The sequence below is a fragment of the Aegilops tauschii genome, chromosome 3 (assembly GCF_002575655.3).
Source record: "Aegilops tauschii subsp. strangulata cultivar AL8/78 chromosome 3, Aet v6.0, whole genome shotgun sequence".
In the NCBI taxonomy this organism is placed as follows: domain Eukaryota; kingdom Viridiplantae; phylum Streptophyta; class Magnoliopsida; order Poales; family Poaceae; genus Aegilops; species Aegilops tauschii.
Genome location: NC_053037.3, coordinates 32,497,472 through 32,641,650, shown reverse-complemented (window position 1 = coordinate 32,641,650; position 144,179 = coordinate 32,497,472). Strand labels below are relative to the sequence as shown.

The 144,179-nt window shown below is 44.7% G+C and overlaps 3 protein-coding genes, 1 long non-coding RNA gene and 1 other non-coding gene across 5 annotated transcripts; 3 read left to right on the top strand and 2 right to left on the bottom strand.

The window, feature by feature from the left end:
- Positions 1 to 16,993: 16,993 nt before the first annotated feature.
- LOC120962210 (small nucleolar RNA Z247) lies at positions 16,994 to 17,131 on the top strand. Its single transcript, XR_005753053.1, has one exon. It is a non-coding gene; the product is annotated as a small nucleolar RNA Z247 (small nucleolar RNA).
- Positions 17,132 to 49,886: 32,755 nt separating this feature from the next.
- LOC120975313 (uncharacterized) lies at positions 49,887 to 50,444 on the bottom strand. Its single transcript, XR_005771093.1, has 2 exons — positions 50,343 to 50,444; positions 49,887 to 50,230 (listed from the first exon to the last, which is right to left on the bottom strand). It is a non-coding gene; the product is annotated as an uncharacterized lncRNA (long non-coding RNA).
- A 2,245-nt stretch (positions 50,445 to 52,689) lies between these two features.
- On the bottom strand, positions 52,690 to 55,799 carry LOC109776446 (uncharacterized). Its single transcript, XM_073511532.1, has 3 exons — positions 55,128 to 55,799; positions 54,700 to 55,027; positions 52,690 to 52,709 (listed from the first exon to the last, which is right to left on the bottom strand). Exons 1-3 carry the CDS (start codon positions 55,797 to 55,799, stop codon positions 52,690 to 52,692), a joined length of 1,020 nt encoding a protein of 339 aa, XP_073367633.1.
- Positions 55,800 to 62,390: 6,591 nt separating this feature from the next.
- Positions 62,391 to 83,105, top strand: LOC141042666 (uncharacterized). Its single transcript, XM_073511531.1, has 3 exons — positions 62,391 to 62,922; positions 63,052 to 64,588; positions 83,024 to 83,105. The coding sequence occupies exons 1-3, from the start codon at positions 62,391 to 62,393 to the stop codon at positions 83,103 to 83,105; spliced, it is 2,151 nt and encodes a 716-aa protein (XP_073367632.1).
- A 4,605-nt stretch (positions 83,106 to 87,710) lies between these two features.
- On the top strand, positions 87,711 to 91,659 carry LOC109772698 (protein FAR1-RELATED SEQUENCE 5-like). Its single transcript, XM_020331394.2, has 3 exons — positions 87,711 to 87,738; positions 88,689 to 90,399; positions 90,930 to 91,659. The coding sequence occupies exons 1-3, from the start codon at positions 87,711 to 87,713 to the stop codon at positions 91,657 to 91,659; spliced, it is 2,469 nt and encodes an 822-aa protein (XP_020186983.2).
- The last annotated feature ends 52,520 nt before the right edge of the window (positions 91,660 to 144,179 follow it).

Sequence of the window (144,179 nt, the reverse complement as noted above, 5' to 3'; positions counted from 1 at the left end):
AATTGCACCAATAGTTCTAAGGAAAGGTCTACCAAGAATAATAGGACATGAAGGATTGCAATCTATATCAAGGACAATGAAATCTACATGCACATAATTCCTATTTGCAACAATAAGAACATCATTAATTCTTCCCATAGGTTTCTTAATGGTGGAATCCGCAAGGTGCAAGTTTAGAGAACAATCGTCAAATTCACGGAAACCCAACATATCACACAAAGTTTTTGGAATCGTGGAAACACTAGCACCCAAATCACACAAAGCATAGCATTCATGATCTTTAATTTTAATTTTAATAGTAGGTTCCCACTCATCATAAAGTTTTTTAGGGATAGGAACTTCCAATTCAAGCTTTTCATAAGATTGCATTAAAGCATCAACGATATGTTTAGTAAAAGCCTTATTTTGACTATAAGCATGCGGAGAATTTAGCACGGATTGTGCTACCTCTTGAGCACTGCGTTGGTTTTCCCTTGAAGAGGAAAGGGTGATGCAGCAAAGTAGCGTAAGTATTTCCCTCAGTTTTTGAGAACCAAGGTATCAATCCAGTAGGAGGCCACGCATGAGTCCCTCGCACCTACACAAACAAATAAATCCTCGCAACCAACGCAATAAAGGGGTTGTCAATCCCTTCACGGTCACTTACGAGAGTGAGATCTGATAGATATGATAAGATAATATTTTTGGTATTTTTATGATAAAGATGCAAAGTAAAGAAAGCAAAATAAAAACGGCGCCAGAAATAGCTTGTTGTCGGGAGATTAATATGATGGAAAATAGACCCGGGGGCCATAGGTTTCACTAGTGGCTTCTCTCAAGAGCATAAGTATTTACGATGGGTGAACAAATTACTGTTGAGCAATTGACAGAATTGAGCATAGTTACGAGAATATCTAGGTATGATCATGTATATAGGCATCATGTCCGAGACAAGTAGACCGACTCCCGCCTGCATCTACTACTATTACTCCACACATCGACCGCTATCCAGCATGCATCTAGAGTATTAAGTTCATAAGAACAGAATAACGCTTTAAGCAAGATGACATGATGTAGAGGGATAAACTCATGCAATATGATATAAACCCCATCTTGTTATCCTCGATGGCAACAATACAATACGTGCCTTGCTGCCCCTACTGTCACTGGGAAAGGACACCGCAAGATTGAACCCAAAGCTAAGCATTTCTCCCATTGCCAGAAAGATCAATCTAGTAGGCCAAACCAAACTGATAATTCGAAGAGACTTGCAAAGATAACCAATCATACATAAAAGAATTCAGAAGATTCAAATATTGCTCATAGATAAACTTGATCATAAACCCACAATTCATCGGTCTCAACAAACACACCGCAAAAGAAGATTACATCGAATAGATCTCCACAAGAGAGGGGGAGAACATTTTATTGAGATCCAAAAAGAGAGAAGAAGCCATCTAGCTAATAACTATGGACCCGAAGGTCTGAGGTAAACTACTCACACATCATCGGAGAGGCTATGGTTTTGATGTAGAAGCCCTCCGTGATCGATGCCCCCTCAGGCGGAGCTCCGGAACAGGTCCCAAGATGGGATCTCACGGGTACAGAAGGTTGCAGCGATGGAATTAGGTTTTTTGGCTCCGTATCTGGTAGTTTGGGGGTACGTAGGTATATATAGGAGGAAGGAGTACGTTGGTGGAGCAATAGGGGGCCCACGAGGGTGGAGGGCGCGCCCCCTACCTCGTGCCCTCCTGGTTGATGTCTTGATGTAGGGTCCAAGTCCTCTGGATCACGTTCGTTCCGAAAATCATGTTCCCGAAGGTTTCATTCCGTTTGGACTCCGTTTAATATTCTTTTTCTGCGAAACTCTGAAATAGGCAAAAAACAGCAATTCTGGGCTGGGCCTCCGGTTAATAGGTTAGTCCCAAAAATAATATAAAAGTGTATAATAAAGCCCAATAATGTCCAAAACAGAATATAATATAGCATGGAGCAATAAAAAATTATAGATACGTTGGAGACGTATCAAGCATCCCCAAGCTTAATTCCTGCTCGTCCTCGAGTAGGTAAATGATGAATTTTTGATGTGGAATGCTACTTGGCATAATTTCAATGTAATTCTTCTTAATTGTGGTATGAATATTCAGATCCGAAAGATTCAAGATAAAAGTTCAATATTGACATAAAATAATAATACTTCAAGCATACTAACTAAGCAATTATGTTTTCTCAAAATAACATGGCCAAAGAAAGTTCATCCCTACAAAATCATATAGTTTAGTCATGCTCCATTTTCGTCACACAAGAATGCTCTCATCATGCACAACCCCGATGACAAGCCAAGCAATTGTTTCATCCTTTAGTAATCTCAAACTTTTTCAACTTTCACGCAATACATGAGCGTGAGCCATGGATATAGCACTATGGGTGGAATAGAATATAATGATGGGGGTTATGTGGAGAAGAAAAAAAAGGAGAAAGTCTCACATCAATGAGGCTAATCAATGAGCTATGGAGATGCCCATCGATTGATGTTAATGCAAGGAGTAGGGATTGCCATGCAACGGATGCACTAGAGCTATAAATATATGAAAGCTCAACAAAAGAAACTAAGTGGATGTGCATCCAACTTGCTTGCTCACGAAGACCTAGGGCACTTGAGGAGGCCCATTGTTGGAATATACAAGCCAAGTTCTATAATGAAAAATTCCCACTAGTATATGAAAGTGAAAAAACAAGAGACTCTCTATCATGAAGATTATGGTGCTACTTTGAAGCACAAGTGTGGTAAAAGGATAGTAACATTGTCCCTTCTCTCTTTTCTCTCATTTTTTATGGCCTTTCTCTTTTTTTATGGCTTTCTCTCTTTTTTTTGTTCCTCACTTGTGACAATGCTCTAGAAAATGATGATCATCACACTTCTATTTATTTACAACTCAATGATTACAGCTCGATACTAGAACAAAGTATGACTCTATATGAATGCCTCCGGCGGTGTACCGGGATATGCAATGAACCAAGTGTGACATGTATGAAAGAATTATGAACGGTAGCTTTGCCACAAATACGATGTCAACTACATGATCATGCAAAGCAATATGACAATGATGAACGTGTCATGATAAACAGAACGGTGGAAAGTTGCATGGCAATATATCTCGGAATGGCTATAGAAATGCCATAATAGGTAGGTATGGTGGCTGTTTTGAGGAAGATATAAGGAGGTTTATGTGTGAAAGAGTGTATCATATCACGGGGTTTGGATGCACCGGCGAAGTTTGCACCAACTCTCAATGTGAGAAAGGGCAATGCATGGTACCGAAGAGGCTAGCAATGATGGAAAGGTGAGAGTGTGTATAATCCATGGACTCAACATTAGTCATAAAGAACTCACATACTTATTGCAAAAATCTACAAGTCATCGAAAACCAAGCATTACGCGCATGCTCCTAGGGGGATATATTGGTAGGAAAAGACCATCGCTCGTCCCCGACCGCCACTCATAAGGAAGACACTCAAAGAACACCTCATGTTTCAAATTTGTTACATAACGTTTACCATACGTGCATGCTATGGGACTTGAAAACTTCAACACAAGTATTTCTCAAATTCACAACTACTCAACTAGCACAACTTTGATATCACTACCTCCATGTCTCAAAACAATCATCAAGCATCAAACTTCTCTTAGTATTCAATGCACTCATAAGAAAGTTTTTACTAGTCTTGAATACCTAGCATATTAGGATTATTTAAGCAAATTACCATGCTATTTAAGACTCAAAATAATCTAATTGAAGCATGAGAGATCAATAGTTTCTATAAAACAAATCCACCACCGTGCTCTAAAAGATATAAGTGAAGTCCTAGAGCAAAAACTATATAACTCAAAAGATATAAGTGAAGCACATAGAGTATTCTAATAATTTCTGAATCATGTGTGTCTCTATCAAAAGGTGTGTACATCAAAGATGATTGTGGTAAACTAAAAAATAAAGATTCAAATCATACAAGACGCTCCAAGCAAAACACATATCATGTGGTGAATAAAAATATAGCTCCAAGTAAAGTTACCGATGGAAGTAGACGAAAGAAGGGATGCCTTCCGGGGCATCCCCAAGCTTTGGCTTTTAGGTGTCCTTAGATTATCTTGGGGGTGCCATGGGAATCCCCAAGCTTACGCTCTTTCCACTCCTTGTTCCATAATCCATCAAATCTTTTACCCAAAACTTGAAAACTTCACAACACAAAACTCAGCAGAAAATCTCGTGAGCTCCGTTAGCGAAAGAAAACAAAAGATCACTTCAAGGTACTGTAATGAACTCATTCTTTATTTACATTGGTGTTAAAACTACTGTATTCCAACTTCTCTATGGTTTATAAACTATTTTACTAGCCATAGATTCATCAAAATAGGCAAACAACACACGAAAAACAGAATCTGTCAAAAACAGAACAGTCTGTAGTAATCTGTAACTAACGCAAACTTCTGGAACTCCAAAAATTCAGACAAAATAGGAAGACCTAGACAATTTTTTTATTGACCAGAAGCAATTGGAATCAATATTTTATCACGTTCTGGTGGTTTTTAATAATTGTTTTCGTGAACAGAAAGTTTCTGGAATTTTCTGCAAGATCAAATAACTATCATCCAAGAAGATCCTATAGGTTAAACTTGGCACAAACACTAATTAAAACATAAAAACACATCTAACCAGAGGCTAGAACAAATATTTATTCCTAAACAGAAGCAAAAAGCAAAGAACTAAAAATAAAATTGGGTTGCCTCCCAACAAGCGCTATCGTTTAACGCCCCTAGCTAGGCATAAAAGCAAGGATAGATCTAGGTATTGCCATCTTTGGTAGGCAATTCTTCAATGAGGCATCTATCATCCTCAGAAGTTTCTTTCTTTTTATTAATTATCAAACTTTTAGGCACAAGATCGAAAAATTCATTTGTAGCAAATGGTTCCTTAATAATAGCAAAAAGATTGGGATCAATACTTATAGAGTTGAGATCCGCAGTTTCCTTACTAGAGGATTCACCCTTATTTTTAGGAACATACATAAGCTTGGCAATTTTAGTTGGAGGACTTGCAGTATTATTTACGGAAGAAAAAGCGGTTCCCAAGTTGGTAATGATATTCTCAAGTTTATCGATTCTAGTGGAATCCTGATTTATTTTCTCATTAACTATGGGTTCCTTCTCCTTAATATTTTTCAAAGTGACTCCTACTTTAGATCCATATTGGGTAATTCGGTTGTGAATCTTTTTATCCAAATTTTCAATTAACTCTACGGTAGCAACTTTATTTTCAATAATTTCAAGTCTTTGCATTACATGCTCCAAAGTTAACATAGTTCCATTAACCAAAAGAGGAGGTGAGCCAAACAAATCTATCATAGCATTATAAGAATCAAAAGCATGGCTACCCAAGAAATTCCCTCCGGTAATGGTATCAAGGATATATCTGTACCAAGGAGTAACGCCCACATAAAATATGCGGAGAAGAACGGAAGTGGATTGCTTCCTGGTAGATCTATTTTGAGCATTGCAAATTCTATACCAAGCGTCTTTTAGATTTTCTCCCTCCCTTTGCTTAAAATTAAGAACTTCATTCTCAGGAGACAACGGAGAAGAAAGAGGACTAGCCATAACGACAAGGCAAGCGAGAAAGAGGCGAACGAAAAAGAGAGGGCGAATAAAACGGGAGGCAAATGGCAAATAATGTAATGCGGGAGATAAGGGTTTGTGATGGGTACTTGGTATGTTTACTTTTGCGTAGACTCCCCGGCAACGGCGCCAGAAATCCTTCTTGCTACCTCTTGAGCACTGCGTTGGTTTTCCCTTGAAGAGGAAAGGGTGATGCAACAAAGTAGCGTAAGTATTTCCCTCAGTTTTTGAGAACCAAGGTATCAATCCAGTAGGAGGCCACGCACGAGTCCCTCGCACCTACACAAACAAATAAATCCTCGCAACCAACGCAATAAAGGGGTTGTCAATCCCTTCACGATCACTTACGAGAGTGAGATCTGATAGATATGATAAGATAATATTTTTGGTATTTCTATGATAAAGATGCAAAGTAAAGAAAGCAAAATAAAAACGGCGCCATAAATAGCTTGTTGTCGGGAGATTAATATGATGGAAAATAGACCCAGGGGCCATAGGTTTCACTAGTGGCTTCTCTCAAGAGCATAAGTATTTACGGTGGGTGAACAAATTACTGTTGAGCAATTGACAGAATTGAGCATAGTTATGAGAATATCTAGGTATGATCATGTATATAGGCATCACGTCCGAGACAAGTAGACCGACTCCTGCCTGCATCTACTACTATTACTCCACACATCGACCGCTATCCAGCATGCATCTAGAGTATTAAGTTCATAAGAACAGAGTAACGCTTTAAGCAAGATGACATGATGTAGAGGGATAAACTCATGCAATATGATATAAACCCCATCTTGTTATCCTCGATGGCAACAATACAATACGTGCCTTGCTGCCCCTACTGTCACTGGGAAAGGACACCGCAAGATTGAACCCAAAGCTAAGCACTTCTCCCATTGCAAGAAAGATCAATCTAGTAGGCCAAACCAAACTGATAATTCGAAGAGAATTGCAAAGATAACCAATCATACATAAAAGAATTCAGAAGATTCAAATATTGTTCATAGATAAACTTGATCATAAACCCACAACTCATCGGTCTCAACAAACACACCACAAAAGAAGATTACATCGAATAGATCTCCACAAGAGAGGGGGAGAACATTGTATTGAGATCCAAAAAGAGAGAAGAAGCCATCTAGCTAATAACTATGGACCCAAAGGTCTGAGGTAAACTACTCACACATCATCAGAGAGGCTATGGTGTTGATGTAGAAGCCCTCCGTGATCGATGCCCTCTCCGGCGGAGCTCCGGAAAAGGTCCCAAGATGGGATCTCACGGGTACAGAAGGTTGCGGCGGTGGAATTAGGTTTTTGGCTCCGTATCTGGTAGTTTGGGGGTACGTAGGTATATATAGGAGGAAGGAGTACATCGGTGGAGCAACAGGGGGCCCACGAGGGTGGATGATACGTCTCCAACGTATCTATAATTTATGAAGTATTCATGCTATTATACTATCCTTCCAGGATGTTTTATATGCATTTATATGATATTTTATATGATTTTTGGGACTAACTTATTAACCTAGAGCCAAGTGCCAGTTTCTGTTTTCTCCTTGTTTTAGAGTATCGCAGAAAAGGAAAACCAAACGGAGTCCAATTGACATGCCACTTGACGGAGATCATTTTTGGACCAGAAGAAGCCCACGGAGTACCAGAAGCAGGCCAGAAGAGTCCTGGGCTGCCCACGAGGGTGGGGGCGCGCCCCCTGCCGCGTGGACAGCGCAGAGACCCCCCTGACGTGAAATCAACGCAAAACTCTTCTATATATACCCAAACTTCCATAAAGAAACCTAGATTGGAAGTTCCGCCGCCGCATGCCTCTCTAGCCACGAGAAGTCAATCTAGGCCCTCTCCGGCACCCTGCCCGAGGGGGCCATCATCACCGGTGGCCATGGAGGAGTATCCTGGAGGGGCCATCATCACCATGAAGGCCAAGGACCAGAGGGTGGAGGCCATGGAGGAGGAAGCACAAGGGGGAGAACCTCTCCTCCTCTCTTCCGGTGGCGCCGGAGTGCCATCGGGAGGGGAATCATCGCCACGGTGATCGTCTTCATCAACATCACCATCATCATCACCATCCACATCTCTTTTACGCGGTCCACTCTCCCGCACCCTGCTGTAATCCCTACTTGAACATGGTGCTTTATGCTACATATTATGATCCAATGATGTGTTGCCATCCTATGATGTTTTGAGTAGATATCTTTTGTCCTTGGGTTGATTGATGATATAGATTGGTACAAGTTGTATGTTTTATTTTGGTGCTGTCCTACGGTGCCATCCGTGTCGCGCAAGCGTGAGGGATTCCCGCTGTAGGGTGTTGCAATACGTTCATGATTCGCTTATAGTGGGTTGGTGAGTGACTGAAACACAAACCCAAGTAAGAGGGATTGTTGCGTATGGGAATAAAGAGGACTTGATGCTTTAATGCTATGGTTGAGTTTTACCTTAATGATCTTTAGTAGTTGTGGATGCTTGCTAGAGTTCCAATCATAAGTGCATATGATCCAAGTAGAGAAAGTATGTTAGCTTATGCCTCTCCCTCTTATGAAATTGCAATGACGACTATCGGTCTTGTTAACGATTGCCTGGGACAATTCCGCACGCCGATCCACCATTATTCCACACTCGCTATTTATAATATTTAGTAATATATTCTAACTTTATGATAACAACATTTGCTAGCTCTCCGATACCATGCAAAGTTATCCTCTTCATACCCACAACGTAGTTTTATTTCTCGTTTCTAGTTGGAAGCAAACATTCGGTGCACGTAGAGTCGTATCAGTGGCAGATAGGGCTTGAGAGAATATTGATCTTACCTTTAGCTCCTTGTGGGTTCGACACTCCATACTTATCACTTCCACCTTTGGAAATTGCTACGATGATTCCCTGCACTTGGGGATTATCAAGCTCTTTTCTGGCGTCGTTGCCGGGGAGCAATAGCATGGGGTTGATATTCTCGTGTGTGCTTGTTTGCTTTCTTCACTAAGTAGATTTTGTTTTTTTTCTTTTTGTTTCTGTTTAGTTGTGGGTGAAACATACAATTTTTTTTTAAAATAATGAAAATACAAAAAAAATTACTTGCCTTTCATGCCTAAAAAGTTTTTCAAAAAAAAGAAGTGATTGGAAAGTTATGCATTGAAGAAGTGAGGGTCGACCTTGAGCACTTGTGTTCATGCTCACGGAAACAATGTAGAATTTTTCATGGAAGTTTCTCTGTAAATAATTATCCCCTTGTATATATCCATTGTATTATAAAAATAATGTGCCAAGCTTTGGTTTTAGGATGATTAGATTGCTCGTTTACTATGTGCAGAACAAAAACAGAAACTTTGGCTGTAGTGCATGATTTTACATTTTGTTTACTGGAAAGTCAAATGGGTCTGAAACTTTTTGCACATTACTTCTGTACAAATTGTTAAAATTGTCAAATTTAGTTCATAATTTTAGGAGTTACAGAAGTTCGCTAAACTTCCAGATTACTACAGACTGTCCTGTTTAAGACAGATTCTGTTTTTGATGCATTACTTGCTTGTTTTGATGAAACCATCAATTTCTATCAGTGGATTAAGCCATAGAAAAGTTATATTACAGTAGCTATAATGCAAAAACAAAATGTGAATTGGTTTGCAACAGTACTTATAGTAGTGATTTGCTTTGTTACACTAACGAATCTCACAAGTTTTTGTTAAAGTTTTGTGTGGATGAAGTGTTCGAAGAACGAGGAGTTACCGATGTGAGAAGAATAAAGAGAGGCAAGAGTTCAAGCTTGGGGATGCCCAAGGCACCCCAAGTGAATATTTCAAAGGATACTCAAGCATCTAAGCTTGGGGATGCCCCGGTTGGCATCCCATCTTTCTTCTTCAACAATTATCGGTATACCTCGGTTTTTGTTTTGTTCACATGATTTGTGTCCTTTGTGTTTTTGTTTTTCTTTTAAGAACCATGCTAGCATGAGATAGCCCTTCATTTATAGAATACTTCATGTGCTTCACTTATATCTTTTAAGTACGATCTTATAGAATTACTCTTTGTGCTTCACTTAAATCTTTTGAGTATGGTTTTATAGAATGCTTCATGTGCTTCACTTATATATTTTGAGCTTGGATATTGGTTAGTCTATGTTAATTGTAGAATGCTCCATGAACTTCACTTATATCTTTTGGAATATGAATAATACTATCATTTAAAGTGGTTTGGAAGAGTGTCAACTTTAGGAATTAGTGATCCCACTATTTTGGAGGGTGTTGAATCTTAGTGTGATATTTATGAAAGTGGATTTGGAAGAGTGTCAACTTTAGCTAGTAATGATTCCACTATTTCGGAAGAGGTTCCAATTGAGTATGAGAACAAAGTTGCTATCCATGATGCTACTGAAAATTATTATGAGGGAGGAATACATGCTTGTAGGAGTTGCAATAATATCAAGTTTCCTCTCTATGTGCTTAAAGTTTTGAAGTTATACTTGTTTTGCCTTCCTATGCTAGTTGATTGTTGTTCTTATAAATTGTGTGCTCACAAAATCCCTAGGCATAGGAAGTAGGTTATATTTAAATGTGCTAGTCATATTCTTCAAGATGCTCTCTTTGTGCTTCAATTCCTATCTTTTATGTGAGCATCATTGAAATCATCATGCCTAGCTAAAAGGCATTAAAGAAAAGCGCTTGTTGGGAGACAACCCAGTATTTACCCTTACTGTGTTTGTGTGTTTACATTATTAAGCTACTGTAGTAATCATGTTTTATAGCTTTTGTTTCAATAAAGTGCCAAGTAAGACCTTTGGGAAGACTTGGGTGAAAGTCAATGTGATCTTGCTGTAAAAAACAGAAACTTTGCGCTCACAAGATTAGCTGTCATTTTTTACAGAAGAGTGCTTTTGAGTTGATTCTTTTTGCAGAAGATTAATAGACAAATTCCTCACGTCCACCAATTTATTTCTTAATTTTGGAGTAGCAGAAGTATGGTTTATGTTCAGATCATTACAGACTGTTCTGTTTCTGATAGATTCTGTTTTCATTGCATAGTTTGCTTGTTTTCTAGTTTCTATGGCTTATATTCCTCAATATAAATTGTAGAAATGATATGGTACAGTAGGCATTGTGTGAGAACAATTATGAACCTTGTCTTTGACAGTACCAAAGTGAATGGTTTGCTCTTTATCATACTAACCTATCTCACGAAGTTACGTTAAGTTTTGTGTGATTGAAGTTTTCAAGCTTTGGGTGAGATACCGATATGAGGAGAATAAGGAATGGAAATACCCTAAGCTTGGGGATGCCCAAGGCACCCCAAGGTAATATTCAAGGAAGACTCAAGCGTCTAAGCTTGGGGAGCATCCCTTCTTTCGTCTTCAAAACTATCGGTATACCTTACTCAGAGCTATATTTTTATTCGTCGCATGATATGTGTTTTGCTTGTAGCGTATTTTCAATTTTACTTGCTGTTTGAATAAAATCATTGGATCTGAAATATTGAATGAAAAAGAATCCTCCCATGGCTAGTTAATTATTTGACTACTCAGTGTTCTTCACTCATATCTTTTGGAGTAGTTTGTCATTTACTCGTGTGCCTCACGTATATCCTATGAGTAAATGGTTGAATAAATTGAATGTCATAAACCTGAATTTATATATGTTTCATATGCTTATAACATGGGGAGTAATGACTTCACACATAATAAGTATAGGTAGTAAACTTATTGAAAGTTAGCAAACGTAGAATTGGTCACTTGAACAATTCATGGAAGAATATTGAAGGAAGAGAGGTTTCACATATAAATACACTATCTTGGACATCTTTTATGATTGGGAGCACTCATTAAAATATGACATGCTAAAGAGTTGATGTTGGACAAGGAAGACAACGTAATGGGTTATGTTTTCTTATATCTGAAATAAAGTATATTGTCATGGATCATCCAACATGTTGAGCTTGCCTTTCCCCCTCATGCTAGCCAAATTCTTTGCACCAAGTAGAGATACTAATTGTGCTTCCAAATACCCTTAAAACAAGTTTTGCCATGAGAGTCCACCATATCTACCTATGGATTAAGTAAGATCCTTCAAGTAAGTTGTCATCGGTGCAAGCAATAAAAATTGCTCTCTAAATATGTATGATTGATTGGTGTGGAGGAAATAAGCTTTATACGATCTTGTGATGTGGAAGGAATAAAAGCGACGGACTGCATAATAAAGGTCCATATCACAAGTGGCAATATAAAGTGACGTTCTTTCGCATTAAGATTTTGTGCATCCAACCCTGAAAGCGCATGGCAACCTCTGCTTCCCTCTGCGAAGGGCCTATCTTTTACTTTTATCTTCTACCTTATGCAAGAGTCTTGGTGATTTTTCACCTTTCCTTTTTACATTTTATCCTTTGGCAAGCACATTGTGTTGGAAAGATTCTGATATATATATCCAATTGGATGTAAGGCATCATGAACTATTATTGTTGACATTACCCTTGAGGTAAAAGGTTGGGAGGCGAATCTATAAGCCCCTATCTTTCTCTGTGTCTGATTAAAACTTTGAACCCATAAATATCGCGTGAGTGTTAGCAATTGTGAAAGACTAAATGATAGTTGAGTATGTGGAGTTTGCTAAATCAAAGCTCTGACATAGACTCTTCCTGAAAATAAGATGAATTGCAATTGTTTGATGACTGATAACACGGTTTGTTAGTTTTCAAGAAAGTTTATGATCTATACTTTAACATGTGAATAGCTTGTTACTTTATCATGAGAAGTTTTATGAGATGAGCTACTGTTATGACATGTAATGATGCTAGAAAAAGTGATTGAAATTATCATTGATCAAACTTAAGCAGTTGCTAGCATTCATACTTCATAAATTATTTCTTTTATCATTTACCTACTCGAGGACGAGCAGGAATTAAGCTTGGGGATGCTGATACGTCTCCAACGTATCTATAATTTATGAAGTATTCATGCTATTATACTATCCTTCTGGGATGTTTTATATGCATTTATATGATATTTTATATGATTTTTGGGACTAACCTATTAACCTAGAGCCCAGTGCCAGTTTCTGTTTCTCCTTGTTTTAGAGTATCGCAGAAAAGGAAAACCAAACGGAGTCCAATTGACGTGCCACTTGACGGAGATCATTTTTGGACCAGAAGAAGCCCACGGAGTACTAGAAGCAGGCCAGAAGAGTCCCGGGCTGCCCACGAGGGTGGGGGGCGCGCCCCCTGCCTCGTGGACAGCCCGGAGACCCCCTAACGTGAAATCAATGCAAAACTCTTCTATATATACCCAAACTTACAGAAAGAAACCTAGATCGGAAGTTCCGCCGCCGCAAGCCTCTGTAGCCACGAGAAGTCAATCTAGGCCCTCTCCGGCACCCTGCCGGAGGGGGTCATCATCACCGGTGGCCATGGAGGAGTATCCCGGAGGGGCCATCATCACCATGAAGGCCAAGGACCAGAGGGTGGAGGCCATGGAGGAGGAAGCACAAGGGGGAGAACCTCTCCTCCTCTCTTCTGGTGGCGCCGGAGTGCCATCGGGAGGGGAATCATCGCCACGGTGATCGTCTTCATCAACATCACCATCATCATCACCATCCTCATCTCTTTTACGCGGTCCACTCTCCCGCACCCCACTGTAATCCCTACTTGAACATGGTGCTTTATGCTACATATTATGATCCAATGATGTGTTGCCATCCTATGATGTTTTGAGTAGATATCTTTTGTCCTTGGGTTGATTGATGATATAGATTGGTACGAGTTGTATGTTTGATTTTGGTGCTGTCCTACGGTGTCCTCCGTGTCGCGCAAGCGTGAGGGATTCCCGCTGTAGGGTGTTGCAATACGTTCATGATTCGCTTATAGTGGGTTGGTGAGTGACTGAAACACAAACCCGAGTAGAGGGATTGTTGCGTATGGGAATAAAGAGGACTTGATGCTTTAATGCTATTGTTGGGTTTTACCTCAATGATCTTTTAGTAGTTGCGGATGCTTGCTAGAGTTCCAATCATAAGTGCATATGATCCAAGTAGAGAAAGTATGTTAGCTTATGCCTCTCCCTCTTATGAAATTGCAATGACGACTATCGGTCTTGTTAACGATTGCCTGGGACAATTCCGCACACCGATCCACCATTATTCCACACTCGCTATTTATAATATTTAGTAATATATTCTAACTTTATGATAACAACACCTACTTTTATTTTCTAGCTCTCCGATACCATGCAAAGTTATCCTCTTCATACCCACAACGTAGTTTTATTTCTCGTTTCTAGTTGGAAGCAAACGTTCGGTGCACGTAGAGTCGTATCAGTGGCAGATAGGGCTTGAGAGAATATTGATCTTACCTTTAGCTCCTTGTGGGTTCGACACTCCATACTTATCACTTCCACCTTTGGAAATTGCTACGATGATTCCCTGCACTTGTGGATTATTAGTGGAGGGCGCGGCCAGGGGGGGTAGGCGCGCCCCCCTACCTCGTGCCCTCCTGGTTGATGTCTTGACGTAGGGTCCAAATCCTCTGGATCACGTTCGTTCCAAAAATCACGTTCCCGAAGGTTTCATTCCGTTTGGACTCCGTTTAATATTCTTTTTCTGCGAAACTCTGAAATAGGCAAAAAACAGCAATTCTGGGCTGGGCCTCCGGTTAATAGGTTAGTCCCAAAAATAATATAAAAGTGTATAATAAAGCCCAATAATGTCCAAAACAGTATATAATATAGCATGGAACAATCAAAAATTATAGATACATTGGAGACGTATCGGATTGCAACAAGGAAATACAATCTATTAAAGAACAATTATCATAATTAAATTCCTTGAAATCCAAGATAGTGGGTTCATTGCTATCTAAAGTTTTGACCTCTTCCATCCCACTTTTACCAAATTTTGCATCAAGATCTAAAAACTCTGAATCATTGGGACGCCTTTTAACTAAAGTTGACTCATCTCCAGTCCCATCATTATCAAGATTCATATTGCAAAACAAAGATTTAATAGGAGACACATCAATCACTTTTAGATCTTCATCTTTATTACCTTCTAAATCTTCCGGTTTAGCGGCCATCTTATTGACTAAGGTGGCCTGCTTATCCGAAATTTGGGCTATTATTTTTTCAAGATGAGCAAACTGAGATCTCAAGCCATAAAATTCCTTAGACATATCATCAAGCTCTTTATTCATGTAACCCATAAAGCTCTTTTGTTCTTTAAGCTCGTTTCTAAAGAAATTATTATGCTCAAATTGCAAAGTCATAAAGCTTCTGACGTTGTTTTCAATTCCTTCCAACCTTTTAAGGTAATGATCAACGTTTTTAGGCAGGGGCATTAGGGCAAATAGGCAACAAGAAGCAAGCGAAAGAAAAAGCGAACGGAAAAAGAGGGCGAATAAAACGGCAAGGGTGAAGTGGGGGAGAGGAAAAGGACAAGCAAATGGCAAATAATGTAATGCGAGGGATAAGAGTTTGTGATGGGTACTTGGTATGTCTTGACTTGTGCGTAGACTCCCCGGCAACGGCGCCAGAAATCCTTCTTGCTACCTCTTGAGCATGCGTTGGTTTTCCCTTGAAGAGGAAAGGGTGATGCAACAAAGTAGCGTAAGTATTTTCCTCAATTTTTGAGAACCAAGGTATCAATCCAGTAGGAGGCCACACGCAAATCCCTCATACCTACACAAACAAATAAGAACCTTGCAACCAACGCGATAAAGGGGTTGTCAATCCCTTCACGGCCACTTGCAAAAGTGAGAACTGATGGAGATGATAAGATAATATTTTTGGTATTTTTATGATAAAGATTGAAAGTAAAGATTGCAAAATAAACAACGACAGAAATAGCTTGACGGTAGATTAATATGATGGAAAATAGACCCGGGGGCCATAGGTTTCACTAGTGGCTTCTCTCAAGATAGCATAAGTATTACGGTGGGTGAACAAATTACTGTCGAGCAATTGATAGAAAAGTGCATAATTATGAGAATATCTAGGCATGATCATGTATATAGGCATCACGTCCGCAACAAGTAGACCGACTCCTGCCTGCATCTACTACTATTACTCCACACGTCGACCGCTATCCAGCATGCATCTAGAGTATTAAGTTCATAAGAACAGAGTAACGCATTAGGCAAGATGACATGATGTAGAGGGATAAACTCAAGCAATATGATATAAACCCCATCTTTTTATCCTCGATGGCAACAATACAATACGTGTCGTTTCCCCTACTGTCACTGGGATCGAGCAACGCAAGATTGAACCCAAAGCTAAGCACTTCTCCCATTGCAAGAAAGATCAATCCAGTAGGCCAAACCAAACTGATAATTCGAAGAGACTTGTAAAGATAACCAATCATACATAAAAGAATTCAGAGAAGATTCAAATATTGTTCATAGATAATCTTGATCATAAAGCCACAATTCATCGGATCTCGACAAACACACCACAAAAAGTGTTACATCGAATAGATCTCCAAGAAGATCGAGGAGAACTGAGAGAGAAGAAGCCATCTAGCTAATAACTATGGACCCGAAGGTCTGTGGTAAACTACTCACACATCATCGGAGAGGCTATGGTGTTGATGTAGAAGCCCTCCGTGATCGATGCCCCCTCCGGCGGAGCGCCGGAAAAGGCCCCAAGATGGGATCTCACGGGCACAGAAGGTTGCGGCGGTGGAAATAGGGTTTCGTGGTGCTCCTGGATGGTTTCGGGGTACGTAGGTATATATAGGAGGAAGAAGTAGGTCGTTGGAGCCATGAGGGGCCCACGAGGGTGGGGCGCCCAGGGGGGCAGGCGCGCCTCCCTGCCTCGTGTCCTCCTCGTTGATTTCTTGACGTCCACTCCAAGTCCTCTGGATCACATTTGTTCCAAAAATCACGCTCCCGAAGGTTTCATTCTGTTTGGACTCCGTTTGATATTCCTTTTCTGCGAAACACTGAAATAGGCAAAAAAACAGCAATTTGCACTGGGCCTTGGGTTAATAGGTTAGTCCCAAAAATAATATAAAAGTGTATAATAAAGCCCATTAAACATCCAAAACAGAATATATAATAGCATGGAGCAATAAAAAATTATAGATACGTTGGAGACGTCTCAGTACGCTTGTGATCAGCAGGTCTTCTCCTACCTGCTGACTACGCTAGCATGTGAGATGGCCATCCAAGTGGCGACTTGCCACACCACAGCAGAGCTGTGGAACACCGTGCAAGGGATGCTCAACTCGCATACCCGAGCGCGATCTGTCAACGTTAGGATCGCGCTGGCGAATCTTTAGAAGGGCAACTCCACCATTACAGAGTACGTTGGTAAGATCAGAACCCTTTGTGATTTAGTTAGTTGCCTCAGGGAAAAAGGTGGACGAAGAAGATGTGGTCTCGCACATCCTCGCCGGCTGGAGGAAGAGTTCGATCCCGTGGTGCCTGCCATGTGCTCACGGGTCAAACCTGTGACTGTCCCGGAACTGTACTCGCAGCTTCTGAGCTTCGAGATGCGCATGAATCTTCGCGTGGGAGCCTCCCAGTCCTCTGCCAACGCTGCATCACGCGGGCGCTTCAACAACAACAACAACAACAAGCAGAACGGCAACGACGGCGGTGGTGGTGACCGCGGTCGTGTCTTCAACAACAAACAAGGTGGCGGCGGTGGTGACCGCGGCCGGAACTTCAACAACAAGCCCAACAGCGGTGGCGGCCATGGCAACCCAGGAGGAAACATAGGCGGCTTCAACAACAATTCCACCGCCAAACCAACGTGCCAGATCTGTGGCAAAGTTGGGCGCATGGCGTGGAAGTGCTGGAAGTGCTATGACTCCTCTTACCAGGGAGGGAAGAGCGCTCGGTGAATATTGCTGCTCCTCAATATGGCATAGATACAAACTGGTATATGGACAGTGGTGCAACTAACCATATCACTGGTGACTTGGAGAAGCTCACAGTCCGGGAGAGGTACACTGGCAATGAGCAGATTCACACCGCCAACGGATCAGGTATGGCAATTAATCATATTGGTCATACAACTATCTATACCCCAGATCGTGATCTTCACCTAAATGATGTTCTTCACGTTCCGGAGGCCACTAAAAGTTTGATCTCTGCAAGTAAACTTGCCCTTGATAATGACACTTTCGTTGGAATTCACCCTCATTTTTTTCTTGTCAAGGATCTGGAAACGAAGAGGGTTCTAGGGGTAGGAGAGGTCTCTATCCTCTCAAACACATCAGGAGAAATGTCACGAAGCATGTGCTAAGTGTCACCAAGCCATCTTCGGACTGGTGGCACCGATGTTTAGGTCACCCATCTTCCACTGTTGTTAGGAAGATCATTAGTGAAAATAAACTCCCGTGTGTTAGCAATGATGATAATAAACTTGTATGTGACGCATGCCAAAAGGGCAAAAGTCACCAGTTACCATATCCTCAATCTATGAGTGAATCAAAATTTCCTTTGGAACTTATCTTTTCTGATGTGTGGGGTCCTGCTGTTGAAACCGTAGGTAGAAAGAAATAATATGTGAGTTTTATAGATGATTTCATTAAATTCACATGGATCTACCTTATCAACATAAGTCTGAAGTTTTCCAAAAATTTCATGACTTCCAAAATCTTGTTGAAAGACAATTTGATCGAAAAATCTTAGCTCTCTAAACAGATTGGGGAGGGGAGTACGAAAAGTTGAATTCCTTTTTCACCAAAATAGGGATTTCTCACCATGTTTGCTGTCCCCATGCTCATCAGCAAAACGGGTCAGCTGAACGTAAACACCGTCACATCATTGAAGTTGGTCTGTCCTTGCTTGCTCAAGCCTCCATGCCCTTAAAATTTTGGGATGAGGCCTTCATTGCTGCCACCTATTTAATTAATAGGATGCCAAGCAAAGTCATAAACTTTGAGACTCCCCTCACTAGGTTATTCGGTGACACACCAAATTATTCTTCTCCGCGCATATTTGGTTGTGCATGTTGGCCGAATCTAAGGCCCTACAATACACATAAACTCCAATTTAGATCCAAACAGTGTGCCTTCCTAGGATACAGTAATCTCCACAAGGGGTATAAATGCCTAGATATATCTACCGGAAGAGTCCATATCTCCAGAGATGTGGTGTTTGATGAGAACATCTTTCCCTTTTCCACCTTGTATCCTAATGCAGGTGCACGACTGAGAGCCGAAATCCTTTTTTTTACCACCGGAGCTTTTGAATCCTACTGATCAGGGGGATGATAGTGTTGATCATATGATTAATGGTGCTACTAATCCAAGTCATGATGCTGCAGGAAACAGTGAAAAAAATGTGGCAGAAAATGGTAATTTGCAACATGATTTTATGCAGCACATCAGTCCAAACCCGACCAGCGCAGAGCACAAGGATGATCCTGCTGCGGATACCGATCCCGAGAGATCTGGCGGCGCAGGATCCTGTGCGCCTGCGGCGGCAGGCGCTGATTTGCTCTCGGCTGGCGGGTCTGCCGCTGGCGCCTCCGCGCGTAACACGTGTCCTGGTGGGACCGGCGCGGGCGTGTCGCGTAGCCATGCCGCCTCCTCGCGTAACACGTGTCCTGGTGGGACCGGCGCGGGCGTGTCGCCTAGCCCTGCCGCCTCCCCGCGCAATGATGACTCTGGCGGTCGGGTCCATAGGCGTGTGTTGCCTATCCGCCAACCCGCCCTGTCGCCTGTGCGGGCGCGTGATCCCACGCCCGACCACACCGCAGCCGAGGCGGATCGGCCGGTCCTGTCGCCTGTGCGGACGCGTGATCCCACGCCCGACCGCATCGCAGTCGAGGAGGATCGGCCCGTCCTGTCGCCTGTGCGGACGCGTGATCCCACGCCCGACCGCATCGCAGTCGAGGAGGATCGGCCCACTGTCCCGATCGTCACCAGCAGGACTGGATCCATCGCGGCTGGTGGATCGTCTGTGGCTGCCGATCCTGTGCGCTCTAGTACACGGGCTCAAAAAGGTATCTTTAAACCATTGGTTCCTAAAGATGGAACGGTTAGGTATGATAAAAATGTTAAATTTGCAAACCTTGCTGTTGCTCAAGAACCTAGAAGCGTGGCAGAAGCTCTAGGAGATAAAAACTGGCAGTGTGCTATGGAAACAGAGTATAATGCTCTTATGAAAAATCAAACTTGGCACTTGGTTTCTCCAAAGTCAGGGAGGAATATTATAGATTGTAAGTGGGTGTACAAAATTAAAAGACACTCTGATGGCACTTTAGATAGATACAAAGCTAGGCTAGTTGCTAAAGGTTTCAAGAAACGCTATGGCATTGACTATGAGGACACATTTAGTCCAATTGTTAAAGCTGCCACCATTAGACTTGATTTGTCTATTGCTGTCACCAGGAGATGGAGTCTTCGTCAACTGGATGTTCAGAATGCGTTCCTACATGGCATTCTCGAGGAAGAGGTTTATATGAAGCAACCACCTGGTTTTGTCGATGAGACTAAACCTCAACATGTTTGTAAGTTGGACAAAGCTTTGTATGGGCTGAAACAGGCACCCAGGGCTTGGTACTCACGATTGAGCACAAAGTTACAACAACTTGGTTTTCGGCCCTCCAAAGGTGACACCTCCTTGTTCTTCTTTCAAAAAGGGAAGGTGATTATTTATATGCTCATTTATGTAGATGACATAATTGTTGCTAGCTCCTCACAAGAGGCCACCTCAGCTTTACTAAAAAATTTGAAAAATGAATTTGCACTTAAGGACTTGGGAGAGTTACATTATTTCTTAGGCATTGAGGTGAAAAATATACCTAATGGAATTTTGTTGACTCAAGAGAAGTATGCCACTGATATTCTCAGACGTGTGGGCATGAAGGGGTGTAAACCTTGTAGTACTCCTTTGTTTACTACAGAAAAGTTGTCCTTACATGAAGGGGAGCTATTGAGTCCAGAAGAAGGAGCTAAGTATAGAAGTGTTGTTGGTGCACTTCAATATCTAACATTGACAAGACCTGATATATCTTTCTCTGTTAATAAGGTTTGTCAATTTTTGCATGCTCCTACTTCCATGCATTGGACAACTGTAAAGGATATTGCGTTATATCCAAGGGAGTGTTGGAATAGGACTGAAAATATGCAAGTCATCATCGACCATAGTAAGTGCCTTTTCTGATGTAGACTGGGCAGGATGTCCTGATGACAGGAGATCTACTGGTGGGTTTGCTGTTTTCCTTGGTTCTAATCTCATTTCATGGAATGCCAAGAAACAAGCAACTGTCTCTAGATCTAGCACAGAGGCAGAATACAAGTCACTAGCAAATGCAACTGCTGAGGTATGTGGGTAGAAACTATGCTTGATGAATTAGGAGTTGAAAGACCACATGTCTCTTGTCTATGGTGTGATAATCTTGGAGCAACATATCTTTCTGCCAATCCTGTGTTTCATGCAAGAACAAAACACATAGAGATTGATTTTCACTTTGTTCGAGAAAGAGTTGCAAGAAATCTTTTGGAAATCAGGTTTATACCAACTGGAGATCAAGTTGTTGATGGTTTCACAAAGCCTTTACAAGCTCGACAATTTCAAGCCTTCAAGAACAATCTTAACCTTGACATGTTTAGATTGAGGGAGGATGTTAGACGATAGGCTTGATTTGTAACGTGACAATGTCATGATTGTAATTGTGTGCGTGTGTGTTATCTTGTAAACCAAGGCAGGTGGTTAGAGGCGAGCCCAATCTCTTGTAGATATCTTGTATAGCTTGGATTTGGGGCCAAGCCCAAAACCACCTGCCGAATCTTGTATCCTGTTGATTATATAAGCACGCACGCGTCCCTGCCAAGAGGCATACGCTTCACACCAAACCTCGTAGTTTTACAGGCATGATTTAAAATTACGTGCTCACAGAGGCTCCAACACACACCAAAATCAACAACTTTTCGAATTGATTCTCATTTCTGGAGGCTTGTCGTGTGGCAGGCAATGTGCGGCAAGCCGCGCCCCAGTAGTTATTTTGTTTTGGCGGCAAAAAAAACAACCCCTAATTCTTGCACAGTGAATAAGTTGTGTTGCGGTCTTTTTATGTTAATATATGCAGGTAAGTTGTGTTGCAGTCTGTTTCCCATAGTAGCTAGAGCATGCATGCAGTGTGGCGCAGAAGATTCGACTCGGTGCAATGCAAAGTAAGGCTTTTTATTCGCTTTTCTTTTCATTTGACTTGCTTATGAAATACAGAATGGATTTTCTGAAAATCACAAATTTATCCATTTCGTTGGGGTCCGAAATAACCGCTACGAAATCGTCAAATCCATCCCGTGCGCAGCTACCACGTCTTCTTCTTCAAGAAAAGAAGACTAGAGTTTCTCTACCTGGCGCCGGCGTCGGTCCGCTTCATCTCCGGTGGCCTTGCCAACGGGAGGGATCTTGCTTTTCTTAGGTGTTTTTATGAGTTCGTTTAGGGTTTGTGTCCTGCATTCCGTCTAGCATCATCAGAGGTCGTGTGAAGGTGTCTCCGGTGAATCTCACGGGATTCTATCGTTGTTGGTCTTCGGTGTATACGCTTGGACTCAATCTTTGTTCGTTGGGACATGCCATTTTGACTTTTGTTTGAAAAGGAATGCCATTTTGATATTTTGTTGAAGCAGAGAATGATAGAGAGGATACAATTAGCCAAAAAGGAGGAAGCTCACGTCCCGTGCTAAATTAAAGACACACATCACACATGCATGCCATCAAAAAACTAGATTATTGATCTCTTCATCGTTCCGACGAAGTTTACGAGACAGCAGGAGCAGTCTTCGCGCGCTTGAGCGGAGAGCAGCAGCAGGCGGTTACCCCCATGGGCTGGACGTCGGCCAACGCCATGTAGCAGTGTGCTCTCGACTTCTCCCCGCACAGCTTCCTGCACTGCCTCAGGTTGCAGTCCGGCCCCGAGATAGGCGGAAAGCACCTCTCTCCCTCTGCATGCCAAAAAGATACCACAGGGTTACATGGATCCTCCTTCAGAGTTCAGATACAAAATGCATGCAAATTTATCAAGTGATTAAAAGGGGAGATGGGTGGTAGGTGTGATTGCATGTGAATTACCGTCTGCGTAGCAACATGACGAGAGGACGGCGGCCATGACTGCGAGGGCGGCCAAGATCAGCGCGGCGGTGTTCCTCTTGAAGATCGCCATGAGGATGAGTGATGGCTAGTCCTAATTCTCTTTTCTTCTCTCTTGTTTTTCTTCTGAATTGATTGGTGCGGTGTGTACCCTGGCGTCGGGCTATTTATAGAGCGGTCGATTAATATGCCTTGTGGAAATATATGGAAAAATAATTATGCCGAGATATATGCCATGAATGAGCAGGCTATATCACTGCGGCTACTAATTGATATAGTGCGTATAAATAAGATTGATGAGACTTTATATGGAGATTTTATTCAGATGTTGGAGGCTAACCAAATCAATTATTATTGAGAGGTGCATTTCTTCTAGAAATTTTATGTATATGTTTTTTGATAAAATTCTAAATTGTAAGGTGCATTTCTTCTAATTTTTCATAATCCCTTTTTAGCCCTCCGGAATAAAGGAAAGAATCTCTCTTCTGATTGCATGTATCTTTTTTTCTAGAAAAAGAAGTAAAGTATCTCTCCCTTGATTGTTAGTATCTCTTCATTTCATAATCTAACTGATTTACTTTTCACTAACCAACAAATTTGTCAGGGGTAATTTTGTCATAAATTACCTATAATTTGTTGCCTTGGTTACCGTCCTTCAAAAAATACACCTTAGATAAAGGAACGGAGGGAGTACCATGCAAGAAACGAGATATTTTGATTTATTACAGCAAATTGATACTAGTATGTTTTATTTTGGCCTAGTTTTTAATACGATATGGTCATCATTTATTTTCCGAAATATCTTGCTTTATAAAAAAATGAAAAAAACCGTGCTATACATAGTAGTATCAATTGATGATATCGACGTTGATAATTCATAAGCGCATCGATTCCCCCACTCGCGAACCCTAACCGAGTCCCGATCGAGGCTGAGGGAAACGGGACCGGATCAATTCACCTCCAGAATCGAGCCGCAGAGAGGGGCGGCCGGTTCCATCGAGTGAAGACCGCCGGTGTGCGTCCGTCCACCTGAGGTCAGGGATGGGATCGAGTCCATCCGATTGATCACAGCGACCGAAGGAGTGGGATCCAGGAGCCGAGTCCATCCGGTCGATCCCACCGACCATAGGAGTGGGATTAAATGGCAGACGCCTCGTGTACTGGTAACTTCTCTCCTCTTCTTCAAGCTCGCAATCATGGCATTCTTCCGCTGGAAACTGCTCTGCTCTCCTTCAAGCTCGCGATTAATGCCTGGTAAAGACACAAATCTTGCAGGTACTATATAATGCTTCCCTCCATGGCTGTCTATGCACATCTTACTCCAGCAGCAATATTTTTCAGTTCACGTATGAATGTATGATTCATTCTTACACCAAGCAATTGAATTGTTCTGATTTTGTCTCATTCCAAAAACTGTACATACAGGTGTTTCATGCTTGCTGTGGTCGATTGATTTGGGCAGTTCTTGGAGACTGTACTCGCAATTTTTCTACTTCGGCAGCTCACGATCATCTATGGCTTCTGCACAGGTAACTCATCTTTGTGGAAATATAACCAATTCTGATTTACTCCCTTCCCAACAGGAAGAAGTAAGAGAATTCAGTGAATTGGTTTTCAAGCCAATTTGCATCTTTCAGATCTGAAGCCATCCCTCGGCGTGTCACTGCGCTTTCACGTGTAGCTCTTGTATGAGATCCCTAGAAGGGCATTGAACGCATCTTGACATCGCCTTTGTTGATGAACATGCCTACTAAAAACTTATTAATATAACGTCCTTGTGTTTAATACTGATCTTCTATCGAAACAATATGTATGGAGAGGTAAGTGTGATGAATGCAAAAAATATTCAGGGAAAACTCAAGGAGGGCAATGTTTTCCTCATCAACGAGTCCTTTGTGAAATTAGCAAAGAACATGTATAAGGCTGTGGAAGCAAGTTCCATGAAAATAACTCTATGGTCAAAGGTTTAGGCGCAGCGTTATGTCCCTATCAATTATCCTGATTATGCATGTTCACTCACCAATTTTATACCTCTACCCTATGGTTGGAAAGACAGACTCCTTTATAGGCAAGGAAAATCTACTTTAGTGCACGCACAATTATTCCTTTGTTTCCTCCACTTTGCTGCTTTATTATCTTTCTGGTCCATTATCATGCTCATGTTTCAATGTACAGATGTCGGAATAGTTTCAGTGATTTCAAATCTCTTTTAAGATTTGACTGCCTGCTCGAGCCCAGGATTCTGACAAAAGTAACCTCCAGATAACAGATATTGAGTACGCTTTCTCATCTAAATTACGAGGCCATCTATTATATTCTAACTTTCATAAGTCACAAGACTATCTATTATCCTCTGAACTCTCACTATATTAGCTAAATCGCATGTACTTAGTGTATATAATCATGTCTCAGAGTACCGACTACAGAGTCATTATCATAATTGTCGGCGACAAGTTATAACTAGAAGTAACTATATTTGTGATCTCTGAACTTTTCCAATGACAGGTGAACACTAGCTAGCACCGACAGAACTGAGGTTATGTTCATCTCTCGTGCAAATGGTCACGTACTTAGTACACCAGTATAGTCCTCCTCAAATTATAAAGTACATATCTCAAAAATTTATGGGCAAAAAACGCCACTGCCAGCCAGCCAACAGACACCGGATGATCCAAATTGCACTTGTCAATAATGCTCCCAATAGCACAAACAAGAAAAAGGCAAAAAGGTAAATAGCCACATTATACTAAACTCCCTGTTCAAGATTCTATTTTTTGACGCACATATATATTAACACCTATCTTCACGATTTACAGATCTGCAACTCACACAATCAAGACCTCTTCTTCGAAAAAGAAACTTCATCTCCCTGAGCAAAGATTGGCTCGTCTACTTTGGGAGCTATGAAATAAATGGAGATGTTATGATTGTGACCACCCTTTTTGGACATTTTACTTATGTCGTCTGCCTGCGACAAGTATCACCGGGTTACGTGATAAGACTTTGTGTTTGCCAATTCCGACTTATCTGTACTGTGTTTTCAGAGAACCATTGCTCCTGTCTGAACTGAATTATCCAAGACTTGCATCTCTACAATCACCCTTATTTATCCTCTAAATTGATGTTTCTGTTCTTTGCTACATTATGATCCCGCGTCTCTATTTCTATTACTGTGGTAAATCTGGATCCTATTTGTAGAAATGTCCAATTATTCTAATGCTTTCCTATCAATGTATATACATGTGTTTCCTTTAATTTATTGAGAAAGTTGCCCTATTATCAGCCTCTTTCTGTTTTTTACGGGTGAGCAGCTGCTACATCTTTCATCATAAAGGTCTCTTGTATTATAGTACTTTTGCACTGTCCGCATCCTGCGTTTTCCTCTTCTCTATTTTCATGTTTGACATGCTACAAAAATAATAACACCAAACAGTATTAATGAGAATGCTTTCTTGAATTTATCACAAGCTCATGTGGATAGTTATATAGGTGTATATTTCACATATATTATCCCATTCAGATTGATTATTTCCTACTAAGACTCATTTTATTTCATAAAGAATATCATGTTGAAGTGACTTTAGTAGTTGGCTGTAAGATGATTGCTGGGTATGAAGCTCACTTGGTGCTTGGTACATATTAAGTTTCTTTTCTTCTACTAAGATGAATGCTGGAATGTAATTCACTATGCGCACACCCCTCAATGACTTTTTTTTGCGGGAACTCAATGACTTATTTCGGTTGTACCAAAATTTGCAATGCCTTCTTTCGGTTATAGAAAATTTTGTAAAATTGTATCATACAACCTTCCAAATAGATGGGTGCAGCAACGCGCGGCACACCACACCATCGCAGGCCTCCCTTCGCCTCTCCCTTCTGCTGGCGCGCGAGCACAACGGCAGGCACCTCCGGACCCTATCTCCCCTCGTCTGGACGGTAGGTGCCCACAATCCAAATTTTCTGAGAGCTGAGATAGGCGGCCATGGGAGCTGACGCTCGAAGTGAACTTGGGGAGCCGGGTTCCCTCCCTGGTCCGGTTGATTTTTTGGTTAGTTTTGGCTCTTTCTGTTGATGCCATTACCCACTAGGACCGAGTGAAATGACTCTTGCCGGTGGTGACCTGTTGATTTGATTTCGCAGGGCCTGATGATGATGACGTTTTTCAGCTGACATGAACCTGGTGTTCTTGATGTGGATGATGTAGCAGGCAATGGCCACACCGGCCAAGGGTCACATGAGCAAGTGAACCAGACACTACTACTGGGGACGGCTGAGACGCTACAAGACATATGTTATCATATTACAGGCTCATCTTCGCTGTTATAAGTACCACACACCACATCTGACATCTCATATTGCGCCTACACAGGCAATTATAACATGTGTTCCAAACATCATATGTGTGAAGAACACAAACAGTAGTAGATATGGGACTGCGCTGTGTCCAAAGCACTGTCCATTTTTGCGAAAAGGAGTCCCTCAAGAATCCTCTGAATATAATCTCTTACTGCATCGATTCCTTTTTTACTGCTATCATAAAATAAAGTCTGTAGCTACAGCCTACAGTTGCTTGAGTACAACTCATGTTTCAGTTATGGACTTGTGGTTTATGCGTCTTGGCCATGTTCTGAACTTTTAGCGATGTAAAAAGTGATCATCGTAACCAAATTTCTCATCTATGAAAGTTAAGTTAATCTATACCCATGTGAGGTTCTCCACCTAATATTCTTAGCACTTAATTTGTAGGCCAGCAGTCATATACCCTAGAAAGATAAACACCTAAGTTTATTCATGGTGCATTATAGCAATTTTTATGTAGTAGGTGGTAGTACAGTAGTAGTATCTTTGCATATGTTCTATCTGAAACCAATTTGTCAGTATGTTTTTCCTATTATTACATCTCTGATTAGTGTATTTTCTTAAATAATTTATCTGCTAATGTTTATCCCTTTTTTCTGAGCAGACATGTTAACCAGGTATGTTGTCTTCGTGATCATCTGTACATATGCTAATGGCAGCTTTAGCATTGCAAATCAACCTTTATATTTGTATCTTTAATTTGCAGTGCACAGTTTGTGATTTAATCATTCACCCTACTGGTAGGATCTGAATCCGGAGGACTCCATACCATGGCATTTAATCTTCTTACATGTTGGAATTTTCATGCAACAACTGATGGTAAAGATTGTGTGGCTAAATTGGTCGTACTCACATGAACAATTAGTCGCACCTTTTCTCTTCTGGCTCCTAAAATTGATGTCTGGAGATGATACCCAAATTTTGCAGGCTGATAAAAAACGTTACAGTTTAATTGAAGGGAGAATGGAAATTTCAATATTGGCATCCTTATATAAGGCCTTCTATGTCTTTTTTCTAAGGTCCCAAACAAGAAAACATCCAGTCATCTATGCTGATGCTACGCGATTGACGCTTGTGGCCGCCGGCTGGGGGCCGTTCAGGCAAACGAAAATGGTGGCGTGCATGGACAACCAAGGAGATCACATCCACCTACTTTTGGCTGTTTGTGTGAGTAGATAGCTTCACCTTGCATGGCTTGCTCTGAGTATTGCAACGTTGGTTATTACTCTCCCCTTCTTTGTTAAAATCAAGGTGCAGGTCTCTCTTCTCTTACGAATCATTCCAATTATTCCGTTGGGGCTCTGCATCCCATCTGAATGGGTACATTACCCATCCACATTAGTAGAAAAAGGGGCTTTTACCCCGGTTGGTAAGGGCCTTTTGTCCCGGTTTTCGAACCGGGACTAAAGGGTCATTACTAAAGCCCTAACCCTTTAGTCCCGGTTCTTACACGCACCGGGACAGAAGGTCCTCCACGTGGCCGCTGCTGCCAGCCAGGCAGGGGGGCCTTTGGTCCCGGTTGGTCAGCCCAGGCAGGGGGGCCTTTGGTCCCGGTTGGTGACACCAACCGGGACCAATAGGCAGAGCCTTTTGTCCCGGTTGGTGACACCAACCGGGACCAATAGGCATCCACGCGTCAGCATTTCAGGGGCTGGTGTTTTTGTTTTTGTTTTTGAAAGGGAGGGGAGGTTGGGGGGTTTTGGGGGGTTAATTTAGGTGTTCCATATATTGTGTTAGCTAGCTAATTAATAGAGAGAAGTGTCCTCTCTTATCTCCGTGCTTGGTCGACGCTACGTACTATATACGTATGGAGAGGACTAGACACGCTAGCTAGTAAGCAAATGAAGGAAACAGAAGATTGTCATGGATATCGACCACCTCTCCTTCTCTGAGAGATTGGTCGAACAACAAGTTCTCGTATATCTATCTGACACTACCGGCTACATATATACAATAATTATCTCTTACAATATAATCTCTTAATTAAATTGTAAGAACACAGGGTCCACATAGTATTCTCCGTTTTCAGCGATCACGTGGTCAAGGAAGAATGCCGCCAATTCCTCTTGAATTGCTCGCATACGATCTGGTGCTAGGAGTTCATCACGCATCCGAAAGATCTAATTTGAAGAAGGGGGTCAATACATATATATATGAATAAATGAAACTCGACACAAATGATGGTAATAAAATAAAATTGTGAATATTATTGCTTACGCACTTCATATTGTTCGTCAGAGTAGCCCCGCTCACAGGTCGTGTGGCGGATAGACTCGCAAACGTAGTATCCACAGAAATCATTCCCTTGTTCCTGCCACAACCACTTTACAAGAAATAGAGGTCAATCTAACTGATAAGCAAGCATGCTAAATGGTATTGATGAAACTAGCGCTTGAATCACTAGGAGATGTGCGGAACATGCTACTATAGTACTTACTTTTGGGTGTCTAAATTGCAGCTTCTTCGGCAGTCCCGGAGCTTTTGTAGTGATTTTTCTCCAAACCCTGCCAGACAAAGAAAACAATTACTTGATATCAGGAAATAAACAAAGTTGCTGATATGGTGGATAATGATCGATTTAACTTACTTCTCGAGCATTTGAGTCATGTCCGCATAGTCCTGGGGATCTTTTCGTCTCGAGTCTAAGACGGTTACTACTCCCTGCTCAAGCTTAATCTCTAAGAGAATATAGTGGAAGCTGCGCATGCATGCATAAGTCATCAATTACATTACCATAACCTGGACTAATAAGGGAAACCGAATATGCACAAGACAGTAACACTCACTTGAAGTTGTAAGGAAAGAGTATTATATCTTTGTTTTGATTTAATACCAACGATCGTATCAAGTTGGCCTCGGCTTCTTTGGCATGTTTTTCAACCGTATATGCATCTATGAGATTTGTGTTAATGAACCCAATATCACCGATTTGTCTTTTCTTCAATTCGGCGATCTTCAATCTGCATAATATAGTGAGGATAATTATAAATACATGCAATGAAAGAGCTGACCTATATAGAGAGACTTAATGACAGAAGTAGTACTACTTACAGACAGTAGCAAGTGATCGTTGATTTATCGAGGGCCTTTTGATTGAAAAACTGGAAGAACTCCTCAAATGGAACATTCAGCAGTTCAATTCCAACGAGGTCATGCTCCGGTTTAACTCTCAGCGTCAAAGTATTCATCCCATCAGACTCTCTGCAGGTTTTCATGTACCAATCATGTAATCTTCGCATCATCGTTGTTAGAGATTTTTCATCTTTGACGAGAGGCTTCCCGTAATGGTATTTGTGTTCGTCCACCTCCATGATTTCATAATGTACATCGTCGGGCAGGTAATCTCCAAGATTGCTATAACCGGCCACCATCCTCGGATCATTAGCGACGATGTCTTTAGACACCTTGAGCGGGGGGCACGATTGGTTCGCTTGTTCGCCGAGCTGGGCAATTTTTTCCCAGCTCGTCATTCTTTTAACCTTTGATCACTGACAGTACTTCCCGACCGCTCCGCTTCGGCATATGTGTTTGCAAGAATGCGCTCATAGTTGCCTCTCGGCGGAGACTTTGGTGGTTTTGTCAGGGCAGCCAGAGTGCGCTTTGCTTTCACCGGATCTACCTTCTCCACCGGAGGTGGATGTTTCTTTGCTTTCACCCCTTCAAAGAAGTTTGTCACTTCGGCTCGCACGATCTTCCTGGTTTCCTCCTCGGTCCTCTCGTATGGTAACTTCTCTGGAGTCTTCAGAGAAGGACCGAATCTGTATTGCCTCCCGCCTCTGGCAGCTGTACTGCTAGACGCCGGCAGAGCAGACGGAGCGGCTGCGGCTGTCTTCTTTCATTGCTTACGAGGCGGAGGAGAAGGACTACGACGCGCCGGAGCAGCCGGAGCGGCGGCGGGTCTCTTCCGCCCTTGCTGACGAGGCGAAGAAGGAGGAGGCTGGCTGCTCTAGCGCGCCGGCGCAGGCGGAGAAGGAGGCGGAGTGCCGCCACGCGCCGGAGAAGGAGGCTGAGTGCCCTGATCACTCGCCGGAGGAGGAGGCGGAGGAGGAGGCGGAGTGCCGCCACGCGCCAGAGAAGGAGGCTGAGTGCCCTGATCACTCGCCGGAGGAGGAGGCGGAGTGCCCTTACTCACTGGAGCCGTCCAGTTCGGAAGGTTGATGAGCTCCTTCCGCCATAGGCATGGAGTCTTCAGAGCAGAACCTAGCCGAGTCTCCCCTTCACCGGTAGGGTGGTCAAGCTGGAGGTCCTCAAATCCCTCCGTTATTTCATCCACCATCACCCTAGCATATCCTTCTGGAATCGGCCGGCAGTGGTAGGTTGCGCCGGGTTCAGGAGGTAAAACAGAGCCAACAGCCGCCTTGACTTTGAAGTTCTGCCATTGCGCCATAAGGTGGCAATGCTGAGACTCCGTGATAGCATCCACGGGGTAGCTAGCAGGAGCCGTCAAGACATGCTCTGGCTGAAGCAGCTCGGTGGAAGCCACGCTGCTTCTCCGCTGAGATGGCGGGGTAGCTTCGGGGGTAGTTTCGGCATGTCGATTGCCGTCTCGTTCCTCTAGCGCTTGAACCCTTTCGTGTAGCTTCTGAATTTGGATCTGCTCCACTTTTTTCCTCCTCTCCTGGCTTTTGTAACCGCCCGCGTCCGGAAAACCAGCCTTCCACGGAACGGAGCCTGGCGTGCCTCGTGTCCGTCCAGGGTGCTCAGGATTCCCGAGGGCCATTGTGAGCTCGTCGTTCTCTCTGTCTGGAATGAACGTCCCTTCCTGCGCTGCATCGATATAGTGCTGAAGCCTCTTGACTGGTATTCTCAAAAGCTCGTCCGTCCAAACGCACCTCCCTGATACAGGGTCCAATTTTCCGCCTGCCCCGAAGAACCAAGTCCGGCAACGGTCTGGCCAGTTCATTGTCTGTGGTTCGATCCCTTTATCAAGCAGATCATTCTCAGCCTTGGCCCACTTAGGCCGGGCTTTGAGGTAGCCACCTGACCCCGTGCGATGGTGAAGCTTCTTTTTCGCAACATTCTTCTTGTTTGTCGCTGACATCTTCTTACTCTTTTCCGATGTCTTGTGGGCCACAAATGCGGGCCAGTGATCTCTGATCTTCTCATACCGGCCGATGAATTCTGTTGATTCTTCTTTGTCGACAAACGTTTTCAGCTCATTCTTCCACCTCCTGAATAGGTCTGCCATCTTCTTAAGAGCATGAGACTTGATTAATTGCTCTTTAACTAGCTTCTCCGAATCCTCCTCTGGCTGTAGGGTGAAATTTGACTTCAGCTCAGTCCAAAGATCATCTTTCTGCATATCATTGACATAAGACACCTCGGGGTCTTCCTTCTTAGGCTTATACCATTGGTGGATGCTGATCGGGATCTTGTCCCTAACAAGAACCCCGCACTGAGCAGCAAATGCTTCCTTTATCCGGATGGGTTCAATCGGTTGGCCTTCGCGGGCGATTGCTGTGATCTCAAACCTTTCATCCGAGCGCAACTTTCTCTTCGGGCCTCGTCTCTTTACCGAAGTGGTGCTCGATCCGGAGGGCTGGAAAAAAGAAGAAAGACGAGAGTTAATTAATATTTGTACATACCGAAACAATGAATGCATCAATTAGCTAGTCAGCATAGGCTTAACTAATATGTTTACCTGGCCGGACTCTGTTCGGTCATCGGAGCCGTCACCACGGGCTCCTTCTTGCACCAGCATTGGGTCACCGGAGCCATCATAATCATGTTTTTCCTCCTCCACTCTTCGTCATCGTAACCTGCTTCTTCACCCTGTTCTTCCAGACCATCATTGTCGTTAAGATACGACAAGATATCACCTCCGGCTAAGATTATGTCCCCCAACACCTCTTCTGCTTGCTCGTCTCGTTCGTGCTCCATTGTTTCTGCAAATATTACAACATGGCAATTATTACACAAACATGACAGCAAGTGGATATATTAGTGCAAACGTAGACCTAGCTTATTCCGGGTTTGGGGTGGCCTCGGCAACGCTTCAAGGGTAGGGGCGCGGCGGGAGGGGGTAGGAGACCGACATCCTTTTTTTCTAGGGTTTGGGTGTCCTCGAGAGTTTTGGTCGAGCGAGAGGGCCGGGGGGGGGGGCTCCCGTGGTATAAGTTATCACGGTCGAGAGGGGGTATAAATATCGACCGTCCATCATGTCGAAGTTATCTGTTAGGGAGTTATATATATCGACAACGACGACATACATACATGGGAAAATAATGTTATCGCGGAGGGGGTATATCGACCCCCCCCACGTGTTGAAGTTATCGGGAGGGGGTTATATCGACAACGACGACATACGTACATGGGAAAATAATATTATCGGGGAGGGGGTATATCGACCCCCCCTCGTGTTGAAGTTATCGGGAGAGGGGTATATCGACGACGACAGACCCGATAAAACATAAGAAAACGAAGAAGAAAAAAAAAGAGGAGAAGAAGAAAGGAATAGAGGAGGAGATCGAAGAAAAAAAAAGAAAAAAAAAGAGAAGAAGAAAGGAATAGAGGAGAGAAGAAGAAAAAATAGAATTTTTTCTTCTTCTCTTCTATTCCTTTCTTCTTCTCCTCTTCTTTTTCTTCTTTTTTCCTCTTCTTATTTATTTCTCCTCTTCTTCCTCTCCTCTTCTTCTCCTTTCTTCCTCTTCTTATTTTCCTTTTTCCTCTCGTTCATAAAAAAATGTTCAAATAGAAAATTTCGAAAAAATAAAGGTTTTGCCTAATGCATTGTTCATATGAATATACAAACATTTGCAAATTCTACAATAATTAATATCACCAAAAAAAATCTATGAACAGAAAAAATCCTAACTTTTCTAAAAATCTATCTTTTGCATATATACATGAACATATATATACACAGAGAACATATATACATTTTTATAAAAATGCAAAAAAAAGATCTAAAAAAAGGACATATAAACAGATATACACACATACATATACTCATACATATACATATAATCAGGAAAAAAATATCATATATATGTGCAGAAAAAATAGGGAGGAAGGGGGCAGTGCCGGCCCTGACCAAAGGATGAGAGGCGACGGCGGCGTGGTCAGGGCAGGGGCAGAGGCGACGGCGGCGTGGTCGGGGCAGGGGCAGAGGCGACGGCGGCGTGGTCGGGGCAGGGCGAGGCAGAGGCGACGACGGCGTGGTCGGGGCAGCTGGGGCGACGACGACGTGGTCGGGGCGGGCCACCGGCGGCGTGCTCGGGGAAGGGGCGGCTGCGCGTCGACGAGGCAGCAGAGGGCGTCGACGGGGCGAGCTCGGGCAGCCTGGCGGCGTCGTCGGGGCGGGGGAACTGATGCAGAGATGAATCTGAAAAACGCTAAGTGTTTTCTTATATACTCAGATCATTGGTCCCGGTTCGTGGCACCAATCGGGACCAATGCCCACCTTTAGTCCCGGTTGGTGCCACCAACCGGGACCAAAGGCCTCTTTTCAGCAGCCCAAAGGGCGGGAAGCAGCGGCCTTTGGTCCCGGTTGGTGGCACCAACCGGGACTAAAGGGGGGCATTGGCCCCAGTTGGTGCCACGAACCGGGACCAAAGGGTGGCATTGGTCCCGGTTCGTGGCACCAACCGGGACCAATGGCCTTGCAGAGCGGCGTGGTGGTGGGAGTTTAGTCCCACCTCGCTAGCTGAGAGAGAGCCGCACCTGTTTATAAGGTGCGGTGCGCCTGAGCTGTCGAGCTCCTCTCTAAAGCAGGCTTACGGGCCTAACCTCTCTGTACATGCTTGTGGGCCTACTGGGCCTTCTCCGGGCCTGAATCCTGGCCCATGGATGGGTTTCTAGTCATATTCAGGCCGTGGTGGCCCAGTAGGTGGCATAATTTTTATTTTTTGCCTGTTATTTTTCTTTTTTGCTTTATTTATTTTGTTTTGTTTCTACTTACAACAAAAAACTTATTTATTTTATTTTATTTTGTTTCTAATTACTTATTTATTTTACTTTATGATAATTCTTTTTGCTATTAAAGTTTCTAACAAAAAAAGTTCTTTATGAAAATTATTTTTGCTTTCAATGATTTTGAACAGAAAATACTTCGATAATTTTAGTTGCATCAATTTTATATAATTTTAGTTTCAATAATACTAGAGGTTGCTTATAATGTTTTGAACAGAAAATACTTTGATAATTTTAGTTTCATAAATTTTATTTATGTTATTAAAGTTTATTTTATTTTGTTTCTACTTATATATTTTATTAAAGTTTATATTATTTTGTTTCTAATTACTTATTTATTTTATTTTTTATTTTTCATGCACCATTTTTCATGCATTTACTGATTATTTTGAGCTATAAGACCCTAAAATTGAAAAGCATTTCAAATGAACTCTGAAAAGGTTGAAAGTTGGCATGGTATCATCATTTCATCCACATAGCATGTGCAAGAAAGTTGAGAGGGTTACGACAAAAACTGGATGCACTTTGTGTACAAAACGGACAATCTCTTTCGAAGTATCAGGATTTCATACGGAAACTCGTCTGTTACAAAGGGATTTTATTTTTTTAAAACTTATTTGAACTCCTGACTTTTTGTGTGTTCAAAATGCACCATTCAAAGCCACATCATCAATTTTCAACCCTTTCTGACTTCATTTGTTATTTTTCATGCATTTACTAATTATTTTGAGCTATAAGACCCTAAAATTGAAAATCATTTCAAATGAACTCTGAAAAGGTTGAAAGTTGGCATGGTATCATCATTTCATCCACATAGCATGTGCAATAAAGTTGAGAGGGTTACGGCAAAAACTAGATGCACTTCGTGTACAAAACGGACAATGGTATCATACTCGTCTGTTACAAAGTTGGCATGGTATCATCATAATAGTTGCGGGAGAAAGTCTTGACTTTTTCTTCGCTTGTGTCATTTGCTTATTGCGCCATAACCATGGATAATCTTCATCGTTTATCAGGATGCTTGGGCCAGCCTTGACTTTGAAGGGAGGAATTTGATGAAACTTTTCATAATCTTCAGACATGTCTGTCTTGCCCTCCACTCCCACAATGTCCCTTTTTCCTGAAAGAAATATGTGGCGCTTTGGCTCATCGTATGATGTATTCGCTTCCTTATCTTTTCTTTTTCTCGGTCTGGTAGACATGTCCTTCACATAGATAACCTATGCCACATCATTGGCTAGGACGAACGGTTCATCAGTGTACCCAAGATTGTTCAGATCCACTATTGTCATTCCGTACTGTGGGTCTACCTGTACCCCGCCTCCTGACAGATTGACCCATTTGCACTTAAACAAAGGGACCTTAAAATCATGTCCGTAGTCAAGTTCCCATATGTCCATTATGTAACCATAATATGTGTCCTTTCCCCTCTCGGTTGCTGCATCAAAGCGGACACCGCTGTTTTGGTTGGTGCTCTTTTGATCTTGGGCGATCGTGAAAATGTATTCCCATTTATCTCGTATCCTTTGTAAGTCAATACAGACGAAGATGGTCCCCTGGACAACGAGTACAACTCATCACAAATAGTGGTGTCACCTCTGAGACGTGTTTCCAACCAACTGCTGAAAGTCCTGATGTGTTCACATGTAATCCAATCGTCACACTGCTCCGGGTGTTTGGAGCGCAGTCTGTTCTTGTGTTCATCGACATACGGGGTCACCAAGGTAGAGTTCTGTAGAACTGTGTAGTGTGCTTGAGACCAAGAATATCCGTCCCTGCATATTATTGAGTCCCCTCCAAGCGTGCCTTTTCCAGTCAGTCTCCCCTCATACCGCGATTTAGGGAGACCTATCTTCTTAAGGCCAGGAATGAAGTCAACACAAAACCCAATGACATCCTCTGTTTGATGGCCCATGGAGATGCTTCCTTCTGGCCTAGCGCGGTTACAGACATATTTCTTTAGGACTCCCATGAACCTCTCAAAGGGGAACATATTGTGTAGAAATACGGGCCCCAGAATGACAATCTCGTCGACTAGATGAACTAGGACGTGCGTCATGATATTGAAGAAGGATGGTGGGAACACCAGCTCGAAACTGACAAGACATTGCGCCACATCACTCCTTAGCCTTGGTATGATTTCTGGATCGATCACCTTCTGAGAGATTGCATTGAGGAATGCACATAGCTTCACAATGGCTAATCGGACGTTTTCCGGTAGAAGCCCCCTCAATGCAACCGGAAGCAGTTGCGTCATAATCACGTGGCAGTCATGAGACTTTAGGTTCTGGAACTTTTTCTCTGGCATATTTATTATTCCCTTTATATTCGACGAGAAGCCAGTTGGGACCTTCATACTGAGCAGGCATTCAAAGAAGATTTCTTTCTCTTCTTTCATAAGAGCGTAGCTGGCAGGACCTTCATACTGCTTCGGAGGCATGCCGTCTTTTTCGTGCAAACGTTGCAAGTCCTCCCGTGCCTCAGGTGTATCTTTTGTCTTCCCATACACGCCCAAGAAGCCTAGCAGGTTCACGCAAAGGTTCTTCGTCACGTGCATCACTTCGATTGAAGAGCGGACCTCTAGCTCTTTCCAGTAGGGTAGGTCCCAAAATATAGATTTCTTCTTCCACATGGGTGCGTGTCCCTCAGCGTCATTCGGAACAGCTAGTCCGCCGGGACCCTTTTCAAAGATTACGTGTAAATCATTGACCATAGCAAGTACGTGATCACCTGTACGCATGGCGGGCTTCTTCCGGTGATCTGCCTCGCCTTTGAAATGCTTTCCTTTCTTTCAACATTGATGGTTGGTCAGAAGAAATCGACGATGGCCCAAGTACACATTCTTCCTGCATTTGTCCAGGTATATACTTTCAGTGTCATCTAAACAGTGCGTGCATGCGTGGTATCCCTTGTTTGTCTGTCCTGAAAGGTTACTGAGAGCGGGCCAATCGTTGATGGTTACAAACAGCAACGCGTGCAGGTTAAATTCCTCCTGTTTGTGCTCAGCCCACGTACGTACACCGTTTCCATTCCACAGCTGTAAAAGTTCTTCAACTAATGGCCTTAGGTACACATCAATGTCGTTGCCGGGTTGCTTAGGGCCTTGGATGAGAACTGGCATCATAATGAACTTCCGCTTCATGCACATCCAAGGAGGAAGGTTATACATACATAGAGTCACGGGCCAGGTGCTGTGATTGCTGCTCTGCTCCCCGAAAGGATTAATGCCATCCGCGCTTAAACCAAACCATACGTTCCTTGGGTCAGCTGCAAACTCAGCCCAGTACTTTCTCTCGATTTTTCTCCACTGCGACCCGTCAGCGGGTGCTCTCAACTTCCCGTCTTTCTTACGGTCCTCACTGTGCCATCGCATCAACTTGGCATGCTCTTCGTTTCTGAACAGACGTTTCAACCGTGGTATTATAGGAGCATACCACATCACGTTCGCAGGAACCCTCTTCCTGGGGGGCTCACCGTCAACATCACCAGGGTCATCTCGTCTGATCTTATACCGCAATGCACCGCATACCGGGCATGCGTTCAGATCCTTGTACGCACCGCGGTAGAGGATGCAGTCATTAGGGCATGCATGTATCTTCCGCACCTCCAATCCTAGAGGGCATACGACCTTTTTTGCTGCGTATGTACCGTCAGGCAATTCGTTATCCTTTGGAAGCTTCTTCTTCAATATTTTCAATAGCTTCTCAAATCCTTTGTCAGGCACAGCATTCTCTACCTTCCACTGCAGCAATTCCAGTACGGTACCGAGCTTTGTGTTGCCATCTTCGCAATTGGGGTACAACCCTTTTTTGTGATCCTCTAACATGCGATCGAACTTCAGCTTCTCCTTTTGACTTTCGCATTGCGTCCTTGCATCGACAATGACCCGGCGGAGATCATCATCATCGGGCACTGGTTCCTCTTGATATTCAGCAGCTTCCCCCCTTGCAGCATCATTGGGCACATCGTCTGGTTCCTCTTAATCTTCAGCAGCTTCCCCCGTTGCAGCATCACCGTATTCAGGGGGCACATAGTTATCATCGTCCTCTTCTTCTTCGCCGTCTTCCATCATAACCCCTATTTCTCCGTGCCTCGTCCAAATATTATAGTGTGGCATGAAACTCTTGTAAAGCAGGTGGGTGTGAAGGATTTTCCGGTCAGAGTAAGACTTCGTATTCCCACATGTAGGGCATGGACAACACATAAAACCATTCTGCTTGTTTGCCTCAGCCACTTCGAGAAAATCATGCACGCCCTTAATGTACTCGGAGGTGTGTCTGTCACCGTACATCCATTGCCGGTTCATCTGCGTGCATTATATATAATTAAGTGTGTCAAAAACCATTACAGAACATCATGAATAGATAATTAAGTGACCAAATTAATAGAAGTTCATCATCACATTAAAACCAAAGTACATACATAGTTCTCATCTAACAACATATATATAGCTCTGTAGAGCATCTAATTAATTAAACCATACATTGAAACTATGTAAAACATTTCAATGCAAAAACAAATGCAATCATAATCGCAACCAAGGTAACAATTGATCCAACGGCATAATGATACCAAGCCTCGGTATGAATGGCATATTTTCTAATCTTTCTAATCTTCAAGCGCATTGCATCCATCTTGATCTTGTGATCATTGACGACATCCGCAACATGCAACTCCAATATCATCTTCTCCTCCTCAATTTTTTTTATTTTTTCCTTCAAGTAATTGTTTTCTTCTTCAACTAAATTTAACCTCTCGACAATAGGGTCGGTTGGAATTTCCGGTTCAACCACCTCCTAGATAAATAAAATCTATGTCACGTTGGTCGGCATATTTGTCATAAACAATAAATGAACCAAATAGTTATAAAAAGATAATATATACCACATCCGAATCATAGACAGGACGAGGGCCGACGGGGGCGGATACCAAAACCATCGCACTACGTAATAAGAAGGAATAATAAAAGTAACAAAATTAGACAAGTATCTATCTAAAGTAAGAATTTTTTTTCTTTCAGAAAGAAGATAAGAACAAGAGGCTCACCACGGTGGTGCTGGCGACGAGATCGGCGCGGGCGATCGACGGGGACGAGACGTGACGGACCGCTAAACCTAGACAAATCTCGGGGAAAATGGAGCTCGGAGGTCGAGTTTCGAGAGGAGAAAGATTAACTAGTGTGGCTCAGACATTTCATCGAACACCTCATGTGCATAGGAGGTGAGCTAGAGCACCCAAATGCCCTCCCCTCGCCGGCCAGAAAAAACAGAGCACTGTGGAGTGCTCTGCTGTGGCGATGGGGTATATATAGGAAACACATTGGTCCCGGTTCATGGCACCAACCGGGACTAAAGGGGGGGGGGCATTGGTCCCGGTTGGTGCCATGAACCGGTACGCATGCCCCCCTTTAGTCCCGTTTGGTGGCACCAACCGGGACCAAAGGCCTTGTGCTGCCCCGCGTCAAAATTTTAGTCCCACCTCGCTAGTTGAGAGAGCTCGAGAGTGGTTTATAAGCGCTGCTGCGCCCACCCTCTCGAGCTCCTCTCAACTGCAGGCTTTCGGGCCTAACCGTTCTCTTTGCCTGTGGGGCCTACTGGGCCTTCTGCGGGCCTGAGCTGTCGAGCTCCTCTCTAAAGCAGGCTTACGGGCCTAACCTCTCTGTACATGTCTGTGGGCCTACTGGGCCTTCTGCGGGCCTGAATCCTGGCCCATGGATGGGTTTCAAGTCGTATTCAGGCCGTGGTGGCCCAGTAGGTGGCATAATTTTTTTCCCTGTTTTTTGTTTTCTTTTTTCCTTTATTTATTTTGTTTTGTTTCTACTTACAACAAAAAACTTATTTATTTTATTCCATTTTGTTTCTAATTACTTATGTATTTTGCTTTATTTGTTTTGCTTTATTTATTTTATTTACTATAGTTTATTTTATTTAATTTTATTAAGGTTTATTTATTTTTAGTTAGTTTATTAAGGTCTATTTATTTTATTTACTATAAAAAAATGAACATAGATGCGCCTATAGAGAAAATTCAACCTAAATTCATAATAAATTTCTATGAAATTCAAAGAAATTTACTCTGAATTTAGGTCAAATTCCCTGTATAAGGGCATCTATTTTCACTTTGAGAGGAGCTCAACAAGGCAGAGAGGGACGGGCTTATAAACTGGTGTGAGCGCCCTTCGGTTGGCGAGGGGGGACTAAACTCTGACCGCAACTAGGACCAACCCTTTAGTCCCGGTTTGTGGTATGAACCGGGACTAAAGGGTGAGCCTCTGGTCCCGGTTCAAGCCACCAACCGGGACCAATGGTGGTGGGCCAGGAGCGAGGCCCATTGGTCCCGGTTTGTCCCACTAACCGGGACCAAAGGGGCCGGACGAACCGGGACCAATGCCCCCACGAGGCCCGGCAGGCCCTTGGCCGCACGAACCGGGACCAATGCTCACATTAATCCCGGTTCGTGACTGAACCGGGACTAATGTGAATATTGCCCTGTGACCAAAGCCCAGTTTTCTACTAGTGCCAGAATCAGCCATCAGCTCTGCTCCGATAGAACCTGTTGCTCACTCCACGATCTAATATTATAACATTTTGCTCACTCCATGATTTGATGGTACACATTTTGCAGATACCAACAAAAGCAGTGTAGTAGTCCATCGCTGAATTGTATTGCCCTTTGCTTCTGGGTATAGAACTACATATCACATGGACCTCTCCCTGGAAGCAAGCAATCATTTTTGACTCGTGAGGTCTAACTTCTCATTTCTCTTAGAAATGGTACCATGCTTACAAGTTAATGTAGGAGAGTTAATAGGAACTATACAAATGAAGTCAGAGTTTAGTTAAACTTGTTAAGCATTTTTCATAGCTAATGTATTTTGTCTTATGTACTACTATATGTTACCATGTTTTGTATGTAATTGGGCTCTTTTGTTGTGAAAAATAAAACAGATGTGTTAAGTATTCTCTCTTCTCCGTTCAGTCCATCAAACTAATCCATGATGTGTCAAGTATGTAGTTCTTCTCTCATGGATGAGCAACCACCTGAAGGTGCTTCGGTATAGTTCTTCCATTCTTCAATGAAATATTACATTGACTTTCTATGGCCTGGAAGAAAAAGACTGTAGTTAATTTCTGTGATTGAGATAATTACTACCAAAGGTGTTGGTCTTTTGGTCAGGTTGCAGATTTGGATATTTATGTATGTTATTTTATAAATTGTATCTGGTGTTTGCAAATAGTTGACATGCATGTTGACATTTTTCCTAAGACACATGAAGTGGATTTTTGACCTCTTTGATTACTGTCCAACATATATGTGTTAGTATATGGAAATTTAACTTTATTTTTCATGAGTCCATGCATTTGTGGAAGTTCCTATCTTATTGGAAAAATAGACGGGCGCTGCAACTCGCGCCATCAATGATCTAGTTTACATGAAATCAGAGTCACGGAACTTCAAGATCGATGAATTCGTCACATGCACCTCGCTATCAAGGGGAAATGTCTCCTCTCATCAGAAGAACATTCTGCCTTAACAAAACACACGTGGTGTCAACATTGAGTTTGATCCGTGGTGGACAGGGTTACGACCACCCACTTAACCATTCAAGCACATGTCAAACCTTGAGGCTAAAGGTTATACCCTTTTTATATTGACAATAATAGTTCTAGTGCAGTTGGGACCAAAATGTAGCAACCAGTAAATAAAAATGAAACCATCAAACTGAAAAACGACAACTTTTACATGCAGTCTTCTCTCTCTCTCTCTCTCTTCGATCGACTTGATCTCTTTGCCATCCTTTGTACTCCCTCTGTATCTTAATGTAAGTTGTTTTTACAGTTTAATTCAAATTACAAAAAATGTATTATATTAAGGTACAAATATAGTATTTGATTGCCCTTACGATACTGTGTTAATTAACGTCATTGCCTACTTGTCAACCTGCCCTCGAAAAAACCATTGAACGCCCTGGGTGGCACCTTGCGCCATCCTAAATGTGTTTCTTTATTCTATCTTTTCTAATTTTGGTGTACGGCCGATGCAATGATCACCGTGTCTCAAGATATACGGTACTCATTAATGCTAATAGCAGGCACATTGTTGTGGTGATATAATACACACATTAATACAATACATAAATCTTTGGTTGACAGGTCATAAATAGGGACAATGTTAACAAATAAGGACTATGTATTTGGAGGTGTACCAAGATTGCTTATTTTCATCTTTCACCGTTTCTTGGCTCGATCGCTTCAGCGGCACTTATAGTTAAGCAACAGGGCAGCAGCAGGTTTTTTTGTCGAGGCAGATTGCTCCGGGGAGCGGCTGGACGCAGAACTTTTTGCACCGCGGCTCGGTGCAGTTCGGGAAAAACCTCGCGTAGCACTTCCCCGGCACGGGGAAAGCGATGGGCTTATCCTTCTGCATGGGCACAAACAGAAATGGTAAAATATTATGAGTACCAGATCATCCGCCCGATCTCAATGACGCCGCGAATAAATGGCAAAAATAATCAACCGACCACTTTGCGGGCGTCGCACGAGGAGAGGAGAAGGGTGGCAGCCATGACCACCATGAGGGCGGCCACGACGAAGCTCAGGGAGCTCGTGTTCTTCTTCAGGACCGCCATGGTGTGCGGTACAGGAGGAGGCTAGCTACACTTACGTATGTACTAGAGTTCTTTGCCCTCGTTGTGTTTGATATAAGAGTATTGTTCGCGCTGCTCTTCTCTATATATATATTAGGCTAAGAGCTCTACTCGATCTGTATCATGAGCATAGCATGTTGCCTAGCCGTTCCTTCCAAGTTTCAATCACCCTCTCACACCAAATGCATGATCCAAATATGTTTTTCTTAGAACAATGATCCAATCTGGAGAGCTCCTAACCGGCGCCTGAAAGGCAGGCAGGAACATGTAGCTCTCGGTCGCTAGCCAATTTCATTAGTTTTTCCATCGGCTCGTACACTTCAGTTCGGCTCTTCCTGTCTGCTCGGTAAAGGAGAAAACCGGCTCTCGTCTTCCTTATTTTGAAATAGTTGAACAAATAGAAGAAACATTGATTCTCAAAATGTTAGCGAGTTTTAAAAAGTCCATAAATTTGAAAAAAGTTCACGATGCCAAAAAAAGGTTTGCGAATTTGAAAAAAGTTCCTGAATTCAAAAAGTCTACGAAAGCTAAGAAATGCATGAATTCAAAAAATAATTTTGAATCGGAAAATCCTGCGAAGTCAGAATTTTTTACAAATTCGAAAGAAGTTCACAAATTCAGAAAAGTTTGCGAATTCAAAAATAGTTCACGAATTTGAAAAATTCTGCGAAGTCAAAAAAAGTTCATGAATTAAATAAATGTTCACAAAATTTGAAATGGGCCGTGAATTTTAAAACTGTTTGCATTTTTTAGAAAAGTTCATGAATTTGAATAAAAATTTCATCAAATTAAAGAGAAAGTAAAGATAATGAAAAAAGAACGAAAAAATGATGGAAAACTAGAAGAAAATAGAAAAAAGGAAAAAAAATCATCGCAAGCTTGCTTCCATCTGACTCCCAATGCGAACAAAACTCAAGGCCTATCTTGCCCTGTTCCGACCTTCAAGCTAACCTGGCATTCGGCTCGCTCTAATGGGCCGGATCAGTAAACACCAGTTGCTCAAATGTCCTGACACGTAGGATTTGAGCACGGGAAGCCCTACGTGTCACTTAGTGCAGCCCAGTCGTTGAATCGCACAGGGGAACGACCCTAGAGACAAGAGGTGGGACGGCCCATACTGAGCATAATACACTGTGTGAGCCAACTAGTTTTGCAAACCTTCTAGAAGGTTTGTTGAATCAGTTTTTTCTGTTTATTTTTTATTGTTTCTCCTATTTTTAATTTTGGTGTTTATTTGATTTTATTAATTTCTTCACTTTTTAAAAATTTAACAAATTCGAAGAAAGATCTCAGTTTTAAAAAATTGTTTGTGTTTTTCCAAGAAATCACAAATTTGATTTTTTAAAAAATTTCTAAAAATCTTCCGTATTTTAAAAAAAGTTCTTCTTGTACAAAATGATGTTTGCGATTTTATAAAAAAATGTTTACATTTTTTAAAATTCGTCGACGTTTTAAAAAAATGTTCACATTTTCACAAAATGTTAAAACTTTTGATTTTTTCCACTTTTTCCAAAAACGTTCGCAATTTCAAAAAATATTGGATTTTTTTTATTTTTTAGTTTATTGAAAAGTTGCTACTTTTTTAAAAAATTCATATTTTCAAAAACTGTGCACAAATTTTCAAAAAAGTCACACTTCTCAACATTAATTTTCCCATATTTTTTAGAAAACCCGACCGCAAACACGACAATGTGCGGCCCGCAGCGAGCCCTACCACGGGGCGCCAGCAAGGGCAGCGCGTATTGCGCCGGCGTAGTAGCCACCGCTCGCCTGCTAACATCATGTTACTTTTTCTGTTTTGTTTTTTCTTCCATTTTTATTCATTTTTTCTTCTTTTGCTTTATTTTCCACTTTGTTTATATCCAGAAATATTTCTATATATATAGCGGCGGCAACATTGAAGGAGAAATCCTAGCAGACGGAGGTGTCGGGGGTCAAAGGGAGGGGAAGAGAAGTGATGACCTAGGTGGCGGGAAGCTTGGCTGGCCGGGGTTGGGCGCGCCCTCGATCTGGGAAGCTCTCCCCTTTGGGAGAGGGGGATTTGGACTTGGCCAGGGAGAAGATGCCTGAAATTTCACGCACTTTCTCGCTGCATGTCATGTCTCACTTTCGCCAATAAGTGGACCCAATGTGTGCAGAACTAAATAAATGGCGCGGGGAAGCCAAACATATGCCACGCTGGCTACCAACCTTAGTTGAATTTGTTCCAAATTCTTTTTTGCCAGAAAATTATATTTCCCTAGGGTATCCTGTTCATGCCTTTTCTTTCCCTTGAGGAGGCCAATGAGCTCTAGGTAAAGACCTTGGTCGTAGGTAAAACAATAGTTTTTAGTAGTGTAACTGTGTTTGGTTATGCTACGTATCCTAATTTTGTTGTATAATCAACGCAATGATCACTCTGGTCACAAGTTACTTACTTATATATTGACCAATGCATATATATATTCTCTGCATCTATGGGGCTAATTAATGTTGATATGTCATATGCTAGCGAGCGCATTGTTGTGATGATATAACAGAATTAATACAAAACATATATCCTTGTCTAAGATTTGACTGATATATTTTGCTTGCAGGAACTAAATTAATGGTTGCCAGTTTATGTAGAACGTGGGACAAGAATGTTAGCAGCCGCTAAATATATAGAGGTTAACCATCAGACTGAAAGCCTCTCTCTCTGGGATCGACTTGATCTCTCCGCTATATCCTTTGTATTTGATTGCCCTTACGATGTTGTGCCAACATCATTGCCTACTTGTCAACTCGCCCTCCAGAAAGAAAAAAACATCGAACACCCCCTGTGTGGCACCTTGCGACATCCTAAATGTGTTTCTTTATTCTATCTTTTCTAACTTTGTCGTACGACCGATGCGATGATCACTCTATCTCAAACCAAATGGAAGTAATTAATCTTGATCACAAGCACATTGTTGTGGTGATATAATTATACAATTAATTCAATACATAAATCTTTGGGGTCGACAGTTCATAAATAGAAACAACATTAGCATATACTACCTTTGTTCAAAAATAAGACGTTTTTGCAGTTCAACTGAATTGAACTGCAAAAAAGCCTTATATTTAGAAACAGGGGTAGTATATATTTGGAAGTGTACGAATATTACTTATTGCCACCTTTAACTAGTATTTCTTAGCCTGACTGCTTCAGCGGCGCTTATAACTAAGCAATAGGGCAGCAACAATGGTTTTTGTCGATACAGACGGCTCCGGGGAGTGGCTGGACGCAGAACTTCTTGCACCGCGGCTCGGTGCAGTTCGCGAAAAACCTCGAGAAGCACTTCCCCGCCACGGGGAAAGCGGTGGGCTTATCCTTCTGCATGTGTGCACACAAAAAAGAAAAAATATTATGAGTTTCAAATCACCCATCCGATCTCGACGACGTACGCCGCGAATAAATAGCAAAGTTAATCAACCGACCACTTTGCGGGCGTCGCATGAGTAGAGAAGGGTGGCAGCCATGACCACCATGAGGGCGACCATGACGAAGCTCAGGGAGCTCGTGTTCTTCTTCAGCATCGCCATGGCATGCAGTACAGGAGGAGGCTAAGCTACACTTACGTACGTACTACAGTTGTTGCCTTCGTTGTGTGTTGATATAGGAAGTATTGTTCGCGTCGCTCTTCTCTCTATATATATATTATTAGGCTGAGAGTTCTACTCGATCTGTATCATGAGCATGGCATGTTGCCTAGCTGTTCCTTCCAAGTTTCAATCACACTCACACCAAATGCATGATCCAAATCAGTTTTTCCTAGAACAATGATCCAATCTGGCTCCTGACCGGCGCTTATAGCGCCTGAAAGGCCGGCCGGCCCATGTAGGTCTCGGCCGCAAGTCAATTTCGTTAATTTCTCCATCGGCTTGTACACTTCAGCTCGGCTCTTCCTGTCTGCTCGGTAAGGGAGAAAACCGGCTCTTGCCTTCTTTGATTTTGAAATAGTTGAACAAATAGAAGAAAACATTGATTCTCAAAATGTTAGTGAATTTTAAAAAGTCCATAACTTTGGAAAAAAAATCAAGATGCCGGAAAAGGTTTGTGAATTTGAAAAAAGTTCCTGAATTCAAAAATGTCTGCGAAAGATAAAAAATGCATGAATTCAAAAAAAATTTGAATCAGAAAATCCCGCGAAGTCAGAAAAAGTTCACCAATTCAAAAGAAGTTCAGGAACAGTTCATGAATTCAGAAAAAGTTTGCGAATTCGGAAATAGTTCAGGAATTTGGAAAATTTTGTGAATTCAGGAAAAGTTCATGAATTAAAAAATGTTCACAAAATTTTACCGTGAATTTTAAAATTGTTTGCAACTTTATAAAAGTTCATGAATTTGAATAAAAAGTTCATGAATTTAAAGGGAAAATAAAGGAATAAAAAAGAAAAAAGAACAAAAAAAGGATTGAAAACTAGAATAAAATGAAAAAACAAAAACAAAAAAACGACTGGCAAGCTTGCCTAAGAAGCTTTCCAAACCTTCCGTGACAAACAAAGTGCGGTACCTAAATGGGCTGGAAGCCCTATAACCGACGCCTTAACTGCTAAATAGAGTTCCCCCAAAAATTGCTAGCCGTTTTCTTTCCACCTGACTCCCATCACGAGCAAAAATCAAAGCCTATCTTGCCCAGTTCCTACCTTCAAGCTAACTTGGCATTCGACTCGCTCTAACGGGCTGGATCAGTAAACACCAGTTCCTCAAATGTCCCGACGTGTGGGGCTTTCCATGCGCAAATCCTACGTGTCACTCAGTGCAGTACAGTCGTTGAATCGCACATGAAAACGACCCTAGAGACAAGAGATGGGACGGCCCATACCGAGCATATTACACAGTGCGAGCCAACTAGTTTTGTGAACCTTCTAGAAGGTTCGTCGAATCAGTTTTTTCTGTTTGTTTTTCTGATTTTTATTTTTATTTTTCTTTGTCTTTTTTCTATTCTTCACTTTTTAAAATTTTCACAAATTCAAAGAAAGATCTCAGTTTTAAAAAATTGTTTGTTTTTTTCCAAGAAATCACAAATTTGAATATTTTATAAAAATTTCAAAAAAGTTCCGTATTTTTAAGAAAAAATCTTCTTGTACAAAAGGATGTTTGCAATTTTATAAAAAATTTAAAAAGCATTTAAATTTTTTAAAATTTCTTGACGTTCTAGAGAAATTTCACATATTTAAAAACTGTTCCTTTTTTTCCAAAAATGATTGCAATTTCAAAAAATATTCGAAAAAATGATTTTTTTATTTTTTTAAAAAAGATGCTAACTTTTAACAAAATTCATATTTTCGAAAACTATGCTCAAATTTTCAAAAAAAGTCACACTTCTCAACATTAAATTTCCCATGTTTTTTTTAAATCGAATGAAAAGTACTAAAAACGGACCGCAACTATGGCATTGTGCCGCCCGTAGCGAGCCCTACCACGTCTCGCCAGCAAGGACAGCGCGTATTGCACCGGCCCGGGAGCTGCAGCTCGCCTGCTAACATAATGTTACTTTTTTTTGTTTTGTTTTTTCTTCCGTTTATTCATTTTTTGCTTTATTTTTTACTTTGTTTATATTCAGAAAATATTCTCTCTCTATATAGGGGCGGCGACATCGAAAGAGAAACCCTAGCAGACGGTGGTATCGGGGGTCAAAGGGTGGGGAAGAAAAGTGATGATCTAGGTGGCGGGGAAGCTTGGCTGGCCGGGGTTGAGCGCGCCCCGGATCTAGGAAGCTCTCTGCTTTGGGAGAGGGGGATTTGGACTTGGCCAGGGAGAAGATGCCCAAAATTTTTCGCACTTTCTCGCTGCATGTCATGTCTCACTCTTGCTGATAAGTGGGCCCAATGTGTGCAAAACTAAATAAATGGCGCGGGGAAGCCAAACATATGCCGCGCTGGCTACCAAGCTTAGGTGAATTTGTTCCAAATTAGAATTAATACAAAACATATATCCTTGTCTAAGATTTGACTGATATATTTTGCTTGCAGGAACTAAATTAATGGTTGACAGTTCATGTAGAACGTGAAACATTCCTATTTTTGATTGTAAATTAAGGTTATATGTAATTTATATCCCCTCCCCAAATAGAATAAAATAAGTGTCAATCCTTGTCGGTGAAATTATTGAGGGGCTAAATAGGAACATCATTAACGGATGTGTACTGCAAGGAAGTGTAGAGAGACTTGCATTATGGGTGAAATTTAAAATAGTAAGAGAACTTGCTGACATGCTTATGTCCATCTAGTCGATAAACAACGAACTTGTATGCAAAATGCTGTCAACACGCAGGTATCACACCATGTTTGTTCAACCTTCATTAATTTTGATATGTCTCCATGTACACGAACGAATGAGACACACAATGATAAAATCGTTCAAAATATTGCCGAAAAAACTGGTTTACAAAGATTTTAGAAAGAGTCTGATCTCCTGCTTATATTATTGACATCTCCATTTTCTCCTAGATAACGGGACAACAACAGTTGTTGTCGTCATTGCAGAAGGCCGCGGGGACCGGTGGCATGTCGTCACCGCCGCAGAACTTCTTGCACCGCTCGTCGGTGCAGTCCGGTAAGTGTTTGGAGTAGCATGAAGCAGGCAGGGGAAAAGCACGGGGCTGAACCATCTACATACATCTGTAAATAAACGAATGATAAAAATGCGCACAAATTAGATATCTAATCTAAAAAAATGTACTCACAACTTCCGATCTCAACGACTGCGACATTGCAAATTTAACTGACTAACCTGTTTGCGGGCGTCACACGAGGAGAGAAGAAGGGTGGCCACGAAGCAACACAGGGCGCTCCTGTTCTGCTTCACTATCATCATGATCGATGTACCGTAGAGGAGGAGGCTAATTGCACTTACTCGTACTACAATGATTTTCTCTGTATTGTTATTTGAGATTTGTTCTGCTGTTTATATAGACCCGTAAGTACATTGGTGTTCCTGCCTAGCCAATTATAAGTATGAATTGAATGTTATAATTAATGCTTTAGTCGAAGTAAGAAATAAATGGATATATATCCTTTTTTAGAGGGAATGGATATATATGTTGTGTATGGATATGTGGATAGCTACTGCATGGATGCTCAGGGAAGAACATATTACTCCATCTGATCCAAAATAAGTGTCGCGGTTTTAAACTAAGTTTAATGGAGTAATTATGATTAATTAGTACATATATCTGACGATGATTTTTATTCAAATTTAAGTGTTTTTCAAATATATTTGTAGCCGCAAAATACGTTAGAGTACCTATTACTTCTTGCACTTTTTTACACTCTGCACTTGGTTGAGTGGAGAATTGAGCCCACAAATCACACTACTGCAGCCCACTTGCTTCATCATAGGTTAACCCCAAAAAATAAGGCTTCTCCAGGGAAACATCTGTCCGTTCACAGAAATGCAAATGGGCCGGCCCAACTGGCATGTCAGCTCTATGTGTAAAGCATAGCTCAAATTAGATTTTTGTTATTTTACTAGATTAAGAGAAAATAAAAGGAAATCATCACTCTTTTTTTTTGAAAAAACTCAACCCCATAAGTTAATCAATTAAAATGTTAGTAAAATAATTCGATACAACAAACACCATGCAGGACGGAAAACTATTATAAATAACACCCTTGGACCTATTGTCAAAATTAAATTTCGCAATCTGACGTGCTACCTCGTTATCTATTATCAAAACTAAATATCACTCTTCGTTCGTCTTCGTTTAGATGTTTACAGGTTTGATCCTTCTGATCTACGACTTTCTTCATCGGCGATGGTTGCTACTCTAGTGCACTGGTCCTATGAGGTCTTAGCACGACGACTTCCCGACTTGCCTTGCTCCGGTAAGGAGGGGCGATGACGGTGGCGCGCCTTCGGCCCGCTCCAGTGCTTGTAGTCGTCGCTAGGTGGTCTACGGACATGGTTGTATTTTTTATTACCTCTGTTGTTCTTTGTACTGCAATGATTGAAGATGAATAGATTGAAAGTTTCTCGCAAAAAAACACTAAATATCACTCATCAGTGCTCACCTTGCTTTATCTATTCTTTTATTCTGATAGTGCAAATCATAGTAGGATTAGAAATCAGGTAATCTCTTGGTGAAGGACCATGTTAGCTATGGTTATCCCAGACAGTTGTTTGAGCAAGGATATGAATGTCATATAGTCTTTTTTTAGCCTTCTTAAGGCATTTGTTTATTTTTACCTGTCTAAGGTATATTTTCCTTCCATTGTGAGAGCCGCATCTTGGTTGTATGACCCTTGTATGTATGCATTTGTTATATTTGACCCTTGCATGTATATATATTATATTGTAATTCTTTTGTGCAATTGTATTGTAATACCTGTAGTTCCACCCACATGGCGTATGCGTCGTGACATTCGGTGTGTTTGGCAGATGTCCTGGGGTCGATACTACACATTTACTACCAGAGGTGCTAGACTTGTATAGTGCCACTTTTGCTGGGTGCGAACTTGGTGCACTCGGGTGCATCACCCCCTGATATGCAAAAATAATAATAATCAGAAATTCAAAAAAAGTTCAAAAAATCTTGAAAATTTCTGGAAATATACATGTCCAACAGTTGTGCCTGTATAAAAAGTTTCGTGAAGGAATACCTTCCAGCGTATTGAACACGACCGAAAAGAAAATGAAGACTATGAAATTTGTTTTTTTTGTCTGGGCTGAACTGAAGTTTATTCCAGCCCTAAACTTTTTATACGGGTACAAGGGTAGGTCAACTTTGTATCCAAAAATGTTTCGGGATTTTTTTTGACTTTTTTTGTAATTACTAAATTATTTTTTATTTATCAGGGTGTGATGCACCCGAGTGCCACAAGGGATTTCCCCACTTTTGCTCCGTTACATCCGCCCACGAGATGGCATGGTTGCAACAAGGAATCATTGACGTCGAAATTCTATAATATGTGACATGTAAGAAGATTGTGCAGAAACATCTCTATGTCACTCAGACTTCAATGAACGAAACCAAAAACCTGAGAAATAAATGTATACATGGTTTCACGGCTCTTCACCTACACCGCCCAGATCTAGCCCACATAATGAAATGGTCAACATGCCCAGATAAAAAAAAACTTTACAAGAAGCTCCCTGTAACTGAAAAAAGAACAGTGAATTTTCGTAATTAGCAAAAACAGAAGATACAATATAGACAACACATACACAATCTTGCAGTTTGCTTTACCTTATGCCGTACACATCCTCCAAAGCTTGTGGACCATAAATTTTATGAAAAAGATCTTGCCGCTGAAAATGATTCAACATGAAAGAAAACTGTATTAGAGGGTGACAGTCTGTATAAGGATCATAGCGCAGTCAATAATGTGGAGAATGGCTATTTTTTGGAAAAATAATTCCGTCTCGTCCAAAGTATTTAGAAGTACATAAAAATCTAAAGATCAAATGTGAGTGTCAACTTTTTGATCCTTTCAAAATAGTTTATATGCTAGCATGTGAGCTTTTTCGTAGAGTCAAACTCATCAGATTTCTATAAGTTGAGGTTGACGTCCCCTGCCTCCAAATAAGTGATTCTAGATCTTTGACGAGCCATCATTCCATCCACTAAACAAAGTCCGAGCAGCTTCCATTTTAATTCTCGTGAAGCCATGTCCCAGAGAAATGGAGAGTGCAACTGTCTTTCACTTGATCCAGTCGCCCAGACAATTTTTCTTTAATATTACCAAAGATTTTGGCACTCCAGATTTGAAGAGTTTTATCTGTGATGAAACTGATCTTGCGACATAGTCTGATCAGCGGGTTAGACATAGCACAGAGGGCTGGATATGACATAGACTGATCAGCGGGTTAGAAATAGCATAGAGGGCTGGATTTGACCGCGCCAAGGATTCCACATTTCCCTGGATAACCAACAAAATTCAAAATGTAATCTGCGACACCCAACAACTTTGTGAATTGTGGTGAGAAGCAATGGGCAGTGGTCGGATGTGGTCGAGGAAATTCCTTGGAGAAAACTGTTCGGGAAGAGATCATGCCACTCCGGAGGGGCCAACATACGATCAATCTTGTAGAGAACCATATATATTGTTGCGTTTGTCCATGTGAAAGCACGGCCATTAAGGTTAACATGATGCAACAGAACATCACTAACCACTTTATTGAACTTACCCATCATGCGCCTATTAATGTTGCGATCTTCTTATCTTCCGCACTAACAATCAGGTGTTCTCATAGCCTGAGAGGAGCCATGGCCCTGAAGCACTTGATCTTATTGTTCTGATCTCATCGAGGAATCGGATTTTATCACAATCCTCTTGGGGGCCATAAACTGAGCAATTACCTAGTAATAATAAAAGAAAGTATGTCCATATATGTGTACCTTTTGGAGAAAGGAATGTCTACCATACACAGGATATCCGGTGCATGTAGCGGCCATTGATTTTCTTGAAGATTCGCATGCATTCATTGACTACTGCTTATAGTTGGTCAGACTCTTCTCTCACTAGTGTTCTAGCTATGCTCCATCATCCCATGCTAGTATTTCATTTTATTCCCAAGTCTAAATATATTTTATCTTTTCAACCGGGCATTCATTTTATGATCCATTTGTTGTGTTTATGAGGATGATGACTTTAAAACGAGACCACTTTTGATTATATTTCAACGAGTTTTAAAATTCATATTTTGAAACATGGTGAAACACGATGGTACACTCTGGAACACGATGCCCCCGAATGAAACTGGATATAAACTACTCTTAGTTACTAACTTTTACATACCGTATGAAACAATTTAAAACACACTAACACATGATGAAACACTTAGGTAAACAGTGTAACATTATGATACACTATGGAACATGGCTAGCCATACTGAAACAATAAGATTATTTATGCGGAACCGAATAAAACATTATTGATTTTTGGTAAGATCTTGCTGAAAAAGCACATCTGTGTAAACATAAAGCAAAAGAAAATTTTATTTCAAAATATATTAGGCATCTATTTGTTTGAATGGAACTCAATGACTAGAGAATAGCACATGCTAGGGGATAGAAAAAACACTATAGATGATACAATGGACCCACAAAGCAAGAATACAAAATATATGCATGCATGCATGCATGCACAGGGAGGTCCCGTGTATGGTGGAAAATCCTCTCTCATACCTTTTGAGGACTCGCGCACGAGCACGACATGCATGGCGTTGTTGTTGGGTGGCAGCTGCAGGCGAAGCGGCATCAACTTGCTTGTGATCGGGTTGCGGGAGCAGATGATCACGTCCTTGAGCCCCGTCTCGTCCTGCAGTCTCTCCAGCAGCTCCCCAAGGCTTGTCCCGTTGAACAGGAACGAGTGCCCCTCATCTCCCTCACGCACATAGCCACTGTCATCCGCAATATGGTAGTGGATGTGCCGCCCCTCCACCTTGTGCACCGGCACCGAGAAGGAGTCCGCCGACTGCGTCGACGATGGAGAACCAAAAATAGCAAAAGCGTAAGTCGGTGACCCACCATTGGGTTGTTGGACTCATCGTGCAGGAACAGGTGCGCGTACGGACCTCAAGCCTGGAAAAGCCGACCGGGGGCGCTAGGGAGCCGGGGGGAGGCGGCGGGGGCTGCGCTACGACCGGAGTCGATGTACGGTGGTGCGGTGGCGCAGGAGGCCTGAGCGCCCCTGTTGGCAAGGGAGCGGGCGAGGGCGAGGGCGAGCGAGAGTGTGGTTTGTAAGGTAGAGGAGGAGAGTAGGCGGTGGTGATGGGATCGGAGCATTGAGGCGGGTGCACGAGCACCTGCACGATCTCGATGCACCAGACGACCCATCCGGCATGCCGGTGGTGTGGGACGTCATGGGTCACGGAGTTGCGCAACGGCGGGAGGCCGCCGTTGGCGCGGAGGAAGTTGCCGTAGCGAGTCTGGAGGCGGGCGTGCCTGCCTTCGCCGACGGGGACCCACTCGACGGAGGAGTCGAGGCGGTGGGGCAGCGTCTGGATCACCTTGCGTCCGGTGACGCCCATGAGGATGGGCTCGTTGGAGGCGGTGAGGTAGCGGCCGTAGCGGCTGCGGAGGCGGATGACGCCCGGCGCGTTCGGCACGAGCTCGACGGTCCACCGCGCGTTCGGGGACGCGGCGTTGCGGTCCTGCAGGACGTGGGACTCGTCCTCGTCGGCGTACATGTACTTGTTTTGGTGGCTCCGCAGCCGCACCGTCTTGGCGCGCTCGAACAGCTCCATGCGCGCCTCGGCCCGGCGTGACGCTGTCGCGGCCGGTGACCCTCGCCTCACGCGCGTCCGCGGTTAGGGAGGGTTGCCGATGGGGACGACGGCTGCCGCGCGTGGCGATACGCCCCGGGCGTTGCGCTGCGCCGCGCCACAAACCATGGGACTCTCGGACACCGAATATAGCTTTTCCTAACTCATCGGAGCCCTTTGCATGTGCATGGCCCCTCTTTCTCTCTTTTCCTTCTCACACAACACATGCATGCCTACATTATCTTTCCTCTCTGCTCAAACTTCGTTACTTTTAGTTTTCTTTTGACAGTTTAGATGGCTCGTATCTTTAAAATCAAAATTTTGTTTTTGAAACTTTGTATATATTTGAACTCCTCACGCCAAGATCTTTAGAACAAGATCAGTCTTGGATGATATTTAACACATATTTGTTAACTGAAATTGAAATATGGTTTTTTAGAAGCTTATCAGTGTTTTCAGTGACGAACTTTGCTGGAAACAGTGAAGAACTTTTCATTTTCATTGTAAGGTGCTAAATTTACAGAATCGGGAGTTGAAGAACATTCTGAACGGTGGGTCTGTACTTTGTTAAAAATATTAAAGAACTTTGCTAGAAAATATATTTGGAACCGAAAAACTTTATAAACATCTTGCCCGAACTTTAATGAAAAGTTTAAGGAACTTGTTTGAGCACGCACGATTTAATTTTATCTTGGGCTCGCAATTTAATTTGAAAGTTATGGTGACACATTATTTTCCTAGCAAATATCTAACCATATTTCTTAGATGAATGAAATCATAAATTAACCATGTACTTAATGGTACAGTAGTCCACCGAGGCCTTCTGTATCCCGTGTCAGATACTCCCTCCGTTCCTAAATATAGGTCTTTCTAGAGATTTCAACAAGTGACTACATACGAAGCAAAATGAGCGAATCTATACTCCAAAATATGTCTATATACATCCGTATGTGGTTGTCCATTTAAAATCACTAAAAATACTTATATTTAGGAACGGAAGGAGTAGTATATAGTACAGTTTAAAAGGCAAGTGAAGATCTTTGTGCCAGAAAATGGGGCCTATTTATTTGTCCTGCATGCTTGATAGTTAGAACAAAAAAAAATTCCAGATTTCAAAAAATATTCATGAATTTTATTTTTTTACTAGATTTCAATAAATGTTCATGGCTTTGAAATTATTCATGATTTTAAGACATGTTCCTAGAGGTGAAAAAATGTTCACGGTTTTGCAAAATGTTCTCAAATTTTGCATGCACAATAAACATTTGTGAAAGTATGGCACAATTTTTTTTAGAATTTTTAGAATTGTTTATAAATATTTTGGATTTTACTGCTCCTGGCTATACTATTGTGGGGCTAAATGAATGTAGGTTTTTGTCAATCCTTGATGAAATTAATGTGGGGCTAAATAGGAATGTCGTTAACAAATGTGTATTGGAAGTGTAGAGATCGCATTTGGGTGAAATTAAAAACGCCAAGAGTACTTGCTCACATACTCATGTCCATCTAGTCGGTAAACGAAAAACTTGTTTGTGCTTATGCTGTAAACACGTAGGTATCAACCATTTTTGTTCAAGCTTCATTACTTTTGATTTGTCTCGACGTACACGAACCAATGAGACATACAATGATGAAATCGTTACTCCAAAATTGCTGGAAAAGCTGGTTTACAAAGATTAGAAAAGGTCTGATCTCTTGCTTATATTATTGGCATCTCCATGTTCTCTTGGATTACTTCAACGGCGCTTATAATTAACTATATGGGACAACAACAGTTGTTGTCGTCATTGCAAAAGGCCCCGGGAACCGGCGGCATGTCGTCGCCACCGCAGAACTTCTTGCATCGCTCGTCGGTGCAGTTTGGAAAGTGTTTGGAGTAGCATGAAGCCGGCAGGGGAAAAGAATGGGGCTCATCCATCTGCATATGGGTGCAAAGAAACAAACGATGGAAAAAAAAGTAAAGATTAGATATCTAATCTGACAAAAAATGCTTCATCATCTGATCTCGACGGCGACTTTGCAAATTAGATAGAAAATTTAAGTGATTAACCTCTTTGCGGGCGTCGCATGAGGAGGGAAGGGTGGCAGCCATGACCAGCATGAGGGCGGCCATGAAGCAGCACAGGGCGCTCGTGTTCTTCTTCAGCATCACCATGATCGATGTACAGTACAGGAGGAGGCTAACCACACTTAACGTAACTACAGCTCCTTTTCTCGGTGTTGTTATTTGTGATTTGTTGTGTTGTTTATATATAGACCCGTAAGTACATTGGTGTGTCTGCCTAGCTAATTTTAAGTATGAATTAAATGTTTTATTAATGCTTTAATTATAGTAACAAATAAATGGATATATATCTCTTTTTGCGGGGAATGGATGTATATGTTGTGCATGGACATGTGGATAGCTACTGCATGGATCCTCATGGAAGAACTTATTAATTGTGATTAATTAAAACATATATTTGATGACTATTTTTTATTCATATTTAAGTGTTTTTCAAATATATTTTTAGCCGCAAAATATGCTAGAGTAGGTTTTTTTATTTGAGAATCTTTTTTTAGGGGTTTTTATTTGAGAACCTTTGTTCTCTGCATTTGGTCGAGTGGAGAATTGAGCCCACGAATCACAGTACTGCAGCCCAGTTGCTTCATGGGTTAGCCCCAAAAGTAAGGCCTATCCAGGGAATGTCCGTTCACAGAAACGCAAATGGAGCGGCCCAACTAGCATGGCAGCTTAAAGGACAGCCCAAATTAGATGTTTTTTTTACTAGATTAAGAGAAAATAAAAGGAAATCCCCAATTAAAGGTACCCAGTGGTGGAGCATCATCAGAACCATCCCGGGCACGGGTACCCCTTCCAAGTGAAATGTGTTAATCTTCCGCCCACTTTGACCACCCTAAGTTTTTATAGGCCATGCTCCCACATTTCGACACACTTGAATTTGGTTTACGCTCCGCCACATTTTGACACCCTAAAACTCCTCTAATGGCGACAAGTGGCATAACAGCGACGTGTCGGCGGCTCGTTCTGACAACGGCAATGGTCGTTCGGTGGTCCATGGACCTCGATGTAATTTTTATTATGTTTGAGGTGTTTTGTACTTCCGGTGAATCTTTATAATAGATTTGATCCTTTTCGCAAAAATAAAACATATACGCACCACTTAGCATCACATAGAGTTTTGGTAAATTTTCCCCACGAGTTGAAAGGGATTGAAGAGTTGTCAGGTTTTTTTTTTGTGAAATCTATTTAAAAATAGCTCTTGAACCGAGCAACCAAATTATGAATCGTTTTTATCATTGTGTCTCTCGTATTGAGATCTTCAAAACTAGATCACATATTAATAAATTTTAACAAGCTTCTTTTGGATGGACCTTGTACTCCTGAAGATAACAAGTGCTTCTCGCAGTAACTTAGGTACTTATACTCTCCCATACAATGCACTTTTAAGCACTACAACTTGTATTACCATGCAATGCAACTTGTGCTCCCTTCATAGTACACACATGTACTTCACCCATGGTGCAAACATGTACTCCCTGGCGCGAACATGTACTCCGTGTTGTCCACATGGACATATACTCCCTAGCGCAAACCTGTACTCCCTGTCGTAAACATGGACATGTACTCCCTATCATAAACATGGACATGTACTTCCTGATCGTGCAACACACCTGTGATGTGCCCGCTACAACATGATATGTTGAGATGACATGGTTGCATGTTGAGAGAAATAGGTTAGTGAGTATCACCTAATTAGTTATATAGGACATGAGCTCTGTGCAGGGCATATGATGACATCAAAATATAAGGGAGATTTTGCCAAACAATTGATAAAAAAATCTAAGGCAAACTTGTTTTGATCATAACGACTGTCTTCGTAAATAGCTAAACCAAGGTGGCTCCAAAGATAAAATCAGCCAGGAAAAACTCCAACTCGAGAACTTTAGCTATATGTAAGTTGATTGAGTTTTAAATTTGGGTAACTCAATTTTCCGACCGTTAGTTCTTTTGTTCAAATTTGTGCTGTTTTTTTCCTAGTGTTGTTTAATGGCTTCTTGGGCTGAATTTTTGACTTCCCCTGTTTGGGGTTAGTCGGTTTTCCTATTGGGCTTGAAGTACGTTACCCAATATTTTATCTTTTCATTTGTATTTTTTTTGCTTTGCTTTTCTCCTTTCTTTTTTGGGATCAATGCCACTAATTGATTCTTCCGTAGAAAACTCAATTTTTTATTTTCTTTTACTTTTATTTCATTTACTTTTCCACATTAAGGGTAATACAAATGCCACAAATTCATTCCTTGTTAGCATTTTTATATGAAATTTCACTATTCTATGCTTATTCATGCATATTATAAAAAATCACAGTTTTATGTGTAAACAATGTGAATTTTTATCATTATTTAATTATTTTATTTTATTTCTTTTTAAAGGGTAATTCCAATTCCACTAATTCATTTTTTCTTATAAATATTCATTTTTTATTTTAGTTTTTATTTTATATTATTTCTTATTTAAGGTAATACCAATGCCTCAAATTTAGTCATTCTTAGAAAACTCCTTTTTTGCGAATATTCCACTATTATATGCTTATTCTTGCATTTTATAAAAAAAACCACAATTTATCTGTAAATTATCTGCAAAATTTGTGATTACTTTTCTTTTCATTTTCCTCTTCTTAAAGGATAATACCAATGTCACTAATTCATTCGTTTTTAGAAAACTTTATTTTATTATTTTATTCATTTTAATGGTGCCACTAGTCAATTCCTTCTTAGAAAACTTGTGTCTCATGCTCGATCGACTTATAGACATTACTTCATGTGACTGCCAAAGGAGATTTGCCCCCAAAGAACGATAGATATGTTTTGCCAAAGGAGATCTGCCCAGAGCGCAATAGAGGGGGAAAACATGTGTCAAGGAAGATCTGCCCAAAAGTACCATTCTGTGCTCATATATGCAGGATTCCCATGTATTTACGGTCCATAAGGGTTGGTGTGCTTCGTCGTCCAAAAAACATGTTCCGTGGGCGAGATCAAGTTCGTGGCAAAAAAGGAACTAGTGCTTAATGAGATCTGCGCATAATGCATTTGCCAAAGGCCAGATTTGCCCACAGTACAGAAGAGGGGAAAAAACATGTGCCAAAGGAGATCTGCCCAGAAGAACTACGTGTCACATACATATATGAAGGATTTGAATGTTCATAAGAGGCTCAATTTCCGGCTCTTATCTTGCTACCTAGCTTAAACACAGCCACACAGGCACGCACGATCGACAAAGCAAAGCCAAACCAGAAAGTGAAATGGAAAATTAGAGAAGCGACAGTCCCAGACATGAATGCATGCATGGCATGCACAGCGCACGTACACGCTCAGTTGAGAAGCTCGAACAGTGGCTCCAGCGCCGCCTGCGCGAGGCCAGCAGCGGCCACGGCTGCCGCCGGGAAGCGCTGGTGCACGAAGGACAGGAGCAGAAGAGCCACGGCGGCAAGCCAGAGCAAGAACCCGGTGACGGCGTCGGCGCCAGCCTTGCTGCTCGGAGGCGGCGTGGCCCGGAGGAGGAAGGAGACGGCTAATAGCATGTACGCGGCGGCGTAGAGGCGGAGGCGGCGCTCCATGTTGTGCTGACCATCGTCGACGCCGACGTAGTACTGCTGTGCCGTGGCCAGGAGAAGGTTGCGGAGGAAGGCCGCCATTTTTCTGAGTGTGTTAATTAAGCTGCACTGTATACCAGACTGTTGGAGTGTTGGGATTAGCAGGGGCAATTGTATATATAGCCCACATGATGTTGGAACGATCAAGTACAGCGAAGAACATGTAGTCTGACTTGGAGCTCATTGTTTAATAGAGCCGAATCGCGTGTAATAACCAGTGGCTGGGTCGTGTGTAATAACCAGTGGCTGGGTCGTCGTCGCTCGTACGACATCGACCCCCACGTCACCAGGCAACCAGGAATATTTAACTACACAGGCCCATCTATTCTCTTATTTTTCTTCTTGTGTAACAATTAGTTGGGCCACTACTGGGCCATATCGCAAAAAGAAATCCAAAATCCCTTAACTGATCGCACTAGTTGATCTTGATCCCCAAATTATGTGATCTCGTTGGCTCCTTCACGCATGCCTCTCCAATGACCGTGGGCGGCCGCCGCAGCGCATCGCCTTCAGACTTGCTGTCCCGGACTCCCGGCGCCGGTGATCTTTGGCTGGACTCTGAACGTGAGACGTGAGTAACGACCACGTTAGGCCGTCAGGCGAGCCGCGAGCGGCGCACCTGCGGCTGCACACGAATTGTCCGTCTGAAACTCTGAATCAATCGATCAATACTACTGCACTAGTCTGCACTCTGTATCCTGATCCAACACAACTACACAAGGCAAGGCCCTCCACTTTTCTACTTCTACTTGTTTGTTTTATGTGCAAAAACAACAATACAGTTCATTATTTTCCAAATTTTCTCTCACTAGCAATATTAAGATTTAGGATGTAGGAGATTATTTTTATTAAGAATAAGAATTGCATATTTCCCTTTTCTTAGCAATAGATTTATTTTGTCAGGTCATTGGTTTGATAAATGGATAAATTTGTGAAGAAGTGGCAGTCCAACTCAAATGTTGCAAATACCACACAACAGCAATCACCTGCGAATGAGGAAGAACAAACTCCTATTGATTCTCGAGCCGCTTTGGAACGTGTGTTAATTAATAGCAATGCAAGGCCGCGCCCAGCTAAAGAAAAAGAGGAAGTTAATACATCTAATCTTCCGCCAGATCCTGCAAATCGCATGCCAATTTTCCAGTATAGTGCCAAAGTATGTGATGATGTGCGAAGAGCATACCTCCTGAGAGGCCCGTTCCAACCAACAGGACATGCTTTCCTTCAAACAGATTTCAGTGGAGTTCAACGTCGTTTTAATGAAGAGTGGTTCAAGGATCACAAGTCTTGGTTGGAGTACAGTACAAAGGAAAATGCAGCATTTTGTCTTTGTTGCTATTTGTTTCAGAATGAAAGTCTAGGCCATGGTGGTGGAGATGTATTTTCAACAAAGGGGTGGAAAAGTTGGAATAATGTAAAGAGATTGGATATTCATGTTGGGGGTCCTTCAAGTACTCATAATCAGAACATGAAGAGATGTGATGATCTAATGAACCAGAAGCAATCCATTGGAGCTGTCTTACACAAGTGAACAAAGAAATCCAATATAGAGTACCAAACTTGGCTGATTGCGTCAATAGATATTGCAAGGTTGCTTCTTGTTTTGGGCTTGCCATTTCGAGGTCATGATGAAAGCGAGTCTTCTTTGAGGAAGGGGAATTTTCTAACTTTTTATGAGTGGTATGTTGCACGTTGTCCTGATGTGGCTGCTGTTGCTTCGAAGAATGCTCCTCAGAATTTAAAGTTGGTTTCTTCGACTATCCAGAAACATATTGTGAAAGCTTGTGCGATAGAAACAGTGAAAGCAATCATAGAAGATCTGGGAGATGAATACTTTGCTATATTGGTTGATGAATCTCGTGATGTATCTCACAAGGAACAAATGGCTCTTGCTATAAGATATGTTGACAAAAGGGGGTTTTCAGTGGAGCGTGTTATTGGCCTTTCTCATGTTACTCAAACAACTTCTCTTGCTCTCCAACAAGCTATTTATGCAGTGCTTAAAAAACATAACCTTAGCCCTTCTCGAATTCGTGGCCAAGGCTATGATGGAGCTAGTAATATGCAAGGGCATTTGAATGGTTTGAAAACTTTAGTAATGGAAGATTCTAGGTCTGCTCATAGCATCCATTGTTTTGCCCATCAGCTTCAGCTCACACTAGTTGCAGTCGCAAAAAACCATGAAGATGTGGTATGGATTTTTGAGTGGATGAGTGTTCTTCTCTCCACAGTGGGAAATTCTTTTAAGAACAAAGATATGCTTAGAGAGAAACAAGCAAAAAGAGTCCAGACGGCACTGCAGAATGGAGAACTGGAAACTGGTAGAGGTTTGAATCAAGAACTTGGACTTAAACGAGCTGGGGATACTCGTTGGGGTTCTCATTTCAGCTCTCTCTTGAATATGATTGTTATGTTCCCCTCGGTAATTGAAGTTGTAGATGATAATGCACAAAACGCCAGCAAAGCTCTCGATAGGATTAAAGCAAAGGGTGTTCTGGACGCTATTCAAACATTTGACTTTGTTTTCATGATGCACTTGATGAAGGCTATACTTGGGATTACTAATGATCTAAGCGTTGCTTTGCAAAGGAAGGATCGGGACATTGTGAATGCCGTGTCGTATCTTCACACAACCAAAAGAAGGCTACAGGAAATGAGAAACCAAGGTTGGGAAGGTATGATTAAAAAGGTTACTGATTTTTGCATTGAACAAGATATTGAACTTTCTGATATGGATGTTATGCATATTCCCCGAGGATCGAAATCAAAGCGTAAGGTTCAGACTGATGGCATATCAAATAAGAATTACTACCAAAGTGTGATGTACACCATTATTGATATGTTACGTGTAGAGATTGATGACCGCTTTAGTGAAAGCAGCACAACCTTGCTTCTTGGGATGGCTTCTTTGGATCCTTCTGATTTGTTTGCTAATTTTGACAAAGAAAAAGTGTTAGCAATGGCTTGTTTGTATCCAGATGATTTTGGGAGTGAAAGCAAGATTGAAGATCTTAGTGTCCAACTTGATAACTTCCTTGAAAATGTTTGTGATGATTCAAGAATCTCCAATTTGAAAGGGGTTAGTGATCTTTGCAGAAAACTGGTCGAGACAAAGAAGTACAATACCTTTCCTCTAGTATTCCTTTTGGTAAAGCTAGCATTGATCTTGCCGGTGGCGACGGCAACAGTTGAGAGAGCATTTTCCGCAATGAAATATATCAAGTCTGATTTGCGCAATAGAATAGGCGATGATTTCTTGTACCATTGTCTCATAACTTATGTTGAAACCGATGTATTTCAGTCTATTAGTACTGATGCTATTATGCATACATATCAATGTATGCATCGTCGTAAAGTACTACTGCCATAGATATGTTGGTTTGTAATAAAGGTACGATGTTTTTATTCCTGTTTATGATCTATTTTTTTAATTAGTGAAGCTTGACATCACATGGTTTTGATCCTGGCACCGCCACTGATAATAACAGTTCATACCTTGACGATAGTTGATAACTCAATGATATCAACTGCAAGTACTCCCTTCATTTCAAAATAGATGACTCAACTTTATAAGTTAGTATAAAGTGGAGTCATCTATTCTGGAACGAAGGGAGTAGGTTCTAATTGAAATATAGCTGTGATAAGCAGTGATCAAATATTTATTTTTAAGGGAGTAGGAGTACATCTCATGTGGCCCATATATAATAAACTGTACGGACACACTTGTCGATTTGAATTTTTCTGCTTAAGATGCCCTCGATCGGCGGTTCATCTGCTCTACGCGCGTGTGCGTGGGGAATATTTGCAAGGGTGTTGGTGCGGCCGTCAAACGGGAATGAGTGCTGAAGTCACACTGCGTGAGCTCACACTGTCGTAACGTCGGCACGGAGTCCCCCATTATTAAAAGGAAGGCAACGTAAAGGGCCAGAATTGATAAATATGATCTCGAAACGAAAGTATTTCATAAACTGAACTGTCGATGAAAATATTTCAACCAACTGATCTTTTTGTGTAGCATCCGACAGTTAGACGCCACACTATATTGTGTAAAGTCTGACTGACAGGCGCTACAAATCTTGTTTGTTGCAGCGCCTAGACGAAAGGCGTTGCACAATGACTTCGCATTTATGCGCCTGGTCAGCTCCAGTTTGCTCTCTATACTGGCCGAGGCTTGCTAAATTAAATATTGCAGCGTCTAACATCTAAGCATTACACAGTGTGCAGCGCCTCTTTGTCAGGCGATGCACAATGAGATATACTACCTCCGCATTCCCCCTTCCTTGAGAAAGCGCTTGACCCCAAGCCGGTGCATAAGGAAAACGAGTCTTCAGTTCGATGAGGCCCAGGTATAAGACCAGAGAGGAACTTCACAGCGTCCGCTTAATTAAGGCCGTGCAATGGGTTGCTCCAGCCATGCTGCCGTTCCATTTTGGTTGCATGCAAAGCAATCATAGCTCGTCCCGTGCTTGCTCCGGGAGAAAAAACCCATACACTGCATGGATGTTGCTTGATTGGTTGCATGCGGAAGAGCTCACGGGAGAGAGTGCAGAGCGTGGGGTTCAAAGGATTAAATGTAGCCCAGAGTAATTAATCCCATCGCAGCCAATACGTCTCATTTCGTTCAGACGTTGTAAAACCAGGTGTGTAACGTCGCACAGTGTAATGTGATGTCTAGCTGTCGGACGCTGTGAAATATTTTCACTAACAGCTCGGTTTGTGAAATACTTTTGTCTCGAGGTCAATTGTGTCCATTTTACCACGTAAAGGAGAGTCTTGCCTTATAATAATAAAAAAGGAGTAAACTCACGCGCAAAAACAGAATCGTTCTTTTTTGCATCAAACTAGGGCTTTATTTAACGTAATATTATTTTGTTACAATCTGCCCGTAGGCCATCAACAAGAAAGTCTGGGCTCTTCTCAAGCCAGCAGTCGGTGTCCTCCAAAGCACAAGCAAGTTGTGCACAGAGGTGAGCCGGATAATTAAAATTCCTATTGACATGGTGCACCGAAAAAGACACAAAATGAAGAACTATCTCATCTAGTTATCTGAAGATAGGCGTTGCAACAGAACATGAATTGTCGCGCAAGTTCCACTGGGTGACCAACTCCACGCTATCGACCTCCATGATCACATGTGACATCCCGCGTAGCCGAGCAAAGATAACACCCTCCCGGAAGGTGAGTAGCTCGGCGATGAAAGGATCAGAAACTCAAGCTAATGGCTTGCACCACGCACCGATGAAGGCTAGGTGAGATCGACCAACACCGCCAGCTCCGCCTGTCAAAGCATCTGGGTAAACCGAACCATCAGTGTTGATGGTAATCCACCCCACATCGGGGGGGGGGGGGGGGGTGTTCCAGCCTGGCCCAACGAGCACCCTTGGACGGCGATGTTGGGGAACGTAGTAATTTCAAAAGATTTCCTACGATCACGCAAGATCCATCTAGGGGATGCATAGCAACGAGAGGGGATAGTGTGTCTACGTACCCTCGTAGACCGTAAACGGAAGCGTTATAACAACGTGGTTGATGTCGTCGAACTTCTTCACGATCCAACCGTCCTAGTACCGAACGTACGACACCTTCGCGTTCAGCACACGTTCAGCTCGGTAACATCCCGAGAACTCTTGATCCAGCAAGGTGTCGGGGAAGTGATGAGTTCCTTTAGCACGACGGTGTGGTGACGGTGATGGTGATGTGATCCGCCCAGGGCTTCGCCTAAGCACCGCGAAGATATGACCGAGGGTGTATATCGTGGATGAGGGCACCGCACACGGCTAAGACAATGTCTGTTGTACCTTTGGGGTGCCCCCTGCCTCCATATATAAAGGAGGGAGAGGGAGAGGCAGCTGGCCCTAGGGGGCGTGCCAAGGTGTGGGAGTCCTACTAGGACTCCCTAGTCCTAGTAGGACTCCACCTCCCTTTCGGTGAGGGAAGGAGAGAGAGGAGGGGGGGGGGGGAAGGAAAGGGGGGGCCGACCCCCTTCTCCTTATGGAAGGAAATATGCCCTAGAGGCAATAATAAAGTATTATATATTTCCTTATATCATGATAAATGTTTATTATTCATGCTAGAATTGTATTAACCGGAAACATAATACATGTGTGAATACATAGACAAACAGAGTGTCACTAGTATGCCTCTACTTGACTAGCTCGTTAATCAAAGATGGTTATGTTTCCTAGCCATAGACATGAGTTGTCATTTGATTAACAAGATCACCTCATTAGGAGAATGACGTGATTGACTTGACCCATTCCGTTAGCTTAGCACCTGATCGTTTAGTATGTTGCTATTGCTTTCTTCATGACTTATACATGTTCCTATGACTATGAGATTATGCAACTCCCGTTTACCGGAGGAACACTTTGTGTGCTACCAAACGTCACAACGTAACTGGGTGATTATAAAGGTGCTCTACAGGTGTCTCCAAAGGTACTTGTTGGGTTGGCGTATTTCGAGATTAGGATTTGTCACTCCGATTGTCGGAGAGGTATCTCTGGGCCCACTCGGTAATGCACATCACTATAAGCCTTGCAAGCATTGTGACTAATGAGTTAGTTGCGGGATGATGTGTTACGGAACGAGTAAAGAGACTTGCCGGTAACGAGATTGAACTAGGTATCGAGATACCGACGATCAAATCTCGGGCAAGTAACATACCGGTGACAAAGGGAACAACGTATGTTGTTATGTGGTCTGACCGATAAAGATCTTCGTAGAATATGTGGGAGCCAATATGGGCATCCAGGTCCCGCTATTGGTTATTGACTGGAGACGTGTCTCGGTCATGTCTACATAGTTCTCGAACCCGTAGGGTCCGCACGCTTAACGTTACGATGACAGTTTTATTGAGTTTTGATGTACCGAAGGAGTTCGGAGTCCCGGATGAGATCGGGGACATGACGAGGAGTCTCGAAATGGTCGAGACGTAAAGATCGATATATTGGACGACTATATTCGGATTTCCGAAAGGTTCCGAGTGATTCGGGTATTTTTCGGAGTACCGGAGAGTTACGGGAATACGTATTGGGCCTTATTGGGCCATACGGGAAAGAAGAAAAAGGGCCTCAAGGGTGGCCGCACCCCTCCCCTTGGTCTGGTCCGAATTGGACTAGGGAAGGGGGGCGCCCCCTTCCTTCCTTCTCTTTTTCCCTTCCTCTTTTCCTATTCCATATGGGAGGTGGAATCCTACTAGGACTAGGGAGTCCTAGTAGGACTCCACACTTGGTGCGCCCCCTCCTAGGGCCGGCCTCCTCCTCCCTTGCTCCTTTATATACGGGGGCAGGGGGGCACCCCAAAGACACAACAATTGATCATTGAGATCTCTTAGCCGTGTGCGGTGCCCCCCTCCACCATGTTACACCTCGACAATACCGTTGCGGAGCTTAGGCGAAGCCCTGCGTCGGTGGAACATCATCATCGTCACCACGCCGTCGTGCTGACGAAACTCTCCCTCAACACTCGGCTGGATCGGAGTTCGAGGGACGTCATCGAGCTGAACGTGTGTAGAACTCGAAGGTGCCGTACGTTCGGTACTTGATCGGTCGGATCGTGAAGACGTACGACTACATCAACCGCGTTGTGATAACGCTTCCGCTATCGGTCTACGAGGGTACGTGGACACCACTCTCCCCTCTCGTTGCTATGCATCACCATGATCTTGCGTGTGCGTAGAATTTTTTTTGAAATTACTACGTTCCCCAACAGTGGTATCAGAGCCAGGTTTTATGCGTTGATGCTATGCACGAGTAGAACACAAGTGAATTGTGTGCGATATAAGTCATACTGCTTACCAGCATGTCATACTTTGGTTCAACGGTATTGTGAGATGAAGCGGCCCGGACCGACATTACGCGTACGCTTACGCGAGACTGGTTTCACCGTTTGGAGCACTTGTTGCTTAAAGGTGACTGGCGGGTGTCTGTCTCTCTCACTTTAGTTGAACCGAGTGTGGCTACGCCCGGTCCTTGCGACGGTTAAAACAGCACCAACTTGACAAACTATCGTTGTGGTTTTGATGCGTAGGTAAGAACGGTTCTTGCTAAGCCCGTAGCAGCCACGTAAAACTTGCAACAACAAAGTAGAGGACGTCTAACTTGTTTTTGCAGGGCATGTTGTGATGTGATATGGTCAAGACATGATGTGATATAATGTGTTGTATGAGATGATCATGTTTTGTAACCGATTTATCGGCAACTGGCAGGAGCCATATGGTTGTCGCTTTATTGTATGAGATGCAATCGCCATGTAATAGTTTTACTTTATCACTAAACGGTAGCGATAGTCGTAAAAGCAATAAGTTGGCGAGACGACAACGATGCTACGATGGAGATCAAGGTGTCGCGCCGGTGACGATGGTGATCATGACGGTGCTTCGGAGATGGAGATCACGAGCACGGTGCTTCGGAGATGGAGATCACAAGCACAAGATGATGATGGCCATATCATATCACTTATATTGATTGCATGTGATGTTAATCCTTTATGCATCTTATCTTGCTTTGATTGACGGTAGCATTATAAGATGATCTCTCACTAAAATTTCAAGATAAAAGTGTTCTCCCTGAGTATGCACCGTTGCAAAAGTTCTTCGTGCTGAGACACCACGTGTTAATCGGGTGTGATAGGCTCTACGTTCAAATACAACGGGTGCAAAACAGTTGCACACGCGGAATACGCAGGTTAAACTTGACGAGCCTAGCATATACAGATATGGCCTCGGAACACAGAGACCGAAAGGTCGAGCGTGAATCATATAGTAGATATGATCAACATAGTGATGTTCACCATTGAAACTACTCCATCTCACGTGTTAATCGGACATGGTTTAGTTTCTTTGGATCACGTAATCACTTAGATGATTAGAGAGATGTCTATCTAAGTGGGAGTTCTTAAGTAATATGATTAAATTTATCATGAACTTAGTCCTGATAGTATTTTGCAAATTATGTTGTAGATCAATAGCTCGCGTTGTTGCTTCCCTGTGTTTATTTTTTGTTCCTAGAGAAAAATTATGTTGAAAGATGTTAGTAGCAAAGATGCGGATTGGATCCATGATCTGAGGATTATCCTCATTGCTGCACAGAAAAATTATGTCCTTGATGCACCGCTAGGTGACAGACCTATTGCAGGAGCAGATGCAGGCGTTATGAACGTTTGGCTAGCTCAATATGATGACTACTTGATAGTTTAGTGCACCATGCTTAACGGCTTAGAATCGGGACTTCAAAGACGTTTTGAACGTCATGGACCATATAAGATGTTCCAGGAGTTGAAGTTAATATTTCAAGCAAATACCCGAGTTGAGAGATATGAAGTCTCCAACAAGTTCTATAGCTAAAAGATGGAGGAGAATCGCTCAACTAGTGAGCATGTGCTCAGATTGTCTGGGTACTACAATCGCTTGAATCAAGTGGGAGTTAATCTTCCAGATAAAATAGTGATTGACAGAATTCTCTAGTCACCATCACCAAGTTAGTAGAACTTCGTGATGAACTATAGTATGCAAGGGATGACGAAAGTAATTCCCGAGCTCTTCGTGATGCTGAAATAGACGAAGGTAGAAATCAAGAAAAACATCAAGTATTGATGGCTGACGAGACCACTTCAAGTGTTGATGGTTGACAAGACCACTAGTTTCAAGAAAAGGGCAAAGGGAAGAAGGGGAACTTCAAAAGATCGGCAAGCAAGTTGCTACTCAAGTGAAGAAGCCCAAGTCTGTACCTAAGCCTGAGACTAAGTGCTTCTACTGCAAAGGGACTGGTCACTGGAAGCGGAACTACCCCAAGTATTTGGTGGATAAGAAAGATGGCAAAGTGAACAAAGGTATATTGGATATACATGTTATTGATGTGTACTTACTAGTGTTTATAGCAACCCCTCCGTATTTGATACTGGTTCAGTTGCTAAAGAGTAGTAACTCGAAAACGGGAGTAGCAGAATAAACAGAGACTAGTAAAAGATGAGGTGACGATGTGTGTTGGAAGTAGTTCCAAGATTGATATGATCATCATCGCACACTCCCTATACTTTCGGGATTAGTGTTGAAACTAAATAAGTGTTATTTGGTGTTTGCGTTGAGCATGAATATGATTTGATCATGTTTATTGCAATACGGTTATTCATTTAAGTTAGAGAACAATTGTTGTTCAGTTTACATGAATAAAAACCTTTTATGGTCATACACACCAACGAAAATGGTTTGTTGGATCTCGATCGTAGTGATACACATAATCATAATATTGAAGCCAAAAGATGCAAAGTTAATAATGATAGTGCAACTTATTTGTGGCACTGCCGTTTGGGTCATATTGGTGTAAAGCGCATGAAGAAACTCCATACTGATGGAATTTTGGAATCACTTGATTATGAATCACTTGATGCTTGCGAACCGTGCCTCATGGGCAAGATGACTAAAACGCCGTTCTCCAGAACTATGGAGAGAGCAACAGATTTGTTGGAAATCATACATACAGATGTATGTGGTCCGATGAATGTTGAGGCTCGTGGCGGATATCGTTATTTTCTCACCTTCACAGATGATTTAAGCAGATATGGGTATATCTACTTAATGAAACATAAGTCTGAAACATTTGAAAAGTTCAAAGAATTTCAGAGTGAAGTTGAAAATCATCGTAACAAGAAAATAAAGTTTCTACGATCAGATCGTGGAGAAGAGTATTTTAGTTACGAGTTTGGCCTTCAGTTAAAACAATGTGAAATAGTTTCACTACTCACGCCACCTGGAACACCACAGCATAATGGTGTGTCCGAACGTCATAACCGTACTTTATTGGATATAGTGCAATCTATGATGTCTCTTACCAATTTACCACTATCGTTTTGGGGATATGCATTAGAAACAACTACATTCACGTTAAATAGGGCACCATCAAAATCCGTTGAGACGATGCCTTATGAACTGTGGTTTGGCAAGAAACCAAATTTGTCGTTTCTTAAAGTTTGGGGTTGCGATGCTCATGTGAAAAAGTTTCATCCTGATAAGCTCAAACCCAAATCGGAGAAATGTGTCTTCATAGGATACCCAAAGGAGACAGTTGGGTACACCTTCTATCACAGATCCGAAGGCAAGACATTCGTTGCTAGGAATGGATCCTTTCTAGAGAAGGAGTTTCTCTCGAAAGAAGAGAGTGGGAGGAAAGTAGAACTTGATAAGGTAACTGTACCTGCTCCCTTATTGGAAAGTAGTTCATCACAAGAAACGGTTCCTGTGACGCCTATACCAATTAGTGAGGAAGTTAATGATGATGATCATGAAACTTCAGATCAAGTTGTTACTAAACCTTGTAGGTCAACCAGAGTAAGATCCGCACCAGAGTGGTACGGTAATCCTGTTCTGGAGGTTATGTTACTAGACCATGACAAACCTACGAACTATGAAGAAGCGATGGTGAGCCCAGATTCCGCAAAATGGCTTGAGGCCATGAAATCTGAGATGAGATCCATGTATGAGAACAAAGTGTGGACTTTGGTTGACTTGCCCGATGATCGGCAAGCAATTGAGAATAAATGGATCGTCAAGAGGAAGACAGACGCTGATAGTAGTATCACTATCTACAAAGCTAGAATTGTCGCAAAAAGGTTTTCGACAAGTTCAAGATGTTGACTACGATGAGAGTTTCTCACTCGTATCTATGCTTAAGTCTATCTGAATCATGCTAGCAATTGCCGCATTTTATGAAATATGGCAAATGGATAAACAAAACTGCATTCCTTAATGGATTTATTAAAGAAGAGTTGTATATGATGCAATCAGAAGGTTTTGTCAATCCTAAAGGTGCTAACAAAATATGCAAGCTCCAGCGATCCATCTATGGACTGGTGCAAGCATCTCGGAGTTGGAATATACACTTTGATAAGTTGATCAAAGAATATAGTGTTATACAGACTTGCGGTGAAGCCTGTATTTACAAGAAAGTGAGTGGGAGCACTACAACATTTCTGATAAGTATATGTGAATGACATATTGTTGATCGGAAATAATGTAGAATTATTCTGCAAAGCATAAAGGAGTGTTTGAAAGAAGTTTTTCAAAGATAGACCTCGGTGAAGCTGCTTACATATTGAGCATCAAGATCTATAGAGATAGATGAAGACGCTTGATAAGTTTTTCAATGAGTACATACCTTAACAAGATTTTGAAGTAGTTCAAAATAGAACAGTCAAAGAAAAGAGTTCTTGCCTGTGTTACAAGGTGTGAAATTGAGTAAAGACTCAAAGCCCGACCACGGCAAAAGATAGAAAGAGAATGAAAGTCATTCCCTATGCCTTGGCCATAGGTTCTATAAAGTATGCCATGCTGTGTACCAGATCTATTGTATACCCTACACTGATTTTGGCAAGGGAGTACAATAGTGATCTAGGAGTAGATCACTGGACAGCGGTCAAAATTATCCTTACTGGAATAAGGATATGTTTCTCGATTATGGAAGTGACAAAAGGCTCGTCGTAGAAGGTTACGTCGATGCAAGTTTTGACACTAATCTAGATGACTCTAAGTCTCGGTCTAGATACATATTGAAAGTGGGAGCAATTAGCTAGAGTAGCTCCATGCAGAGCATTGTAGACATGGAAATTTGCAAAATACTTACGGATCTGAATGTGACAGACCCGTTGACTAAAATTATCTCACAAGCAAAACATGATCACACATTAGTACTCTTTGGGTGTTAATCACATAGCGATGTGAACTAGATTACTGACTCTAGTAAAACCCTTTGGGTGATGGTCACATAGAGATGTGAACTATGGGTGTTAATCACATGGTGATATGAATTATTGATGTTAAATCACATGGCGATGTGAACTAGATTATTAACTCTAGTGCAAGTGGGAGACTGAAGGAAATATGCCCTAGAGGCAATAATAAAGTATTATATATTTCCTTATATCGTGATAAATGTTTATTATTCATGCTAGAATTGTATTAACCGGGAACATAATACATGTGTGAATACATAGACAAACAGAGTGTCACTAGTATGCCTCTACTTGACTAGCTCGTTAATCAAAGATGGTTATGTTTCCTAGCCATAGACATGAGTTGTCATTTGATTAACGAGATCACCTCATTAGGAGAATGACGTGATTGACTTGACCCATTCCGTTAGCTTAGCACCCGATCATTTAGTATGTTGCTATTGCTTTCTTCATGACTTATACATGTTCCTATGACTATGAGATTATGCAACTCCCGTTTACCGGAGGAACACTTTGTGTGCTACCAAACGTCACAACGTAACTGGGTGATTATAAAGGTGCTCTACAGGTGTCTCCAAAGGTACTTGTTGGGTTGGCGTATTTCGAGATTAGGATTTGTCACTCCGATTGTCGGAGAGGTATCTCTGGGCCCACTCGGTAATGCACATCACTATAAGCCTTGCGAGCATTGTGACTAATGAGTTAGTTGCGGGATGATGTGTTACGGAATGAGTAAAGAGACTTGCCGGTAACGAGATTGAACTAGGTATCGAGATACCGACGATCAAATCTCGGGCAAGTAACATACCGGTGACAAAGGGAACAACGTATGTTGTTATGCGGTCTGACCGATAAAGATCTTCGTAGAATATGTGGGAGCCAATATGGGCATCCAGGTCCCTCTATTGGTTATTGACCGGAGACGTGTCTCGGTCATGTCTACATAGTTCTCGAACCCGTAGGGTCCGCACGCTTAACGTTACGATGACAGTTTTATTGAGTTTTGATGTACCGAAGGAGTTCGGAGTCCCGGATGAGATCGGGGACATGACGAGGAGTCTCGAAATGGTCGAGACGTAAAGATCGATATATTGGACGACTATATTCGGACTTCGGAAAGGTTCCGAGTGATTCGGGTATTTTTCGGAGTACCGGAGAGTTACGGGAATACGTATTGGGCCATACGGGAAAGAAGAAAAAGGGCCTCAAGGGTGGCCGCACCCCGCCCCTTGGTCTGGTCCGAATTGGACTAGGGAAGGGGGGCGCCCCCTTCCTTCCTTCTCTTTTTCCCTTCCTCTTTTCCTATTCCATATGGGAGGTGGAATCCTACTAGGACTAGGGAGTCCTAGTAGGACTCCACACTTGGTGCGCCCCCTCCTAGGGCCGGCCTCCTCCTCCCTTGCTCCTTTATATACGGGGGCAGGGGGGCACCCCAAAGACACAACAATTGATCCTTGAGATCTCTTAGCCATGTGCGGTGCCCCCCTCCAACATGTTACACCTCGATAATACCGTTGCGGAGCTTAGGCGAAGCCCTGCGTCGGTGGAACATCATCATCGTCACCACGCCGTCGTGCTGACGAAACTCTCCCTCAACACTCGGCTGGATCGGAGTTCGAGGGACGTCATCGAGCTGAACGTGTGTAGAACTCGGAGGTGCCGTACGTTCGGTACTTGATCGGTCGGATCGTGAAGACGTACGACTACATCAACCGCGTTGTGATAGCGCTTCCGCTATCGGTCTACGAGGGTACGTGGACAACACTCTCCCTCTCGTTGCTATGCATCACCATGATCTTGCATGTGCGTAGGAATTTTTTTGAAATTACTACGTTCCCCAACACTTATCCTATTCGGCCTCCTGCCCAAGGAGGGGGGGGGGGGGTGCACCAGCCCCTTGTGGGCTGGTGTGCTTCCCTCTTATGGACCATAAGGCCCATAACTTCTCCAGGGCGGTTCCGGTAACCTCCCGGTACTCCGAAAAATACCCGGAACGATCTGTAACTCTTCCGGTGTCCGAATATCATCATCCAATATATCAATCTTTACCTCTCGACCATTTCGAGACTCCTCGTCATGTCCGTGATATCATCCGGGACTTCGAACAATATTCGGTCACCATTCACATAACTCATATAACACTATATCGTCATCGAACGTTAAGCGTGCGGACCCTACGGGTTCGGGATTGATGTAGACATGACCGAGACAACTCTCCGGTCAATAATCAATAGCGGATCCTGGATGCCCATATTGATTCCTACATATTCCACGAAGATCTCTTCGATCGAACCGTTATGACAACATACACAATTCCCTTTGTCTGTCAGTATGTTACTTGCCTGAGATTCGATCGTCGGTATTCCCCATACCTAGTTCAATCTCGTTACTGGCAAGTCTCTTTACTCATTCCGTAACACACCATCTCGTGACTAACTACTTAGTCATTTGCTTGCAAGGCTTATTATGATGTGTATTACCGAGAGGGCCCAGAGATACCTCTCCGACATTCGGAGTGACAAATCATAATCTCGATCTATGCCAACTCAACAAACACCTTCGGAAATACCTGTAGAGCATCTTTATGATCAACCAGTTATGTTGTGACGTTTGATAGAACACAAGGTATTCCTCCGTTATTCGGGAGTTGCATAATCTCATAGTCGAAGGAATAAGTATTTGACATGAAGAAAGCAACAACAATAAAACTGACACGATCAATATGCTAAACTAACGGATGGGTCTTGTCCATCACATCATTCTCCTAATGATGTGATCCCATTATCAAATGACAACTCATGTCCATGGCTAGGAAACCATAACCATCTTTTGATCAACGAGCTAGTCTAGTAGAGGCTCACTAGGGACACAATGTCTGTTTATTATTCACACGTGTATTTGAGTTTCCGGTCAATACAATTATAGCTTGAACAATAAATCTTTATCATGAATAAGGAAATATAAAATAATAACAACTTTATTTTTTCCTCTAGGGCATATTTCCATTAGTCTCCCACTTGCACTAGAGTCAGTAATCTAGTTCACATCGCCATGTGATTAACACCCATAGTTCACATCGCCATGTGACCAACACCCAAAGAGTTTACAAGAGTCAATAATCTAGTTCACATCATCATGTGATTAACACTCCAAGAGTTCTAAGGTGTGATCATGTTTTGATTGTGAGAGATATTCTTAGTCAACGGGTCTGCAACATTCAGAACCGTGAGTACTTTGCAAATCCTTATGTTATACTATAGATGTTATTATCACGCTTTATCTAGAGCTATTCCAAATGACCGCTCCAATTATACATATCTGGTTTGCTACTCCAAGTTATCCAGATCGGTGTCAAAGCTTGCATCGACGTAACCCTTTACGACAAACTCTTTATCACCTCCATAATCGAGAAACATTTCTTTAGTCCTTTAGTTACTAAGGATAATTTTGACAGCTGTCTAGTGATCTACTCCTGAATCACTCTTGTACCCCCTTTGCCAGACAGGTGGCAAGGCACACATTAGGTGTGGTACACAGCATGGCATACATTATAGAACCTATGACTGAGGCATAGGGAATGACCTTCATTCTCTTTCTATCTTCTGCTATGGTCGGGCTTTGAGTCTTACTCAATTTTATACCTTACAATACAGGCAAGAACTCCTTCTTTGACTGATCCATTTTGAACTCCTTCAAAATCTTGCCAAGGTATGTACTCATTGAAAGTCTTATCAAGTGTCTCGATCTATCTCTATAGATCTTGATGCTCAATATACAAGTAGCTTCACCGAGGTCTTTCATTGAAAAACTCTTATTCAAGTATCCCTTTATGTCATCCAGAAATTCTATATCATTTCCAATCAACAATATGTCGTCCACATATAATATCAGAAATGCTACAGAGCTCCCACTCACTTTCTTGTAATACAAGCTTCACCATAAGTCTGTACAAATCCATATGCTTTGATCACTTCATCAAATCGTATATTCCAACTCCGAGATGCTTGCACCAGTCCATAGATGGATCTCTGGAGCTTGCACACTTTGTTAGCACCTTTAGGATCGACAAAACCTTCTGGTTGCAACATATACAACTCTTCTTTAAGATATCCATTAAGGAATGCAGTTTTGACATCCATATGCCAAATTTCATAATCATAATATGCGGCAATTGCTAACATGATTCGGACAGATTTAAGCATCGCTACGGGTAAGAAAGTCTCATCGTAGTCAACTCCTTGAACTTGTCAAAAACCCTTTGCGACAAGTCGAGCTTTGTAGACAGTGATATTATCATCAGCGTCTGTCTTCCTCTTAAATATCCATTTATTCTCAATGGCATGCCGATCATCGGGCAAGTCCACCAAAGTCGTACACTTTGTTCTCATATAGGGATCCTATCTCAGATTTCATGGTCTCATGCCATTTGTCGGAATCTGGGCTCGTCATAGCTTCTTCATAGTTCATAGGTTCGCTGTTGTCTAACAACATCACTTCCAGAACTGGATTGAACCACTCTGGTGCGACACGTACTCTGGTCGACCTAGGAAGTTCAGTAGTAACTTGATCTGAAGGTTCATGATCAATATCATTATCTTCTTCTCTTATTGGTGTAGGCATCACGGGTACAGTTTTCTCCGATGAACTACTTTCCAATTCGAGAGGAGGTACAGTTGCCTCATCAAGTTCTATTTTCCTCCCACTCACTTCTTTCCAGAGAAACTCCTTCTCTAGAAAGGACCCAGTCTTGGCAACAAATATCTTGCCCTAGGATTTGTGGTAGAAGGTGTACCCCATTGTTTCTTTAGGGTATCCTATGAAGATGCACTGCTCCGCTTTGGGTTTGGGCTTACCAGGCTGAAACTTTTTCACATAAGCGTCGCATCCCAAAACTTTAAGAAATGACAACTTTGGTTTCTTGCTAAACCATAGTTCATACAGTGCCGTCTCAACGGATTTTAGACGGTGCCCTATTTAACGTGAATGTAGATGTCTCTAATTCATAATCCCAAAATGATAGTGGCAGATTGGTAAGAGACATCATAGAACGCACCATATCTAATAAAGTACGGTTATGACGTTCGGACACACCATTACGCTGTGGTGTTCCAGGTGGCGTGAGTTGTAAAACCATTCCACATTTTCTTAAATGAAGGCCAAACTCGTAACTCAAAATATTTGTCTCCGCGATCATATCATAGAAACTTTATTTTCTTGTTACGATGATTCTCTACTTCACTCTGAAATTCTTTGAACTTTTCAAATGTTTCAGACTTGTGTTTCATCAAGTAGATATACCCATACCTACTCAAATCATCTGTGAAGGTTTAGAAAATAACGATACCCGCCGCGTGCTTCAACACTCATCGGATCGCATACATCAGTATGTATTATTTTCAATAAGTCATTAGCTCGCTCTATTGCTCCAGAGAACGGAGTTTTAGTCATCTTGCCCAAGAGGCATGGTTTGCAAGCATCAAATGATTCATAATCAAGTGATTCCAAAAGTCCATCCGCATGGAGTTTCTTCATGCGCTTTACACCAATATGACCTAAACGGCTGTGCCACAAGTATGTTGCACTACCATTATCAACTTTGCATCTTTTGGCATCAATATTATGAATATGTGTATTACTATGATCGAGATTCAATAAGAATAAACCATTCAGTAGGGTGCATGATCACAAGAGATATTATTCATATGAACAGAATAACCATTATTCTCTGACTTAAATGAATAATCGTCTCGCAATAAACAATATCCAGATATAATTTTTATGCTCAACACAAGCACCAAATAACCATTATTTAGGTTTAATACTAATCCCAAAGGTATTACGAGCGTGACGATGGTGATCATATCACTCTTGGATACATTTCCAACACACATCGTCACCTCGTCCTTAGCTAGTCTCGTTACTCCGCAGCTCCTGATTCAAGTTACTAATATTAGCAACTCAATCGGTATCAAATACCTAGACGCTGCTACGAGCACTAGTGAGGTACACATCAATAACATGTATATCAAATATATTTTTGTTCACTTTGCCATCCTTCTTATCCGCCAAATATTAGGGGTAGTTCCACTTCCAGTGACCAGTCCCTTTGCAGTAGAAGCACTCAGTTTCAGACTTGGGTCTAACTTTGGGTTTCTTCGCGGGAGCGGCAACTTGCTTGTCGTTCTTCTTGAAGTTCCCGTTCTTTCCCTTGCCCTTTTTCTTGAAACTAGTGGTCTTTTTAACCATCAACACTTGATGCTCCTTCTTGATTTCTACCTTCGCCGATTTCAGCATTGTGAAGAGCTCGGGAATTATCTTCTCCATCCCTTGCATATTATAGTTCATCACGAAGTTCTAGTAGCTTGGTGATAGTGACTGGAGAAATCTTGTCAATCACTTTCTTATCTGGAAGATTAACTCCCACTTGATTCAAGCGATTGTAACACTCAAACATTCTGAGCACGAGCTTACTGGTTAAGCTATTCTCCACCATCTTGTAGGCAAAGTACTTGTCAGAGTTCTCATAACTCTCAACACGGGCGTGAGCCTGAAATACCAATTTCAGCTCTTTTAACATCTTATATGTTCCATGGCGTTCAAAACGTCTTTGGAGCCCCGACTCTAAGCCGTAAGACATGGTTCAATAAACTATCATGTAGTCATCAGATCGAGCTTGCCAACGTTCATAACGTTTGCATCAGTTCCTGCAATAGGTCTGTCACCTAGCGGTGCATTAAGGACATAATTCTTCTGTGCAGCAATAAGGATAAACCTCAGATCACGGACCCAGTCTGCATCATTGCTACCAACATCTTTCAATTAAGCTTTCTCTGGGAACATATCAAAAACAGGGGAGCTACAACATGAGCTATTGATCTACAACATAATTTGCAAAAACTATCAGGAATAAGTTCATGATAAATTAAGTTCAATTAATCAAATTACTAAAGAACTCCCACTTAAGTAATCATCCCTCAGATTATCTTAAGTGATACATGATCCAAATCAACTAACCCGAAACCGATCATCATGTGAGACGGGATAGTCATCAATGGTGAACATCATCATGTTGATCATATCTACTATATGACTCATGTTCGACCTTTCGGTCTCCAGTGTTCCGAGGCCATGTCTGTACATGCTAGGCTCGTCAAGTTTAACCCAGGTATTCTGCGTGTGTAAAACTAACTTACACCCGTTGTATGTGAACGTAGAGTCTATCACACCCGATCATCAAGTGGTGTCTCAACACGACGAACTGTAGCAATGGTGCATACTCGAAGAGAACACTTGTACCTTGAAATTTAGTGAAGGGATCATCTTATAATGCTACCGTCGTACTAAGCAAAATAAGATGCATAAAGGATTAGCATCACATGCAATCAAAATATGTGACAATGATATGGCCATCATCTTCTGCTTTTGATCTCCATCTTCAAAGCATCGTCATGATCTCCATCAACGTGTCGTTGCATAGTCGTCTCGCCAACTATTGCTTCTCCAACTATTGCTAACGTTTAGCGATAAAGTAACGCAATTACATCGTTCTTGCATCTCATACAATAAAGAGACAACCATCAGGCTCCTGCCGGTTGTCATTATATAATACAAAACATGATCATCTCATACAACAACTTATATCTCATCATGTCTTGACCAAATTACATCACGACATACCCTGTAAAAACAAGTTAGACGTCTTCTACTTTGTGGTTACAAGTTTTACGTGGCTTCTACGGGTTTCTAGGAAGAACCGTTCTTATCTACGGAAAAACAACCACAACTTTGAATTATCAAGTTTGCTGTTTTAACCTTCTCAAGGACCGGCCATAGTCAAATTTGATCCAACTAAAGTAGGAGAAACAGACACCCGCCAGCCACCTTATGCAAAAGCATGTGTCGGTGGAACCAGTCTCACATAAGCATACGTGTAAAGTCGGTCCGGGCCGCTTCATCCCACAATGCCGCCGAATCAAAATAAGACGTTGGTGGTAAGCAGTATGATCATCACCGCCCACAAACACTTTGTGTTCTACTCGTGCATATGATCTACGCATAGACCTGACTCAGATGCCACTGTTGGGGAACGTAGTAATTTCAAAAAAATTCCTACGATCATGCAAGATCCATCTAGGAGATGCATAGCATCGAGAGGGGAGAGTGTGTCTACGTACCCTCATAGAGCGTAAGCGGAAGTGTTATAACAACGCGGTTGATGTTGTCGAACTTCTTCACGATCCAACCGTCCTAGTACCGAACGTACGACACCTCCGCGTTCAGCACACGTTCAGCTCGGTGACGTCCCGCAAACTCTTGATTCAGCAAGGTGTCGGGGAAGTAATGAGTTCCGTCAGCAAGATGGCGTGGTGACGGTGATGGTGATGTGATCCGCGCAGGGCTTCGCCTAAGCACCGCAAAGATATGACCGAGGGTATATCATGGAGGGGGGCATCGCACACAGCTAAGACAATGTCTGTTGTACCTTTGGGGTGCCCCTGCCTTCGTATATAAAGGAGGGAGAGGGAGAGGCAGCCGGCCCTAGGGGGCGCGCCAAGGTGTGGGAGTCCTACTAGGACTCCCTAGTCCTAGTAGGACTCCACCTCCCTTTCGGAGAGGGAAGGAGAGAGAGGGGGAGAAGGGAAGGTGGGGCCGGCCCCCTTCTCCTTGTCCTATTCGGCCTCCTGCCCAAGGGGGGGGGGGCGCACCAGCCCCTTGTGGGCTGGTGGGCTTCCCTCTTATGGCCCATAACTTCTCCTGGGCGGATTCTTCTCTATTTTTAGGGAATCGGTTAGAGTTTGCCTTAGGGTCTGTTAATGCTTCTGCTCCCAGCTTCGTCAACACCACGCATGAAGCTGAGGCGAACGCTCTGGCTCCAGGAAGCTGGAATCAAGAAGCTGGTGACCTGTCTTAGTGTAAAAAAAGGAGAAGTTGAGGAAGCAGCTCTTTTCCAGATCCATGAAAAGAAGAAGTTGGAGTTGAGGGGAATTACGCTGGGTTGCCACCGCCAAGTGAATTTCAGCGTACTGGTTTGAGTTTCTTTTCCGAACTCTCTATCGCGTGCGTTGGCAATTGGTATTGGACCCCAACCTGGCCTACCAATCCCGCCAAATGGGCTGGCAGCCCTGTGCCAAATGATAGAAAGCAGAAGCTACATTGCCGAACGCTTTCCAAGTCGGCACCTGAAGCGAGAAGTCATGCGAGAAGCTGAATCTAGGAAGTCTTAGAGAAGCTAGGCAATTTCAGAACACGCAGTTAGAGTGATAGTCTATTACCCGTCTAAATATGACTTCAAGTTGTAACCAACTGAGAATTACAAAGGTGATGCGGATCTATCTCCTAGGAGCAAACTAGGATCTGGATGGACTAACAAGGATGCTGCGGATCTCTCTCCTGAAGATGGGTCGTCGGTCCGATGATAATGGCGGCGTCTAAAACGTCTGCATGTGCTGTACGCTTTAGGTCTGCTGCACTGGATATGGGTTCCAATACGTTATGTGGATGGATCGGCGACGACACCGGTTTTACATATGGGGAGTGAGAGCACTCCACATTATCGAGTTTTGTAGGTGTGACTGGTGACTTTGGGTGGCTTGATGTATGTTTTTGTTAGACCGTTGTTGAATAATAAATAAAAATGGCCGTCGATTGATGTAGAGGCCACGGGTCTTAATCTCCTTTTCCAGAAAACAAATGCCAATGGATTCATACTATCCTTGCAAAAAGAAAATGGATTCATACTAGAAAACATTTTTCAATGGTATCAATTATACTACTTCGGCTCGGTTCAACACTTGTAGCCGTTGCTAGGTGGTCTATAGATCTAGATGTATTTTTTTTATTATTTCTGATGTTTGTTTTACTACCATGGATGATGAATAGATAACATGTTTTTCCAGCCCTTTATAAAAAAAGATGTTTTTCCGCCAAAAAAGTAAGGTAACTGAAACATAGTTGAACCAAACGTTGATCAAAATTGATAACCAATTGCATTTGTCTCTGAACTGCCATATATACATTGTAAATAAATAGTACAGACACACTTGCCAATTTGAATTTGTCTACTATAAGGTGCCCTCGCGATCTCTCTTAATTTGGACATAAATATTTGGGGGAATACATTCGGCGTGGGAGGGACGGCCGTCAAATTTGCCTCCCTGCTTATCAGCTTATCAATCAAGTGGTCAGCTTAAGAAGCTATCAACGAAAAATTGCAATCAATGCTTATCAGCTTATCAGTTTGTCTCTGGCGTCAGCACGGCAATGATGCTTTGAATTTAACGCTCAGCAAAGTCTTTAATTAATTGATGCTTATGCAGGTAAACATCATCGATCTTTAGAACCAATCGTCGATCATTTTCGCAGTTCGTCCGCTCCTTTCTTCGATACATCTATTCTCAACTGGACATAAACATTTATAAATTGAATGTGCATTTTTTTGTTTAATTTGATATAGAAAAACATGCAATGCTGAAATACATCTTAAAAAGAAGTGTGTACGCTTAAAAAACAAATGCATTTTACAAACAAAGATCCATCTGAAATGCCGGTCAGAACTTGCATAACAGAAAAAACAAGTGGTAAAAAAATCGCTAGTGCTAATTTTTGTTTAGTTCGCGTGAATAGTCTTGGGACCGACAATGTTCGTCGAAAAGATGCTCGACTATCTTCTTTTTTTGCGAAGAATGCTCGACTATCTTGGAAATACGTATTTCACCCGTGAGGAAATTAGATACTCCCTCGAAGGTTGTAAAGCCGAAGCTGCTCCTGATGCCTGTTGCTTCTCTCTCCGTCCTCTTGGCCTTGTGATGGCGATCTCAGTGAGGCGGCGTGGGTGGCGTCGCGACCACGGTGGTGCATGCTAGTGGGCGGCGAGTTCGCTCGTTGGCTCCGAGCCGATTGGGCAGTGGGGTTTAGAGTGCGGGTGACGCCTGCGGGTGCCACCATTTCTTCCTGGAGGGTGTCGATGGTATCAATCCCCCACCCTCCTCCGCGTGTCGGGGAAAACCCTAGGACACGTCCGCGCAGCAGCATCGTCGGCGTCGCATTCCTTCTTGGAGCTGTTGCTTGGTATGCGGCGGATCGGAGCCTTGGACTGTGGTGGGTCGAATCTGAAGGACGCAATAATGGTGAGTCATCCGCGCTTTGTCGAACAGCCGTTGTTGGCATTTGTTTCTTATTTTTTTTTCTCTTTTCTTTTGGACTTGTTGTGCTTCTCGCACCAGCAATTGCTATGTATTGGTGTTGGTTGCTTCAGAATACAAAGCGGGGGAAACCATTTTTCGGTAAGCTGCAACAAGTAATTTGGATCAAAGAGAGTAGCTTCTATTTACCTTAATCAACATTAGCATTATCACAAGATTAATGGCATGGCAAATCACATACGTACAAACTATAAACATTTAGCATGTACGCATATGGCTAGAAAGAGTTTGTGGAAAAGGAAGAGTAGTCCACTTTGGAATCAATATAGCGACGGCGTTCTCATGTACTCTGGATTTCCCATTCGTATGTACCTAATGTAACGTATGCTAAAGCATAGCTCTAGGTCCGGATCTCTAGTCCACGTTGTATCCTTCTAGAAGTGGACGAAGCCAAATATAGATACATGCATACATGCAGTAGCCACATATCACATACGTCACCGCCATTTGTCCCACATTCAGGTTTCAGCAACGGTGACTAAGGGTCTCCCCGTGGATGCGGCTAAAGGCGGTCTTCGATAATCGCCTATATCGAATGGTCAGGGAAGGAGGGACGTAGCTTCTATCACTGCAGAACCTCCACAAATCCACCATTGCACCGATAGTAATAACCCTTCATCCATGAAGGCAAATGTTGAATGGTTGAATTCACTCAACATCGAGAATAATATTAACATCCTATTGATGTTTAGCACCTAAACATAGAAGGGTTCCTCCATATCCCCGAGAATTAGGGGGTCTAATCAAACATGATGATGGTAAGCATGAAAGCGTAAATCATGATAAAAATAGATGAATGAATTCAAATATGAATCCACTAGGTTTTTGGTATTACAGATAGATGAGGGGGGGGGGGGGTGATGGTGATGTAGATGGTGGATGCCGTAGTCCCCTTGATCGAGACAATGATGTTGGGGAGCCCTTCTATTGATCCCCCTCTAGATCCCTTCTGGAGGTTAGGGTTCTTGAGTCTGGCAAAGTTTATGATCTCTTTGTGGCTCCTTTTTCTGTTCCCAAGTCATGGGGTTAATATATTCGATTGGGTGGTGGTGGCGGCGGCTGGTACGAGCGCTTACCCTCGTACCAGATGCGGTCTTCTCATCAAGAGCCCCTGGCGCAACTCTTTTTCTCCCATTTTGACCTGTGCTTTTTATGGTAGGTTCCTATAACGCAAATCAGCATGATTTTCACAACATAGTCTCAGGATTTCTTTCTTATGCTCCTATGGGTAGTTAAGATAAAGGACGCCCACGAAGATGGCGACTGGATCCACGCTATCAGGGCAAACACCCCACGAATTTGTGTGTCTTCGCATTTGCCCACCAACATACGCCAGATCTGCCATATACTATGCTAGAGTTGTGCCAAGCTGCTGGGTTGGCTTGGTGCGAGTAGTTGGTAAGGAAGCATGCGTAGGAATCACTAAAAATAGGGAGAGAAAGGAGGAATTTGGCATAGGGAGGGAGGAAAAAATAATTGCCACTTGTATCTAACGCCAGTTGCCATCTATCGTTGTCTTTAGTTGCCACCATGTTATCTTGTTGCTTGCCATCCTATTTTATTGTCTGTTGCCATCGCTTCAAAGTGATAGCTGGCATCCAGAATTCAGAAAAGATAATGAATGTGCATGTCCTACTTGCCATGAGGTGTTGGTTCCTACGCAAGAAATGTGATAAGATTGCCGTGTTATCTTCTACGTGCAAACAGCAAGAATGTTTTTTGCGGATTGTTGATGCGTTCTTGTTCATGCAGTGACTGAAAACATAGTGGCAGAAAAAAGCAGAAGAATGAATCACGAAGACGACACTGATCCTTGGCTTTCTCAAAGGCCGGAAACGCCACCTTAGGATGCAGCAGAGTACAATCAACTCATTTCTTCAAGGCCATTGCTGCAACTACTAGAGCACTACGCGGGCATCGGTACGATGCATGATAAACAAAAAAGAAACAGTTGCCATGTTCGTGACGATGAATATGTCATTCTACTTATGTCCTACAATCTAATTATAGTTGCCATGTTCGTGACGATGAATATGTCATTCTACTTATGTCCTACAATCTAATTTTTAGCAGGTTCTTATGACCAAACCACAATAGGGGGGCAGCATGGCAAGTTCAGTCACAGGGCGCTAACGCTGACAAATGTACGGGCAACCAACTTCAGTTAGCTAATGTGCCAAATCAAGGTAACGCATACGAAAAAGAAACTTACTGTTGTGGACATGAAATTAAACTTGCAAGGATGGCAAAAGACTCACGGGTTACGTCGGAAAAATGTAGGACCTTCATGCAGCACATGGCATCAGGCGGCAACCATGTACCTGCCATCAACATCGTACACAGGTGAGTGCATGAAGTGAAGTTGTGGACAGTGCGTTAGGAGAAAGGAACATATCTGACAGCTGCAGTTGCCATGCCTGGACAGCTGCAGTTGCCATGGCTGGACAACTGTAGTTGCCATGTATAATCAAATGAGATTGCAATGTCTAAACAACCATGGATGACAAGTGTGAACAAATCTGTGTGGCATGGTTGGACCACTACATGTGCCATGTTGAACAAACTACAGTTGCCATGCAATGACCAACTGCTACCATGATCGCAGGTTGTTACGGTGGAACCACATCGGCAAACGTCTCATGGCAAGCTTCACAGTTGCAGGACAACGCTATTGCAGATAGAGCACATCAAATTGGAATGACATACCACACAAGATCGGCACATGCGGCACAACAAGGTAAAAAAAAGTGAACCAGAAAGCAGTACTGCATTTGGTTTTGTGGGAATAGCATGTGAGGAAAAGTAGATTTGTAACGGTGGTGGTGGAAAAAACAAACAAAAAATGCTACCAAGTGGTCATGTGCAAAGAGTCATATATTGTCTTCAGGATTTGCCAATTGCTATAAGAGTGTGTGTGCAACATTCATGATTGATCACATTTGCCTATTGAGCTCAGGCCTAGAATACAAGTTTTGATGCTAGAATATACTGGTTGCCATGTATTGACAGAAGTAGTTGCCATGTATGTTGGACTGTAGCTGCCATGGCTATAGAATCCAAGTTTTGATGCTAAAAGAAGCCGGTTGCCATGTATTGGCAACAGTAGTTGCCATGTTTGTTGGATTGTAGCTGCCATTACTGGAGAATTACAGTTGCCATGTCTGGCCATATGCAGATTCATGGCTTGCTGTGTGAATGATGTCATGCAAAATCACATGCAGTTGCTGTACTCTGTTACGATAAACATGCCATTCAAGCAAAATCTTACGCTCGTACCTGATTTTTTATTGCAGGACCTTCAACTACAATTAACAGCGGTGCGGGGACATCTACTGCGGGGAGCTCTGAGCGCACGGAAGACGCGTTCCACCAGCCAGCCAACACTCATGCCACAAACAATGCCGAGTCAGTGTCGGAAATGGCAATCGTTACAGCAATGCCAACAAGCACACCTTTGCACACCAGCACAAGAAACACTCAAGCGGATCAAATAGCCACCGATACTGAAGTGAATGATGAAACTGATGATGAAGCACAAGGGGATGAAGATGGTGGGCAATCAGAAATCATAGTACCTCAGCCACCGTATGTTGGGCAGAGATTTGATTCGTTTAAAGATGCAAAGGAATTCTACCAGACATATGCAAAGTTCCATGGGTTTGCGGTCAACAGTGAATACCATAGGAAAATTAAAAAAACTAACGAGTACAGCAAAGGTGAGATGGGGTGCTACAAAGCACGAAGAAACAAGAAGGGCAAAGGTGATGCGCCAATCGTTCCGGAACGAAAGAGAGGTATCATTGTCAAGACGGAATGCCCTGTCCGGTGTAAGCTGAACGTAGATGGAGCATGGTGGGTGGTCACTGAATATTTTGACAAGCACAACCATGAGCTCATAAAGAAGTTTGACCTGGTAAAATTTCTGACCGCCCACAGAGGATTCACCCCCCTCGTGAAGAAATTCATAAAGCTGCTACATGATTGTAACATTGGTCCATCAAGAATGGTCCAGATACTCTCCCTCATCCACAGCAAAAATGGGACTCTGAGTAGCATGCCCTACATACCAGCAGATGTCACAAACCTAAAGGCAAAGTACCGTAGAGAAAGCAAGTTGGCTGACATAGAAGCCACGATAGCCTACTTCGACGAGAAAGCGAAAGAAGATCCAGATTTCTTCTACAGGATAAGATTGGATGATGAGGACCGTGTCAGGAACATGTATTGGGTGGATGGTGCGGCAAGAAGAGCCTACAAACATTTCCGAGACTGCATTTCATTCGACGCAACATATCTCACTAATATGTATAAGATGCCATGCGCTCCATTCATAGGAATAAATAACCACAATCAGTCATTGCAGTTCGGATGCGGGCTCGTTCGGAACGAAGACACGGATGGGTACACTTGGCTGTTCAAGACCTTCTTGGAGTGCATGGGTGGACTTGCTCCGATGAACATAATAACAGACCAGGATTTTAACATGCGTGCAGGCATAGAGGAGGTCTTTCCATTGGCAGTGCATAGGCACTGCAGGTGCCACATTATAAAGAAGGCTGAGGAGACACTAGGACCATTCTTTGCAGACCGTCCAGATCTGCACAAGGCATTCGAGCTGTGCGTGGACCACAGCTTGACGGTGGAGGAGTTTGAAAGGAGCTGGATGGCTATGATTGAAACATTTCAAGTCCAAGACCACGAGACGCTTGCTAGCCTGTGGGAAAAGCGAATGTATTGGGTGCCGACCTACTTCATGCAGTGCTTCTTCCTGTTTCTGCAGACTACACAGCGCAGCGAGGGGTTCAATGCTGTTTTGAAGCGGTACGTGAGCCCTGGCAACTCATTGCTACAGTTTGCCAAGCAATACACCACTTTGCAACAAAAAATACTGGGATCCGAGCTACAACAAGAAGCAAACACCGCGCTCAAGCAGCCAAAATTGCTAACGTATTTACCGATGGAGAGGCAGATGAGCAAGATATACACCAACAAGATTTTTAACAAGTAAGTTAGTTGTGTTACAATCTTATTTGCACGAGCATGAAGGTAGTAGGTGCCATGTAGAATGCAATGCAGTTGAAAAGCTTATTTGAAAATGATGTTTTTTTGAAAAGTAGCCATTGAGTACAGAGTAACCATGATATGTAGTTGCCATGTTTAATGAACTACAGTTTGCCATGTTTAATGAACTACAGTTGCCATGTTTACTCAACTGCAGTTGCCATGTTTACTCAACTGCAGTTGCCATGTTTACTCAACTGCAGTTGCCATGTTTAATGAACTGGAGTTGCCATGTTTAATGAAATGTACTTCCATTGGCCATGATGGTATGGAATGAAAATCCCAAACGAAGTTGTTATGTAGGTGCCATGTTTAATGAACTGCAGTTGCCATGTTTAATGAACTGCAGTTGCCATGTTCAATGAACTGTAGTTGCCATGTTTGAACGAACTGTACTTCCATTGGCCGCAACAACATAAGGTGCTTCAAAAAAGTTCACACAAGAGTTTAAGAAAACCACACAAAACTTGCAGATTCCAGGAAGAAATCAAGCGTGCCAGCATGTACACGGCTTTCCAGGTGGACGAACATACGATCAAGATGTGTTCTATCCAGGGCATGTCGGATTCAGAACCTGAAGACCCGGACAAGGGAAGGAACTACTTTGTGAAGGCATCGATAAGCGAAGGCGAATACTACTACCAATGCTCCAAATTCGAACGGGACAGGATTGTGTGCTGTCACATACTAAAAGTAATGGACATGAACGCGGTGACACGAATGCCCCGCCATTTCATAAGGCGGCGATGGACTTGGGACGCTGACGACGCATTGGCGCCGCAAACATCAAACGCATTTTTGGCTGTGCATGACGAGAGGCCAGAGTCAACCATGGAAGCCGTGAGGCACGTTGTGTTGACAAAGAACTATGCTGAACTAATTGATGAAGCGTGCAAGAGTGATGAGACAGTGAGGGTCGCAGAAAAACACAGGAAGGCCCTCAAAAGAGAGCTTGATGAGATCAAGAAGAGGAAAGCTGAGGAAGCCTTACACAGGTTCTCCCGCACATCAAGTGTGCCTTTTTCCACGGAGCCATCATCTGAAAACTCGGAGGTAGGATCTGGAACAGCAAGCACACACACCCAGGTTAGGAAGCCACCCCGTTCCATCACAAAAGGGCGTCCAAAAGAGATAAGATACAAATCGGGATTGGAGATTCAAGCAAAACACAAGAAACCAAAGAAAGGGACGGGCAATACGTAAGCAACATTGGAGCACTGTGACTTGGTCCTTGGTGACATTTTTTTGTAATCTAGATGTTCTAAATTTTGTAAAAATTGGAGAATGACTCTTGAGGGGCATCAGAATTTGAAGGAAAATGCCATGAATGAATAACTACAGTTGCCACGTGTATGGGACTGAATTTGCCATGTTGCTTGAACTGAATCTGCCGTGCAATTTCTACTGAATCCGCCATGCCATTTCTACTGAATCTGCCATGCCATTTCTACTGAATTTGCCATGTTATTTGTACTGAATCTGCCATGTTAGTTGTACTGAATATGCCATGTTAGTTCTACTGACTCTGCATCGCGTAGATTTCCATGTTCAGTCAGCGCATTTTATTCACACATATTGTATTTGTTGGAAATATGCCCTAGAGGCAATAATAAATTGGTTATTATTATATTTCCTTGTTCATGATAATCGTTTATTGTCCATGCTAGAATTGTATTGATAGGAAACTCAGATACATGTGTGGATACATAGACAACACCATGTCCCTAGTAAGCCTCTAGTTGACTAGCTCGTTGATCAATAGATGGTTACGGTTTCCTGACCATGGACATTGGATGTCGTTGATAACGGGATCACATCATTAGGAGAATGATGTGATGGACAAGACCCAATCCTAAGCATAGCATAAAAGATCGTGTAGTTCGTTTGCTAGAGCTTTTCCAATGTCAAGTATCATTTCCTTAGACCATGAGATCGTGCAACTCCCCGATACCGTAGGAGTGCTTTGGGTGTACCAAACCTCACAACGTAACTGGGTGACTATAAAGGTACACTACGGGTATCTCCGAAAGTGTCTGTTGGGTTGGCATGGATCGAGACTGGGATTTGTCACTCCGTATGACGGAGAGGTATCTCTGGGCCCACTCGGTACTGCATCATCATAATGAGCTCAATGTGACTAAGGAGTTAGCCACGGGATCATGCATTACGGTACGAGTAAAGTGACTTGCCGGTAACGAGATTGAACAAGGTATTGGGATACCGACGATCGAATCTCGGGCATGTAACGTACCGATTGACAAAGGGAATTGTATACGGGATTGATTGAATCCTCGACATCGTGGTTCATCCGATGAGATCATCATGGAACATGTGGGAGCCAACATGGGTATCCAGATCCCGCTGTTGGTTATTGACCGGAGAGGTGTCTCGGTCATGTCTGCATGTCTCCCGAACCCGTAGGGTCTACACACTTAAGGTTCGATGACGCTAGGGTTGTAGAGATATTAGTATGCGGAAACCCGAAAGTTGTTTGGAGTCTCGGATGAGATCCCGGACGTCACGAGGAGTTCCGGAATGGTCCGAAGGTGAAGAATTATATATAGGAAGTCAAGTTTCGGCCACCGGGAAAGTTTCGGGGGTCACCGGTAGTGTACCGGGACCACCGGAAGGGTCCCGGGGGTCCACCGGGTGGGGCCACCTATCCCGGAGGGCCCCATGGGCTGAAGTGGGAAGGGAACCAGCCCTTAGTGGGCTGGGGCGCCCCCCATGGGCCTCCCCCTGCGCCTAGGGTTGGAAACCCTAGGGTGGGGGGGCGCCCTACTTGCCTTGGGGGGTAAGTTTCCCCTGGCCGCCGCCCCCCCCTTGCAGATGGGATCCAGGCCGGCGCCCCCCTCTCAGGGGGCCTATATATAGTGGGGGGGAGGGAGGGTAACAGTATGACAGCCCCTGGCGCCTCCCTCTCCCCCTGCAACACCTCTCCCTCTCGCAGAAGCCTGGCGAAGCCCTGCCGAGACCCCGCTACTTCCACCACCACGCCGTCGTGCTGCTGGATCTCCATCAACCTCTCCTTCCCCCTTGCTGGATCAAGAAGGAGGAGACGTCGCTGATCCGTATGTGTGTTGAACGCGGAGGTGCCGTCCGTTCGGCACTCGGTCATCGGTGATTTGGATCACGGCGAGTACGACTCCATCAACCCCGTTCATTGGAACGCTTCCGCTCGCGATCTACAAGGGTATGTAGATGCACTCCTTTCCCCTCGTTGCTAGTATACTCCATAGATGGATCTTGGTGATGCGTAGAAATTTTTTAAATTCTGCTACGATCCCCAACAGTATTGTCGTGCAAACTATGGGAAACAAGTTGAAACGGTCACGTGCAGCAACCGCACAGGTTACGACTGCGTGATCAAACTACCATGCTAGCCGGTACAGTTAGCAATGAAAAAAAGAACCAAACAAACAAAAGAAAAAGGACGATAACTTTCACTAACCGTGTCTGATGAACTACATTTGCCATGTTTTCAAACATCGTAGACGCATTCGAAACACCAAATTGGTACTACCAACGATGAAACGCGTAATAATACTAAAAACCATAAACGTATCTGCTGTCACACCTAATTAGGTTCACATCCACACATATATTACAGAAAAATATTCAAATGTCGCTCACACACCACCACTACATACTAGGCTACGCGGAGATGCAGTCATAACATAGTACACAGACATAGTTTTGAAAAGAACAAAAGTAATACCTTACATTCCTCGGCAACAAAATGTAAGGTAGGCGTTCGGTATGGAGCAACACGTGATCACTTGTACTTCTTGGTGGCTTTCTTGATAGCTTCCTCTATGAACTCACGTGCATTGGACCGCGTGTTGAAATCTTCATTCATCAACCAGTTCCATGTGTAAATTTTGTGCAGCTCGACGACCATTGCAGCTGTGACGACAGGAATCCGTCGACCTTCCCACTTTGCAAGGTATTCCAACGTGTGAAAGCCGCAGTCATGCCTAAACAAGAAAAGAATCAGGTTAACTCACAAGAACAGAGAGAAAAATCATAAAATTCAATTCAGAGGTGACAAAAGAGGGTAAGCATTGGTTTAGAGGACACATGAAGAAAAGATGGGAAAATACCGGTTTCCTTGCTTCGTAGTCGCCACGTACTCAATTGGAAAATGTCTGATCTGGACCTTTGAGTTTTCATAGTGACGGTTCCATGTCTCTTTGAGGTTGTTGATGAAGTATTCAGCATGCGTAGTAAGGTCTGCATCAGCTTCTGAACGCATTGAATCAAGCACCTCAAAACGTTGGTTCTTCAGGTCAAGGCAGATCGCGTAGTGGTGACCACACTTGTCATGTGGGTCATGTGGTGCAAGCTCCTGGAACATGGGGAACAAGACCTGCAAGTAAAATGAAGGAAAAGAAGAAGCAGAGTTCACATGAAGAACATAAATGATGTAATTGGGAAAATGACGTGTAAAGATATCACCGGTTGCACTAACAGGCACATGAGTGACATAAAAGCAGCAAGGGTCCAAAAAAAGTGAACCCACGTAGAATGTTTAGTTATAGTGGGTAATTAAAAGAAGTTGCCATCCATGTATGAATAAAGTTGCCATGTATTTTAGTTTGAAGTTGCCACATAGGTTGTAGTAAGAAGCAAATCAAAAGTCATTTTACATGGCAGCTGTTGCCACATGAAACAACTGTCACAAAACAGGGTGTATCCCACATCTGAAGCATAGCTACTGGCAAAAACTTACCATGGGAGGAAAAATGTGCAAAAAAGGAAGGAGTACTCACACATTTATTCATTGTGAGCTTGAAATCACCATGCGCAGCAAAATGCTTCCTAAGGATTTTGTGGTGGAAGTCACCATCCCATATTTTGCACGTCACACTGTACTGCATGATTGTTTTGTCGGGAGACATATCCATATGCCTGTTGATGATGTCAATCCCACATGCAACTACATTCTTCGACATTTTACCGAGTGGCCTCACAGACTCGGCAAGATCACCCAGGTCAACGTACGTCGCATCACATTGTATGATATTGGTTCTGTCCAAACATGAGCTGTATGAAAATGATATAACATGAAAGAATCATGTCTACTAAGTAAAAAAGAAATAAAACGTAAATGGGGCATATCTAGAAAATAGCAAATGGAGCAGTAGTAAAAAGAGCAAAGCAAAATGAGAGGTTATGTGGTGTGGTCATTACGCTTTCAGCTCCTTCATGTGCTTGCTGTTGGACCTCGCATTTCCAAAGCACTTGACAATATCGTACAGCTGGCTCTGATCCTTTGTGGCCTTGACTTCTGGCTCGTAATCATTCGCGGATGGTGCGTGAACTACCCTATGCTGCATCACAGAACCAGGGGTGGCACTTCTAATGGTATCCTCAAATACCGTCTCAGCAGGCACGTTAGAACTTGATTGCCCCTGGCCTCGTGAGGACCTCCTCTGCAATGCTATCTCCTCAATCCTGCGGTAAGCTTCATCAAGTGACGGCGTAATCTCCTCAGGGGTGGCTGCAAGGATCAAAAAAGTGGGTTAGGATACCTGGAAAACAAAACAAGTTTAGTGTGAAAAGAAAGGGTGCATAATATGAAATGTAGGTACAAAACATAGGGAGTTGCCATCTGGAGGCAACTCCAGTTGCCATGGGTAGTGCATTGTAGTTGCCATGTGACAACAACTACAATTGCCATGTTGTGTCAACTCCAGTTGCCATGTACTTGCCGAATGGAAAAATGCAACATGGCAACAAAAATGTAGGTGACAATGTGCAGCAAATCCAGTTGCCATGTCCATCAGATAAGATTTGCCATCACAAGTGAGAACCCAGAAAAAAATGCTTGGGACAAAAGTCAGACTAAAAAGATGTATACAAGAAAATGATAAACGCATAAGAAATGTACCTTGCACAATCGGCTTTGCGAACTTCACAGCCTTCCTGCCCTCGACCATTGGCTACGCCATCATTGCGGCCATGCCTGCCGGGAAAGCAAAGGCAACTGGCGTAGGATCTTGCACCACTGGATGATCTTGACTAATGCCAAGGCTAAAGCTCGGTGGGGTGAAGACCATTGGGTGGCTCTCCTGCCTACTGGCCGGACCGCGAACAACTTGCTAGGCAGAATCCAAGGGTGAAAGATCAACAAACATTTCTGCATCGGCCGCTGCAAAATCATCGGGCTTATTCGTAGGGCGGGGGTGTTGTCAGCGGTATCAGTCGCAGCTTTCTTGACAATCTTCTTGTTTGGGCTGTAGGGGACACCAACGTTGACTGGGAGCTTAGAAGTGCGCAGATTTAAGCTGGGGTTCTCCATGGCGGGTACATACGCAGTCTGCTCCGGACGTTCACCTCCGTCAGTCGTGCCTGGCTTGCCACCTGGGTCAGTTGTACTCCGGTCTTTCGTTTTCTCCATAACATTGCTTTTGGCAGGTGGTGGGAACAGTGTGGACGCAGGCACATAACCAGAGTCATCTCTGCTGCTCCTAGCTACAACCGGTGCGTTGGGTATGTCTGTTGATTGCTTGCGGGGGCTACGACGCCTAGGTGGAAGGCCAGCTCGCGAAACGGTCGCCTTAGCAACCTCTGGACCACCAGAAGCTGGAGCTGTTGTGCCAAGACTATCACCCGTGGATGGCATATCATTATGAACTGTCGCCTCAGCCCCTTCTTTCGTGGACGCAGAAGTGCCACCACCCACGCGCTTGGAATCCGTGTCAGATGAGCGGGAATCTTCCTTGCTTAGGTTGATCTTGGGGGCGTCCACTTCAACACTTGCTGATCGGGTGGCATGGCTCACAGCAGCATCCTTCATTGCCAGCAGAGTGGGCAATATTTCAGCAGTCCTGGCAGATACCGAGTCGTCACTCCTAGATGAACGGATGCCTGTTGTTGTAGCATGCACATCTGCAACCGGCGGAGATGGTCGGCCGCTTGCATCAGAGCTAGTGGGAACAGTTGACGGTGCAGCAGCAGTCTTGTCGACTGGCGCCTCATGAACATCTGAGTTGCCACCTGTCGACAGCTTTGAATGAAGGCGTTCGAGTGGGTCTCTAATGTTCTGCTTGGTCACGCGTGTAGTAGTCTTCTTCACCCTGCAAAGAAAAAAGAACATGAAAAGTATTAAAAAATGAACAAAAAATATTTGCCATGGTAGCCATCTTAAAAAATGAAAAAAATGTGTGATGTGCCAGAGATGCCATTTCAAAACTAGGTATGGATGAGCACACAAGTCAATGGAAGGCTGGTAGTTGCCATGTAGCTAGAATAAGAGTTGCCATGTGGCCTAGTTAGCAGTTGCCATGCAGAACAAGTAGGAGTTTCCATGGTAGCCTTCTTGAAAAATGAAAAAATGTCTGATGTGCCAGGGCTGCAATTTCAAAACTAGATATGGATGAGCACACAAACCAAAGGAAAGCTGGTAGTTGGCATGTAGGTGGAATAAGAGTTGCCATTTGGCCTAGATAGCAGTTGCCATGCAAAACAAGCAGGAGTTGCCATGCAGTAAAAAGAAAGAGATCATTGGAAAAACAGCAGTTGCCATGTGGGACTGATGGCAGTAGCCCATGTGGCAAGCTGAACAGATGCACTGAAAAGCAAAAAATATAGCACTATGGCAATGAAAGAACAAGGATAACCTACTTCTTGACTGTCTTCCTCAAATCTGGCAACACGACAGGATCCCCGGTGTTGGACGTCGTCGTACGAGGAGATGACCTGGTGGAAGCGGTGCCACCAGCAGTGGGGGCACCCTTGTTCAATCGAGCAGAAACACGGGTTGGCGTTGGTGCTTGTTTCTTCGTAACTGCTCGTCCACCAGCTGTCGCCTCACTGCACGTATAAGAAAGTGGCAAAAAAGGTGCCAATTGTCAGACACGAAAATCATGGCCACGCTTGGCAAAACAAATGAAAAAAAGGGTCAGTCTGTTCAAAAGGAGAGACAAAACAAAACACTAAAATAGAAGTCGAACCTCCTCCTAGCAGCTAAGGGATCGGTCCTAGACCTCTTGCCAGGAGAGGCCTGCCCAACATCCTCTGGAGCCCTCCCCCTCTTTGAGGGGCGACACCCCCTTGCCTCTCGCAGCTGTATGTTCTTTGACTTTCTCCGGTGAGGGGACATCTGGTGCAGCCTTGCCCTTCTTACCACCTGCACGAACTTCAACATGTTCATCATCGTCGGTGTTGTGTTGCACGTTCTGCATGTCATCGTCGTCATCCTTGTCGAGAGCAGCATCTCCATCTAGTTCATCTTGTGTGTCAGGAAGCTCCTGGGAACTGTTGTAGTTGTACCGGCCACGGAAACCAGTTGGCCGATGTGTCCGTTCTGCAACAAATGGAGTGAATTGCCTCGCAACCGCATCGCTGTCAGAGCCATTAAGGGACGTCCAACCCTCAACCAACTTCCCGAGCAAGCTGGTCATTCCGGATGCAAACTGCCCAATTAGATGCTCAACAGGTGCCCTCGCCTGTGCACGAAACAAGAAGCAACAGTAAACCACCATATTAGAGTCACGTGTACAAGATCAAATAAACCAAAACAACCATAGATATATATCCTTGATTACTTCAGTAGGACAAGACGGAGCTGAGTGCACGTCCATCCACTTTCCAAAGTTTTGAGGCCCACCAAACACATTGTAGTCTATAGCATGCTTGGCCATCAGCTGGAAATAACCAAAAAACAGCTTGGATGTAAGAGAGAAAATAATGAACACTAACTAACAGTTCATGTATTGCAAAAAAGAGAGGAGAAGAGGATATAAGTTTCAACATGGATGACGGAGTTGCCATGTGGCGTAAGACATGGATACCATGCACAGACAGCCATGGCTAACAAGGTAGTCATCTCTTGTTAGCCACAGACGGTTGCCGTATGGGGATTTTTTCATATGTTATGCAGCAACAAAATTGAAAGAATGCCGTGTAAAGAAAAAAGCCAGAACAAACCTGCAGTTTCCCGTATTTCGTATCAGTTACCCTGTCTGCGGCAAGCACAACCTTGACATCATCGCAAGTCCATGCAGAAACAGCAAACTTGTGTGGAGGCGGCGGGCCTCCTGTCCCAGTAAAGTCCACGGTGGACAGATGAAGACGATCGACGTACATGAGCTGATGTACAACAATTTAAAAAGGAAAAAATATCCGTTGCCATCATGTTATTTTGCAAAAACTAGCTAATGTATGTTCCTTTAATCATCAAGTTGAAGGGCATGAAAAGAAGAGAAAGTTGCCATCTATCTGTGTTAGTTGCCATCATGTTGTGCTGGCAGTTGCCATCTTGTTATGATGGTAGTTGCCACAATGTCACCATCATAGTTGCCATGCATACTCAAGGTGTTAAGAGTGTTTGCAAAGGAGTAGTAAAAAAATACCATTAATGTCAGGACCGGATTTTCGGGATATTAATTTCCCAGAAAATGGCCTTTGTACTCACCAGCCCCAGGATTACTGTTAGCTGATGAGGCACCAACTTGATACAAGAATTCCAAGCAAAGAACAAAAATATGTAGTACAAGACCATTGTGGCCTAGGAGTACAACACTTGGTTTCTAGTGGTTGATGGCGGAAGCGGTTTGTGGTTCATCTGCGTCTATGGGACTCCATTTCCCACAAGAACAGCTGACCAGGATAACTCCTATCTTCGCAAGGCTGCTATCGTCATTGCGTAGGTTCCGGGGCTGTCATCGCACTGCTGTCACCATGCGCGAAATCTGGCCAAGACAATAGCCAGGGACAAGCCAGTGAGTACGTTTGAATGTACTCGCAAACATTAAGAACACGGGTATAATATAATAAGAGATAAACATGTTCCGAAATATTCATAATCATAACGTCTGCCACGAAAATCTGTGATGCACGCATGCAGAGAAAATATGAACATGCAATACGGGAGTAAAAATAGAATGCACTGACCGAGTGTCTGAAATGACTCCTCGAAAGGTTGCAAATAAATTAACAATGCCGCATTCGGGCGTCTGAGCGACACCACATAAAGGGCTTATAAAGAAAAATTTAAATAACAAACATGCCGCAGTCGGGCGTCTGAGCGACGCCACATAAAGGGCTTATAAAGAAAATTTAAATAACAAACATGCCGCAGTCGGGCGTCTGAGCGACGCCACATAAAGGGCTTATACAGAAAATTTAAATAACAAACATGCCGCAGTCGGGCGTCAGAGCGACGCCACATAAAGGGCTTATATAAGAATAATCATAGTGAATATCCCGGAGGTCGAACCGTCCCAGGGGTACTCGCTAATTCAAATAAGATAACAGGTTAGTCCACAATAATAATAATCATAATCCTCATGTATCACAGGTCATAAACAAAAATCTAGTCTAGCCGTTTCTCCATCCGAAGACCGTCACTAGATTCTAATTAAACCGTTCTCCATCCAAATACCGTCACTAGATTCTAATTAAACAGTTCTCCATCCGAATACCGTTACTAGATCCATCTCAGACTGTAATCCTTACCCATGAATATGGCTATCCAAATGGATATATCCTCTGCAGAGGGTGTACTATTTACCCACGAGTAACGGATTTATTTAGCCCATCGGGACTAATTCCGCCTACGGCCTTTTAATTGAAAACACGCCTGACCTGCACAGACCAGCTTAACTTACCGGTGTCTGGAATCACCCACGACACCCGTCAAGCAAAACTCTAAGTGGGGAGGCTACAACCTCGACCTAGCATGGGATCAAATTTATATCGCGCGCTCTAAGGGGTGCCCCCGTCTCGGTCCCAACCGGAAACACCCATGCCCCCGGAGCAGGTGGCATGCCTACCGGATGCATCCGGTATCTTCCACCATGGCCTCTCTGTACGGTGTGTGCCTTGGTAAGGGGTTGACAACTTACTGAACCGTACCCTACCTGCGGCAGGGACAAGTGGTAGTACAAAACAAGTAGTGGAAGTTACCAATCAAGACTCGACCTACGGCCAACTCAGGAAGTCCAAGTATTCTCCGAATGATTAGCATAACCAAAATATTTCCATTAACAGATAAACTCACCACTCATCAAGCCTCACCATGCCATACCGGGCATACTCGTTTCAACGAGGAACTAGGGACAAGCTCGTGTCTACCCAAGACCACGACTTTCCCGGCTTCCTGCCGGTATGCATGAAAAGCTCGCGAGAATGATCACTAACACCAGCATATCCATTACTATCAGCAAAACAATCTCCAATATGCACTCATGCATGTGACTTTACCGTTACATAAAAATAACATATGCTCCAAGTCAAAGTGGTGTTGTAATCGTATCAGAAAACCACACAAAAATATTATGCCAGAGTTCAGAATGCTTGCCTTCAAGAGTATGCAAAGGGTGCACTTTTTGAAAGTTTTCTTCTCCCTCCATTTCATATTTTGAAAAATATATTCAAATACAAATATTTCAAACACAGTGCAAAAAGTTGTCCCAAATATTTTTGAAATAAATCTTAAAATAAACTAGATGAAATTTGAGAGAGGTAGGAAAAAGAAGCAACTCATTTGGAGTTTTATTTTAAAAGCTATAGCCAGTCAAAGTTTGGTCAAATCTCTGTTTTTAATAAAAACCAGAAAAAGAAAACGTTTCGGGGAAGAATACGCTTTCGAAACATAGGAGACGTACTCCGGGGTTTTACGCGATCACTTAAGCCAGCGTGGGTGGCGCGGGGGTCACTCACAGTGGGTCCAGAGGGCCCACTGGTCAGGTTTGACCATTCTCTTCTCTCCCTCCTCTTCTCTGCCCGCACGGGAGCGGGACTCCGGCGATCGCCGCCAGCGATTGGCGGCTCCTCGCGGGCTCCAGAGGGCAGGGATGGACCCGCCAGGCCGGGGCGGTCCTCTCGGTGGTCGCCGGGTCGACGGTGGTGGGAGGAGTCGCCGGCAGCGAGCTCCGCGGCGGAGAGGGCTACGGGAGTGAAGTGAGTTTTGGGCTCCGATGGTCTCCGATCGGGGCTGAGGCGCTGGGCAGCTCCGCAAGGACAAGGGGAAGCGAGCGGTGGCACTGGATGGGCGGGGGAGTGGCTGGTTGCGACGAATGGCACCGGACGGCAGCGGCGGCCGAACCGGCCGTAGTTGGGGAAGATGGCTTCTCCCGGCCAATCCACGGCCAGGGAAGCTCTAGGGGGAAGGTCTGAGGTCGCCTGAGGTCTTGAACGAGTTCGGGGATCCCTTAAATAGGCGCTCGAGGTCGGTCTCGCGACGGCCGAGGATAAGAACGCCGGCGACCGCGGTGCTGTAGCTGCAGGGCGACGTGGCGGCGACGAACGTGTGCCGACGGGCTTCGGGATAAGCTCGAGCTGTTCATAGGGGCAGCTGGCGCGCTGGTGTGGTTTGGGCGGCGCCGTCCATGGCAGAGGCTCGCTGCCGACGCCGGCGTGCCGCCAAAAGCCCTGACGGCGGCGCTGTAGGGCGCCAGAGGTGGCGTGGAGAGTGGGCGAGGTTAGTGCGCGTCTCTACAGGCGAGCTGGGGCCAGGGACGGGACGCGTCGAGGGCGGCAGTGCGGCGCGGCGGCTCGGTGCGCGCGCGTGCAAAACGTGCACTCTGGGCGCGCCCAGAGCACGCACGAGACATGCTCGACGAAATGCCAGGGCAGCCTAGAGTTAGAGGGTGAGGCTGGCAATGAACAGAACTAGGTTAGGAGTAGCTAGGGTCTTAGTGGACAAGGTTGTTGGGCCAGAGGATCAAGATCACAATGCAAACTAGATACTCATGTCAAAACTGCCTGTGCACACCAAGTGTTCGACAGAATGCCAAGTGCATTTAGGCAACTCTTGGAGTGGCCAAAATCTCCAGATCAGGGTCTCTCCAGATGTAGGTGATGATGGCAAGATCATTTTGGCAAAACCATAAATTTGCTAGTGCAAGTTTTGCAAAACCTCAGTTTTGGACAGAAAGAAAAAGGTATCATTGCATGCACTTAAAATCCTCCAATGGGTCCACTCTCCTGGACTTAAGGGTTTTGTAGGGAGGGCTACAAGCAGGAAAAAGCTCATGGGCATTAGAGCAAAATAAAATAGGGTTGCAGTACAAATCACCAAACTGGACCAGAAAGAAAAAGAGGTTGATTCACTCAAAAGTTTCAAAGAACATCACTGGGTTTTGGTATAAAGTTTAATTATATGCATCTACTGACATCTCCAAACACTTGGAAGAATTTTTAAAGAAATATTTAAATAGGTTGTAGTGCAAAAATGCCTACTGGACCAGATTTGAAAAGTTGATGTAGAGCTCAAAATCTCCAATAACCAAAAGATGTTTTTGCATAAAAGTGATGTGGAAACATCACATGACATCCCCAAATTTTGGTGGAAATTTTAAAAGCATTTGTCAAATGGTTGTAGTGCAAAACAGGCTCCAAATTTATTAAAAATCATTTTAAAGGAATAAAGCTTAGGGAAAAGCAAATCTTGCAATTAAATCCACTGATAAAGAATTGTTTCATAGAGAGAGCATACAAGTCCAATAATACTTTTGGAAAGTTTCCACTTGAGGTAAAATCCACAATATCAAAAGGGTAAATCTTGACAAATGGAAAAGTTTAATTTCCTGGCAAAGATTTTAATTAATAAAACAAGGTCAAAATTTTGGGGTATCACAACACTACCCCCCTTAAGAAAAATCTCGTCCTCGAGATTTGTTAAAAACCTTTTTGAACAAACATTGCTTTTATCAAAAGAAAACGCTCTTACCATGCAATAAAAATGTGGCTACAGTGAGAGGGCAATAAGTGGTGTAAAACCACAGTGTGGTATACTGGCATAGCGTGGAAAAATCCATGGTCGGGGAAAACGAGATATTTCTACGCTGGATACAGTAATTTAGAACAAATTCTAAATTACTGAAATACGCTGGTCGCACCCAAGAGCACAGTGCTCTCTGTGGCTGACAGGTGGATCCGGGGCCCACTGTCGGCCTCTTCTTCTACCTCTGGCTCTCTCTTCTCTCTCGCGTGCTCTCCCGCGCTTCCTCCACCGGCGACGCCTAGCGCGTAGGGCATCTAGGCCGTACTGCGGTAGTGCGCGGCGTGCTAGCTGCCGATGCAGTGTGCACTCACCTCGCGGGCCAGTGCACTGTCGGCACTGCTCGCGGACTCGTCTCCGAACACCGGCGATCGAGCGACGAATGGCGCTGGTGGACCTTGCCCACCGTACACCGATCTCGAGCTATAAAACGATTGCGGTGCTCCTCTCTTCTTCCTCACACCTGGCCTCGCTTCTACTTCTCCTTCCTTCTTCTCCTTTGCTGTTAGCAGGAGCTCGAGCCGAGGCTCTAATGGCGGAGGCGATGCCAGACTGGTTCGTGGTCCTCGTGTGTGGAGGTTTGGCGACGTTGCTGGGGCTCTCCGTGCTCTTGTGCGCGATGATCCTGGATGATCGTCGTGATGCTGCCGCTCGAGTGTTAGCTCTTCGCGGTGGCGGCGATCACGAGGATTAGGTGCGGCATCGAGTGCTAACTGCTGTCGGTGTGCTGGGGCAACTCGCGCCCGAATGATTTCCCCAAATCTCTCTTACTGAGACTGTGGTGTCCTCGGGTGTGGTCAGTTAAGCGCAAAATGCGTACGAGGATTTGTAAATGGCGTACGAGGTCGAGTGGTTGTAGCTGTGAGTCTGCTGTTACGACGCTGCGCGAATAATAAAAAAAACTATGTCGTAAAGATACATATGCTGTAGTAACTCGGGGAAAGAAATCTCATTACAAAAAAATTTTCGCGAGTGAAAATTAGTTAAAACAAAATCAACAGCTGTAAAACCGCTCACATAATTGAAACCAAAAATCGGATCCATCGCACAAATTTTGGATACCCCATACAAGTTACAGCACAAAAACAAAAGCTGGGATAATAAACACAGCGGTGACGTTTACAAGGAAAACGGCAAAAGGACAGGGTCTTGAGAAAACGCCTCTGGTACTGGGGCACACTCTTCTTCTATCGGGGGAAGCGGGTTGACCAGTCGATGAATGCGCCTCTCCTGATCAGGCCTCAGTGGTCTGCCAATAGCGATCCGAGGATTTAAATCAGCGAGGCTCTGGAGATAACCCATCACCCGCTGAGTCAAACGCTCTTGAGCGATAACGTACTGGGCAAGGTTGGCCAGTACTGGATCTCTCTCAATTTGCCCACCGGGAAAAGATGCTACTTCTCCGGGTGCTGCATGACTCGGAAAATAATAATATCCTCGTTCGCTGGCATAGGGTACCGCGAATCGAAGACGAGCGAGCGCCTCGTACGCAGCAGCTTCTATGGCCATATGCGGAGTCGGCATGGATTTCCCCACGAAGGAGACTTCCGTTGGGTCTTGGTTTGGGTATGCGGGAGGGATGTGCACCTCTGCATAATATTTCGAGGTGGATGGGGTGATCCTCGATTTGAGCAACTCGTACTGGGGTGGATGGGTGGCACTCATGGTACTGCAGGTAAAGTCCCACAATAATTTAACAAAACTACCCGGGGTTGCGTCTGGGGTTCTCAGATAAATACTAGGGGTCGGCATGGCAAAGAAATGGATGTGAGTGTTGCGCACAGGGTGAGGGGTACTCGGCAAGGTCACGAGGTGGCCTTTATATAGCATTGGGGCTGGGTTATCCACCGGGGTGAAGGGTAACTGGTTGTCGATCCTGTTCTTGGGTCAAAGCCACAGATATACGCATCACATAAATGTGACGCATTACTGTGGGTGCCGTCGGGGTTGGTCTTGGTAGCTGCGCCCGAAATTTAAAAATGCAACTGTACGTCAACGTACATATGCATAGCTACTACTCCAAAAACAGGGGCGTTCAAGCAGACAGCATTAAATAAAAGCGATACAAGGTCACACCATTACAAAGCGTAGGAAAACTAAGGCTCGATACAACTCGAGCGACTTAGTCTACTTCGTTAATGTCTAAGTGGGCTGGTCTGGCGGATGCCGAGGTTTCTCCACGGTTTTCACTGTCGGGATTTGCTGGTTGAGGTTGAGGGGCTGCAGGGTCGGGGTAGTGGTGATGACCATCGCGGGGGTTGTTGGCCACAATCCCGTTGGAACGGGTTCCCAAAAGGCGACGGAGCGCTTCTGGGGACACCAAAGCACTCTGGTTGATGACCGGGGCAGACCTCAAGGGATCGATCGGGTGTCCGAACAGCACGACTGGGTTGTCGGCGTCGGGCTCCACTTCTCTTCTCGCCGGGGCTCGGCGAACCAGTTCCCCACGAGCTGCGATCAGATCAAGGGTGACCTGATCGAAAAGTTGCTCTAGTGCGCTTACATAGCGCACCAGATGCAATAGTGCAGGATCTGTCTCGTGATCTCCGTTGGCAACCTGGGGCGGCCTGCCATACCCGTCACGACTGGGGTAGTAGTAGAACGAGCAACAGTTAACTCTGGGCGACAAGTGCTGGAGTTGAACTATAGCTTCTCGGGCTGCCAGTCGGATGGCTTGTGGCTCAAAGGAAGTTGTCCTTCCAGTGAACCTGTAGGGGCGTTCTGGCGACAGACCCCTACCGTAGATGTGCACAGTGGCCCAGTACTGACGGCTCTCACCGTACATGGGTCCTTGGTACACAACATATTTAGGAGGCTCTTCTAACGCATAGGCATGGCGGGTGAGGTTTGCGAGCACGGTCACAAAACCTCCAAGGTTGGTTGCTGTGGTCTCATTGTGAACAATGGGGCCAGGCATCGTGGCTTGGTTTTGGGAAAGGGGCTGTGCTGTGCTGGGTTGAGGCTAGCGTGCCCTTTTTATAGGAAAAGGGGACGGAGTCTTCCTTCGCACGCTTGCGAATGAGACGTGTTAGGTGACGGTCACTGCCGCGCGATCGACGGGCTAGGCTGATGGGTTGGGCACCGCCTGCGAAAAGGCGTCGGGTCACTGTGGGGCTATCTTACGCGGGAAGCTTGGCCGGGATTAGGTTAAGGTCTAGTGGTTTGGTTAACCTAGGTTTATTGACCTAGCTAAGATAGGATTAGCCAATGGTCAGCCTGGCTCTGATACCAAGTCTGTCAGGACCGGATTTTTGGGATATTAATTTCCCAAAAAATGGCCTTTGTACTCACCAGCCCTAGGATTACTGTTAGCTGATGAGGCACCAACTTGATACAAGAATTCCAAGCAGAGAACAAAAATATGTAGTACAAGACCATTGTGGCCTAGGAGTACAACACTTGGTTTCTAGTGGTTGATGGCGGAAGCGGTTTGTGGTTACTCTGCGTCTATGGGACTCCATTTCCCACAAGAACAGCTGACCAGGATAACTCCTATCTTCGCGAGGCTGCTATCGTCATTGCGTACGTTCCGGAGCTGTCATCGCACTGCTGTCACCATGCGCGAAATCTGGCCAAGACAATAGCCAGGGACAAGCCAGTGAGTACGTTTGAATGTACTCGCAAACATTAAGAACACGGGTATAATATAATAAGAGATAAACATGTTCCGAAATATTCATAATCATAACGTCTGCCACGAAAATCTGTGATGCACGCATGCAGAGAAAATATGAACATGCAATACGGGAGTAAAAATAGAATGCACTGACCGAGTGTCTGAAATGACTCCTCGAAAGGTTGCAAATAAATTAACAATGCCGCAGTCGGGCGTCTGAGCGACACCACATAAAGGGCTTATAAAGAAAAATTTAAATAACAAACATGCCGCAGTCGGGCGTCTGAGCGACGCCACATAAAGGGCTTATAAAGAAAATTTAAATAACAAACATGCCGCAGTCGGGCGTCTAAGCGACGCCACATAAAGGGCTTATAAAAAAAATTTAAATAACAAACATGCCGCAGTCGGGCGTCTGAGCGACGCCACATAAAGGCTTATATAAGAATAATCATAGTGAATATTCCGGAGGTAGAACCGTCCCAGGGGTACTCGATAATTCAAATAAGATAACAGGTTAGTCCACAATAATAATAATCATAATCCTCATGTATCACAGGTCATAAACAAAAATCTAGTCTAGTCGTTTCTCCATCCGAAGACCGTAACTAGATTCTAATTAAACCGTTCTCCATCCGAATACCGTCACTAGATTCTAATTAAACCGTTCTCCATCCGAATACCATTACTAGATCCATCTCGGACTGTAGTCCTTACCCATGAACATGGCTATCCAAATGGATATATCCTCTGCAGAGGGTGTACTATTTACCCACGAGTAACGGATTTATTTAGCCCATCGGGACTAATTCCGCCTACGGCCTTTTAATTGAAAACACGCCTGACCTGCACACACCAGCTTAACTTACCGGTGTCTGGAATCACCCACGACACCCGTCAAGCAAAACTCTAAGTGGGGAGGCTACAACCTCGACGTAGCATGGGATCAAATTTATATCGCGCGCTCTAAGGGGTGCCCCCCTCTCGGTCCCAACCGGAAACACCCATGCCCCCGGAGCAGGTGGCATGCCTACCGGATGCATCCGGTATCTTCCACCATGGCCTCTCTGTACGGTGTGTGCCTTGGTAAGGGGTTGACAACTTACTGAACCGTACCCTACCTGCGGCAGGGACAAGTGGTAGTACAAAACAAGTAGTGGAAGTTACCAATCAAGACTCGACCTACGGCCAACTCAGGAAGTCCAAGTATTCTCCGAATGATTAGCATAACCAAAATATTTCCATTAACAGATAAACTCACCACTCATCAAGCCTCACCATGCCATACCGGGCATACTCGTTTCAACGAGGAACTAGGGACAAGCTCGTGTCTACCCAAGACCACGACTTTCCCGGCTTCCTGCCGGTATGCATGAAAAGCTCGCGAGAATGATCACTAACACCAGCATATCCATTACTATCAGCAAAACAATCTCCAATATGCACTCATGCATGTGACTTTACCGTTACATAAAAATAACATATGCTCCAAGTCAAAGTGGTGTTGTAATCGTATCAGAACACCACACAAAAATATTATGCCAGAGTTCAGAATGCTTGCCTTCAAGAGTATGCAAAGGGTGCACTTTTTGAAAGTTTTCTTCTCCCTCCATTTCCTATTTTGAAAAATATATTCAAATACAAATATTTCAAACACAGTGCAAAAAGTTGTCCCAAATATTTTTGAAATAAATCTTAAAATAAACTAGATGAAATTTGAGAGAGGTAGGAAAAAGAAGCAACTCATTTGGAGTTTTATTTTAAAAGCTATAGCCAGTCAAAGTTTGGTCAAATCTCTGTTTTTAATAAAAACCAGAAAAAGAAAACGTTTCGGGGAAGAATACGCTTTCGAAACATAGGAGACGTACTCCGGGGTTTTACGCGACCACTTAAGCCAGCGTGGGTGGCGCGGGGGTCACTGACAGTGGGTCCAGAGGGCCCACTGGTCAGGTTTGACCATTCTCTTCTCTCCCTCCTCTTCTCTGCCCGCACGGGAGCGGGACTCCGGCGATCGCCGCCGGCGATTGGCGGCTCCTCGCGGGCTCCAGAGGGCAGGGATTGACCCGCCAGGCCGGGGCGGTCCTCTCGGTGGTCGCCAGGTCGACGGTGGTGGGAGGAGTCGCCGGCAGCGAGCTCCGCGGCGGAGAGGGCTACGGGAGTGAAGTGAGTTTTGGGCTTCGGTGGTCCCCGATCGGGGCTGAAGCGCTGGGCAGCTCCGCAAGGACAAGGGGAAGCGAGTGGTGGTGCTGGATGGGCGGGGGAGTGGTTGGTTGCGATGAATGGCACCGGAAGGCAGCGGCGGCCGAACCGGCCGGAGTTGGGGAAGATGGCTTCTCCCGGCCAATCCACGGCCAGGGAAGCTCTAGGGGGAAGGTCTGAGGTCGCCTGAGGTCTTGAACGAGTTCGGGGATCCCTTAAATAGGCGCTCGAGGTCGGTCCCGTGACGGCCGAGGATAAGAACGCCGGCGACCGCGGTGCTGTAGCTGCAGGGCGACGTGGCGGCGACGAACGTGTGCCGACGGGCTTCGGGATAAGCTCGAGCTGTTCATAGGGGCAGCTGGCGCGCTGGTGTGGTTTGGGCGGCGCCGTCCATGGCAGAGGCTCGCTGCCGACGCCGGCGTGCCGCCAAAAGCCCTGACGGCGGCGCTGTAGGGCGCCAGAGGTGGCGTGGAGAGTGGGCGAGGTTAGTGCGCGTCTCTACAGGCGAGCTGGGGCCAGGGACGGGACGCGTCGAGGGCGGCAGTGCGGCGCGGCGGCTCGGTGCGCGCGCGTGCAAAACGTGCACTCTGGGCGCGCCCAGAGCACGCACGAGACATGCTCGACGAAATGCCAGGGCAGCCTAGAGTGCGAGGGTGAGGCTGGCAATGAACAGAACTAGGTTAGGAGTAGCTAGGGTCTTAGTGGACAAGGTTGTTGGGCCAGAGGATCAAGATCACAATGCAAACTAGATACTCATGTCAAAACTGCCTGTGCACACCAAGTGTTCGACAGAATGCCAAGTGCATTTAGGCAACTCTTGGAGTGGCCAAAATCTCCAGATCAGGGTCTCTCCAGATGTAGGTGATGATGGCAAGATCATTTTGGCAAAACCATAAATTTGCTAGTGCAAGTTTTGCAAAACCTCAGTTTTGGACAGAAAGAAAAAGGTATCATTGCATGCACTTAAAATCCTCCAATGGGTCCACTCTCCTGGACTTAAGGGTTTTGTAGGGAGGGCTACAAGCAGGAAAAAGCTCATGGGCATTAGAGCAAAATAAAATAGGGTTGCAGTACAAATCACCAAACTGGACCAGAAAGAAAAAGAGGTTGATTCACTCAAAAGTTTCAAAGAACATCACTGGGTTTTGGTATAAAGTTTAATTATATGCATCTACTGACATCTCCAAACACTTGGAAGAATTTTTAAAGAAATATTTAAATAGGTTGTAGTGCAAAAATGCCTACTGGACCAGATTTGAAAAGTTGATGTAGAGCTCAAAATCTCCAATAACCAAAAGATGTTTTTGCATAAAAGTGATGTGGAAACATCACATGACATCCCCAAATTTTGGTGGAAATTTTAAAAGCATTTGTCAAATGGTTGTAGTGCAAAACAGGCTCCAAATTTATTAAAAATCATTTTAAAGGAATAAAGCTTAGGGAAAAGCAAATCTTGCAATTAAATCCACTGATAAAGAATTGTTTCATAGAGAGAGCATACAAGTCCAATAATACTTTTGGAAAGTTTCCACTTGAGGTAAAATCCACAATATCAAAAGGGTAAATCTTGACAAATGGAAAAGTTTAATTTCCTGGCAAAGATTTTAATTAATAAAACAAGGTCAAAATTTTGGGGTATCACAACACTACCCCCCTTAAGAAAAATCTCGTCCTCGAGATTTGTTAAAAACCTTTTTGAACAAACATTGCTTTTATCAAAAGAAAACGCTCTTACCATGCAATAAAAATGTGGCTACAGTGAGAGGGCAATAAGTGGTGTAAAACCACAGTGTGGTATACTGGCATAGCGTGGAAAAATCCATGGTCGGGGAAAACGAGATATTTCTACGCTGGATACAGTAATTTAGAACAAATTCTAAATTACTGAAATACGCTGGTCGCACCCAAGAGCACAGTGCTCTCTGTGGCTGACAGGTGGATCCGGGGCCCACTGTCGGCCTCTTCTTCTACCTCTGGCTCTCTCTTCTCTCTCGCGTGCTCTCCCGCGCTTCCTCCACCGGCGACGCCTAGCGCGTAGGGCATCTAGGCCGTACTGCGGTAGTGCGCGGCGTGCTAGCTGCCGATGCAGTGTGCACTCACCTCGCGGGCCAGTGCACTGTCGGCACTGCTCGCGGACTCGTCTCCGAACACCGGCGATCGAGCGACGAATGGCGCTGGTGGACCTTGCCCACCGTACACCGATCTCGAGCTATAAAACGATTGCGGTGCTCCTCTCTTCTTCCTCACACCTGGCCTCGCTTCTACTTCTCCTTCCTTCTTCTCCTTTGCTGTTAGCAGGAGCTCGAGCCGAGGCTCTAATGGCGGAGGCGATGCCAGACTGGTTCGTGGTCCTCGTGTGTGGAGGTTTGGCGACGTTGCTGGGGCTCTCCGTGCTCTTGTGCGCGATGATCCTGGATGATCGTCGTGATGCTGCCGCTCGAGTGTTAGCTCTTCGCGGTGGCGGCGATCACGAGGATTAGGTGCGGCATCGAGTGCTAACTGCTGTCGGTGTGCTGGGGCAACTCGCGCCCGAATGATTTCCCCAAATCTCTCTTACTGAGACTGTGGTGTCCTCGGGTGTGGTCAGTTAAGCGCAAAATGCGTACGAGGATTTGTAAATGGCGTACGAGGTCGAGTGGTTGTAGCTGTGAGTCTGCTGTTACGACGCTGCGCGAATAATAAAAAAAACTATGTCGTAAAGATACATATGCTGTAGTAACTCGGGGAAAGAAATCTCATTACAAAAAAATTTTCGCGAGTGAAAATTAGTTAAAACAAAATCAACAGCTGTAAAACCGCTCACATAATTGAAACCAAAAATCGGATCCATCGCACAAATTTTGGATACCCCATACAAGTTACAGCACAAAAACAAAAGCTGGGATAATAAACACAGCGGTGACGTTTACAAGGAAAACGGCAAAAGGATAGGGTCTTGAGAAAACGCCTCTGGTACTGGGGCACACTCTTCTTCTATCGGGGGAAGCGGGTTGACAAGTCGATGAATGCGCCTCTCCTGATCAGGCCTCAGTGGTCTGCCAATAGCGATCCGAGGATTTAAATCAGCGAGGCTCTGGAGATAACCCATCACCCGCTGAGTCAAACGCTCTTGAGCGATAACGTACTGGGCAAGGTTGGCCAGTACTGGATCTCTCTCAATTTGCCCACCGGGAAAAGATGCTACTTCTCCGGGTGCTGCATGACTCGGAAAATAATAATATCCTCGTTCGCTGGCATAGGGTACCGCGAATCGAAGACGAGCGAGCGCCTCGTACGCAGCAGCTTCTATGGCCATATGCGGAGTCGGCATGGATTTCCCCACGAAGGAGACTTCCGTTGGGTCTTGGTTTGGGTATGCGGGAGGGATGTGCACCTCTGCCCAATATTTCGAGGTGGATGGGGTGATCCTCGATTTGAGCAACTCGTACTGGGGTGGATGGGTGGCACTCATGGTACTGCAGGTAAAGTCCCACAATAATTTAACAAAACTACCCGGGGTTGCGTCTGGGGTTCTCAGATAAATACTAGGGGTCGGCATGGCAAAGAAATGGATGTGAGTGTTGCGCACAGGGTGAGGGGTACTCGGCAAGGTCACGAGGTGGCCTTTATATAGCATTGGGGCTGGGTTATCCACCGGGGTGAAGGGTAACTGGTTGTCGATCCTGTTCTTGGGTCAAAGCCACAGATATACGCATCACATAAATGTGACGCATTACTGTGGGTGCCGTCGGGGTTGGTCTTGGTAGCTGCGCCCGAAATTTAAAAATGCAACTGTACGTCAACGTACATATGCATAGCTACTACTCCAAAAACAGGGGCGTTCAAGCAGACAGCATTAAATAAAAGCGATACAAGGTCACACCATTACAAAGCGTAGGAAAACTAAGGCTCGATACAACTCGAGCGACTTAGTCTACTTCGTTAATGTCTAAGTGGGCTGGTCTGGCGGATGCCGAGGTTTCTCCACGGTTTTCACTGTCGGGATTTGCTGGTTGAGGTTGAGGGGCTGCAGGGTCGGGGTAGTGGTGATGACCATCGCGGGGGTTGTTGGCCACAATCCCGTTGGAACGGGTTCCCAAAAGGCGACGGAGCGCTTCTGGGGACACCAAAGCACTCTGGTTGATGACCGGGGCAGACCTCAAGGGATCGATCGGGTGTCCGAACAGCACGACTGGGTTGTCGGCGTCGGGCTCCACTTCTCTTCTCGCCGGGGCTCGGCGAACCAGTTCCCCACGAGCTGCGATCAGATCAAGGGTGACCTGATCGAAAAGTTGCTCTAGTGCGCTTACATAGCGCACCAGATGCAATAGTGCAGGATCTGTCTCGTGATCTCCGTTGGCAACCTGGGGCGGCCTGCCATACCCGTCACGACTGGGGTAGTAGTAGAACGAGCGACAGTTAACTCTGGGCGACAAGTGCCGGAGTTGAACTATAGCTTCTCGGGCTGCCAGTCGGATGGCTTGTGGCTCAAAGGAAGTTGTCCTTCCAGTGAACCTGTAGGGGCGTTCTGGCGACAGACCCCTACCGTAGATGTGCACAGTGGCCCAGTACTGACGGCTCTCACCGTACATGGGTCCTTGGTACACAACATATTTAGGAGGCTCTTCTAACGCATAGGCATGGCGGGTGAGGTTTGCGAGCACGGTCAAAAAACCTCCAAGGTTGGTTGCTGTGGTCTCATTGTGAACAATGGGGCCAGGCATCGTGGCTTGGTTTTGGGAAAGGGGCTGTGCTGTGCTGGGTTGAGGCTAGCGTGCCCTTTTTATAGGAAAAGGGGACGGAGTCTTCCTTCGCATGCTTGCGAATGAGACGTGTTAGGTGACGGTCACTGCCGCGCGATCGACGGGCTAGGCTGATGGGTTGGGCACCGCCTGCGAAAAGGCGTCGGGTCACTGTGGGGCTATCTTACGCGGGAAGCTTGGCCGGGATTAGGTTAAGGTCTAGTGGTTTGGTTAACCTAGGTTTATTGACCTAGCTAAGATAGGATTAGCCAATGGTCAGCCTGGCTCTGATACCAAGTCTGTCAGGACCGGATTTTTGGGATATTAATTTCCCAAAAAATGGCCTTTGTACTCACCAGCCCTAGGATTACTGTTAGCTGATGAGGCACCAACTTGATACAAGAATTCCAAGCAGAGAACAAAAATATGTAGTACAAGACCATTGTGGCCTAGGAGTACAACACTTGGTTTCTAGTGGTTGATGGCGGAAGCGGTTTGTGGTTACTCTGCGTCTATGGGACTCCATTTCCCACAAGAACAGCTGACCAGGATAACTCCTATCTTCGCGAGGCTGCTATCGTCATTGCGTACGTTCCGGAGCTGTCATCGCACTGCTGTCACCATGCGCGAAATCTGGCCAAGACAATAGCCAGGGACAAGCCAGTGAGTACGTTTGAATGTACTCGCAAACATTAAGAACACGGGTATAATATAATAAGAGATAAACATGTTCCGAAATATTCATAATCATAACGTCTGCCACGAAAATCTGTGATGCACGCATGCAGAGAAAATATGAACATGCAATACGGGAGTAAAAATAGAATGCACTGACCGAGTGTCTGAAATGACTCCTCGAAAGGTTGCAAATAAATTAACAATGCCGCAGTCGGGCGTCTGAGCGACACCACATAAAGGGCTTATAAAGAAAAATTTAAATAACAAACATGCCGCAGTCGGGCGTCTGAGCGACGCCACATAAAGGGCTTATAAAGAAAATTTAAATAACAAACATGCCGCAGTCGGGCGTCTAAGCGACGCCACATAAAGGGCTTATAAAAAAAATTTAAATAACAAACATGCCGCAGTCGGGCGTCTGAGCGACGCCACATAAAGGCTTATATAAGAATAATCATAGTGAATATTCCGGAGGTAGAACCGTCCCAGGGGTACTCGATAATTCAAATAAGATAACAGGTTAGTCCACAATAATAATAATCATAATCCTCATGTATCACAGGTCATAAACAAAAATCTAGTCTAGTCGTTTCTCCATCCGAAGACCGTAACTAGATTCTAATTAAACCGTTCTCCATCCGAATACCGTCACTAGATTCTAATTAAACCGTTCTCCATCCGAATACCATTACTAGATCCATCTCGGACTGTAGTCCTTACCCATGAACATGGCTATCCAAATGGATATATCCTCTGCAGAGGGTGTACTATTTACCCACGAGTAACGGATTTATTTAGCCCATCGGGACTAATTCCGCCTACGGCCTTTTAATTGAAAACACGCCTGACCTGCACACACCAGCTTAACTTACCGGTGTCTGGAATCACCCACGACACCCGTCAAGCAAAACTCTAAGTGGGGAGGCTACAACCTCGACGTAGCATGGGATCAAATTTATATCGCGCGCTCTAAGGGGTGCCCCCCTCTCGGTCCCAACCGGAAACACCCATGCCCCCGGAGCAGGTGGCATGCCTACCGGATGCATCCGGTATCTTCCACCATGGCCTCTCTGTACGGTGTGTGCCTTGGTAAGGGGTTGACAACTTACTGAACCGTACCCTACCTGCGGCAGGGACAAGTGGTAGTACAAAACAAGTAGTGGAAGTTACCAATCAAGACTCGACCTACGGCCAACTCAGGAAGTCCAAGTATTCTCCGAATGATTAGCATAACCAAAATATTTCCATTAACAGATAAACTCACCACTCATCAAGCCTCACCATGCCATACCGGGCATACTCGTTTCAACGAGGAACTAGGGACAAGCTCGTGTCTACCCAAGACCACGACTTTCCCGGCTTCCTGCCGGTATGCATGAAAAGCTCGCGAGAATGATCACTAACACCAGCATATCCATTACTATCAGCAAAACAATCTCCAATATGCACTCATGCATGTGACTTTACCGTTACATAAAAATAACATATGCTCCAAGTCAAAGTGGTGTTGTAATCGTATCAGAACACCACACAAAAATATTATGCCAGAGTTCAGAATGCTTGCCTTCAAGAGTATGCAAAGGGTGCACTTTTTGAAAGTTTTCTTCTCCCTCCATTTCCTATTTTGAAAAATATATTCAAATACAAATATTTCAAATACAGTGCAAAAAGTTGTCCCAAATATTTTTGAAATAAATCTTAAAATAAACTAGATGAAATTTGAGAGAGGTAGGAAAAAGAAGCAACTCATTTGGAGTTTTATTTTAAAAGCTATAGCCAGTCAAAGTTTGGTCAAATCTCTGTTTTTAATAAAAACCAGAAAAAGAAAACGTTTCGGGGAAGAATACGCTTTCGAAACATAGGAGACGTACTCCGGGGTTTTACGCGACCACTTAAGCCAGCGTGGGTGGCGCGGGGGTCACTGACAGTGGGTCCAGAGGGCCCACTGGTCAGGTTTGACCATTCTCTTCTCTCCCTCCTCTTCTCTGCCCGCACGGGAGCGGGACTCCGGCGATCGCCGCCGGCGATTGGCGGCTCCTCGCGGGCTCCAGAGGGCAGGGATTGACCCGCCAGGCCGGGGCGGTCCTCTCGGTGGTCGCCAGGTCGACGGTGGTGGGAGGAGTCGCCGGCAGCGAGCTCCGCGGCGGAGAGGGCTACGGGAGTGAAGTGAGTTTTGGGCTTCGGTGGTCTCCGATCGGGGCTGAAGCGCTGGGCAGCTCCGCAAGGACAAGGGGAAGCGAGTGGTGGTGCTGGATGGGCGGGGGAGTGGTTGGTTGCGATGAATGGCACCGGAAGGCAGCGGCGGCCGAACCGGCCGGAGTTGGGGAAGATGGCTTCTCCCGGCCAATCCACGGCCAGGGAAGCTCTAGGGGGAAGGTCTGAGGTCGCCTGAGGTCTTGAACGAGTTCGGGGATCCCTTAAATAGGCGCTCGAGGTCGGTCCCGCGACGGCCGAGGATAAGAACGCCGGCGACCGCGGTGCTGTAGCTGCAGGGCGACGTGGCGGCGACGAACGTGTGCCGACGGGCTTCGGGATAAGCTCGAGCTGTTCATAGGGGCAGCTGGCGCGCTGGTGTGGTTTGGGCGGCGCCGTCCATGGCAGAGGCTCGCTGCCGACGCCGGCGTGCCGCCAAAAGCCCTGACGGCGGCGCTGTAGGGCGCCAGAGGTGGCGTGGAGAGTGGGCGAGGTTAGTGCGCGTCTCTACAGGCGAGCTGGGGCCAGGGACGGGACGCGTCGAGGGCGGCAGTGCGGCGCGGCGGCTCGGTGCGCGCGCGTGCAAAACGTGCACTCTGGGCGCGCCCAGAGCACGCACGAGACATGCTCGACGAAATGCCAGGGCAGCCTAGAGTGCGAGGGTGAGGCTGGCAATGAACAGAACTAGGTTAGGAGTAGCTAGGGTCTTAGTGGACAAGGTTGTTGGGCCAGAGGATCAAGATCACAATGCAAACTAGATACTCATGTCAAAACTGCCTGTGCACACCAAGTGTTCGACAGAATGCCAAGTGCATTTAGGCAACTCTTGGAGTGGCCAAAATCTCCAGATCAGGGTCTCTCCAGATGTAGGTGATGATGGCAAGATCATTTTGGCAAAACCATAAATTTGCTAGTGCAAGTTTTGCAAAACCTCAGTTTTGGACAGAAAGAAAAAGGTATCATTGCATGCACTTAAAATCCTCCAATGGGTCCACTCTCCTGGACTTAAGGGTTTTGTAGGGAGGGCTACAAGCAGGAAAAAGCTCATGGGCATTAGAGCAAAATAAAATAGGGTTGCAGTACAAATCACCAAACTGGACCAGAAAGAAAAAGAGGTTGATTCACTCAAAAGTTTCAAAGAACATCACTGGGTTTTGGTATAAAGTTTAATTATATGCATCTACTGACATCTCCAAACACTTGGAAGAATTTTTAAAGAAATATTTAAATAGGTTGTAGTGCAAAAATGCCTACTGGACCAGATTTGAAAAGTTGATGTAGAGCTCAAAATCTCCAATAACCAAAAGATGTTTTTTCATAAAAGTGATGTGGAAACATCACATGACATCCCCAAATTTTGGTGGAAATTTTAAAAGCATTTGTCAAATGGTTGTAGTGCAAAACAGGCTCCAAATTTATTAAAAATCATTTTAAAGGAATAAAGCTTAGGGAAAAGCAAATCTTGCAATTAAATCCACTGATAAAGAATTGTTTCATAGAGAGAGCATACAAGTCCAATAATACTTTTGGAAAGTTTCCACTAGAGGTAAAATCCACAATATCAAAAGGGTAAATCTTGACAAATGGAAAAGTTTAATTTCCTGGCAAAAATTTTAATTAATAAAACAAGGTCAAAATTTTGGGGTATCACAACACTACCCCCCTTAAGAAAAATCTCGTCCTCGAGATTTGTTAAAAACCTTTTTGAACAAACATTGCTTTTATCAAAAGAAAACGCTCTTACCATGCAATAAAAATGTGGCTACAGTGAGAGGGCAATAAGTGGTGTAAAACCACAGTGTGGTATACTGGCATAGCGTGGAAAAATCCATGGTCGGGGAAAACGAGATATTTCTACGCTGGATACAGTAATTTAGAACAAATTCTAAATTACTGAAATACGCTGGTCGCATCCAAGAGCACAGTGCTCTCTGTGGCTGACAGGTGGATCCGGGGCCCACTGTCGGCCTCTTCTTCTACCTCTGGCTCTCTCTTCTCTCTCGCGTGCTCTCCCGCGCTTCCTCCACCGGCGACGCCTAGCGCGTAGGGCATCTAGGCCGTACTGCGGTAGTGCGCGGCGTGCTAGCTGCCGATGCAGTGTGCACTCACCTCGCGGGCCAGTGCACTGTCGGCACTGCTCGCGGACTCGTCTCCGAACACCGGCGATCGAGCGACGAATGGCGCTGGTGGACCTTGCCCACCGTACACCGATCTCGAGCTATAAAACGATTGCGGTGCTCCTCTCTTCTTCCTCACACCTGGCCTCGCTTCTACTTCTCCTTCCTTCTTCTCCTTTGCTGTTAGCAGGAGCTCGAGCCGAGGCTCTAATGGCGGAGGCGATGCCAGACTGGTTCGTGGTCCTCGTGTGTGGAGGTTTGGCGACGTTGCTGGGGCTCTCCGTGCTCTTGTGCGCGATGATCCTGGATGATCGTCGTGATGCTGCCGCTCGAGTGTTAGCTCTTCGCGGTGGCGGCGATCACGAGGATTAGGTGCGGCATCGAGTGCTAACTGCTGTCGGTGTGCTGGGGCAACTCGCGCCCGAATGATTTCCCCAAATCTCTCTTACTGAGACTGTGGTGTCCTCGGGTGTGGTCAGTTAAGCGCAAAATGCGTACGAGGATTTGTAAATGGCGTACGAGGTCGAGTGGTTGTAGCTGTGAGTCTGCTGTTACGACGCTGCGCGAATAATAAAAAAAACTATGTCGTAAAGATACATATGCTGTAGTAACTCGGGGAAAGAAATCTCATTACAAAAAAATTTTCGCGAGTGAAAATTAGTTAAAACAAAATCAACAGCTGTAAAACCGCTCACATAATTGAAACCAAAAATCGGATCCATCGCACAAATTTTGGATACCCCATACAAGTTACAGCACAAAAACAAAAGCTGGGATAATAAACACAGCGGTGACGTTTACAAGGAAAACGGCAAAAGGACAGGGTCTTGAGAAAACGCCTCTGGTACTGGGGCACACTCTTCTTCTATCGGGGGAAGCGGGTTGACCAGTCGATGAATGCGCCTCTCCTGATCAGGCCTCAGTGGTCTGCCAATAGCGATCCGAGGATTTAAATCAGCGAGGCTCTGGAGATAACCCATCACCCGCTGAGTCAAACGCTCTTGAGCGATAACGTACTGGGCAAGGTTGGCCAGTACTGGATCTCTCTCAATTTGCCCACCGGGAAAAGATGCTACTTCTCCGGGTGCTGCATGACTCGGAAAATAATAATATCCTCGTTCGCTGGCATAGGGTACCGCGAATCGAAGACGAGCGAGCGCCTCGTACGCAGCAGCTTCTATGGCCATATGCGGAGTCGGCATGGATTTCCCCACGAAGGAGACTTCCGTTGGGTCTTGGTTTGGGTATGCGGGAGGGATGTGCACCTCTGCCCAATATTTCGAGGTGGATGGGGTGATCCTCGATTTGAGCAACTCGTACTGGGGTGGATGGGTGGCACTCATGGTACTGCAGGTAAAGTCCCACAATAATTTAACAAAACTACCCGGGGTTGCGTCTGGGGTTCTCAGATAAATACTAGGGGTCGGCATGGCAAAGAAATGGATGTGAGTGTTGCGCACAGGGTGAGGGGTACTCGGCAAGGTCACGAGGTGGCCTTTATATAGCATTGGGGCTGGGTTATCCACCGGGGTGAAGGGTAACTGGTTGTCGATCCTGTTCTTGGGTCAAAGCCACAGATATACGCATCACATAAATGTGACGCATTACTGTGGGTGCCGTCGGGGTTGGTCTTGGTAGCTGCGCCCGAAATTTAAAAATGCAACTGTACGTCAACGTACATATGCATAGCTACTACTCCAAAAACAGGGGCGTTCAAGCAGACAGCATTAAATAAAAGCGATACAAGGTCACACCATTACAAAGCGTAGGAAAACTAAGGCTCGATACAACTCGAGCGACTTAGTCTACTTCGTTAATGTCTAAGTGGGCTGGTCTGGCGGATGCCGAGGTTTCTCCACGGTTTTCACTGTCGGGATTTGCTGGTTGAGGTTGAGGGGCTGCAGGGTCGGGGTAGTGGTGATGACCATCGCGGGGGTTGTTGGCCACAATCCCGTTGGAACGGGTTCCCAAAAGGCGACGGAGCGCTTCTGGGGACACCAAAGCACTCTGGTTGATGACCGGGGCAGACCTCAAGGGATCGATCGGGTGTCCGAACAGCACGACTGGGTTGTCGGCGTCGGGCTCCACTTCTCTTCTCGCCGGGGCTCGGCGAACCAGTTCCCCACGAGCTGCGATCAGATCAAGGGTGACCTGATCGAAAAGTTGCTCTAGTGCGCTTACATAGCGCACCAGATGCAATAGTGCAGGATCTGTCTCGTGATCTCCGTTGGCAACCTGGGGCGGCCTGCCATACCCGTCACGACTGGGGTAGTAGTAGAACGAGCGACAGTTAACTCTGGGCGACAAGTGCCGGAGTTGAACTATAGCTTCTCGGGCTGCCAGTCGGATGGCTTGTGGCTCAAAGGAAGTTGTCCTTCCAGTGAACCTGTAGGGGCGTTCTGGCGACAGACCCCTACCGTAGATGTGCACAGTGGCCCAGTACTGACGGCTCTCACCGTACATGGGTCCTTGGTACACAACATATTTAGGAGGCTCTTCTAACGCATAGGCATGGCGGGTGAGGTTTGCGAGCACGGTCAAAAAACCTCCAAGGTTGGTTGCTGTGGTCTCATTGTGAACAATGGGGCCAGGCATCGTGGCTTGGTTTTGGGAAAGGGGCTGTGCTGTGCTGGGTTGAGGCTAGCGTGCCCTTTTTATAGGAAAAGGGGACGGAGTCTTCCTTCGCACGCTTGCGAATGAGACGTGTTAGGTGACGGTCACTGCCGCGCGATCGACGGGCTAGGCTGATGGGTTGGGCACCGCCTGCGAAAAGGCGTCGGGTCACTGTGGGGCTATCTTACGCGGGAAGCTTGGCCGGGATTAGGTTGAGGTCTAGTGGTTTGGTTAACCTAGGTTTATTGACCTAGCTAAGATAGGATTAGCCAATGGTCAGCCTGGCTCTGATACCAAGTCTGTCAGGACCGGATTTTTGGGATATTAATTTCCCAAAAAATGGCCTTTGTACTCACCAGCCCTAGGATTACTGTTAGCTGATGAGGCACCAACTTGATACAAGAATTCCAAGCAGAGAACAAAAATATGTAGTACAAGACCATTGTGGCCTAGGAGTACAACACTTGGTTTCTAGTGGTTGATGGCGGAAGCGGTTTGTGGTTACTCTGCGTCTATGGGACTCCATTTCCCACAAGAACAGCTGACCAGGATAACTCCTATCTTCGCGAGGCTGCTATCGTCATTGCGTACGTTCCGGAGCTGTCATCGCACTGCTGTCACCATGCGCGAAATCTGGCCAAGACAATAGCCAGGGACAAGCCAGTGAGTACGTTTGAATGTACTCGCAAACATTAAGAACACGGGTATAATATAATAAGAGATAAACATGTTCCGAAATATTCATAATCATAACGTCTGCCACGAAAATCTGTGATGCACGCATGCAGAGAAAATATGAACATGCAATACGGGAGTAAAAATAGAATGCACTGACCGAGTGTCTGAAATGACTCCTCGAAAGGTTGCAAATAAATTAACAATGCCGCAGTCGGGCGTCTGAGCGACACCACATAAAGGGCTTATAAAGAAAAATTTAAATAACAAACATGCCGCAGTCGGGCGTCTGAGCGACGCCACATAAAGGGCTTATAAAGAAAATTTAAATAACAAACATGCCGCAGTCGGGCGTCTAAGCGACGCCACATAAAGGGCTTATAAAAAAAATTTAAATAACAAACATGCCGCAGTCGGGCGTCTGAGCGACGCCACATAAAGGCTTATATAAGAATAATCATAGTGAATATTCCGGAGGTAGAACCGTCCCAGGGGTACTCGATAATTCAAATAAGATAACAGGTTAGTCCACAATAATAATAATCATAATCCTCATGTATCACAGGTCATAAACAAAAATCTAGTCTAGTCGTTTCTCCATCCGAAGACCGTAACTAGATTCTAATTAAACCGTTCTCCATCCGAATACCGTCACTAGATTCTAATTAAACCGTTCTCCATCCGAATACCATTACTAGATCCATCTCGGACTGTAGTCCTTACCCATGAACATGGCTATCCAAATGGATATATCCTCTGCAGAGGGTGTACTATTTATCCACGAGTAACGGATTTATTTAGCCCATCGGGACTAATTCCGCCTACGGCCTTTTAATTGAAAACACGCCTGACCTGCACACACCAGCTTAACTTACCGGTGTCTGGAATCACCCACGACACCCGTCAAGCAAAACTCTAAGTGGGGAGGCTACAACCTCGACGTAGCATGGGATCAAATTTATATCGCGCGCTCTAAGGGGTGCCCCCCTCTCGGTCCCAACCGGAAACACCCATGCCCCCGGAGCAGGTGGCATGCCTACCGGATGCATCCGGTATCTTCCACCATGGCCTCTCTGTACGGTGTGTGCCTTGGTAAGGGGTTGACAACTTACTGAACCGTACCCTACCTGCGGCAGGGACAAGTGGTAGTACAAAACAAGTAGTGGAAGTTACCAATCAAGACTCGACCTACGGCCAACTCAGGAAGTCCAAGTATTCTCCGAATGATTAGCATAACCAAAATATTTCCATTAACAGATAAACTCACCACTCATCAAGCCTCACCATGCCATACCGGGCATACTCGTTTCAACGAGGAACTAGGGACAAGCTCGTGTCTACCCAAGACCACGACTTTCCCGGCTTCCTGCCGGTATGCATGAAAAGCTCGCGAGAATGATCACTAACACCAGCATATCCATTACTATCAGCAAAACAATCTCCAATATGCACTCATGCATGTGACTTTACCGTTACATAAAAATAACATATGCTCCAAGTCAAAGTGGTGTTGTAATCGTATCAGAACACCACACAAAAATATTATGCCAGAGTTCAGAATGCTTGCCTTCAAGAGTATGCAAAGGGTGCACTTTTTGAAAGTTTTCTTCTCCCTCCATTTCCTATTTTGAAAAATATATTCAAATACAAATATTTCAAACACAGTGCAAAAAGTTGTCCCAAATATTTTTGAAATAAATCTTAAAATAAACTAGATGAAATTTGAGAGAGGTAGGAAAAAGAAGCAACTCATTTGGAGTTTTATTTTAAAAGCTATAGCCAGTCAAAGTTTGGTCAAATCTCTGTTTTTAATAAAAACCAGAAAAAGAAAACGTTTCGGGGAAGAATACGCTTTCGAAACATAGGAGACGTACTCCGGGGTTTTACGCGACCACTTAAGCCAGCGTGGGTGGCGCGGGGGTCACTGACAGTGGGTCCAGAGGGCCCACTGGTCAGGTTTGACCATTCTCTTCTCTCCCTCCTCTTCTCTGCCCGCACGGGAGCGGGACTCCGGCGATCGCCGCCGGCGATTGGCGGCTCCTCGCGGGCTCCAGAGGGCAGGGATTGACCCGCCAGGCCGGGGCGGTCCTCTCGGTGGTCGCCAGGTCGACGGTGGTGGGAGGAGTCGCCGGCGGCGAGCTCCGCGGCGGAGAGGGCTACGGGAGTGAAGTGAGTTTTGGGCTTCGGTGGTCTCCGATCGGGGCTGAAGCGCTGGGCAGCTCCGCAAGGACAAGGGGAAGCGAGTGGTGGTGCTGGATGGGCGGGGGAGTGGCTGGTTGCGACGAATGGCACCGGAAGGCAGCGGCGGCCGAACCGGCCGGAGTTGGGGAAGATGGCTTCTCCCGGCCAATCCACGGCTAGGGAAGCTCTAGGGGGAAGGTCTGAGGTCGCCTGAGGTCTTGAACGAGTTCGGGGATCCCTTAAATAGGCGCTTGAGGTCGGTCCCGCGGTGGCCGAGGATAAGAACGCCGGCGACCGCGGTGCTGTAGCTGCAGGGCGACGTGGCGGCGACGAACGCGTGCCGACGGGCTTCGGGATAAGCTCGAGCTGTTCATAGGGGCAGCTGGCGCGCTGGTGTGGTTTGGGCGGCGCCGTCCATGGCAGAGGCTCGCTGCCGACGCCGGCGTGCCGCCAAAAGCCCTGACGGCGGCGCTGTAGGGCGCCAGAGGTGGCGTGGAGAGTGGGCGAGGTTAGTGCGCGTCTCTGCAGGCGAGTTGGGGCCAGGGACGGGACGCGTCGAGGGCGGCAGTGCGGCGCGGCGGCTCGGTGCGCGCGCGTGCAAAACGTGCGCCATGGGCGCGCCCAGAGCACGCACGGGACATGCTCGACGAAATGCCAGGGCAGCCTAGAGTGCGAGGGTGAGGCTGGCAATGAACAGAACTAGGTTAGGAGTAGCTAGGGTCTTAGTGGACAAGGTTGTTGGGCCAGAGGATCAAGATCACAATGCAAACTAGATACTCATGTCAAAACTGCCTGTGCACACGAAGTGTTCGACAGAATGCCAAGTGCATTTAGGCAACTCTTGGAGTGGCCAAAATCTCCAGATCAGGGTCTCTCCAGATGTAGGTGATGATGGCAAGATCATTTTGGCAAAACCAGAAATTTGCTAGTGCAAGTTTTGCAAAACCTCAGTTTTGGACAGAAAGAAAAAGGTCTTATTGCATGCACTTAAAATCCTCCAATGGGTCCACTCTCCTGGACTTAAGGGTTTTGTAGGGAGGGCTACAAGCAGGAAAAAGCTCATGGGCATTAGAGAAAAATAAAATAGGGTTGCAGTACAAATCACCAAACTGGACCAGAAAGAAAAAGAGGTTGATTCACTCAAAAGTTTCAAAGAACATCACTGGGTTTTGGTATAAAGTTTAATTATATGCATCTACTGACATCTCCAAACACTTGGAAGAATTTTTAAAGAAATATTTAAATATGTTGTAGTGCAAAAATGCCTACTGGACCAGATTTGAAAAGTTGATGTAGAGCTCAAAATCTCCAATAACCAAAAGATGTTTTTGCATAAAAGTGATGTGGAAACATCACATGACATCCCCAAATTTTGGTGGAAATTTTAAAAGCATTTGTCAAATGGTTGTAGTGCAAAACAGGCTCCAAATTTATTAAAAATCATTTTAAAGGAATAAAGCTTAGGGAAAAGCAAATCTTGCAATTAAATCCACTGATAAAGAATTGTTTCATAGAGAGAGCATACAAGTCCAATAATACTTTTGGAAAGTTTTCACTTGAGGTAAAATCCATAATATCAAAAGGGTAAATCTTGACAAATGGAAAAGTTTAATTTCCTGGCAAAAATTTTAATTAATAAAACAAGGTCAAAATTTTGGGGTGTCACAATTAAATGGAGTCGACAACCCTTCTGGTACATCTTGTTTGAGAACGCATCATGCAGGAAGTCCGCAATGAACTTACACCAATTCATGTTCTTCACATCTTTCAGTTTCGCCTGCGCGACACGAATTTGAAGACAAGAAGCTGCCGCATCAGAAATCAAATGAAAAAACATCAAAATAACTGGCAGTGACTAGCTTAGAGATGACATCGGAGTCAAAAGATTGAAGGAAATAAATGAGTAGAGATAGATCATTCTCCAGGATGGGGAAGCATTTGTTGCTTGGGCGAAGATACGTGGTCGGCGCAAAAACAGCTGAGATCAGGTACATGAGTAGCTTCATCTTAAAAACCTCGCCATGGGTTGTCATGGCCTCCAGCGAATTTGCTAGCAAAGTCGTGTTCGACATGGTTGCCAACCCAGGAAACAAACGGGCAAACAACGTTTCCTCAATCTTATTATTGACCTCATACGGGACTTTGACTCCACGGGGCACACCCAAAGTGCAGAACACGGATTCCTCGTCCAACGGCAGTCATCCACGTCCCGGAATCACAAATTCCCTGGAGGCGGGCTCGTAAATCTCACCTAGCCAATCGCATACAGGGTTCACTAGATTCTTGCACCGAACATCCATCAGAGCCTGCATCCCCATCTCAGCAGCAGCTCCCTTCTGCTCATCAGTAAATCCCTCGGTCAATAAAGTCAGGCATTCTTGTGAACCCCTATTGCGATTACGCTTCTTCTTCTGCAAAACAGACAAATAATCATTTGTTGCCATGTTTTCACTATCATGAAAATTTAGTTCCTAACAGACAATTGCAAACTCAATGTGACATTCAAAACATAGGGGGGGGGGGTGGTGGACAGTTACCTCATCGCCGTCTTTTGTCCGTCCAGTTGCGCGATTCTGCTGCGGTAACTCCATGAAATCATCATCATCGTCTTGATGATCGCCGCGAGCCATTCTGCTGAGGTAAGAACAAAGCAAAATGTCAGGGTGAAAATGAAACTATGAAGTAAGCAGTTGCCACCTAATAGAATGTACTTGCCACATGGGCTCAATTGAAAGTAGCAAAAAGTTTAGGCAATATCATATGAACACCCACACTCACTATGATTGTCCAACAATAAATGTGGCAACTAAACACATTGGCTTCATTAGAAAAAATGTACAGATCATAAGGCACTTAAAACAAAATGCTGAAGTTGCCATGTTAGCACAAGATAGTACAAAGAAAGGCACAAATCTTCCACTGCACAAACATATAATGTGGCAACTCACACTCTGTCCTCATACAAAAAATGAGTTGTCATATATTCAAAGTCAAATGTACTAGGTTGAAATTGCCATGTTAAAATGCAAGACAATTCAAAAAGTGTTGAAAACATCTACTGAACAACCTGTAATGTGGCAATTCACACACTGACCTCATAATAAAAATGAGTTCCCATGTAGTACGGCCAAATATGTTCAGATATCACAAGTCAGCATGACAAAACACAAAATTGAGTCTATAGTACAGTGAATTTGCCACATTATCCTGCCTACATCATGGCAACAGCCATAGTGTGTTAACAGAAATACTTGCCACATGGAAAGCATATTTGTGGCAACTGACACATTTGATCAGGAAATTAGTTGCCATCCAGTGCACATAGTTGTTGAAACTGCCATGACTACCTATTTACTACACTTTATCATGCCTACAGCATGGCAACAGCCATAGTGTGTGCACAAAAATAGTTGCCACATGGAAAACATATTTGTGGCAACTGACACAGTTGATCAGGAAACTAGTTGCCATCCAGTGCAGATAGTTACTGAAACTGTCATGTCTGCCTTCACACTGCACTTTGAAATACAACTACCTAGATCTAGGGTTCATTAGCAACTATCATAACTTGAAATTCATCAACAAAAAACTTCCTGCACTGATCGTAAATAGCATTTCGCGACAATACATAACTAATGGCTAGAAAAACGCCGGCTCAATCCCAAGGCGGAACCAGGATGTGGCTGCGGACAGGTCGAGCCACACCGGCATGACAGCCGCCGCGGCAGCGGCGAAACTGCGCAATGCCACCGAAAACGGCAAGCACAGGACTCCGCCGCCGGCGGGAATGCCGGAGCATTGCGAATCCGCCTGAATCTCGAGCGGAACATTGACCACAGAGGAGAGGGGAGAATGCAGGCAAGGAATGTGAGCGTGGGAAGGAGCATTACCTTCAACCTACAGGCACTCCGGCGAAGACGCTCCGGTCCGGCGAGTCCCACCGACGGCCGCGAATGCCGTCGACTCTTGCGCCTCCGCCGTCGCCTTCTCCCGCCTTCTCTTTCAATCGAATGAACTACGGGTTAGGTTGGGTGAGTAATGAAGTGGAGATTAAATGGAACCGTGAGGGGAGGGGGGGGGGCAAAGTGCGCGACGTGGTTGACGGCAACCGTAGTTCGGGCGTGGCGTGCGGGCGCAAAGCAGTTCCACCGCACGCTTCCGAGTGGCAACCGTTGACCGCGGGGGGGGGGGGGGGGGGGGGGTGGGCAACCGGCATGCGGGCGAGCACTCTCACACACCACACATGCGACTTGTCCTACGTGGCACACAAAATCAGCCAAAACGTGCTAAGATTCGTGCAGAAACTGTTGAACGGAGGCTTTAGTGTTTTCGAAGATAAAAGGGAGGTTTTGCCAAATTTTTGATATGAAATTTGAGGCGAACTTCTTTTGATCACAGCATTACTACCTGAGCCCCGCGCCGCTCCTTCGATGGGCGACACGGGCGGTTCCCCAACCCAACGCCGGCGAGGCAGTTGAGGTTGTGGTGACGCGGGAGAGTGTCGTTGGCGGGATCCAGCGCATGGCGAAGCAGTGGTGTGCGACTTTGTGGCTTGCCGGAGCTCTCGTTGCAGTGGTGGTCTTGCCGACATCGACTCGGGGTCTGAGGTGGTAAGGCATAAGGCTCTAGGCAAAAGCCTTGTTCGTCAACGGGTGTCGTTGCCGGTGATGCTCCATGGAGGCATCGTCGAAGAGTACATCTCACTGGGTTGCGCCATTCAGAAGGGAACTGACATTGGAGGTTGTCTGCTAGGTCAGACATATCCCAAATTTGCCAGGGAGGTCATGCGTGAGTCTGAGAAAAATCTTTTTGATTGATGAGGGTTGATGCTGGTAATGGTGGCACCATTGGATGCCGCTTCCCTTCTTGGAGGCATCTCCAAAGATCTTGATTTTGATCACGCTAGGTGGCGGTGGTCTGTTTTGGGTTGCCGTCGGCTATTGTTTTTCCTCCTTTTTTTTCTCTTTGGTTTGTTGGTTTTTGTTCAGTTTCCTTAATAAATCGGTCAACTTTGTATTTTATTTTTTCAGATCTTAATGAAATCGGTAGAGCTCCTGACTTGCTTTCAAAAAGTAATAATAGACGCACATAAAATTCACAAGCATCATCGGATTGACTGGCAAGTTTCCTTTCGCACGATCCCAAATTATCTGAAGGAAAAATATGTGACAAAGGAGATCTGCTCAAGCTTGTTTCATTGTCGATCGACTTATAGATATTCCTTCTCACTGCCAAAGGAGATTTGCCTCCGCAGAACAATAGATAGGTTTGGCCAAAGAAAATTTACCCTAGAGTGCAGAAGAGGGAAAAAAAACATGTGCCAAAGAAGATCTGCCCAGAAGAACTATCTATGCCCATGTATGCAGGATTTGAAAGTTTTTAAGAAGCTCGATTTCCCGCTCTTATCCCACAAAGGCACGTACGACCGGCAAAGCAAAGCCAAACTAGAAAGCAAAAAGAAAATTAAAGAAGCGACCGTCCCCACAGATGCATGCATCGGCATGCACAGCGCACGTACGCGCTCAGTTGAGAAGCTCGAAGAGTGGCTCTAGCGCCGCTTGCGCGAGGTCAGTAGCGGCCACGGCTGCCGCCGGGAAGCGCTGGTGCACGAAGGACAGGAGCAGAAGGGCCACGGCGGCAACCCACAGCAAGAACCCGGTGACGGCGTCGGCGCCGGCGTTGCTGCTCGGAGGCGGCGTGGCCCGGAGGAGGAAGGAGACGGCTAATAGCATGTACGCGGCGGCGTAGAGGCGGAGGCGGCGCTCCATGTTGTGATGACCATCGTCGACGCCGACGTAGTACTGCTGTGCCGTGGCCAGGAGAAGGTTGCGGAGGAAGGCCGCCATTTTTCTGAGTGCTAATTAAGCTGCACTGTATACACTGTTGGAGTGTTGGGATTAGCACACACAGTTAGGGTCAATCGTATATATAGCCCACATGATGTTGGAACGATCAAGTACTGAGAAGAACATGTGGTCTGACTTGGAGCTCATTGTTTAATAGAGTCGAATCGCGTGTAATAACAGTTTGTACCTTGACGATAGTTGATAACTCAATGATATCAATTGTAAGGGCATCTCCAACGCCGATCCGCAGTCCGTCGGCATACGTCTGAACCGCGCTGTCCGGAACGCGGAAGCCGTCCAACATGTTCCTGTATTGGTTCGCGGTGCGGTCCGGACGCGTTTTCTTCCGTAAATTGAAGTCAAAGCGAGGGAGGTTTGCATGAGTCCGGACACCAGACACGCAAGACTCCGACACCTTCGGGCCATCCACCCCCCCCCCCTCCTGGTTTCATTTCCTTCCACTCCGCCACCTTCTTCCCCTTGCTTTGCATCCACACCATCCAGCACCGCCGCCGCTGATGTACGCTTCTGGCAGCCACAGATCCATTGTCGGACGTCTGCAATTAGCACCGACGCGCCTGCTCGCATCTGCGATGGCGTTGCCCACCCTGGAGCCGTTTGTACCTGGTACACTCCGCTCCCATGTCGACGTCCTCCATGGCGGACACCACGCTCCGCAGGTGTTCGGTCATATGCCATTGAGCCTATTTTCCAACGGTATGTCGTTTTTTAAAGTACGAAGAATGGTGAGCTACTCGGCCATGGATGATGAGTTGTTGTGTGATGCGTGGTTGGCCGTATCCGCAGATTTCATAGGCAGTAGCATAGGGGAGGCCTTCTGGCAACAAGTGCATGAATCGTTTCACGCACGAGAGCATATTGCGCCGTACGACATGTACATCATTCAAGAGCGCAATGTGAGGTCGTATCGTATCGCTGGTGCGCTATCCAGACCAGCGTCACCAAGTTTTGTAACGTGGTTCGTCAGCTGCAGGCAAGGTGACCATTGCACGTGGCAGAGGACGAGACTGTAAGTTTTGCTTCGTCTTGCTCAACTTTTTGATTAATTCGTTCTCAATATTGGTCTACACATTATGCAGCCTGCACGCAATGCCGTGATATACAGAGAACAGAGGGGCGGCCATTTACGTGCACACACTGTTGGATAAAGTTGAAAGGGGAGTAGGTGTGGGACGCCATGATCCGTTCATGAAAAACTAGCTAGACATCCGGTTAATCCATCGAATTTGAGATATTGTTGTACTAGACTTAATTTGCATGCTATGTATGAATGATTTGTGCTATTTTTATCCGAACTTCGCTGAATATCGACCGGTTGCATGAATTTCATCCGGTTAGTCCAAATGTGGGTTGAAATATATGCGGCTACTGTTGAACGGTGGCCTCCCGCATTCATGTCCGTGTACTGGTCCCCTCGTTTGCAGACAAATGTGGGAGAAATTTTACAGATTAACGTTGAGGATGCCCTAAGTAGGTTATAATTGAAATATTGCTAGGATAAGCAATGATCAAATATTTTTTAAGGGAGTACTACATCTATGTCGGAAACATATACTATTATTGTTGCATGTACCTTCGTTCAATCAATCAGCGTCATCGGAAAAAGAAAACAAATAAAGAAAACGAACACAGCATGCTATCTAGTGGAGGCACATTAGATCGTACAAAGATCGTTTGCGAAACAATTTTGATTGGCAAGGGCGTTGCCGCGGCCGTCAAACGGGGGACGACTGCGTGGCACGTGACGTTAGTAATGACATCATACTGCATGACCTCGTGCCGGCTAGTTAAACAATTAATTCGAGGCTGAATTGCATCAGCAAAGTGTTTTTTGACGCCGATATGTGCTACACGTGTGGTAAACTAGACATTCGTTCACACACCGTATATGGTGTAAACAGGAGGCAGTCCACACGAGCCATGTGTGGGCGAATATTTAAATTGCCCACACGTGTGGGCGTAGCTACTTCGTGCCACACGCCCAACAAATATTGCTCATCCCTCTCCGCGCGTGTGGTACGAAGCAAAAATGCCTACATGTCCTGGCGCAGTTACGTGACGCTTTAGTTGCCATCTGGGATGACAAATGTAGTTGTAAAAACATGGCAACTCTCTCTGTTTTGGTTAACTATAGTTGTCATGTCTAATTTATTGTAGTTGTGGCGTGCAATCAAAACTTAGTTGCCATGTGTGCTTACCTAGTTGCCATATATGGTTAATCGTAGTTGCCGTGTATGTTTACCTGGTTGCCACGTACGCGCAACCGTAGTTGCCATCTATCAACGAATCATAGTTGCTGTGTGTGTTTACCTAGTTGCCGCATACACGCAACTGCAGTTGCCAGCTATCACCATACGAGCGTCGTGTGGGCGAAGAGGCGCTCGCCCACACGCGCGTGGACTGGTTGGTGACTGTGTGGGCGGGAACTGGTTCGCCCACACGGCGCAGCTGTCAACCGCGCCCTGTGGGGTCATGTGGGTGAGCGCTCTAACGCTCACACAACACGCTATATCTATGTGGCACTCAGATTACTTTAGGATCAGTGCAAAACATAATTAAGGTGGATCAAGGCGTGTGGGCGTTATCATTTTTGCTTTTTTATTGCCTCAGCAATGTATTTAATCTATATCTGTATCATTGTATGTACTCCCTCTATTTTTCATTTAATCCGTATTATCTTTGATCAAAGTCAAGTATTGTAACATTGACAAAGTAAGACAGAAATATTAACATATACTTCCTCTGTTTCAAAATTGTATTAAGGTTGAGACACTTATTTTGGAAGAGGGAGGGAGTACCATAATAAATCAACACCACTTTATTGAACGTATTTTCACATCATACAGATTTGTTATGGTAATGTTTATATTATTTTATAAAAACTTGGTTAAATTTTACAAAATTTGACTTCAGTCAAATCTAATATGCATAGTAAATAAAAATGGGGGAGTATGTATATATGTATGTATGTATGCATGCATGCATGTAACAACAAATCTAATTTCTGAACTATCTGATGCTTTCGTCGCTGTTAGATTTGGATCACACGATTGCCAGCGACCCCACGTTTCGATCAAACAGCGAGCGGTCCGTTTTTCCCGCGAGGCGATCTTCGACCTTTTCACTTCTCTCACGATCAGGTTAGTTGCGCCAGTGAGAATAGAGCCCATGACCCACAGAATGAGGTGGATGCTACCCACCATCCTATCTAGTAGTAGATCACTAGATCGGTAACACGTCTTGGCGCGAGGGTGCCGGTCCCAACATTACGGTCATTTAGGTAATGCTCAAGTTAGTAGTAATCAAGTTAGGAAGGTGGCCATGTGTTGGGCTTCAGCCCAAAACTTGGGAGGCATAGATGATTGAATGAGGAGAGTGCGAACTATATCATTGAGGGTGCGAAGAGAGCGTTCTGCTTTACCATTTTGAGGGGATGTGTAGGGACATGAGAACCTAAGCAGGATGCCATGTTGTAAGAAGAAAGTATGATTTTTAATGTTATCAAACTCGCGATCATTGTCACATTGGATAAAGCGAATTGGGAGGAAGAAGTGAACAGACACATAGCGTTGAAAATTAAGGAAAAGAGAATGGACCTCGGATTTGTTGCATAGAGGAAAAGTCCAGACAAAGTGGGTGAAATCATCTAGGATAACAAGGTAGTATTTAAAACCCGAAACACTTGCAATGGGAGAGGTCCATAAATCACAATGTATTAATTCAAAGGGATAAGTGCTACAAGAACTAGAGGAACTAAAGGGAAGACGCACATGTTTGCCTAATTGACAAGACTCGCAAAACACAGAATTATGAGAGTCCCTATTACATGGTATGGTAAATTCACTAAGCATAGAAGCGAAGACGGCGGGGTTGGGATGGCCCAAGCGACGATGCCAGAGATCGACGGAGGCCAGCATGGATGTTGGAGGGGTGGCGGCAGGAACTCCATTAAGAGAATAAAGATCACCGGAGCTATTGAAGCGAGCGATCTCGGCCTTGGTCAGGTAATCCTTCACAGATAAACCAAAAGGGTCAAATTCAGCCGAAACTAGATTGTCGCAAGTAAATTGGCGAACAGAGATAAGATTTTTAATGAGGGCGGGTGCAACTAGAACATCGCGAAGTAAAAGAGGTTTGGTGGAAGAGGGAAGTTGAGCCTGACCAACACAATATATAGGAATAGATGATCCATCTCCAAGGATAATGGAAGGGAAAGGAGATTTAGTGCAAGAAGATAACCAATTACTAGATGCAGACATATGACTAGAGGCCCCTGAATCAAAGATCCAATCCGTACCTGAGTTTCCTTGTGCAGCAAAGTTATTCATGGCCTGGAGAAAGGCAGCTTGATCCCAGCTCGGCGTCGCAGGTGAGGGTGGCGTCGGAAGCAGGGCCGGCTGAGGTGTGTAGTAGGAGCCGCCGTCGGTGGTGTAATGACCATAAGGAGCATACGCCGGGGCGGCGTGATAGGCATTGGCCGGCTGTCGGGGGTTGAGAACCCCGGGAGCACCAGTAGGCGGCCGAAGGCCGGGTTGCCAGGCACCTGAGTATGCCGGCGGAGCACCGAGGGTGGACGGAGCAGACCAGGGCATGGGCCATGCTTGAACAAGCCCCGTCCAAGGATCATGAGGAGGCCGCCATGCAACCGCAGATGGAGCACTGGTGGGTGGTGCAGGACTCGGTGCTGGTGATGTCGTAGGCGGAACCGAACGAGTCGACGGCGGCATGTAGATAGGGTTTTTGCCGCGGTAGTTCGGACTAGGACGCCAGCCTGGGGGCGGTTGAACAGATGATGATGCGGACGGCCCAGCGGCAGGAGCCGGCATGGAAGGCGACGCTGGTGTAGACGACAGAGGAGGACGAGCCGCAGCATGACAGACCTTGGGGCGAGAGTCCTTGCCAGCTTGTGTTTCCGCCGCGAGTTGTAGCAAGGAACGAACTTCAGCGAAGGTAGGAGGGGGCCGTATCATCGGTATGAACGAGGCTTGCTTGTCAAAGTCTTCGCTGAGGCCGACGACGACGATATTGATTAGCTGTGAGTCGCTAACTGTATCCCCAAGTTCGCGGAGCTCATCACCAACGGTCTTAACGCGCTGGCAGAACAGGTTCACCGGGGTGTCTCCTTGCACCATATTGCGAAGCTCGGTGTGGAGAGCGTTTTTCCGAGCGTCGGTGTTGCTTTGGAAGAGCTGACGGAGGGAGTGCCAGATGTTAGCAGCGGTGGCGCCGTCGTGATCGAGCATGTTGAAGATCTCGGTGGTGATGCGAGTGTAGAACCACTGGACGATCGCGAGATCGTCTTTCAACCATTGCGGATCGTCGGGGCGGGGAAGATAGTTGGCGGCGACATGCGAGCGCAGGTTGCAGCGGCCGAGGTGGAGATCGAAGAGATGTCTCCAATGGTAGTAGTTGTGGGTTGCGAGATCAAGAACTATGGGGATGTAGGGGATGACGTCGGAGATTGTGTCAGCAAGAGATATTGGTGTGGCGAGGATGGGTGCAGGGTAGTTTTGTGGAGCTATGGTGAGGGCCGAGAGAGAAGCAGCCGCGGCATTGGCAGCCTTGGCGATGAGTACGGCCCGGCGCTCGAAGTAGCCGGGCGGCGGCGGCGGTGGCGTTGGCGGAGCCATACCCTAAACCCTGGGACCGGTATCTGATACCATGAAGGCTGAATAAAACTGTTGCTTATTGATGATTTGGTGCAGCATATAAGAGTATATAAGAGGGTACAAACCGACTTGGGATAGGGGTACAAAACTGATTTGGACTAGAAGTCGTATACCATAATGACTACTCTAACATTTAACATACTCCATCTGATTCTAGCGGCAACCTGCAAGTCAAGAAAATGGGAGGAGAAGCGGTATGAGAGAGGTGGACCTCGAGCAGTAGCGTGAGTAGCAAGCTGTGCCCCTCCCTAAAATTTCACGATTTGATTAGGTCTGGATAAGATTTTAGAACATAGATGCAATCCGACAGGGAGGCCACAAGAAAACTATCTATATCTATCATCGCAAAAATCTATTATAAACTTTGGTGCACTTGAAAATTGTGGATCTTTCTTACATACAACATCAAATGAAAATTCGATTCCCCGGTTCAGTAATCCAAATAAAAACATGTGGATCGGTAATCTAACAGTTCCTGGAATGACAGTAATTTGTTGTCAAGACATAAAAGTAACTACAAGTTTCCAAAACCCCACTATGTCTTAGTAAACATATGGTTGTGACAAGAGTATTTTCAGCACAAGGAAATAAAAAATATTTACGATTGCTTCGTTATGACCACGTCAATACAAGTTATACAACACATACATCAGGTACTTCAACCCCAATGGGGAATTCAAAAACTATTTTACCATAAAAGGTAAGTATGGGTAAAAAAAACAAAAGAATTCATGGTTGCTTCAATTGTTAAATTATTTAAAAGAAAATAGAAGACGTGCAAAGCTTTTGAGCCCTTTAACGGTGTTGAAACTGTTAATCCTCATGTTCCCAAGAAATGTTAATAAGGGGCTACAAAATTTAAACCATGAAGAAACTAAACAATATATCAGCTAAAGAGCAATACCTGCACTAGCCAATGATGGCATGGTTTCCTTCCTTGACCTAGAAGCAAGGAGATTGGCAGCGCGCGAGGGGCCGGTCCCAATGACTTGTCCAAACGGATAAAGATGAAACACTTGGTATGCCATGATCTAGAGTACAAAGAAAATATTTTCATCCATGTGATAAGATATCACACTTGAGTTGTTATGATTACTTACGAATTTTGATTCTTACTTTTCCCGTAGAGGCCCTATATCCTGAATAATCATAGCTGCACAGAAAACCAAGTAATAAAGCTTTAGTATATACATGAAAGGAAAATGTCAAGATAAAAGGTTCGACATAACTGTCCAACTTTTGTATCAATCAGTCATATATATACAATCATTTGCCGCTATAAACAACATTGTAATGGTGGAGTAATCACCTGAGCAAATTTAAATTACAAACAAAATATCTAAGACTAAGTTCTGGTGGGTGTATTTTAGAGAAGTTCAGTTTAGTGAAACTACAGAAGCAAAGGTCTCAAGATTTTAGCATTCTAAAGGGCTTATGATGATTGTGCAAAACTTACACAGCTAAAGGGATTATATAAGCACAAACCAGCATGAGATGCAAACAAACAAAGGCATGATGATTTTAGCTTCCAAAACTGATATAAAACCATACAAAACTCATTCAATCCAAGCAAATGGACTTAAAACCCAAAACTGATATTTTAACTTCTATAAAAACTCGATGATAAAAGGCTAGTGAAACATACATCTAAATCGCACCACTATTGGTCTATGGCAAGAAGAAGAGGAGGGATCGGTCGATGAGGCGGCTCTTCCAAAACAGGAACGATAGGAAGAACGAAATGAAGAAGAAAAATAATATTTCATTCGGTCTAGCTCCAGCGAAAATTTGATGAAGCTGGAAGCTGGGAAGCTGCCGAACAGGCCCTGAATTATATGAAACAGGTACCTGCAACGAAAAATGACAAATCATGATTGATCACAAATGAATTAAGCAGCTACAACTATTTCATTCATCGGATAATTAAAAAAGCACCAGTTAGATGGTAATAGAAATAGTGTGATCCTTTAGACACAATTTTTATTTACTTTTCATATATGATGCTCTTTGCTTTGTCCCAGAAACCCATTGTTTACATCACCTTAGGACTGCATTAGGAAATATTTCTTTCAAGGGATCATCAAATCGGCTATTTCTATTATAATCTAACATATTCACAATGGGAAGATTAAAGAGAGGGACTGTGACGCCCCCGATTCAATCGTACACTAATCATACACGCAAACATGTACGATCAAGATCAGGGACTCACGGGAAGATATCACAACACAACTCTAAAAATAAAATAAGTCATACACCCATCATAATACAAGCCAGGGGCCTCGAGGGCTCGAATACAAGTGCTCGATCATAGACGAGTCAGCGGAAACAACAATATCTGAGTACAGACATAAGTTAACAAGTTTGCCTTAAGAAGGCTAGCACAAACTGGGATACAGATCGAAAGAGGCGCAGGCCTCCTGCCTGGGATCCTCCTAAACTACTCCTGGTCGTCGTCAGCGGCCTGCACGTAGTAGTAGGCACCTCCGGTGTAGTAGGAGTCGTCGTCGACGATGGTGTCAAGCTTCTGGACTCCAGCATCTGGTTGCGACAACCAGGTAGAAAGGAAAGGGGGAAAAGGGGGAGAAAAGCAATCGTGAGTACTCATCCAAAGTACTCGCAAGTAAGGAGCTACACTACATATGCATGGGTATATGTGTAAAGGACCATATCGGTGGACTGAACTGCAGAATGCCAGAATAAGAGGGGGAGAGCTAATCCTGTCGAAGACTACACTTCTGGCCACCTCCATCTTGCAGCATGTAGAAGAGAGTAGATGGTAAGTTCACCAAGTAGCATCGCAAAGCATAATCCTACCCGGCGATCCCCTCCTCGTCGCCCTGTTAGAGAGCAATCACCGGGTTATATCTGGCACTTGGAAGGGTGTGTTTTATTAAGTATCCGGTTCTAGTTTTCATAAGGTCAAGGTACAACTCCAAGTCGTCCTGTTACCGAAGATCACGGCTATTCGAATAGATAAACTTCCCTGCAGGGGTGCACCACATAACCCAACACACTCGATCCCATTTGGCCGGACACACTTTCCTGGGTCATGCCCGGCCTCGGAAGATCAACACGTCACAGCCCTACCTAGGCACAACAGAGAGGTCAGCACGCCGGTCTAAATCCTATGGCGCAGGGGTCTGGGCCCATCGCCCATTGCACACCTGCACGTTGCGAGGGCGGCCGAAAGCAGACCTAGCCTAGCAGGCGTTCCAGTCCAATCCGGCGCGCGCCGCTCAGTCACTGACGTCACGAAGGCTTCGGCTGATACCATGACGCCGAGTGCCCATAACTGTTCCCGCGTAGTTGGTTAGTGCGTATAGACCAAATGGCCAGACTCATATCAAATACCAAGAACTCATTAAGCGTGTTATTATGAAGTAACCACAGACGCCGACCAGGGCCAGGCCCACCTCTCTCCTAGGTGGTCTCAACCTGCCCTGTTCTCCGCCACGAAGTAACAGTCGGGGGCCGTCGGGAACCCAGGCCCACCTCTACCAGGATGGAGCCACCTGCCCCTTCAGCCCCCATCTCCGAACAGTATCATAAGTAATGTAACAGCATCCTATACTAAGCATTATGATAGCAGGTAAGGGTAACAACTGTAGCAACAATGACAGGCTATGCAGCAGAATATGATTAACCGAAAGCAGTAACATGCTACACCACTCTAATGCAAGCAGTAGAGAGAAGAATAGGCGATATCTGGTGATCACGGGGGGGGGGGGGGGGTTTGCCTGGAAGCTCAGCCGAGAAGGAGGGGTCGTCAACACCGTAGTCGTACTGGGTAGCAGCGGCGTCGATCTCGGTGTCTAACGAGAGAAGAGGGGGAAGAAACAATAAATATAATGCAAACATAAGCATGATGATGGAAGACATGACAATGCGCGGTGCTAGGTGTGCCCTAACGCGGTAGGAGGTGGTACCAGCGAAGGGCGGAAACATCCGGGAAAGTATTCCCGGTGTTTCGCGTTTTTGGACAGATGAACCAGAGCGGGAAAGTTGCGTGTTGGCTATGCTAGGGATGTGTGGCAGACGAACGGGCTGCGTATCCGGATTCGTCTCGTCGTTCTGAGCAACTTTCATGTACAAAGTTTTTCCATCTGAGCTACGGTTTATTTTATATTAAATTTTAAAGATTTAATTCCTTTTTAGAATTAACAGAATTAATTTTATTTGAAAATGTAATTATGACGTCAGCAAGATGTCAAGGTGATGTCAGCAGTCAAACAGTCAATTTGACCTAGTCAAACTGACGGGTGGGTCCCACATGTCATACACTATTAGTTAATTAACAATAGTTAATTAGGTTATTTAGTTAATTAGGCTAATCTAATCACGATTAATTAAGTTAATTAAATAATTAATTAATATTTCAATTATTTATTTTTAATTCTTTTTTAATAACGTTCTGGGGCTAGGCTCACCTGTCATAGGCCCGAAGGGGCCTAATGGGGCGGAGCGTTTAGCGGGCGCGGGCGTCGGCGCCCGACGCGGCCAGCGTGGGGGGGGGGGAAGGAAGGGGGGCCAGCGCGTGGCTCGTGGCCGCGGCAGGGCACTGGTGGGCGCGGCCAGCGGCGGCCGGAGATGTGCGCTCGGCCGGAGCGACGGCAGCAGGAGGCAGGTGTAGGGGCGGCAGCAGTAGGAGAGGCAGAGTGAGCGGGCATGGGAGGCGGGCACGGCCGGGGGCGGCTGTGGCGGCGAAGGCGGATGACAGCGGAGGCGGAGGCGGGCTGCAGGCGCCGGCTGCGGTAGGGGGCGGCAGCGGGGCGTGTGCGGGAGGGGGGGCGGAGTGGCCAGTGTGGCGCGGTGTGCGCGCGCGCCCGCGAGCGATGCGCGGCGAGGGAGAGGCGAGCTCGGCGGGAGTGGCTCGACGGCCGGGCACGCAGAGCGGTGCGGGGCGTGGTCGCGGCCGGAGTGGAGCAACTTTGGGCGCGGCCCCGCGCGTGTGCGGCAGCAGGCCGGTGCGGGGTGCGGCGACGGGTCACGGCGCGCGCGGGAGCCAGGCAAGCAGCGCAGCGGCAGTGGGTGCGGGCGAGCAACGGGGCGCCGGGCCTAGGTGCGCAGGGCGCGCGGTCAAGTACGGCGAGCGCGTGCACATGCGGGGGATAGGAGGAGGAGAGGGAGAGCTCACGGGGGCCGTAGGGGTTTCGGCAGTGGGGCGCGAGGAGGCAGACAGGGACGACGCGTCGTGGAGGAGGCAGACCGGCGGGGAGGACGGGGGCAGGCCGGCGAGGTTGTCCTGGTCGACGGCGAGGTGGCGATCTAGTCGGCGGCATGGTCGGCGCGAGGCGCAACCGCGGCTTCCGGCGGGCGTCGCGCGAGGGAGAGGAGGGTCGAGGATTCAACGGGGGCGGGGGCGTGATCGCCCCGATCCCGATCTGGATCGGGGGAGTGGGGGAGAGAGCGAGTGGGGGAGGGAGTGTGTGGTGGGGGTTAGGGTTTCCGGAAGTGGGGGAATAAGGGAGTGGGTGGTTCGGCCGGTTGGGCCTTTGCCCAGTTGGGCCGGTGGCCTGCTGGGTCGAGGCCCAGTGTGTGTGGGGGGGGGGTCTTTCTTCTCTTTTACTTTGTTTTGTTTAACTTTCTTTTGATTTATTCTTTCCTGTTTTATTTTAGTAACACTTTATTTTTTTAGTTTAGTAAAATATGACAATAGCTTCTAAAATAGTGTTTCAAAATAACCCACTGCCATAAAACGTTTTACCCCAAAATAAAATAGTTTAGTATTTTATAAAATTCCAAAGGCATTTAAATAATTGTTTTTTTACTGATCAAATCATTTTACTGCATTTTAGTATTTCATGAAAATGTGGATTCTCCAGCATAATTTCCTATGCATTATTTGTCACCTCTAGAACATTTTAGTTTTAATGTTTGAAAACTTTTGTTGTTTGCCTATATTTTAAATTTGAATTTGAATTTTGAACCGGTTTTTGAACTAACGAGAGATTAGTAACAGTAACCGAGGTGATGTGGCATCATTAGTGTGGGATTACTGTAGCCTAATTGTCCGGGCGTCACAATTCTCCTCCACTACAAGAAATCTCATCCCGAGATTTTAAGAGGTGGGGTAAGGGGGAAAGATTTGGTTACGAAATCCTAACGGATCTTCTCGTTCTTGTTGCTCATCTCGGAGAGGTCGACCCATTACATTGATGTCTTCATTCCTCTGCTTCAGGTCATCATGATGAAGTTGGCATCCTTTCTTCAGGAACTCCATCGTACTTATGGAATAATAACGTGTGGGTATTCCGGAAGAACCTATCTCTGCAAGGTTGACTATCTGGTCGATAACATCGGGGAAGGTGGCCGAAAGTAACACTCGAATTGAAACTTAAGAAAATATCGAGAGCAAGGTAAGAAGGTGCAACAAGAAGTTTCAAGCGGATAGGCAATCATTTGTTGCCTGAAACAGAGTGTGAAAGGGTTCAGAGCACTGGGCATAAGTATTGTTTCGGATACCATAATTGGTGAGCTCTCGAAAGGTGGCTCGTGAATTACATACAAGGCCGCGCGTGAGGAATAACTTTGGAAACAGGGGGTACAGGAGAGTCAGGTTTCGATCCTGTGGAACTGTGGGTTATGGGCCCACCATGTGGGTTAAAAGTAGAAAGGGTGGTAATGTCTTGCATGATCATGTAAGCAAGGTATGTCAGAGGATAGCCTGTCAGTTATGTCGGCAACAACATCGGTACCAAGGGCGAGGGACGAAGAGAACCATTTTCCTGCTCATTGAACGAGGTGGACCAATAGGAAAAGTTCTCGTCCATCGGCGGTTACCGGAATGTCATCAACAGTAGAAACAGGGTCTCACTGACAGAGTTGTACATCGAGGTGTTTACATAAGTAGGAGAAAATTACTGCTTAGATCATATAGATCACCAGAAAGGTTAAACAAATCAATGAAAAGGAATAGGTGACCATCAGATTACAAACCAATGGAAAGGAAAATGTATTTAAACACATGTTTCAGGGATATATCCTTCCCAAGGACAAGCAGAGCATGATATCCATGACAGGATAGAAAGTAGATAACCGTTTAGGTAAGGGGAGAGGAATTTCATGACATAACCCAAACAACGGTATTTGGATAATGGACAAAGAAAATTTAGCATTGTTCTTCAAATGCTCTTATTGAAAATCGGAGTACCACAGACATGCTTCGAGATAGCATTGGCATAGTCTTCAAGCAAAGGTCAGACTTTGGATACTCAATGGATTCATCAGGAACAACTTATAGAATAAGTCTTTCAATTTCCTCTTGGAAGAATGGTTAACATTGCTAAAAGGAAGAACTATAACAATGGTTCCTCCGGCCAGGTGTGCTAGGTATGACATCACCTTACCGGGCTATATAAATACCAATGTTATGACTCTTGGAAGATGCTCGATCCACCATATCTAACCGAGATTCAGATCTGATTGGCGTTAGGATACCTCAAACTCAGGATGCCTGAGA

Excerpts from the sequence above, each read along its gene's own strand:
- LOC109776446 (XM_073511532.1), bottom strand. The coding sequence starts at position 55,799 with ATGGAGCTGTTCGAGCGCGCCAAGACGGTGCGGCTGCGGAGCCACCAA. Across the intron at positions 55,028-55,127 it reads TCGGCTTTTCCAGGCTTGAG|TCGGCGGACTCCTTCTCGGT; the intron begins GTCCGTACGCGC and ends TCGTCGACGCAG. Across the intron at positions 52,710-54,699 it reads ACCATACACGGGACCTCCCT|TTACAGGGAGCTTCTTGTAA; the intron begins GTGCATGCATGC and ends TTCTTTTTTCAG.
- LOC141042666 (XM_073511531.1), top strand. The coding sequence starts at position 62,391 with ATGGATAAATTTGTGAAGAAGTGGCAGTCCAACTCAAATGTTGCAAAT. Across the intron at positions 62,923-63,051 it reads TCATGTTGGGGGTCCTTCAA|ATATTGCAAGGTTGCTTCTT; the intron begins GTACTCATAATC and ends TTGCGTCAATAG. Across the intron at positions 64,589-83,023 it reads AAACTGGTCGAGACAAAGAA|CTTCGTCAACACCACGCATG; the intron begins GTACAATACCTT and ends TTCTGCTCCCAG.
- LOC109772698 (XM_020331394.2), top strand. The coding sequence starts at position 87,711 with ATGTACCTGCCATCAACATCGTACACAG. Across the intron at positions 87,739-88,688 it reads GCCATCAACATCGTACACAG|GACCTTCAACTACAATTAAC; the intron begins GTGAGTGCATGA and ends TTTTTATTGCAG. Across the intron at positions 90,400-90,929 it reads ACCAACAAGATTTTTAACAA|ATTCCAGGAAGAAATCAAGC; the intron begins GTAAGTTAGTTG and ends CAAAACTTGCAG.